Source organism: Eptesicus fuscus, chromosome 21 (assembly GCF_027574615.1).
Source record: "Eptesicus fuscus isolate TK198812 chromosome 21, DD_ASM_mEF_20220401, whole genome shotgun sequence".
Classification (NCBI taxonomy): domain Eukaryota; kingdom Metazoa; phylum Chordata; class Mammalia; order Chiroptera; family Vespertilionidae; genus Eptesicus; species Eptesicus fuscus.
Window position 1 is genome coordinate 46,589,309 of NC_072493.1, and position 122,169 is coordinate 46,711,477.

The 122,169-nt window shown below is 43.0% G+C and overlaps 5 protein-coding genes, 1 non-coding gene and 2 pseudogenes across 6 annotated transcripts; 7 read left to right on the forward strand and 1 right to left on the reverse strand.

The window, feature by feature from the left end:
• The first annotated feature begins 5,124 nt into the window (after nucleotides 1-5,124).
• LOC129147642 (zinc finger protein ZFP2-like) lies at nucleotides 5,125-65,246 on the forward strand. Its single transcript, XM_054710554.1, is given in 6 exon segments — nucleotides 5,125-5,187; nucleotides 9,652-9,795; nucleotides 34,487-34,613; nucleotides 60,544-60,617; nucleotides 61,720-63,324; nucleotides 63,326-65,246. Coding segments are annotated over 5 exon segments (1,872 nt in total). The 5' UTR covers nucleotides 5,125-5,187; nucleotides 9,652-9,780; the 3' UTR covers nucleotides 63,377-65,246.
• Nucleotides 5,151-95,671, forward strand: LOC129147640 (zinc finger protein 420-like). The gene is made up of 4 exons (XM_054710550.1): nucleotides 5,151-5,187; nucleotides 78,596-78,728; nucleotides 80,653-80,779; nucleotides 92,360-95,671. Exons 2-4 carry the CDS (start codon nucleotides 78,714-78,716, stop codon nucleotides 94,366-94,368), a joined length of 2,151 nt encoding a protein of 716 aa, XP_054566525.1. The 5' UTR covers nucleotides 5,151-5,187; nucleotides 78,596-78,713; the 3' UTR covers nucleotides 94,369-95,671.
• Nucleotides 11,330-25,963, forward strand: LOC129147748 (zinc finger protein 420-like). Its single transcript, XM_054711046.1, has 4 exons — nucleotides 11,330-11,347; nucleotides 13,745-13,871; nucleotides 23,318-25,213; nucleotides 25,377-25,963. The coding sequence occupies exons 1-4, from the start codon at nucleotides 11,330-11,332 to the stop codon at nucleotides 25,553-25,555; spliced, it is 2,220 nt and encodes a 739-aa protein (XP_054567021.1). The 3' UTR covers nucleotides 25,556-25,963.
• Nucleotides 30,071-30,513, reverse strand: LOC129147649 (SS18-like protein 2; annotated as a pseudogene).
• LOC129147643 (zinc finger protein 91-like) lies at nucleotides 37,753-41,216 on the forward strand (annotated as a pseudogene).
• On the forward strand, nucleotides 42,266-42,372 carry LOC114229952 (U6 spliceosomal RNA). The gene has a single exon (XR_003615816.2). It is a non-coding gene; the product is annotated as a U6 spliceosomal RNA (small nuclear RNA).
• LOC103304737 (zinc finger protein 525-like) lies at nucleotides 47,383-57,420 on the forward strand. Its single transcript, XM_054711047.1, has 4 exons — nucleotides 47,383-47,543; nucleotides 49,631-49,776; nucleotides 52,968-53,094; nucleotides 57,362-57,420. Exons 2-4 carry the CDS (start codon nucleotides 49,762-49,764, stop codon nucleotides 57,418-57,420), a joined length of 201 nt encoding a protein of 66 aa, XP_054567022.1. The 5' UTR covers nucleotides 47,383-47,543; nucleotides 49,631-49,761.
• Nucleotides 78,689-118,029, forward strand: LOC129147530 (zinc finger protein 345-like). Its single transcript, XM_054710049.1, has 5 exons — nucleotides 78,689-78,728; nucleotides 104,759-104,903; nucleotides 108,409-108,535; nucleotides 115,179-115,423; nucleotides 116,088-118,029. Exons 2-5 carry the CDS (start codon nucleotides 104,790-104,792, stop codon nucleotides 117,858-117,860), a joined length of 2,259 nt encoding a protein of 752 aa, XP_054566024.1. The 5' UTR covers nucleotides 78,689-78,728; nucleotides 104,759-104,789; the 3' UTR covers nucleotides 117,861-118,029.
• The last annotated feature ends 4,140 nt before the right edge of the window (nucleotides 118,030-122,169 follow it).

Below are 122,169 nucleotides of genomic sequence, written 5' to 3' on the forward strand. Positions count from 1 at the left end.
TTGCATACACAGGCGCTGAGTGGTCGGGAGTGAGGCGGGATGCTTGTGTCGTTGCCATGGCTACAATGCAGGCCTTCCACACCGCCCCAGCAGATCCAGGACTCTGGGCAGCTTGGGAAGGCGGAAAGGTGGCTCCAGCAGCCGGGGGAAGGAAGGCCCATTCTGCACGAATCTTTGTGCATCGGGACTCTAGTAACAGATAATGAAATTGAGATGCTGAATGTTAAGGACTGAATTGTGTCCCCTCGAAATTGATATTTTGAAGATTTAATCCCCAATATGTCGGTATTTGGAGATAGGGAGTTTGGGGAGATCATTAAGGTTATATGAGGTCACAAGAGTGGGGTCCTAATCTGATAGAAGTGGGGTCCTTATAAAAAAAAAAAGAAGTGGGGTCCTCATAAAAGGAGAAAGAATAACCTGTACATATTCTTCAATTTTTATACAGATAATATTCTCAAGAAAGGATAGTTCAATATTTATTAAAATACTAGGGGCCCGGTGCATGAAATTCGTGCACTGGGGAGGGGTCCCTAAGCCCAGCCTGCCCCCTGTCACATACTGGGAGCCATCAGGGGATGTCCTATGGATGTCTTAAGCCCACTCCACATTGGTAGCGGACCTAAGCCGCAGTCTGACTTCCCTTTGCTTGAGGCAACCAGGCTGATCAGGGGAAGGCGCCCACCCCATCACCCCTCTGCTGCAGTCACTGCCAGTCACTGCAGCCGCCCAGGTATTTTCATCAACACAGACCCCAGTCCCTTCACCATGAAAAAATGACAACTTTCTTTAAGCATTTTCAAGATGTGTCTTTCATAGAATATGACATTTCTTTATTTTTCTTTTTATCCTCACCTGAGGATATGTTTCCATTGATATTTTTTCCCTTCCCTCTGATCCCAAGCTCAGCCCCTTCCCAAGCCAAAAGTCTCCGCCCCAGGTTTAGGCTTGGGAAGGAGTTCACCCTCACCTCCGATTACAGGCTCAGCCCCTTCCCAAGCCTAAAGCCTCCGCCCCAGGTTTAGGCTTGGGAAGGGGTCTCCCCCCCCCCCCCCCCGCAGAACCTCCGATCACAGGCTCGGCCCCTTCCCAAGCCTAAAGCCTCTGCCCCAGGCTTTATGCTTGGGAAGGGGTCCCTCCCCACCCCGCCGCACCTCCAATAATAAGCTTGGCCCCTTACTAAGCCTAAAGCCTCCACCCCAGGCTTTAGGCCTGGGAAGGGGTTCCACCCCCACCTCCGATCGAAGGCTTGGCCCCCCAGGTTTAGGCTTGGGAAGGGGTCCCCCAACCCCACCTCTGATCGCAGGCTCGGCCCCTTCGCACGCTCAAAGCCTCCGCCCCAGGCTTTAGACTTGGAAAGGGGACCCCCGCCCCTCCGATGGCAGGCTCGGCCCCTTCCCAAGCCTAAAGCCTGTGCCTGATGGCTGGCTGGAAGTGACCTGAGTGCCCAGGAGGTTCCCCGGACCCAGGTATATATGCAAATTAACCACCATCTTGGTTGGGTTAATTTGCATAATCACCCTGATTGGCTGGTGGGCGTGGCTTGGGGTTAGCAAAGGTGTGGTCAATTTGCATATTACTCTTTTATTAGGTAGGCTATTTTATTGATTTTTTTTTACAGAGAGAAAGGGATAGGGGGAGAGAGTTAGAAACATCGATGAGAGAGAAACATCAATCAGCTGCCTCCTGCACACCCCCTACTGGGGATGTGCCCGCAACCAAGGTACATGCTCTTGACTGGAATCGAACCTGGGACCCTTGAATCCCCAGGCTGACGCTCTATCGACTGAGCCAAACTGGTTAGGGCTCAATATCTTTTTTTGAGATAAGTTGGCAATGTTTATTTCTGATGTGTTTATTTAATTTTGGAATAGGTGTCACATTCAAATGCTTCCTGAAATAATAAAAGGTGTATAGTGAAAGAACAGTACTTGAGGAATTTTAATTCAAGTGTCAGTCACATCATTGGTTTTAGTAACGCTGTTATCACAATTTTCTTTAAAAGTTTTATATTTAAGCAATGCTCTTGTCCTAAATCAGGCATCCTCAAACTACGGCCTGCAGGCCACATATGGGTGTTTTTGCCGTTTTGTTTTTTTACTTCAAAATAAGATATGTGCAGTGTGCATAGGAATTTGTTCATAGTTTTTTTTTAAACTATAGTCCGGCCCTCCAATGGTCTGAGGGACAGTGAACTGGCTCCCTGTTTAAAAAGTTTGAGGACCCCTGTCCTAAATGATCACATCTTAGTCCTCCAAGTCTCATATCCCAGGTTGTGTCCCTCTGAAAGGCTCTGGAACTCAGCCATGTTGAGTCTTGCTCTCCCTGGGGATTGAGGAAGGGAGCAGGAAAGGCTGCTGGTGTGAGTATGAAATCGCCCATCTACCCAGGGAGAGTTGTGGTTTCACCTTGTAGTTCTTCATCCTCACACAGAACATTGCAACTCTTTGGTTAATGAAAGTGCTTACATGAATTCCAATTGCAGTCATGTTCCTGGGTTCAAGCCCCTCCCCATCTCCAGCCCCTCCCTGAGATCCCAGTTCCTATAGAGTTGCTTCATGCTCAATACCAACATCTGCCTGCATGGCTGGGGGGGGGGGGGAGAAATTAGCTCCTGACATAACCCTTTGCAACTTTTATTTGTCAACACATCTGGAAATTTTTCCGAGTGCTTTTATAATATACTAGAGGCTCTGTGCACAAGTTCTTACACAGGTGGGGTCTCTTGGTCTGGCCAGTGATCAGGGCTGATCAGGGCCATCTTGCCCAGTTTTGGGGAGGACTGTGGGAGGTTGGCTGTGGGAGCACACTGACCACCAGGGGGCAGCTTCTGCATTGAGTGTCTGCCCCCTGGTGTTCAGTGCTCCACATGGTGACTGGTCGTTCCATCCACAGGTCATAACGGTCACTTAGGCTTTTGTATATATAGATGTGTGTCACTGACTTCCAAACTTCACCATTGAGAATGGAGAGGGATGTTGACATGCAGACATCACTGCTGGAGGATGTTTCATTTATTATCAATTTTAAGGAGGAAATCCACAGGGATGTCTGAAATTTGTTGATCACTTTTAACACATCATTTCTGGAGGTTGCATTTGCCCCTGTGGATTGTATCCTCTGCCACAGAGAAAGCTCCTGTTTGATGCAGGTGAGGCTTCATCGGGTTTCTGTGGGGCATTCTCCTCCGTTCCATTGGTGTGTGGATCTGTGTTAACCCAGGGTCACACCCGCTTGCTTATTCTTGCTTTGTAACATGTTTCTCAGTGTAAAAAAAATTAATCTTTCAACTCTTCTATATTTGAAGTGTTCTGGCTGTCCCACATCTCTTTGTCCATAGCAAAATTGCCTTGGAATTTTGATAGGTAATCTATTTATTCTGTAGAACAGGGAATATTAAGGAATGTCTCAATTTGTTTCTATCTGCTTTCTTCAGCATTGTTGTGTCATTTTCAGTGTAGAAGTCTTTCACCGTCTTTGTAGAATGGATTGGTCTTTATATATTTGTCTGTTAGTTATATGTGTTATGTTTATCCAGTTTTGGGTGGCAATACTGAGGGTTGATATTTTATTGGCCTAAAGTGATTAAATACTTATATAGGTTAAACATAATCCTCTGGTCTGACTTACTCTAAATTACAGGTTTCTAAACAGGTCATATCTTTTTTAAAAATATATATATTTTATTGATTTTTTACAGAGAGGAATAGAGAGTTAGAAACATCATTGAGAGAGAAACACCGATCAGTTGCCTCTTGCACACCTCCCACTGGGGATGTGCCCGCAACCAAGGTACATGTCCTTGACTGGAATCGAACCTGGGACCTTTCAGTCTGCAGGCCGACGCTCTATCCACTGAGACAAACCGGTCAGGGCCAGGTCATATCTTTAAAGTAAATAAAATTTGATGAAACTCTAGGGAATATCTATATTCATGGAAAATAATCAAAATTAAAAAATCATCAGACTAATTCAACTGATAATAGTTATTATTCTTATAACTGTTTTAAATATTGTTGATTTTAAAATTATTTTGTTTCCCAAATATAAGGAATACTAACAGGAGACATTCTACATTATTGTCCATGGTCCATTATCTAGATTATAGGGACTATTAAATTAATGACATTCATTTAAAAATGCATTCGCAGAATAAAAAAACTTGAAAGACCACAACTTACAGACAAAATTTTTATCCCTTGAAAAATACCTGAATTAAAATATCTCCCCAACACTGTTGGAGGAGACCTTATCTCATCAGGTGCCTAACCATGAATGGCGATCTGGGTCTGTCTCTGACACCCCCATCCACCTGCTTCCCTAACTCAAGCTGCCTCTCCATTCAGATGGGGGACAGGGAGGGGCTGAGAGAGCAGGCTGCCCTTCCCCTCCCCCTCCTCACTGAGGGTTTAAGGATCCAAGCAAATCACAGGCAGAAAGTTTCTGGTTTCAAACCCAGTCTGCCCGCCTTTTGAATTCTCTGTAACTTCCCTGTGAGAATGTGTTACCGGCTGTGAAGATCCTGGAAAGACACCTCCTGGGACATGTGCAGCTGAAGGGCAGGCCCGCCAGTAGCTCTCAGCACAGCCTCTGGCTTCTGGAAACTTCTGTGTGAATTCCAGATGCCTCCTCCCCTCTTTATGCTTTGCGACAGCTGCCATTTACTCGCTAGCACCCCAATAAAAGAACAGCCCCTCTATCTGGGGAGCCTTGTGTCATCAGAAGGCACCTGGCCCTTTCCTCCCTTTAAAGAAGCAAAATACCCGCCCTCTCTCTGCTCCTGTCTCTTCTCTCCCTGGTGATCCTGTCACAGCCGCGTCACCAGCCAAACCCCAACAATGACGGGGGAACTCCACCAGGAGGGGCTGTCCCTGTGGGAGGAGGTGAGGGACCCAGGGCTGCCCCCTCGCTCCCGCCCCGCCCTCCCTCCCTCTGTCCCCGCACAGGCCCCGCCCCCACCGCGGAGTCCCTCAGCTCAGGCGCTGGCCCCGCCCATCCCGCAGGGAGGCGCATGCGCAGTTCCTGGCAGACGCGGAAGCGGCTGTGGCGGGGAAGGTGGCGGTTCCCTGAGGAGGTGTCTGTGCTTTAAAGCCGCTGCTCTCCGTCCCCCTCCCCGCAGGGAAGGCTGAGGGCGCTGCGGGCGCTGAAGTCCGTGGTGAGGTCCCCGCCCCGGAGCCCCTCACGGCGGTGAGTCCGGTCCCGGGCGGCTGCGCAGTGGAGGCGCCGCGTTCCTTTGGGGGAACTGAGGCCCGGCCCGCGGTCTCTCCGCCTGTGGCTGTGGGCCCCGCCTGCCGCGTGGTTTTCCTGCTGAAAACCATCCCCGGGGCCGCCGGTCCCCCCGCGGGGCTGGGAGTCTGGGTCTGGGGGTTCCCGCCCTTTGCCCCTCCCCCGCCCGGCGCTTTCCGCCCACAGAGCCCGGATGGCTCCCGGCTTGGGGGTCTGCACCCCGCCTTCCTAGGCCCCCCATTAATAAGGGGTCTGAGTGCCCGGGGAGCACAGTGTCCATGGGGAGGGGCTCAGGGGGAAGAACGCGGTGTCCCCAGAAGAGGTGACCTGCCCGCAGGGAGGGCTTTGTGGGGGCGGTGACTGCGGGGGGCGGGGACCCGGGCTGGGGGGTCAGGAGGGGAGGGAGAGAGACAGACACGTGGGAGGAGGAAGGGCGGTGAGGGGTCCACAGAGGGGCCATCGGGGTGTGGGGGGACTGGACGGCGATGGTGGGAGTGAGGGGGGAACTCGGGAAAGCAGCCTGAGGAGGAGGGATGTGGGGAACTAGGGGGAGGGGAGCCCCGAGAGAGGAGGGAGCTGAGGGGAGAGGGTCCTGGTGAGCAGAAGTGGGGGCCGCACAGGAGGAGGCACCTCAGACGGAGACACTGGTTCAGAGGAGAAGAGTTGGGGAGCGAGTGCAGGGACGGAAAGGGGGGCTTAGGGAGGAGGGAGCAGAGGGGAGCAGCGCGGAGTCCCCAGCTGTGGGAGCAGGACAGACTGTCACGGGCAGCAGCGGGGACACGGGCGTGGGGAGGGACAGACGGACGTGTGTGGAGCTGGGAGCCGTCAGAGACCAGGAGAAAGAGCACCGGAAGGGAAATGGGTGTCAGGAGGTTCATGGTCCGGGTGTAGGACAGACAGAGAAAACGGGGGAAAGAGCAGGGAGGGGGGGACACAGGAAAGGACCACAGAGGAGAGAAAGGGAACAGGGAGACAGACAGACCCATGGACAGAAATACATGGTAGTGGGAGGAGGGGACCCTGATCTGGGTGAGGGGTGAGCTGATGGGGTGTGGGTAGTTAAATTGTGATATATTGGCTTGTGGCTCTATATGAGTCTCTCTCTTTCTCTCTCTCTCTCTCTCTCTCTCTCTCTCTCTCTCTCTCTCTTTATATATATATATATATGTGTATGTGTGTGTGTGTGTGTATTTAAAATATATTTCTATTGATTTCTGAGAGGGGAACGATAGGAGGAGAGAGATATAAACATCGAGGCAATCATTGATCAGCTGCCCCCCCCACGTCCCTCACTGGGGATCAAACCTGCAACCTGGCCATATGTCCTGACAAGGAATCTAACCATGACCTCCTGGTTCATAGGTCCAATCTAAACCACTGAGTCATGCCGCCTTGGTGTGCCTTTTTATATTTCATTTAACAGCTGAATTGTTTTAGTAATACAGATTTGAGTGAAAATTATAAATCTCCAGTTTATAAGGCTTGGAGACTTTATAATTACTTGCTTCCAATTGCAACCCTTATTCGCTCAGATGCGTAAGACTTGTCTGTTGATCATAGGTCCCGTGTTATTTTCCGGGATGGCAACAAGGAGGTGACCTGAATCTGTCAACCTGATCCTTTTTCATTTTCTTATTTTATTTTTATTTTTAATCTTTATTGTTCAGGTTATTACAATTGTTCCTCTTGCCCCTCCTCCACATAGCTCCCCTCCACCGGGTTCCCACCCCACCCTCTGCCCTTACCTCCACCCCCCTGTCCTCATCCATAAGTGTACGATTTTTGTCCAGTCTCTTCCTATACCCCCCACTCCGCTTTCCCCCTGAGAATTTCCAGTCCACTCCCCTTCTATGCCCCTGATTCTATTATATTCACCAGTTTATTCTGTTCATCAGATTTTTAATTCACTTGATCTTTAGATTCACTTATTGATAGGTATGTATTTGTTGTTCATAATTTTTGTCTTTACCTTTTTCTTCTTCCTCTTCTTAAAGAATACCTTTCAGCTTTTCATATAATACTGGTTTGGTGTTGGTGAACTCCTTTAGCTTATCTGTGAAGCTCTTTATCTGACCTTCAATTCTGAATGATAACTTTGCTGGGTAGAGTAATCTTGGTTGTAGGTTCTTGTTATTCATCACTTTGAATATTTCTTGCCACTTCTGTCTGGCCTGCATAGTTTCTGTTGAGAAATCAGCTAACAATCGTATGGGTGTTCTCTTGTAGGTAATTAACTGTTTTTCTCTTGCTGCCTTTAATATTCTCTCTTTGTCTTTTGCTCTTGGCATTTTAATTATGATGTGTCTTGGTGTGGTCCTCTTTGGTATCCTTTTGTTTGGTTCTGTGCGCTTCCTGGACTTGTAAGTCTATTTCTGTCACCAGGTGGGGGAAGTTTTCTGTCTATTTCTTCAAATATGTTTTCAGTATCTTGCGCTCTCTTCTTCTGGCACCCCCATAATTCGGATGTTGGTACTCTTGAAGTTGTCCCAGAGGCTTCTTACACTATCTTCAACTTTTTGGATTCTTTTTTCTTTTTGCTTTTCCAGTTGAGTGTTTTTTGCTTCTTTGTATTTCAAATCTTTGACTTGATTCTTGCAGTCCTCTAGTCTGCTTTTAGGTCTCTGTATAATACCTTTTATTTCAGTCAGTGTATGTTTAATTCCTAGTTGGTCCTTTTTCATATCCTCGAGGGTCTCACTAAATTTATCGACCTTTTCTAGGAAATTCTTGAAAAACCTTATAACCGTGGTTTTGAAATCTATATCCTGTCGTTTGCTTTCCTCCATTTCTTTCATTTGTGACCTGTTTCTTTGTCTCTGGATTTTGGCTGTTTCCCTGTGTTGATAGCATGGTGTGTTATGTGTCCTATAGATCCCAGTGGCTCAGCCTCCATAATTACCTGAGGTGGATACTTTTTTTTTTAATATACATTATTGATTTTTACACAGAGGAAGGGAGAGGGATAGAGAGTTGGAAACATCGATGAGAGAGAAACATCAATCAGCTGCCTCCTGCTCACCTCCTACTTGGGATGTGCCCACAACCAAGGTACATGCCCTTGACCAGAATTAAACCTGGGATCTTTCAGTCCGCAGGCCGATGCCCTATACATTGAGCCGAAGCCTGTATCCCCAGTGAGGTGGACACTCTTGGTGCACCCCTTTATGGGCTGTAGGCATAGTCTTGTTTAGTTAAGCCTTTATTGTTGTTGGTATCAGTGGGCGGAATTGACTTCCAGGCCAGTTAACTGTGAGGATCAGTTGTGTACATGATGGGAAAACTACTGTGTTGGAGACACCCTTATGGTGCAAGACTTGCTTCAGTGGGGCTTTGGCGCTCACTGAGTCTGCCCCCTGAGTGTGTCTCTTATGGATCTGAAGAGTTGTAGTCTGGATGGTCTCTCTCTGGCCACTGGGTACACTGGGTCTTGGTTCTCCAAGGAGAGAGGCCACCCAGCAGGAGCTACAGAGAGATCTGCAGATTCCTTCTCTTTGTTTGGGGTTTGGAGGTGCCCAGATGAGGCGCAGCTGTGAAGTAATGCAGGCTGCTGTCCAGCCTTGGGTTTTGTTTTGGAGGCTAGGGGGCTTTTTGACCCAGCTGCAGTAAGTTAGGTTTCAGATTGCAAAGGGCCAGGACTTTCATATGCAAAAGCCTCTGCAGACAGCTTGGATGGGGTTGTAAATTGGGTGGGGTGGGGTATCGGAATCACCAGGGTGGAGGAAACAGTAATGGCTGACTGTCAGCCCTGACTGGAAGAGGTTCCATGTCTCTGTCCCACGGCATTGTGCAGGAACAATGATCGCTGCAAGCACCTCTGAGAGAAAGCCACCCTCCAGTTCCGCCCAATGCCACACAGTCCAGGTTCTCCCCGAATGAGGCTGGGTCCCCAGAGTCTCACCCGTGACTGGAGTTCAGAGCAGTTGGGAGCTTGTACTCCCTCCTGATTGAAAAAGACCACAGGGTACTCAGTTGCCAGCCCTTTCTGTGTGCCCGCACGCCTCGATACCTCTGCACTCCACTTCTTCACCTCAGCTCCTCCGAGTCTCAGAGTGCTTTTCTCTTTCCTTCTAATTGTGTAATTTCTACTCAGCCAGCCTTCCTGTGGTTCTGGATGATACCCGTTTTGTTTTTTAGTTGTAGTTTTGAAGTGGTTGTGTGAGGCAGCAAGTTCAGGTGTTTACCTATGCCGCCATCTTGGTTTCTCTCCAGGGAAGGCTTTTTAAAGGGGAAGTAAGAGGTGCTCTGTTTGGTAGGAGGTTCATCAGAGCAGCACATATTCTCATTGCTGTAGGAGTTTGTGGAAGTGTTTGACACATGAAGACAGAAAAAAACACCTCACAGTGTGGTCTCCATGTAGGAGCTCATGGTTCCTGACTCTTTCCTGTGACAAAGGACAGAAAGACCTGGCTTTTCCCTCATTTCCAGGTCCTTCTGACTGAGTGTGAGGTGAGCTGATTCACAGGCTGTGGGGACGCCTTTGAAGGCACATTCTGTGACTCGTCAACATACTGTCACCTGAGGAAACATCCCAGACCCCATCAGGATCAGGACCACATGGCTGCTTCTCAGGTAAAAGATGTGTCCTATGTCAGAGGCTATGTTTGCTTCTCCTTGAACATCTGTTGATATATTTCTCGTTCTCTTCCCAAGCCTGTATCCCCAGTCCTCTCTGCTGCTCCTGTTACAGTCTGCCCTGCTCCCCACAGCTGGCTGACTCAGTGCTGCTTCTCCCTCTGCTCCATCACCCCTAAACCCCAGATTCTGTCCCTGCGCTCGCTCCCCCAATTCTTCTCTCTAAACCATTCTCTCTGTCTGAAGTGCCTCCCCCTTCGTTGTCCCACTTCTGTTCATGAGGACCCCTCTCCCTCTCAGCTCCCCTTCCTCTCTCTGGGGCTCCTTCCTCTCCTCCATATTTCTCTACTTCTGTTGTTCTTGCCTTTGCAGTTTGTTTTCCTTCCTTCCTTCCTTCCTTCCTTCCTTCCTTCCTTCCTTCCTTCCTTCCTTCCTTCTTTCTTTCTTAGTTTCTTTCTTTCTTTCTTTCTTGATTGTCAACATCAACAGTTTCTATATTTCCCTTTCTCTTTTTTTAACATATAATCTTTTTTATTTCCAAATGGAAAGGAGAGGGAGAGAGATATAGAAACATCAATGAGCAGAGAGAATCATTGATCAGCTGCCTCCTCCACACCCCTCACTGAGGATCAAGTCTGAAACCTGGAGTGTGCCCTGACCAGGAATGGAACCCTGCCCTCCTGGTTCAGAGGTCAATGCTTTATCTCTGAGCCTCACGGGCTGGGCTTTATTTCTCTACTTTGTCCCAGAGCCTTCTCTGCCTTCATTTTATGCAGTCTCCACAAGGTCAAGAAACATTCCCACCTTAAATTAATGACTTGCAAATATTCAAAACATCCTTTTTATGACAGATCCACCTGGGAAGGCAGCCATGTCTAACATCCCTATAATGATGGGTTCAGAGGCTCTTGTGTCTTGAAAAAGGGAAATGTAGGTTTTAGGTTTCAAGTGGCTGCAGCATCAGCTCTTGATCAGGGGTTAGAAAATGCACATCTTACTGCTCAGAATAGCTCAGCAAGTTATGAAAGAAAAGTAAATAGAAGACACTTGCTCACTAGATTAGTACAAAGACGTGGTAGTTAAATGTACTGTTAGCTTACGGAACACGAGAGGTACCAGTGGGTTGACACTTACAAAAATTAGTGTTTATTTGTGATCATTTCCACATAATGATTTCTTTATTGAGGTATGTTTGGCAGTAATGTCACAGCAATGCTGACCTGACCTTCCGTGTCTATCAGTCACCTGGTGCCCGTCGTTCAGTCCACCTGCTGTTCACATGGCGTAGGTGCTGCACTGAGTGTGGAGTTAATAGCCCCCATTTCTCAGTAAGAAGGTGTAGTAGCCATTTAATGAAAGTTGTCCAAAGACCATCACTTCACATCTGGAAATGTCCTTCTTCTTAGTTTGTGTTTGCTTTGGTAAATGAAGGACTTACTTTTATTTCCTACAGATAATTGGCTTCTTCAAGGGACCTTTAAACAATCAGGCCTTGATTCTTTACTTTTTCATTATATTCTATATTCCCATCATGGACATACCCTACATGGTAACTTTTAGTATTTTCTTGAACGTTTCCAAGAATGATAATATTATTTTTAAGTTTCTGTATTGATTAAGGTATTACATATGTGTTCTTATTCCCCTAATATCCCCAACACCCCATTCATGGCCCCACCCCCCTGTTGTCTGTGTCCATTGATTAGGCTTATATGCATGAGAAATGATATTACTATTATTATTTTTTAAAATATATTTTATTGATTTTTTACAGAGAGGAAGGGAGAGGGATAGAGAGCTAGAAACATCGATGAGAGCGAAACATCGACCAACTGCCTCCTGCACACCCCTCACCGGGGATGTGCCCGCAATCAACGTACATGCCCTTGACCGGAATCGAACCTGGGACCCCTCAGTCCGTAGACCGACGCTCTATCCACTGAGCCAAACCTGTTTCAGCAGAAATGATATTAATATATGTTCAGTTTTATTGAATTTCTACAATATAGCTCTCCACTAATGATACATTCAAATTTTGAAAGAAATGTACTAGTAAGAAAAATTAGTTCCCCCAGGCTGGTGTGGATCACTAGTGGAGGGTTTGATTCCTGGTCCAGTGCAAGTAGGTCCTGGGTACGTGTGTTAGGCAGGCAACCCATGTGTCTCTGTCTCTCTTTCACATTGATATCTCCCCCCACACCTCTCTTTCTCTCTCTCTCTCTCCCTCCACCTCTCTTTTGTGCCTCTACCTCCCTGCCTCCCACTCTGCAAAACTCAATGGAAAAAATCTCCCCAGGTGACAATTTACAACCACACCAAGAAAACAATAGGTCTAACTTATTTTGTATCCTTATGTTCCTCTCCTTATTGTGTTTATAAAACACAAAGGGGATCATACACGAATAGATTCATAAGATATTTGGAATCACTAAACCATCTTGATTTTATACTTGTGAAATGTGTGTCTCAGTGTCTAAACTGTTAACATTATTTTTATGTTTTCAAGTATATTTGTATGGATTTCAGAAAGTTAAGGAGCGGTAGAGAGAGATACAAACATCAATGATGAGGGAGAATCATGGACTGGCTGTATCCTGCACACCCCACACTTGGGCTCCAGCTCGTGATTTGATTGTGTGTCCAGGCCAGATATCAAACCAGTTGTATCTTGGTACATGGGTCAGCTCTCAACCACTGGACCCCACCATGTCAACTAGGCAGAATAATCTTGTTCTAAGATTGCTCTTAGTAAATTTCCAACTAGGATTGTGATTCTTATCTATCCTATTCCATGAGAACTGAATTCCATTAACAAAGCCTTGTGGTTCAGTGTTCTATATGATTTATTATGTTTTCGTTTTCTGTATACCGTATTTTCCGGCGTACAAGACAACTGGGTGTATAGAAGATTTTCCTGGGTTAAAAAGTCGTCTTATATGCTGGAAAATACGGTATTCACAAGTATGGCACATGATTTGGAAACATTGGCATCACAAGTAAAAAGTCAGCTTGTGACACGTGTGGAAACACAGGCCCCATCTCAGAACCGGGATCAGAATCTGTGTCTTTTTTTTTTTTTTTTTAATACATATTTTATTGATTTTTTACAGAGAGGAAGGGAGAAGGATAGAGAGCTAGAAACATCGATGAGAGCGAAACATCGATCAGCTGCCTCCTGCACACTCCCCACTGGGGACGTGCCCGCAACCAAGGTACATGCCCTTGACCGGAATCGAACCCGGGACCCCCCAGTCCGCAGGCCGACGCTCTATCCACTGAGCCAAACCAGCTAGGGCAGAATCTGTGTCTTTACAGAAGTTCATTTTGTTGTGGTCTGCTTCACACTTGAGAAGAAGTCCCTAAACTCCAAACCACCATTGCATTTCCATCGGACAAATATACCCCACTTGCCCTGAATGATGCAAATGCAGCACTCAGAAATCGATATGCTTGTATCCATGCCTTAATTTAATTTAGTTTATTTTTAAAATATATTTTTATTGATTTCAGAGAGGAAGGGAGGTAGAGAGAGAGCGACAGAGAGAACAATGATGGGAGAGAATCTGTGATTGGCTGCCTCCTCTACACCCCCTACTGGGCATTAAGCCTGCAACCCAGCCTTGTGCCCTTAACAGGAATGGAAACCACGACTCTTCAGTCCGCAGGCTGACCCTCTTATCAACTGAGCCCACAGAGCCAAACTGGCTTGGGCCATGACTTAATTTTAAAGTTTATTTTCTAGTATAGGAACCCTAGATTGATGGACATGTGTCATCCTCATTTGTCAATGTTAGAAAACACATCAGAGAATGTGACTGGGACAAAGTGATCTTATTGGGTGATTCAGGATACTCCCCTAAGTCCAAACCTCTTCTCCTGACACTGTTTTCATGTTGGGTGACATTGTGAACTCCTCTGGTGACCTCTTGATAAATGTTTCTTTCAGGGACCGCTGACCTTCAGGGATGTGGCCATAGATTTCTCTCAGGAGGAGTGGGAATGCCTGGACCCAGCTCAGCGGAAATTGTACCTGGATGTGATGGTGGAGAACTACAGCAACCTGGCCTCCCTGGGTGAGGATGACTTCCTTCTGGAGTTCCTACTCCATCCGCAGGGTTTCGTTTCCTTTATTTTAACATCTCCCAGGGCCTTCTGCTTTCTGTGGTAGATTCTTGCTCTCAAGGAACAAGTTGGGCTCTAGCTTTTGGCCCAGTGGGTAGAACACCGGCCTGTAGACTGAAAGGTTCCAGTTTTGATTCTGTTCAAGGGCAAATTCCAGGGCTGTGGGCTCACTCCTCAGTATGGGGTGTGTAGGAAGCAACTGATCAATGATTCTCTAATATCATTAATATTTCTGTCTCTCCTCTCTTCTTCTCTAAAAGGAATATATATGTGTGTGTGTGTATGTGTGTGGGTGTGTATATATATTTGTAAAAAGGAACAAATGGGGAATCCTTTGGTGTAGAAAAGAAATACTTCATGGTGTATGTGAATTAGGAACTCAGTGTTTGCACACATTACATTTTGTCTATACTAATGAAGGTACTATCAGAAAATAATAGTTTCAAAAATCATTTTCTAGAATGTTCCAGGAGTTTACCACTAGAAGCCTGGTGCACAAAATACGTGCATGGGTAGGGTTCCTAGGCCTGGCCTCATGTCTCCCTGCCTCCTTCCCTCACTCCCTTAGCGCCCTGCCTCTTCTCTCCGGCCTTGTTCTGGGCCGCCCCATGGTGGTCAGCACATATCCTAAGGAGCGATGGAATTCCCGCTATCCCGGTCATACTCCCAAGTGGACAATTAGCATATTACATATATACTAGAGGTCCGGTGCATGAAATTAGTGCACGGGGGTGGGTGGTGTCCCTCAGGCCAGCCTGTACCCTCTCCAATCTGGGATCCCTCTCACAATCCAGGACTGCTGGCTCCCAACTCCTCGCCTGCCTGCCTTCCTGCTTGCCCCTAACTGCTTCTGCCTGCCAGCCTGATTACCCCCTAACCTAACCACTCCCCTGCCAGCCTGATTGATGCCTAACTGCTCCCCTGCCAGCGTGTTTGCCCCTAAGTGCCCTCCCATGCAGGCCTGGTCCCCCCCAACTGCTCTCTCTGCTGGCCTGGGTCCCACCCAACTGCCCTTCCCTGCTGGCCCGGTCACCCCCAACTTGCCTCCTCTGCTGGCCTGGTCACCCCTAACTGCCCTCCCATGCAGGCTTGATTGCTCTCAACTGCCCTCCCTTGCAGGCCTGGTCCCTCCCAACTGTCCTTCCCTGCTGGCCATCTTGTGCCGGCCATCTTGTGTCCACATGGGGGCAGGATCTTTGACCACATGGGGGCAGCCATCTTGTGTGTTGGAGTGATGGTCAATCTGCATATTACTCTTTTATTAGATAGGATAGAGGCCTGGTGCATGGGTGGGGGCCAGCTGGTTTGCCCTGAAGGGTATCCCGGATCAGGGTGGGGGTTCTCTTGGTGTGTGGGGCGGCCTGGGTGAAGGGCCTGTGGTGGTTTGCAGGCCGGCCACATCCCCTGGAGACCCAAGCAGAGGCCCTGGTATCTGGGATTTATTTACCTTCTACAATTGAAACTTTGTAGCTTGGAGCGAAGCCAAGCCTCCTGCTCGCTCCATGGCCGGCAGCCATTTCTCTTGGGATTGATGTATCTTCTATAATTGAAACATTGTAGCCTGGAGCGGAGGCCTAGGCCAGCCAGGGCAGCAGAAGCTTTGTTTCCTCCATTGCCGGGGGCAACCCTTGCCTCCTGCTCTTTCCAGCTCAGTGGCTGCCACCATTTCTGTTTGGATTTGTTTACCTGCTATAATTGAAACTTTATAGCCTTGAGTGGAGGCTTAGGCCGGCAACGGCAGGCGGAAAGCTTGGCTTCCTTTGTTACTGGGGAAACCCAAGCCTACCTCCTGCTCCCTTTTGCTGTAGCCATCTTGGTTGAGTTTATTTGCATATTTGCTCCTGATTGGCTGGTGGGTGTGGCTTGTGGGTGTAGTGGAGTTAGGGTGAATTTGCATATTACTCTTTTATTAGGTAGGATATATGGCTATATTAGATAGGATAGAGGCCTGGTGCATGGGTGGGGGCCAGCTGGTTTGCCCTCAAGGATGTCCTGGATCAAGGTGGGGGTTCACTTGGGGCGTGGGGCAGCCTGGGCGAGGGGCCTTTAGTGGTTTGCAGGCCGACCACGCCCACCGGTGACCCAAGCGGAGGATGTGGTATCTGGGATTTTTTTTATCTTCTATAATTGAAACTTTGTAGCCTTGAGCATAGGCAAGGGTCGGCCAGGGCAGGCGGGAACTTTGGCTTCCTCCATCGCCGGGGACAACACAAGCCTCTGACTGACTCCAGCTCCATTGCCACCGCCTTCTTTGTTGGGATTTATTTATCTTCTGTAATTGAAACTTTGTAGCCTTGAGCAGAGGCCTGGGCCGGCCAGGGTGTGCGGGAAGCTTGGCTTCCTCCATCGCTGGGAAACCCAAGCATCTTGTTCATTCTGTGGCCACAGCCATCTTGGTTTGGTTAATTTGCATACTCGCTCCTGAGTGGCAGGTGGCCCTGGCTTGTGGGCATAATGATGTACAGTCAATTTGCATATTACTCTTTTTTTATTTTAATAAATCTTTATTGTTCAGATTATTACAATAGTTTCTCGTTTTCCCCCCATAGCTCCCCTCCACCAGTTTCCTACCCTACCCTCTGACCTTACCCCCCCAACTGTCCTCATCCATAAGTGTACGCTTTTTGTGCAGTCTCTCCCCACTCTCCTTTTCCCCCTGGAATTATCAGTCCACTCCCTTTCTATGCCCCTGATTCTATTATAGTCACCAGTTAATACTGTTCATCACATTTTTAATCCCTTGGTTTTTAGATTCACTTGTTGATAGATACGTGTTTGTTGTAATTTTTATCTTTACCTTTTTCTTCATCTTCCTCTTCTTAAAGAATACCTTTCAGCATTTCATATAATTCTGGTTTGGTGGTGATGAACTCCTTTAGCTTTTTCTTATCTGTGAAGCTCTTTATCTGACCTTCAATTCTGAATGATAGCTTTGCTGGGTAGAGTAATCTTGGTTGTAGGTTCTTGCTATTCATCACTTTGACCCATTTTTGCCTCAAATAGTATTTTTCTTAGAAACCCTATAATGATTTTAGAGGAGCTGTCCTTTCCATGAAAAGTTATTTTTTTATGTGCTTTTAGAATAATAATCTGGAATTTCTGATGTTTTCATTGCTTTTTATCTGTTCTCACATTTATATTCATTCTACTTAGAATTCACTGAGCTTCTTGCATTTGTATGTCTCGAATTGTCAGGATCTTAAACGATTAATTTTTTATATAAGCTACCTTCTCCTTTTCACTATCCTGTCCTCATGGGGTCCTCTTGGAGACTGATTTGTTAGTGTCATAGGAGTTTCTTATATTCTCTTCATGTTTCCACACGTTTATTGGCTTCTTAGAATCAAAATTTTAATGATTTATGTAAAATTCTTTGATAATTTATTTATTTTTTAAATGTATCTTTATTGCTTACCAAGAGGAAGGGAGAATGAGAGAGAGATAGAAACATCAATGAAGAAAGTGAATCATCGATTGGCTGCCTCCTGCATGATCGGATATCGAGCCTTCCACTCAGGCTTTTGCCCTGACATGGAACCAAACCATGACCACCTGGTTCATAGCTCTACCACAGCCACTGCTTCCAGGTATATATATTTTTTTCTCATCTTTTTTTTTAAGTTATTATTTTAATCTTCATTATTGAGATTATTACAGGTGTCCCTCTTCTCTCCCCCCCCCCCCCCCCCCAGCTCCTCTCCACCCGGTTCCCAAGCCACACCCGGCCCTTGCCATAGTATTGTCCGTGTCCATAGGTACTGCATACATGCATATAAGATCTTTGTCTAAACTCTTCCCCTCACACCCCTTTCCCTCTGATAATCATCAGTCTGTTCCATTTCTATGCACCTGATTCTATTATAGTCACCAGTTTATTCTGTTCATCAGATTATTCATTTGATTTTTAGATTCCCTTGCTGGATAGATAGGTATTTGTTGTCACCTTGTTGTTCATAATTTTTTATCTTTCCTTTTTCTTCTTATTCCTCTCTTTTTAAAGAATACCCTTCAGCATTTCATATCATACTGGTTTGGTGGTGATGCACTCCTTTAGCTTTTTCTTGTCTGTGCAGCTCTTTATCTGACCTTCAATTCTAAATGATAGCTTTGCTGCGTAGAGTAATCTTGGTTGTAGGTTCTTGCTATTCATCACTTTGAATATTTCTTGCTACTGCCTTCTAGTCTGCATAGTTTCTGTTAAGATATCAGCTGACAGTCATATGGGTACTCCCTTGTAGGTAACTGTTTTTCTCTTGCTGCTTTTAAGATTCTCTCTTTGTCTTTTGCACTTTGCATTTTAATTATGCGATGTCTTCTTGTGGACCTCTTTGGATTCCTCTTGTTTTGGGTTCTCTGCGCTTCCTGGACTTATAAGTCTTATTTCTTTCACCATGTAAGGGAAGTTTTCGGTCATTATTTCTTCAAATAGGTTTTCAATATCTGGCTCTCTTTTCTTCTTCTGGCATCCCCATAATTCGGATGTTGGTATGATTGAAGTTGTTTCCTAGGGTCCTTACACTATCTTCATATTTTTGGATACTTTTTTCTTTTTGCTCTTATGGTTGGGTGTTTTTTGCTTCTTTGTATTTCAAATCATTGACTTGATTCTTGGGATCTTCTAGTCTACTGTTGTACCCCTGATATTATTCTTTATTTCAGTCAGTGTATGCTTAATTTTTTATTGGTCCTTTTCCTTTATTTTGGCATTCTCACTAAGATCCTTGAAGATCTAACTAAGTTCCTCAGAGGTTTCTAGCAAATTCTTGAGTAACCTTTTAACTGGTTATGAACTCTGTATCTAGTATTTTACTTTCTTCAATTTCTTTCATCTGTGAAAAGTTTCTTTGTCTCCCCATTTTGGCTGCTTCCCTGTGTTTGTTTCTATGTACTAGCTACCTACTAAGTCTCTTGGAGTTGATAGTGTGGCCTTGAGTAGTAGGTGTCCTATAGTGCTCAGTGGCTCAGCCTCCCCAATCACCTTATGTGGACACTCTTGGTGCACCCCTCTGTGCCTGTGTGCACAGTCTTGTTGTATTAGAGCCTTGATTGCTTTTGATATCACTGAGGGAAATGGACCTCCAGTCCAGTTTGCTGTGGGGACCAGCTGTGACTATAGTGGGAGAGCTACTGTGCAGGAGACACCTTTATAGGGCAGGACTTACTTTAGTGGGGCTTTGGTGCTCACTGAGTCTGCCCCTTGATTGTGTCACTTATGAATGTGAAGAGTTGTAATCTGGTATGATCTATCTCTGACCACTGGTTATACTGGCTCTTGGATCTCCCAGGATGTGCAAAATCAGCCACTGCCTGGGGCCAACCAACAGGAGCTACAGAGATATCTGCAGATGTCTTCTCTTTGTATGCTGCTTGGAAGTGCCCAGAAGAGGCCCAGCTGTGAAGCAAGGCAGGCTGCTGCTTGTCCTGGTTTTTGGGCACTTTTTTTGTTAGTTTTGAGGCTCCCTGACCCAGTTTCACCTTGTATAACAGGTTTTAGGCTGAGAAAGGACAGGCCATTCATATGCAAAAGCTGTTGCGCACAGCTTGGATGTGGTAGTAAATTGGGTAGGTTGGGGTCTCAGGGAATCTCCAGGGCAGAGCAAACAGCAAAGGCTGTCAGTTAGCCCTGCATTTGGGAGGTCCCAGCATAGGAACAATGACCGCTTTGAGCACCTCTGTCTGGAAGAAAGCCGCCCCCGCATTCCTGGCCTGATCCGAGACAGTCCATTATCTCCCCTTATGTGTCTTGGACCCCTAGAGCCTCACTCGGCACTGGAGCTCGTATCTCCCTCACAATTAAAAAAGTGACACACGCCGTAACTGGTTTGGCTCAGTGGATAGAGTGTTGGCCTGCAGACTGAAGGGTCCCAGGTCGATTCTGGTCAAGGGCATGTACCTTGGTTGCGGGCACATCCCCAGTTGGGGGTATGCAAGAGGCAGCTGATCGATGTTTCGCTCTCATCAATGTTTCTAACTCTCTATCCCTCTTTTTTCCTCTCTGTAAAAAATCAATAAAATATATTTTTAAAAAAGTGACACACCTAGGTGCCAGATTGTTCCACGCCTCCGCACCTTCTATCAGTCTCAATGCGCTTTCTTCTTTACCTCTCTAGCTGTACTTCCACTCAGCCAGCATTCCTGCCATTCCGGATGATAGTTGTTCTGTGTTTTAGTTGTAATTTTGATGTGGTTTTGGGAGGCAGCAAGTACAGGAGTTTACCTATGCTGCCATTTTGGTTTCTCTCTCCCAGGCAAATTCTTTGATGTTTTAAGTTGAGCATGTCTTTCATTAATGATTCTACTGGTGTGTTTTTTAATCCAGTTATTATGTTTTTCAATTTCCCCTTTCAGGGTGGTGTTTATAAAATAATTTCTCATTGTATTTTCATTTTGGTTCTATAATATTTTGGTCATATTATACTGTATAGTTTTTTTTCCCCCCTCCTTTTCCGCTTTAAGATATTTGTTCCATTCCTTTTAAAGATATATATATTTTTATTGATTTCAAAAACAAAGCACGGGGGACAGAGATAGAAACATCAATGATGAGAGAGAATCATTAATCTGCTGCCTCCTACATGTCCCCCAGTGGGGATCAAGCCTGCAACCCAGAAATGTACCCTTGACTGGATTTGAACCAGGGACCCTTCAGACCACTGGCCAACACTCTATCCATTGAGCCAAACTTTTTCAAGTAATTAATATCTTTCTATTGATGTAGTCACAGTTTGATTTGTTTTTCTGATGGGATACTTTTTCTGATTCTATGCATGACTTGATACCTTTTGTTGAGATTCCGGAATTATAAACAAGCAGACTTTTGAATATGCTTTCAATAGGAAGAAACAAATAATAACCACCTGGGACACTAATTCTACTTTCCGTGAACACCGGTTTGAGTGCTGGTATCTTGGATCCCTTGTCTGTTTAATTTCACAGTTGAAATGTTCTTTGCGTGTTTCTCAGACCCACGGTATCTTCTCAGGTGTGATATACATCTTATCTTCAGTACTGCAGCCTTTATGGTGCTCGAATTTCTCATCGTTTCTCTGTAGCAGCCACTACAGGGCCCTCATTGTGTACTGCCATTCTGTTCGTACTGTGTCATGCACAACAGACACATGTTCTTCAAATTGCCTCAAAACAGCGAGATCATTGAACACGCACTTCTCTCATATGTCTCCAGTGAAGAAACTGGGAATTGGGAATGTTTTTATAATATTGCCATTGTGTGCCAGGGGGTTTGAGCAGATACGATTGGCAAATGTAAGCAACTCTTTCTCGCGCTTTGATATTACTTTTCCTCATTATACACATCTTGAGCTTTTTTTGAATCCTTCACTGGCTCTTGGGAGAACTCAAAACTATCATTTGTCCTACACCTGCCGGTAACTTCAAAGTGCACTCACCTCACTGTCAAAACTGAAAATTTGTTCTTTCAGCTATTTCATCTGAAGATAACCAGGCCTTTATGCCAAAGCCCAGAACACAAGATTTGTTCTCTGAAATAATACTGGTAAGATATAAAAGGTTTTGTTTTGATAATGTACACTTAATGAAAGCCTTGGAATTTGAGGAAGAGTGTGATGAGAAGAGAGGATATTAATATAAACGGAACTAATCTGGAACAGTTATAATAAATTTCTTGTTTCCTAATGATGTCAGGTGTACTATGGATTTGGGAAACATCCCAATTTAAAGTCAGTTACATTGTCAGATCAGTATGTTTTCTGAACATGAAGGTTGAAAACAACTTTTTACTGTTACCCAATCTTGGAAAGGAAATCTGGAAAAACTAGTAACCCATGTAGTCTCTAGATTAAATAATCATTTGAATTGTTTAAAATGTTGGGTGGGATTAAACTTTAATTCAATCACTTCCAAAATGTATAAATTTGTAATGTATCCATATAATAAAATGTGCTCAATTTGTCAATGTTCTATATTTTTTATTAAAAAAATTTTTTTTTATTAATTTCTTAGTGTAAGGGACAGGAAGAGGGAGAGGAAAATATTGATGAGAGAGAATCATTCATTGGCTGCCTCCTGTATGCCTTCCCCTGGGGACCGATCCCCCACCTGGGTCATGTTCCCATACTGAGATTGGAACTGTGATCTTCTTGTTTATACTTCAATGCACAACCACTGAGCAATGCTGTCTGGGCAATTTGGCAATTTTAAACAGGATTCATTCTTCCTCTAACAATTAAGGTGTTATATTTATGTTTTGTCTATAATCCTATATAATAAAAGCCTAATATGCTAAGTGTTCAGTTATCTAGTCATCATTCAGCCAACCAAAGTATAATATGCTAATGATATGCTAAGTCCACTCAAATGCTCCCTATGATGTGCACTGATGACGATCAGGGGATAAATGCTCCAACCGGAAGGTTAGCAAGCTGCTGAGGTCCAACCGAACAGGACTGAGCGAGATGAGCCGGACAGTCCCTGGAGCCCTCCCGCAGACCCTCCCTGGCTGGCCCACCTCTCGTGTCCGTCCCTCACCCACATCATGCACTGGTGGGGTCCCTCAGCCTGGCCTGCACCATCTCACAATCCAAGACCCTCGGGGGATGTCGGAGAGTTGGTTTCAGTCCAGTCATGCTCAACATGGGAGCTGACTCTTGGTGGTCAGTGCACTCACACAGTGGGGGCGCCACTCAGGCAAAAGCCAGGCTCACAGCTGGCAGGTGCAGCAGTGGTGTTGGAAACCTCTTCCAGCTTCGTGGCAGTGGTAAGGATGTCCGACTGTCAGCTTAGGCCTAAGTCGAGAGTTGGACATCTCCCGAGGGTTCCAGCACTGCAAGAGGGTGCATTCTGGGTGAGGGCCCCCTCCTGAGTCCACACATTTCATGCACAAGGCCTCTAGTTTTAATGTATTCGGAAAGTTTTTTTATACAATTATCTTGGTTTAATGAGTATCAAAAAATGGTTCTTATGGATAACATATACACGTTTAATGAAATTACAACTCTGACTAAAGGTCTTTCTGTCACCCATTATCACCAGAGTACACATAATGGAGATAGCAGTTGTCAATGGATTGAACATTGGAAAAACTTTAAGCGAGAGACATATCTTAATCATCGCACAAGTGAGCTTGCAGAGGACCATTATAAAAGTGAAAAAGTCATTGACCAAATGTCCAATCACAATACACATCAGTTTATTCTTATTGTGGAGAAGACAGACAAAGGAAGTAAACGTGTCCGGTCTTTTCAGCAATCTTCAAATTACAGTCAACAAAATATTCATCCTGGGGAGGAGGCTGACAGATGGAATCCTTGTGTTGGAATGTCCAGGCAAATATACAATCTAAATGGATGGGAAAAAATCCATAGTGGAGAAAAATCTTATAAATGTATAGATTCTGGTAAAACATCAAATTGGCCTTCAGGTTGTACTGTAAATCAAAGAATTCGTACTGGAGACAAGCCTTACAAATGTAAACCATGTGGAAAAGCCTTTAAATGTCGTTCATCTCTTACTGTACATCAGGGAAGAATTCATGCTATTGCAAAGTATTACAAACTCAGGGAAACTGGAAAAAGCTTTAGTCAGCCCTCAAGACATACTCAACATCATAGAAATCATATGGAAAAAAAGACTTATAAATGTTCAGAATGTGGCAAAGTCTTTGGCCAACCCTCAATGCTTATTCTTCATCAGAGAATTCACACTGGAGAGAAACCTTATAAGTGTAGAGAATGTGGTAAAGCATTCCTCCACGCCTCACAAATGATCAGACATCGGAAAGTTCATACTGGAGAGAAACCTTACAAATGTATCGAATGTGGCAAAGCCTTTAACTTTTCCTCCTCCCTTAATCGTCATCAGCGTATTCATACTGGAGAGAAGCCTTATAAATGTTCAGAATGTGGCAAAGCATTCATTGAGTCTGCAGCCCTTAATCGACATCAGAGAGTTCATACAGGTGAGAAACCTTATAAATGTACAGAATGTGAGAAAGCCTTTAGGCGGTCCTCAAGACTTAGAATTCATCAGAGAATTCACACTGGAGAGAAACCTTATGAATGCAGAGAATGTGGCAAATCCTTTATCAGCCATGCAGGTCTTACTAATCATCAAGGTGTTCATACTGAAGATAAGCTTTATAAATGTACAGAATGTGGTAGAGCATTCCTCATTGCCGCAAATATGATTCGACATCAGAAAGTTCATACTGGAGAGAAACCTTACAAATGTAGAGAATGTGGCAAAGCGTTCAGTGATTCTTCCTCCCTTAATAGACATCAGACAGTTCATACTGGTGAGAAGCATTATAAATGTAGAGAATGTGGCAAAGCCTTTAGGCACTCCTCATCCCTTAGTTATCATCAGAGAGTTCATACTGGAGAGAGGCCTTACAAATGTGGAGAATGTGGAAAAGCCTTCAGGAAATCCCAAACACTTACTGACCATCAGAAAACTCATACTGGAGAGAAGGGTTATGAATGTAGAGAATGTGGCAAAGCCTTTAGACAATCCTCACAACTTACTTTGCATAAGAGAGATCATACTGGAGAGAAACGATATAAATGTACAGAATGCGACAAAGCCTTTAGACAGTCCTCACAACTTACTTTGCATCAGAGAGTTCATACTGGAGAGAAGCCGTATAAATGTAGAGAATGTGGCAAAGGATTCCGTGGGGCAGCATCCCTTAATTATCATCAGAGAGTTCATACTGGAGAGAAGCCTTATAAATGTAGAGAATGTGGCAAAGGATTTAGTGTGGCAGCATCCCTTAATTATCATCATCAGAGAGTTCATACTGGAGAGACGACGTATAAATGTAGAGAATGTGGCAAAGGATTCAGTGCGGCACAATCTCTTAATTATCATCAGAGAGTTCATACTGAGGAGAAATCTTACAATTGTAATGAATGTGGCAAAGTGTTTAGGCATTCCTCATACTTGTATAGTCATCAGAGATCTCATACTGGAGAGAAACCTTATAAATGTAATGAATGTGGCAAAACGTTTAGTCATTCCTCACACTTCTCTAGGCATAAGAGAGTTCATACTGGAGAGAAGCCTTATAAATGTAATGAATGTGGCAAAACCTATACCTATTACACATCCCTTTATCGTCATCATCGTGTTCATACTGGAGAGAAACCTTATATGTGTAATGAATGCGGCAAAGCCTTCAGTGATTCCTCAAAGCTTACACGCCATCAAAGAATTCATACTGGTGAGAAGCCTTACAAATGCAAACAATGTGGCAAAGCCTTTAGCCGGTCCTCACACCTTACTAATCATCAGAGAGTTCATGCTACAGAGAAACCTTAACAAATGTAGATAATGGCAAGTCTTCATTGCGTTATCAACCCCAAGTTATCATCAGAGGTCATACTGGAGAAGAGTCCTACCAATGAAGACAATGTGGCAAAGCCTGCAGGCACCCTCAGGCCTACCTGTCCATCAGATAATGGATACTGGAGAGAATCTTCATGAACGTAGAGACTGTTGCCACGCCATTCACCAGTCCTCACACTTGACTAAGCATCAGAAAATTCACAATGGAGAGAAGCCTTATACACATAGAGAATGTGGCAAAGCCTACAGGCATTCCTCAGCTCTTATTTACCATTACAGAGTTCATACTGGAGAGAAGCCTTCTATGTTTTGAAAAGGTAGCAAATCCTTTGGCAACTACTCCAACCTTTTGGCACATGAGAGTTTATACTGCAGAGAAGTATCAAAGATTTGAGGAGTGTCATAAATCCTTTACCATCAGTTAGTACTTACTGAACTCACTGAATTCTAAATAGGAAGAAGCTTTCTGAATGTGAAAATGTAGAAAACCCATAATAAGGCATTATTTTATTATTGTACATGAGTAACTTCATACTAAAGAAAGAACTGACAATTGTAGAGCATGTGCAAGAGCCTATACCACAGGTCAAAATTTACTGAATAACATACAAGGTTATAGTGGAGGAAAGCCTTACACTCTAGAAAATGTGAGAACGCACTGGCTTGCATTCCTTGGTGGTTTAGCTTCAACCTATGAACCACAAGGTGAGTGTGCTATTTCCTCTCTAGGCATAACCCGTGGTTCGAGACTCAGTCTCCGTTGTGAAGCATGCAGGAGCTAACTGATCCATGATTCCCTCTGATCATTGATACTTCTATAGCTCCCTCTCTTTTCCTCTCTGAAATCAATAAAAATATGTTTTGAAAAAAGAAAAGAAAATGTGAGGAAAGCTTTAGTCAGTGTTAATTCCTTTCAGTACATCAAAAAGTTTATACTGGAGAGAAATCTTGCAAATGTAATCTGTGAGATTAATCCTTGTCAATGAAGTCTCATTTAACATCCGAGAATTCATTGTGAAGGAAAGCCTTATAAATGTGTAATTATCCTTGTCTTGCACAACACAAGAGAATTCATACTGGAGAGAGCACCTGTAAATGTACTGTGTGTGACTTTGATAAGCACTGGGGATACCCGCACTGTGTTGCTTAATGGTAAAGTGTAGAACCATGAACTGGGTATTCAGCATTCATTTCCCTATCAAGGCTCATGCCCTATTTTGGGGCTAGATACCCAGTAGGGTTCACGCAAATGCAGCTGATCAGTGATTCTGCATTAGTTGAAGATTATTCTCTAGACGTTGCAGTGCGCTTAGGACACATGTCATACATGGTAGAAAATGAATGTGAAGATCCCAGTCATGAGAATATTACCTTCCTTTATAAATTCATTAAGGGAGCTTGTCCTAAAAGCTATGGCTTCAATGCAGCATGGCTTGCTAATCTTCCAGAGGAGGTTATTCAAAAGGGACATGGAAAAGCAAGAGAATTTGAGAAGACTACTCATTCACTAAGATTATTTTGGGAAGTTTGCCTGGCTAGTGAAAGGTCAACTATAGATGCTGAAGCTGTCCATATGTTGCTGACTTTGAGGAATTATAGACTACATCAGAAGCTTTGAGTTGGCTTTTTTGACAAAGATAGTAAATTCAGACAACATTATGATCTAATAAACTTTTTTTTTTTAATGAAAAAAGCATCAGAGAATTCATTCTGGAGAGAAACCTCATCTAATAAAGACAGAATATGCAAATTGACCATCATTCCACGACAAACATGGCATCGCCTACAGCCAATAATGAGGGAATATGCAAATTGACGCAACAAAGTTGGCGACGGCTGCTCTGAGCAGTGAGCATATGCAGGCTCAGAGCTGCGGGGGTGGAGTGGGATGCCTGCTATGGTCGGGGGTGGAGGTGGAGGGAGCTACAGGAGGGCGATAGGACCAGAGCAAAGGTGGAGGCAGCTCTGGCCAAAGCAAAGGCCGAAGTCAGCAACCAGAGCGAAGGCCCACATCCCAGGTGCCAGAAGGAAGCCTGTGCCGGCAGCCAGGCTAAGGAAGGCCTATTCTTGCATGAATCTTCATGCATCAGGCCTCTAGTAGATTTATAAGATATAACACAGCCTTTCATCAGTGTTCCTGCTTTACTGCACAGCAGAGTTCATACTTGACAGAAGACTTTCAGATGTGAGCAGGGTTATGAGTCTTTTCCTGAACATCACAGAAGTGATACTGGCAAGGCTTATGAATTTGAGAAATGTAGAAAAGCCTTTAAGTGTATCTGAGAGACTTTATGCTAAAGATAGTCCTTACAAATGTAGAGCATGTGCAAGAGTCTGTACCCACAGCTCAAAATTTACTGAGTAATGGACGTTTATAGTGGAAAAAATGCAAGAAAGCCTTTAACCTTAGGTATAATCTACTCAACACTTTAGGAATCATTCTAAAGAGGAAGAGCAATAATATAAATTTTTTATCCAAAGATTTAACCATGGTTTATCATTGAGAATGATCAAATAAGGTCTTACAGATTATGAGGCATATGTCAAAGTGTACATCTTCATTTATACGTCATACAACATCTGCTAATTATTACTGAATAGAAGCCCAGCAGATACAAAGAATGTGACAAAGCTTACTCAGTATGCAAACGTTACCCAACATCAGAATTCATATTGGAGAGAATCAATACAAATGTAAACAATTTCCTAAACTCTTTAATCAGCATCCGTAGCTTATTCCTTACATTGGCATTCATTGTAGCAGGAAACCTTAAAACTGAAGAATGGGAAATTGTAATGTTGAACCTACAGCCTCAGACAATATTGAGGATTGTAATTGGGTGGAAATTCTACATTCATGATATAGGAGGAAGGCGTTTTGTTCAAAATATACACTTTACAAAACTCCACGTCATTTATACCTTAAAGTGACTTTAACCTTTTGCACTCGGATGTCGAGTGTGACTCAACACGGCTAGCATTAGAATAAAGGAATCGAGAAAAAAGCAAGTGAGTGCAAAGGGTTACAATGTAAAAACTTGATCTGAGTATGTAATTGATAATGAATTTTAAAGTATCACTGAATTTACACCAGATAGGTAGCCAAAATGCCATTCAGGTATTGCTCTAAATCACAAAGTTTATTACACAGTGTATTCCAAACTTTAAATGTTGTTAGGTAATATTTTTATATTTGAATATATAAAAAGAATTGTTTCCATATGTACAATTAGAGTGTTATCTCATTTTAAAATATATATTTTTTAATGATTTTTTTTTACAGAGAAGATGGGAGAGGGATAGAGAGCTAGAAACATCAATGAGAGAAACATTGATCAGCTGCCTCCTGCACACCTCCTACTGGGGATGTGCCCGCAACCAAGGTACATGCCCTTGACTGGAATCGAACCCAGGACCTTTCAGTCCGATAGGCCTATGCTCTATCCACTGAGCCAAACCATTAGGGCGAGTGTTATCTCATTTATATTTAAAACATTTGAGGTATTTTAAAAAGGAAATATTAATGTGATTCTACTCCCATATCACTTGCTGCTATGTTTTATTCCTGGTTCATGTGTGAAATCATGCAGTTGATTGTCTCTGCCTTAGAGATTTTTTTTTAAAATATATTTTATTGATTTTATTACAGAGAGGAAGAGAGAGGGATAGAGAGTTAGAAACATCGATGATAGAGAAACATCGATCAGCTGCCTCTTGCACACCCCCCACTGGGGATGTGCCCGCAACCAAGGTACATGCCCTTGACCGGAATCGAACCTGGGACCCTTCAGTCCACAGGCCGACGCTCTATCCACTGAGCCAAACCAGTTTCGGCTCTGCCTTAGAGATTTTTGAGGTGTTGTATATTATATGGACTTTACTTATGCACATTTTTCCATGGAATATTGGCTGCATTGTAAGGTGCACATTTTTTCTATTAGGCAATAACACTATTGAATAAATCTTTAAATATATTTTTTTGATTTTTTACAGAGAGGAAGAGAGAGGGATAGAGAGTTAGAAACATCGATGAGAGAGAAACATCGATCAGCTGCTTCCTGCACACCCCCTACTGGGGATGTGCCCGCAACCAAGGTACATGCCCTTGACTGGAATTGAACCTGGGACCCTTGAGTCCGCAGGCCGACGCTCTATCCAATGAGCCAAACCGGTTTCGGCTATTGAATAAATCTTTAAAAATAGTTCTTGAGTTTTATAAATGATGTCATCAAAGTTACTCCCTTTACTGTTCCAATGTGTTCAGATGAAAACTTTCTGAGGGCATTCCATTTGTGGTTTTGATGTTTAGGTGAATGAAGTACACTCAGAACACTGATGTCGGTGTAACAGGTTTTCCATAATTAAGAGGAATATTGCAATACCAGTGACACTGTTGTACCCAGGATGCAGAATAGCATGAACTCTGCAGTTGGAGAGAGGACACCTTTCCCAGACATATTAAGGAATGTCTTAGTTTATTTGTATCTGTTTTCCTTAGCATTGTTGTGTCATTTTCAGTGTGTAAATACGGTCATTTTCACCGTATTTGTAGAATTGATTGTCTTTATGTGTTTATCTGTATATTATATGTGGTGTCTTTTCTGGCCTCCGATGTCAATACTAAGGGGTGATATTTAATTGGCCAAAAGCAATTAAATACTTATATAGGTTAAACATAATACTCTGGTCCTTCTTACTCTAAGTTAGAGGTTTTATAAACAGATCATATCTTTTTTTTTTTTTTAGGGAATCTGCTTAATTATTAAAATAAATACACTGAAATAGTTATTTTAATTCTTCACATTTTCACACTCAAAAGAGACACAGATTTCCTTCATGTTTTCAGCAGCTGAGTTGGTAGAGATCCTGTCTCTGTTTCACAGGAAATGTATTACTTTCAGTTACTCCTCACAACAGCCAACTGGAAGATTATTCCATTACTTTTGAAGGACTGGTTGGGTTGGCATCTGCAATGGGAGCCAAATAAATGAGATTTCCATGTAGCACATGCTGGTACTGGACGCACTCGTTCGCCCAGCCTGTGTTCTGAAACTCCACGATACAGGTCATTCTCCTCCAGGAGCCACTGGATTGTCTCCTTGCCTCTCAGCCAGTCTGGTACGAAGGCCACTGACATCCCGGGAAGCCAGGTCGCAACCCGGTCTCAGGCCCCGGCAACCCCCACGCCGCTAGAGCAGAGCCAACCAGCAGCTTCACACCCACCCGCAACAGGTCATATCTTTAACGTAAATAAAGATTTATAAAACTGTAATGAATTCCTATATTCATAAAAAAAAGGAAAATAATCAAAATAAAGAGAATATAGTGATGGAATTAAGTAAACTGATAATAGTTATTATAACTGTTTTAAATATTGTTGATTTTAAAATTGTTTTTATGCCAAATATGAGGAAAACTTAACAGGAGATATTCTACATTAATATCAATATCCCATTAACTGGATTATAGAGACTACTAAAGTAAAAAAAAAAAAAATTCATTTAAAAATGCATTCCCCAACACAAAAACTTCAAAGAACATAGCTTACAACTAGAAAGTTTCATCCATTGAAAAATACATAAATTAAAATATCTTTCCCACTTTGTTGGATGGAACCTTATCTCATCAGGTGCCTAACCGTGAATGGATATCTGGGTATGTCCCTGACACCCCATCCACCTGCTTCCCTAACTCAAGCTGCCTCTCCATTCAGATGGGGGGACAGGGAGGGGCTGAGAGAGCAGGCTGCCCTTCCCCTCCCCCTCCTCACTGAGGGTTTAAGGATCCAGGCAAATCACAGGCAGAAAGTTTCTGGTTTCAAACCCAGTCTGCCCGCCTTTTGAATTCTCTGTAACTTCCCTGTGAGAATGTGTTACCGGCTGTGAAGATCCTGGAAAGACACCTCCTGGGACATGTGCAGCTGAAGGGCAGGCCAGCCAGTAGCTCTCAGCACCGCCTCTGGGATCTGGAAACTTCTGTGTGAATTCCAGATGCCTCCTCCCCTCTTTATGCTTTGCCACCCCCGCCATTTACTCGCTAGCACCCCAATAAAAGAACAGCCCCTCTATCTGGGGAGCCTTGTGCCATCAGAGGGCACCTGGCCCTTTCCTCCCTTTAAAGAAGCAAAATACCCGCCCTCTCTCTGCTCCTGTCTCTTCTCTCCCTGGTGATCCTGTCACAGCCGCGTCACCAGCCAAACCCCAACAATGACGGGGGAACTCCACCAGGAGGGGCTGTCCCTGTGGGAGGAGGTGAGGGACCCAGGGCTGCCCCCTCGCTCCTGCCCCGCCCGCCCTCCCTCTGTCCCCGCACAGGCCCCGCCCCCACCGCGGAGCCGCTCAGCTCAGGCGCTGGCTCCGCCCATCCCGCAGGGAGGCGCATGCGCAGTTCCTGGCAGACGCGGAAGCGGCTGTGGAGGGGAAGGTGGCGGTTCCCTGAGGAGGTGTCTGTGCTTTAAAGCCGCTGCTCTCCGCCCCCCTTCCCGCAGGGCATGTCCCTGACACCCCATCCACCTGCTTCCCTAACTCAAGCTGCCTCTCTCTCTATAAGGCTGAGGGCGCTGCGGTCGCTGAAGTCCGTGGTGAGGTCCCCGCCCCGGAGCCCCTCACAGCGGTGAGTCCGGTCCTGGGCGGTTGCGCAGTGGAGGCGCCGCGTTCCTTTGGGGGAAACTGAGGCCCGGCCCGCGGTCTCTCCGCCTGTGGCTGTGGGACCCGCCTGCCGCGTGGTTTTCCTGCTGAAAACCATCCCCGGGGCCGCCGGTCCCCTCGCGGGGCTGGGAGTCTGGGTCAGGGGGTTCTCGCCCTTTTCCCCTCCCCGCCCGGCGCTCTCCGTCCACAGAGCCCGGATGGCTCCCGGCCTGGGGTCTGCACCCCGCCTTCCTAGGCCCCCCATTAATAAGGGGTCTGAGTGCCCGGGGAGCACAGTGTCCATGGGGAGGGGCTCAGAGGGAAGAACGCGGTGTCCCCAGAAGAGGTGACCTGCCCGCAGGGAGGGCTTTGTGGGGGCGGTGACTGCGGGGGGCGGGGACCGGGTTGGGGGGTCAGGAGGGGAGGGAGAGAGACAGACACGTGGGAGGAGGAAGGGCGGTGAGGGGTCCACAGAGGGCCCATAGGGGTGTGGGGGGGCTGGACGGCGATGGTGGGAATGAGGGGGTAAGTCCCTCTTGTCCATTCTCTGGAACTATTGAAGGATGGACTGGATTGAACTGGATCTTGGTTCCCAGAGCCCATCTATTCATGGTGAAGTCGTTTGATGAGCATATTTCAGTAGCTAACTTTCCCCAAGGGCTTTCGCAAATTCTCTGTAATTTCCTGGGAAAGGAGGAAGGAAATCTGCCTGGAAACCTGCACGTGTACAAGTTCCTCCTTCCCCCCCTCCCACTCCCCACAGGTCTCAGGTGAGCTGGGTCTGGTGTCTGTGCCCAGCGCTACTGAGAGCAGCTCTGGGGAGCCTCCCAGGCCCCGGGAGGGAACTGGTTAAAGATGCCAGGACCCGGGCCCCAGGGCAGGCTTTTTCAGGGGAGGGAAGGGGTGTTGTGTTGGGTTTGGGGTTCAGCAGAGCAGCACATGCTCTCAGTGCTGTAGGAGTCTGTGGAAGTCTTTGGAAGGACAGACACATGAAGACAATAAAACCCCTCACAGTGTGGTCTCCATGTAGGAGCTCATTGTTCCTGACTCTCCTGTGACCGAGGACAGGAGGGGGGTGCCTTTTCCTCATTTCCAGAACCTTCTACTGTGAATATGAGGTGAGCTAACAGGCTGTGCAGACGCTTTTGAAGACAAATTCTGTGACTCAACATACTGTCACCTGAGGAAACAACCCAGACCCCATCAGGACCAGGACCACATGGCAGCTTCTCAGGTAAAAGATGTGTCCCATGGCAGGGGCTATATTTGCTTTTCCTTGAACACCTGGTCATATATTTCTCTTTCCCTTCCCACGCCTGTGTCCCCTCTGCTGCCCCTGTTACCCTCTGTCCTGTTACCCACAGCTGGCTGACTCACTGCTGCTTCTCCCTCTGCTCCCTAAATCCCCCTTTGTGTCCCTGCACTCCCTCCCCCAATTCTTTTTTTTCTTTTCTGGGAAGTATATTTTATTTACATTTTATTTATTTATTTTTAAAATCTATTTTATTGATTTTTCACAGAGAGGAAGAGAGAGGGATAGATAGTTAGAAACGTCGATGATAGAGAAACATCGATCAGCTGCCTCTTGCACACCCTCCTACTGGGGATGTGCCCGCAACCAAGGTACATGCCCTTGACCAGAATCGAACCTGGGACCTTTCAGTCCGCAGGCCAATGCTCCTATCTACTGAACCACACCGGTTTCAGCTATATTTTATTTTTTTATTTTTTTGTTGTAATGAACTCTAAGGTTTTATTTATTTATTTATTTATTTATTTATTTTTTTTTCTATTTTTATTTTTTAAAATTTCTTTATTGATTAATGTATCACATATTTGTCCTCATCCTTTATTTACACTTTAAAAATCTGTAACTAATCTATCTCTTCCTCCTTTCCACCCCAGAGACTTGGGAATGGAAAGAACAGGCACCTCAAACACCTACTCCCCACATACCAATAGGCACCCCATGACTCACACCCACAAATGAAAGAGAAAGAGGTCCGAACCTCCCTCTGAGAGATCCCCCAGGTCTGGGGGAGCAGGAGGGACCTGAGGGGTGAAGGGTGGGTCTCTTTAGAGAAGGAAGGGACAGAGCGGGCAAGTCAGTGTGCAGGGGTTGGAACGTAGTCCCAGGCCCATCGCGTCCTCTTCCTTCGTACCCTCCTGCCTCTGCTGGTGAGCGGTCTACCTTCTGCTCCTCAACACCAGACACAAAGCACAGGCTCAGCCACTAGCGGTCAGCTCTCTGGACACAAAATACTTTTGCTTTGTGATCTCCTGATGTGGTCACCACCAGGGAGGTATGTTTGCTGAGGGCAAAGTCCAGGACCTCAGCCCTGTGGCCCCACTCTGTTCGCTGAGCCAAACCCGCTAGGGCCTGCCTTAATTTTAAAGTTTATTTTGCTGTAAAGTAAAATCTGTTCTGTGGGTTTGTGGACATGTGTCATCCTCATGCGTCAGAAAACATCAGAGAATGTTACTGGGGCAAAGTGTGCTTACTGGGTAATTCAGGATACTCCGCTAGGTCCAAACCTCTTCTCCTAACACTGTTTCCATGTTGGGTGACAGTATGAACTCCTCTGGTGACCTCTTGGTAACTGTGTCTTTTCTTTCAGGGACCGTTGACCTTCAGGGATGTGGCCATCGATTTCTCTCAGGAGGAGTGGGAGTGCCTGGACCCAGCTCAGCGGAAGTTGTACCTGGATGTGATGGTGGAGAACTACAGAAACCTGGCCTCCCTGGGTGAGGATGACTTCCTTCCCGAGTTCCTCCTCCACCTGCAGGGTTTTGTTTCCTTTATTATTTTAACATCTCTAGGGCCTTCTGCTTTCTGTGTTAGATTCTTGCTCTCAAGGAACAAATTGGGCCCTAGCTGGTTGGGCTCAGTGGAGAGAGCACCGGTCTGCAGACTGAAAGGTCCCAGGTTTGATTCTGGTCAAAGGCAAATGTCAGGGTTGCTGACTCCCTCCCCAGTATGGTGTGTGCAGGAGGCAACCAACTAATCAATGATTCTCATCATTGATGTTTCTATCTCTCTCTCCCTTTCCGTTCGTGTCTGATAGCAATGAAAATATACATTTTTAAAAAGAGGAACAAATTGGGGGTAGAAAAGAAAGGCTTTGTGAAGTATGTGAATTAGGAACTCAGTGTTTTCACACTTTACATATTGTCTACATTAATTAAGGTACTATCAGAAAATAATATTTTAGAAAGTCATTTCTAGAATATTCTAATATTCTACCATGTCTTCTGGGCAGAGGACAACCTGGATTGGAATTGGGAAATCCTCTTATCAAAATTCACACTCCATTTACTTTTATTTTTAAATATATTTTTATTGATTTTTTTACAGAGAGGAAGGAAGAGGTATAGAGAGTTAGAAACATTAATGAGAGAAACATGGATCAGCTGCCTCCTGCACACCCCCCACTGGGGATGTGCCCGCATCCAAGGTACATGCCCTTTACTGGAATCAAACCTGGGACCCTTCAGTTCGCAGGCTGTCTTTCTATCCACTAAGTCAAACCAATCAGGGCTATTTTTATATATTTTAAGATTTTATTGAATTCAGAGAGGAAGGGAGTATTAGAGAGAGATAGAAACTTCACATGGGCATTAGTTGATTTTTTTGTATGTGCCCTGACCGGAGATCAAACCTACAACTTGGTTATATCTGTACAATCCTCTAAGCACCTGGGCTACCTGGCCAGGCAGTTTGGATTCTTTCACTGACTTCTGTGTATCTAGGCTTCTGTCATGTCTTTTCAATCCTTGCTGTATTATTTCTGTATAGTAGTGAGTAATACTTTATTGTTTGTACTTCAGTGTATCCATTCACTTGTTGACAGACCTCTTCATTGCCTCCAATTTTTGTAAATTATGAATAAACAGCCCCCTTGTAGGCTTTTGTGTAGATAAAAGGCTTAACTTTCTGCTTTAAGAGTCAGGAGCCCTATTACTGAGTGTATATTTAGTTTTATAAAAACCACCAGAGCATCTCCCCAAGGGGCTGTGGCATTTGGCTTTTCAGCAGCAGTGATTGGAGTTCCAGTTGCTCCACGTCACAAAGGCATTTCGTGGGGTCAGTGTTCTGGATTCTGACCTGTTCAATGGCCATTTAGTGTTTCTTGCCTGTGCTGTTTGTTACTTCTCATTGTTATAATGTGCATTTCCTTAATGACATAAGACGTGCCAGATCTTGTCACACTGATTTTCTATGAGTATGTGTTTTGTAGTGCTGTGCGTTAAGGTGTTTGGCCCTTTTCTGGTTGTTTTGTCAATGTTGAGTTTGAAGACTTCTTTGTCTGTTTTGCATAATTGTCCTGTGCCTGTTGACTTTTTTATTAATATATCTATCCTGGAGGCCTGGTGCACGAAATGCATACTGGAGAGGGTCCCTAGGCCTGGCCTCCTGGCCTCCACCTTCCCTTGCTAGCCGAGAGTCCTGGGATTGCTTTGAATGTTTAGGTCACTTTGGTTCTAATGACAGCTGATACTGTTAGCATTTCAGAGTAGGATCATGGAATGTGTTTTCCAACTTACTGATTTCTTCTTTAATTACAGCCAGCAGTGTGTGTGTGTGTGTGTGTGTGTGTGTGTGTGTGTGTGTGTGTTTTTTGTTACTCCTCACCCGATGATATTTTTCCCATTGAGTTTTAGAGAGAGTAAAATGGAGGGAGGGCGGAATTGAATGAAAGAAAGAAATATCATATTGACGTGAGATAGACACATTGTTTGGCTTCCTCACTCGTCCCAAATGGGGTTCGGATCCAAGCTGCAACCATTTCCTGGGTGGCCCCATGCTCTGACCATTGAGACACGCTGCAGAGGGCAGCCAGCAATATATTATGCTTCACAGCATACAAGTCATGCACCTTCTTAGGAAGTAAACTGTTAATATTTTTTCAATTATGCCGTTATTCATGTAAATACATTCTTTAATTTGTTATTTTATATTAATATTTGTTACCTTGCAGGAACACAGGTAACTTTGTTGGGTGCTTTTACATAGCATGTTTTGAGAAATTAATTATATCTCTATATCTATATTTTTAGAAATGTGCACTCTGTGATTTGCAATATAGAATTCTGTCACCTGTTAGCAGAGATCATTTTATTTATTTTCAATTTTTTTTGTGACCATGAGAAATATTTAAAATATCTTAAGTATCTTAAACTCCTAGTGTCAACTGCATTAAAAACAGCGCAATTTCATTTTTACCCGTGTACCCACATAAGTTGATATCACATTATCTTTAATGTGTGACAGCAGAGATTTAACATTTTATTTCTTTTATATATTTTCAAATTACATTTTTATTTCAGAGAAGGAGATGGGGGGAGAGAGAGAGAAACATCCATGATGAGAGGGAATCATTGATTGCCCCCCCCGCCCCCCACTGGAGAATGAGACCACAACCCAGGCATGTGCCCAGACCAGTAATCAAACTATGACCTCCTGGGTCATAGTTAGAGCCTTAACCACTGAGCCATGCCATGCAGACTATTCCTTTTTATTTTCTAAAGTTCCACAGGAGAAATCAAAGTGATACATGTTTCTCTAATGGAACACCACAAATAGAACATGCACAAATGCACTTCCCTCATCTTTTTCTCTCTCCAGAGAAGAAACGGGGTTTGGGAGTGTTTTTATAATATTGCTATTGTGTGCCAGGGGGTTTGAGCAGATATCATTGGCAAATGTAAGCAACTCTTTGTCCCCCTTGGATGTGAGTTTTCCTCATTGTGCTATCTTGAGCTTTCTTTGAATTCTTCACTTCCTCGGGAAGTATTCCAAAATGTCATTTGGTCAATACCTGCTGATAAATTCAAAGTGGACGCACCTGATTGTCAAAACAGATTTTATTTTCTTTCAGCTATGCCATCTGTAGATACCCAGGCCTTTATGCCAAATCCCGGAATAGAAGTTTTATTCTCTGAAATAATACTGGTAAGATATAAAAGGTGTCGTTTTGATAATGTACACTTTTTTTTAATTTTTTAAAAAAAATATATTTTTTATTGATTTTTCACAGAGAGGAAGGGAGTGGGATAGAGAGTTAGAAACATCGATGAGAGAGAAACATCGATCAGCTGCCTCCTGCACACCCCCCACTGGGGATGTGCCCGCAACCAAGGTACATGCCCTTGACCGGAATCGAACCTGGGACCCTTGAGTCCGCAGGCCGACGCTCTATCCACTGAGCCAAACCGGTTTCGGCTGTTACGCAATCTTGGAAAGGAAATCTGGAAAAACTAGGAATTCGAAAAGTCTGTGGTATAAATAATTATTTGAATTGTTTAAAATGTAGGGTGGGATTAAACTGGTCAATCATTTCTAAAATATATAGATTTATAATGTACCTATGAAATTAAAATGTGTTAAATTTGGCAATTTTTATGATTTTTTAAATTAAAAATATATTTTTGTTGATTTCAGAGAGTAAGCGAGAGAAAGAGGGAGAGGAAAACATCAATGATGAGAGAGAATCATTCATTGGCTGCCTCTTGAATGCCTCCCATTGGGGATTTGTCCTGCAGCCGGGCCATGTGCTCTTATTGGGAATCAAACCGTGTGATCTTCCTGTTCATATGTTGAATCTCAACAACTCAGCCATGCAGGCAGGTCAATTGGGTGATCTTTTATTTATTCATTTTTATTATTGTTATTATTAAATATGTTTTTATTGATTTCAGAGAGGAAAGGAGTGGGAGAGCAAGAAACATCAATGATGAGAGAGAATCATTATAGGCTGCCTCCTGCATGCCCCCTACTGGGGATCGAGCTTGTGCCCTTGACTGGAATCGAACCCAGGGACCCTTCAGTCCACAACCTGACGCTCTATACACGGAGCCAAACCATCTAGGACAATTTGGTAGTCTTTTAAACAAGAAATAATTCATTCTTCCTCTGACAATGAATGTTTTGTATTTATTTCTTATCTATGATTATAATAAATTAGGAAAGCTTTTTCTATAAAACCCTCTGGCTTTAATGAGTATCACAAAATGGTTCTTATGGAACAAATGTACATGTTTAATGAAATTATAACAGTCACTAAAGGTCTTTCTATCTCCTATTATCACCAGAGTATACATAATGGAGGTAGCAGTTATCAATGGATTGAACATTTGAAAAACTTTAAGCAAGAGTCATATCTTAATCATCACACAAGTGAGCGTGCAGAGGACCATTATAAAAGTGGAAAAGTGTTTGACCAAATGTCCATTCCCAACATACATCAGGATATTCCTATTGTGGAGAAGACACACAAAGGAAGTCAACGTTTCAAGTCTTTTCAACAGTCTACAAATTGCAATGAACAAGAGAATATTCATACTGGGGAGGAGACTTACAAATGGAGGAGACTTACAGACTCCCATACGTGTGGGAGAGTCTGCAGTCAAATAATCAATCAAAATAGACACACAAAAATCCATAGTGGAGAAAAACCTTATCTATATAAAGATTCTGGTAAGACATCTATTTGGCCTTTAGGTTGCACTCTAAATCAGAGAATTCATCCTGGAGAGAAGCCTTACAAATGTAAAGCATGTGGCAAAGCCTTTAAATGTCATTCATCTCTTGTTGTACATAAGGGAATAATTCATACTATTGCAGAACTTAACAAACTTAGGGAAAATGAACAAGGCTTTAGTCAGTCCTCAGGACATATTCAACATCATAGAAATCCTAGGGAAGTAAAGTGTTATAAGTGTTCAGAATGTGGCAAAGTCTTTAACAGACCCTCAACCCTTAGTATTCATCAGAGAATTCATACCGGAGAGATCCCTCATGAATGTAGAGAATGTGGCCAAGCCTTTAGAAGTTCCTCAGGTCTTAGTAAGCATCAGAGAGTTCATACTGGAGAAAAGCCTTATAAATGTAGAGAATGTGGCAAAGCCTGTAGAAGTTCCTCTGCTCTTAGTAAGCATCAGATAGTTCATATTGGAGAAAAGCCTTATAAATGTAGAGAATGTGGCAAAGGGTTCTATAAGTACAAAAGGCTTAATCTACATCACAGAGTTCATACTGAAGAGAATCCTTATAAATGTAGAGAATGTAGCAAAGTCTTTACATGTTCCTCATCCCTTAATCGACATAAAAGAGTTCATACTGGAGAGAAGCCTAATGAATGTATAGAATGTGGCAAAGCCTTTACCTGTTCCTCATCCCTTAATTTACATAAGAGGGTCCATACTGGAGAGAAGCCTCATGAATGTAGAGAATGTGGCAAAGCCTTCATCCACTCCTCATATCTCAAAAAACATCAGAGAATTCACAGTGGAGAGAAGCCTTATAAATGTAGAGAATGTGGCAAAGCCTTCTTTCACTCCTCATCCCTCAATAAACATAAGTGTTCATCCTGGAGAGAAGCCCTATAAATGTGGAGAATGTGGCAAAGCCTTTGGCATGTCCTCAAACCTTAGTAGCCATCGGAGAGTTCATAAAGTAGAGAAACCTTATAAGTGTGGAGAATGTGGCAAAGCCTTTAGCCAGTTCTCACACCTTATTTATCATCATCGAGTTCATACTGGAGAGAAGCCTTATAAAAGTAGAGAATGTGGCAAAGCTTTCATCTACTCCTCATCCCTCAATAAACAAGAGAGTTCATAATAGAGAAAAGCCTTATAAATGTAGAGAATGTGGCAAAGCCCTTAGATGGTCCTCACCACTTACTAAGCATAAGAAAGTTCATCCTGGAGAGAAGCCACATAAATGAAGAGAATGTGGCACATCCATTGGCAGCTACTCAAACCTTACAGCACAGCAGAGAGGTCATACTACAGAGGAGCCTTATAAATATAAAAATGCAACAAAGCCTTTAATCAGTGTTCCTGCCTTCTTGTACAGCAGAGTTCATACTTGAGAGACGTATTTCAGATATGAGTAGCCTCATAAGTCCTTGACCTGCAGTGAGAACTTATTTAACATCATAGCATTCTGACTGGGAACAAGCCTAATGAATGTGAAAAATGAAGTGAAGCCTTTAAAAGCCATTCATGTATTACTGTACATGAGAGACTTCATATGAAGGAAAACCCTTGAAATGTAGAGCATGTGCAAGATCCTGTACCTATAGCTCAAAATTTACTGGATATCAGAGACTTTTGTAGTAGAGGAAAGCCTTACACTGTAGAAAATGTGAGAAAACACTGGCTGGCTTGCCTTAGTGGTTTAGCTTGGATGTGTGAACCAGGAGGCCAGGGTGCAATTCCTGGTCAGGGCACAGGCCTTAGTTGGGGCCTCACTTCCAGTTGTGGGTCTTGCAGGAGCCAGCGGATTAGTGACTCCCTCTCATCATTGATGTTTCTATAGCCCTGTCTCTTTTTCTCTCTGTGCTATAGCAGTGGCATCTAAACCTCTTCCTCACCCACATCAGCCTTTCAGGTTCATATAACTTCTCTTCAGTAGTTTGGAATTTTACTAATGCTGTAACTGACATCAGAATTCGGCAAATATACGGGCACATCCCCAATAGGAGGTATGCAGGAGGCAGCTCATCGATGTTCCTAACTCTCTATCCCTCTCCCTTCCTCTCTGTAAAAAATCAATAAAATATATATATATATATATATATATATATATATATATATATATATTTAAAAATTTGGCAAATACATTGCTTTATGTTCATGAAGTAGGTAGCCCACCATTTAATTTTATGCTGGATTCTAAGGTTTTGAATATTATTTTTGAAATATAAATTGGCTTCTGTGTACTTTATAACTGGAATGATTTTTCTTTTCCTGATTTTCATTGGAATCCTGAAGAATTACTCAGTGTTACCTCATTAACTTTTTTCTTGGGGTACAATCAATCGGTGTAAAACAGATTTTATTTTCAGTTACTTGAATCTGGACCATGGTCTTTATGGTTTTGTTCTGTTCTGGACAAACTATTGGATCCAGTTCATAGGAATTCTATGTCAGCTAGACATTAGTTCCATTTTTGGTACTATATTGAGGAATATGGAGGAGGTGTAAAATATACATAAGATATTTTTTCACACGGTCATTAGGAAAATAGTTGAAGCAGACATTGTCCCTTAGGATAGAGGGTATTCTTGTCTTCATTTTGTCCAGAATGCATATTCTGCCATGAGGTTAAAAGCTCTAAGTCAGAGATTTCAGCATCATTTATCTCATGGCACATATGAACTAACTACTGAAATTCAGTGGTCCACCAAGATACATTTTGACAGTATGCCAAAACAAAGGTATGATTTTGATTCATGCACACCACACAGCTATTACTGTGTTGCTTGTTGTCATTTGTATTAGATATTCTATGGATAATGTAGTCTGTGCTACTTACTAAATAGTCAGATGTTTCTTCTAAAAATTCTTGCAGCACACCAGTTTGCCCGTGTGACACTACTTGAAAATCTCTGGTGCTCGCTTTGGCAGCACATATATTAAAGTTGAAACGATACAGAGAACATTAGCATGGCCCCTGTGCAAGGATGGCATGCAAATTCGTGAAGCGTTCCATATGAAAAAGAAAATCTCTGGTGTAAACATGTCCAATCCGTCTTGTCTAATGTGTCAGTTAAGACCACTTTTTTCCTTACTGATTTCTGTCTGAAAGAACTATCCATTGATGTCTATGGGAAGTTAAAGTCTCTTACTATGAATGTATTAATTTTAAGATGTCAAAAGCTATATTCTTCTCAATCACTTAAAATATAAATGGAATAAATGCTTCAACCAGAAAATACAGGGTAGCTGAATGGATAGGGAAATCAAACCCATACATATAGTTGTCTAAATGAGACCCTCTTCAGATCAAGAGACAGCATGAAATTAAAGGGTTGGGAAAGAGTTATTTCATCTGTACCATTCGGTCCTAAAGATCCTTTTCTGCAGAGAATTTTGCTGTACTGAGAAATGTAATCATGGACTGTACATGTAATAGATACGAGAATAACCATGCTCAAAGTTAGCTGACCCATGTGGAAGCGCTGACTCTTAAGTCAGCAAATAAACAGTTTTTCAATACCAAGAAACCTATGGTGCAAGGAGTGGAGCAGGTCAGAGCAGGCCTGCCGGGAATCTCAGGTAAAGATGCCTCTCTCTTCTGGAATAATTCATCAATTATTAAATAATTGATGGCTTTGCATTTCATTTCTTTTTTTTTTCTTTTTTTTAAATTTCTTTATTGATTAAGGTGTCACATATTTGTCCTCATCCCCCCATTCCCATCCCCCACCCATCCCCACGGATGCCCCCACACCCCTGTTGTCCTTAACCATTGGTTAGGCTCGTATGCATGCACACAAGTCCCTTGGTTGATCTCTCCCCCCGACCCCCACCCTCTCCTACCCTCCCTCTGAGGCCCGACATGAGCGAGATCATGTGTCGCTAGAAATACACTTATAAGAACCGAATGTGAGACGAGCAATAATAGTTATACTGACAGGCAAATGAATCAGTCTGTAGTAAGTTTCTTTCTGGACCAACAGTTCTTTTGAGACCCAATTTCAATGTCCAACAGTTCCTTATGTGTACATGTCGGCACTGACTTTTCAGCTCTGGATGGTGGACAAATAGTGGTAATGCAGGTCCGACTCCCTGTGGTTTGGTCTCGCCCGGACGCAGGGGCGCGGCTTCACCCAGAACTGGGACCCAGCATCACCCAGGCCCCGGGGCGCGTGGCCTCACCCGGACCCAGGTGTGTGCGGCCTCACCCGGTCCCGGGATCCAGTCTCACCCGGACCCAGGGGCGCGTGGCCTCACCCAGACCCGGGATCCAGCTTCACCCGGACCCAGGTGTGTGCAGCCTCACCCAGTCCCGGGATCCAGCCTCACCCAGACCCAGGGGCGCGTGGCCTCTCCCGGACCCAAGGGTGCGGCCTCGCCCGGACCCGGGACCCAGCCTCACCCGGATCCAGGGGCTCATGGCCTCACCCGGACCCAGGACCCAGCTTCACCCAGACCCGGGACCAGACTCACCCGGATCCAGGGGCACACGGCCTCACCCGGACCTACATTCCATTTCTAAAATTTGGAAATCCAATAAAGGGAAAAACTGCCGTTGGAGTGGAAAAGTGATTTCATGGAAATGAAAAACTTTAAATGCCAGGATTGCAATACTAATGTCAGATAAAACCTAGACTTTAAAAGAGAGGCCATAATAGAGGTATACTTCATAATCATAAAGGATCGATTTCTTCATGCAAAGTACCTGAGTATATAAAGCAAATATTGTTGGACATGGGGGCAGTGACTGATCTGTTTCACTTTCTGTTTGTTTGGGATGTTGATTTGTAGGATTTATGATGTATACTAGATGCTTTAAGATGTGTGACTTAAAACCACCTTTTCCCCTCTTATAGACTACTAGAGGCCCAGTGCATGACATTTGTGCAAGCGGGGGTGTAGGGGGTAGGGAGAGGCCCCTCAGTCGGGGCTCCCAGCCTTTCCAAGGCTAGGAGCCCTCAGGGGATGTCCGACTGCCATGGAGGCCAGAGAGGCTCCCTCTAGCCGCCAGTCCAGTTTCTGGCTGAGCAGTGCTCCCCCGGTGGGAGCACACTGACCACCAGGGGCAGCTCCGCCATTGAGCATCTGCCCCCTGGTGGTCAGTGCACTTCATAGTGTCAACCCATCATTTTGCCATTTGGTCAATTTGCATATTACCTTGTTATTATATGGGGTTTTCACTGAAAAGATAGGTTCCTTATATGCACGGAGCATTAATTTTAATGGCGAGTATTTTATTTCAACTTTGTTTTTTGTGTTGGTGTCAAATCGCAAACTCTACTGTAAAATTTGAGGTGATATGATTTAACACTATGGACCACAGGGCTTTGTGGGAGCGGTGACTGCGGGGGGCGGGGACCCGGGCTGTGGGGTCAGGAGGGGGAGTGAGAGAGACAGACACGTGGGAGGAGGAAGGGCGGTGAGGGGTCCACAGAGAGGGGCCCATAGGGGTGTGGGAGGGACTGGACGGCGATGGTAGGAGTGAGGGGGTAACTCGGGAAAGTCAGAGTTCATGGACTTAGCTCACATATGGTTTCTATGTCTTGACTAAATTATAACCATTTTAATTTCAGTAACCTGTTCAATGAGAGTGTACACCAAGCATGTCAAACTCAAAAGTGATCATAGGCCAAATAAACAAGGTTTAAGTTTATGTGCTCTGCAAAAAAAACAATTTTCAATTTTCATAGAAATGTAGGTTTATTTCGATAGAGACATGCTGAATACAAAGGGCTGAGATAAATGAATAATCATTAACAAAATAATATATATATATTTTTTTTATTGATTTTTTACAGAGAGGAAGAGAGGGATAGAGAGCTAGAAACATCGATGAGAGAGAATCATCGATCAGCTGCCTCTTGCACACCCCCCACTGGGGAATGTGCCCGCAACCAAGGTACATGCCCTGACCGGAATCGAACCTGGGACCCTTCAGTCCGCAGGCCGACGCTCTATCCACTGAGCCAAACCAGTTTTGGCCAAAATAATATTTTAATAAAATTAATATTTGTCTTGAAAATTAACTTACCAGACACTGAATAACTGCACAAATTAATAAGTGTAACGCAAATACACCTATTTTTCTTGTTCTCCAAAAGAAAATATTTCTTGTTGCGCACACCAAACAAGTCAGTCCAAGACTAATGACCTGGCAATTGACGGCTAAAATATTCGCTGCTAGTATTACTGGAGAAAAATGGTGTGCCTGCACCTGAGGCACCTAAAAGAAATGAAGGCAACACGATTATAGTAATCAGTCCTTAGCGAATGTTGTAGTTTGTTATTAATAACTAGAGGCGTGGTACACAAATTTGTGCATCGGTGGGGTCCCTCTACCTCGAGATTGAGGCCTATGCAGGGGGCCAGGGGTAGCAGCTGGCTGGGCAGAGAAGCCTCTGGAATTTGAGTGGCTGGGGGGACAGACCAGGGGAGATTGGGTAGCCAGGGGGAGGGGCCATGTGAGCTTGGCTGGCCAGCACCAGGGTGGGGGTTGCGGGAGGTGGGCCCTGCGGCAGGGGGGAGGTGAGAGGAGGAAGGGACCGCAGGAGGTTGATTATATAGGCTAACCATAATACTCCGCTCTGACTTACTGTAAATTAGAGGTTTCTAAAGAGGTCATATATTAAAGTAAATAAAAATTTATTGGATAAACTCCAACAAATACCTATATTCATGAAAATACTGGAAAATAATCAAAAGGAACAAAATGTGATGGGACTAAGTAAACTGACAATCATTCTTATAACTTTTAAATATTGTTTATTTTAAAATTGTCTTGTTTCCCAAATATAGGGAAAATTAACAGCAGACATTCTACATTAATATCAATGTCCCATTAACTGGGTTATAGGGACTACTAAAGTCAAAATATTTATTTAAAAATGCCTTCCCAGGAAAAAAACCGGTTTGGCTCAGTAGATAGAGCGTCAGTCTGCGGACTGAAAGGTCCCAGGTTCGATCCCAGTCAAGGGCATGTACATTGGTTGCAGGCACATCCCCCGGTGGAGGGTGTGCAGGAGGCAGCTGGTCGATGTCTCTCTCTCATCGATGTTTCTAGCTCTCTATCCCTCTCCCTTCCTCTCTGTGAAAAATCAATAAAATATATTCAAAAACAAACAAACAAAATAAATAAATAAAAATGCCTACCCAGAACACAAAGACTTCAAAGACTACAACTATCAACTAGAAAAATTTTATCCCTTGAAAAATACATAAATTAAAATCTGTTTCCCACTGTGTTGGACAGACTTTATCTCATCAGGTGCCTAACCATGAATGGACATCTGGGTCTGTCTCTGACACCCCCATCCACCTGCTTTTCTACTCAAGCTGCCTCTCCATTCAGATGGGGGGACAGGGAGGGGCTGAGAGAGCAGGCTGCCCTTCCCCTCCCCCTCCTCACTGAGGGTTTAAGGATCCAGGCAAATCAGAGGCAGAAAGTTACTGGTTTCAAACCCAGTCTGCCCGCCTTTTGAATTCTCTGTAACTTCCCTGTGAGAATGTGTTACCGGCTGTGAAGATCCTGGAAAGACACCTCCTGGGACATGTGCAGCTGAAGGGCAGGCCAGCCAGTAGCTCTCAGCACCGCCTCTGGGATCTGGAAACTTCTGTGTGGATTCCAGATGCCTCCTCTCCTCTTTATGCTTTGCCACAGCTGCCATTTACTCGCTAGCACCCCAATAAAAGAACAGCCCCTCTTTCTGGGGAGCCTTGTGCCATCAGAGGGCACCTGGCCCTTTCCTCCCTTTAAAGAAGCAAAATACCCGCCCTCTCTCTGCTCCTGTCTCTTCTCTCCCTGGTGATCCTGTCACAGCCGCGTCACCAGCCAAACCCCAACAATGACGGGGGAACTCCACCAGGAAGGGCTGTCCCTGTGGGAGGAGGTGAGGGACCCAGGGCTGCCCCCTCGCTCCTGCCCCGCCCTCCCTCCCTCTGTCCCCGCACAGGCCCCGCCCCCACCGCGGAGCCGCTCAGCCCAGGCGCTGGCCCCGCCCATCCCGCAGGGAGGCGCATGCGCAGTTGCTGGCAGACGCGGAAGCGGCTGTGGAGGGGAAGGTGGCGGTTCCCTGAGGAGGTGTCTGTGCTTTAAAGCCGCTGCTCTCCGTCCCCCTCCCCGCAGGGAAGGCTGAGGGCGCTGCGGGCGCTGAAGTCCGTGGTGAGGTCCCCGCCCCAGAGCCCCTCACAGCGGTGAGTCCGGTCCCGGGCGGCTGCGCACTGGAGGCGCCGCGTTCCTTTGGGGGAAACTGAGGCCCGGCCGCGGTCTCTCCGCCTGTGGCTGTGGGCCCCGCCTGCCGCGTGGTTTTCCTGCTGAAAACCATTCCCGGGGCCGCCGGTCCCCCCGCGGGGCTGGGAGTCTGGGTCCGGGGGTTCCCGCCCTTTGCGCCTCCCCGCCCGGCGCTTTCCGCCCACAGAGCCCGGCTGGCTCCCGGCCTGGGGGTCTGCACCCCGCCTTCCTAGGCCCCCCATTAATAAGGGGTCTGAGTGCCCGGGGAGCACAGTGTCCATGGGGAGGGGCTCAGGGGGAAGAACGCGGTGTCCCCAGAAGAGTGACCTGCCCGCAGGGAGGGCTTTGTGGGGGCGGTGACTGCGGGGGGCGGGGACCCGGGCTGGGGGGTCAGGAGGGGAGGGAGAGAGACAGACACGTGGGAGGAGGAAGGGCGGTGAGGGGTCCACAGAGGGGCCATAGGGGTGTGGGGGGACTGGACGGCGATGGTGGGAGTGAGGGGGGAACTCGGGAAAGCAGCCTGAGGAGGAGGGAAGTGGGGAACTAGGGGGAGGGGAGCCCAGAGAGAGGAGGGAGCTGAGGGGAGAGGGTCCTGGTGAGCAGAAGTGGGGGCCGCACAGGAGGAGGCACCTCAGACGGAGACTCTGGTTCAGAGGAGAAGAGTTGGGGAGCGAGTGCAGGGACGGAAAGGGGGGCTTAGGGAGGAGGGAGCAGAGGGGAGCAGCGCGGAGTCCCCAGCTGTGGGGAGCAGGACAGACTGTCACGGGCAGCAGCGGGGACACGGGCGTGGGGAGGGACAGAAGGACGTGTGTGGAGATGGGAGCCGTCAGAGACCAGGAGAAAGAGCACCGGAAGGGAAATGGGTTTCAGGAGGTTCATGGTCCGGGTGTAGGGACAGACAGAGAAAAGGGGGGAAGAGCAGAGGAGGGGGACACAGGAAAGGACCACAGAGGAGAGAAAGGGAACAGGGAGACACAGACAGACCCATGGACAGAAATACATGGTGGTGGGAGGAGGGGACCCTGATCTGGGTCAGGGGTGAGCTGATGGGGTGTGGATGATTTAGTTGTGATATATTGTGTGTTTATGTCTCTCTGTGTGTGTATTTGTATAAAGATAACCACTATTTATCTCCGGGAGGCATGGAGGGGGAGAGAGATGGAAACATCGATGAGTAGAGTCAATCATTGATCAGCTGCCTCTTGCACTCTGGTCACTGGGGATCAAACCTGCAACCTGGCCACATGCCCTGACTTGGAATCCATGACGTCGTGCTTCATAGGTCCAAGCTCCACCACTGAGTCATGCCTCCTAGTTGTGTCTTTATATATTTAATTTAACAGCTGAATTGTCTTAGCTATACAGATTGAATGAGAACTATAAACCTCCAGTTTATAAGATTTGGGAATTTTGTAATTATTTGCTTCCAATTGCAACCCTTATTCACTCAGAGGGGAGAGACTTGTCTGTTGGTCATGGGTCCCTTGTCATTTCCTGGGATGGCAACGAGGAGGTGACCTGTGTCTGTCACCACCTGATGCTTTTTCAAGGGATATTAGAAGCCTTAGCTTTGTTGCTGTGGTGTGTGTGGTGTTTTGTGGGTTGTGTGTGTTACTTCCATGGATTTACTTTTTCTATTCCTGACAATTTATTATTTAAAAACATCCTGAGGTAAATTGAGAAATGCCCTCAGGGGCACTTTCCCCCGTGGAGGCGGACAGCTGCTCTGGGTGGGGCATCATTGGTTACTGAGGGGCCCCAGGTGATTGGAAGGTGAGGACAGGGATTAGCAGGAGGGTTGCAGGACGCCTTTGTGAGAGTGGGGAGCAGGTTTGTTCAGGGGAGGTAAGGGGGGGCTCTGTTTGGTTTGGGGCATCAGGACACCAACTCACCTTCTCTTTTCTGTAGGAGTTTGTGGATGTCTTTGGGAGGAGAGGCATTTAAAGACAAAATAAAACACCTCACAGTGTGGTCCCCATGTGGGAGCTCATTGTTCCTGACTCTCTCCTGTGACTGAGGACAGGAGGGGTGGCCTTTTCCTCGTTTCCAGGTCCTTCTGACGGTGAGTGTGAGGTGAGCTGATGAACAGGCTGTGTGGTCACCTTTGAAGGCACATTCTGTGACTCCTCAACATACTGTCACCTGAGCAAACATCCCAGACCCCATCAGGACCAGGACCACATGGCTGCTTCTCAGGTAAAAGATGTGTCCTGGGTCAGAGGTTATGTTTGCTTTTCCTCTGAATTCTGGTGATTTATTTCTCTAGTTCCGATGTTCTTTCCTTTGCAGGTTTTTTTTTTCTTCCGTATTTCATTACTTTATTCATCATTGTCAATATCAGCTGTTTCTATATTTCTCTCTAGTTTTCTGTGTGTGTTTTTTTTCTTTTTTCCCCCTCTTTTTTAAAATTTATTTTTATTGATTTCAGCATGGAAAGGACAGGGAGAGAGATAGAGACATCAATTAGGTTAGAGAATCATGGGTCAGCTGTCTCCTGTACCCCACCCTGCACTGGGTATGGAGTCTGATACCTGGCGTGTGCCCTGACCAGGAATCTAAGCCTTCCCTCCTGGTTCATAGGTCAGCCCTCTACCTCTCAGCTACTCTGGCCAAGGTATAATTCTCTCCTTTGTGCCAGAGCCTTGTCTGCATTCATTTTGCCACCCTCCCCAGGTCAGGAAGCATTCCTACCTTTAATTAGTGACTTTCAACTACTCAAAACATCCCTTTTGTGACAGATCAAACTTGGAAGGCAGCCATGTCCAACATCACTACTGGGATGGGGTCAGAGGCTCAGGTATCACTGAAGAAACCAAATGAAGGTTTTAGTTTTAAGTGGCTACAGCATCCATCAGCTCTAGATCACATCTTACTGCTCAGAATAGCTCAGAAAGCTCTGAAAAAAAGGGCAAATAGAAGAAACTTGCTCATTAGATTAGTACAAAAGACTTGGTAGGTAACTACTATTAGCTTACGGAACATGAGAGGTACAGGTGGATTAACACTTGCAAAAATTAATGTTTATTCGTGATCATTTCCCCATAATTATTTATTGATGTATTTTTGGCAGTAATGTCACAGCGGTGATGACCTGACCCTCCGTGTGCCTCAGTCACCTGATGCCCATTGTTCAGCCCACCTGGTGTTCACGTGGCAGAGGTGCTCCCCTCACTGTGGAGTTCATGGTCTCCCTTTCTCAGGAACAAGGGTGTAGTAGCGATTTAATGAAAATTTTGCAAAGACCATCACTTCACATCTGGAAATATCCTTCTTCTTATTTTGCGTTTCCTCTGGAAAATGAAGGACTTACTTTTACTTCCTACACAGATCATTGGCTTTTGCATGGGAGCTTTAACTATTTAGGCTTTGATTCTTTACATTTTACTTAAATTCCATACTCCCATTATGGACATAGCCTGCATGATCACTTCTTGTATTCTCTAGGAAGTGTCCAAGAATGACATTATTAATGTATCTTCAGTTTCATTAAATTTCTACAACATAGTTCTCCAATAATGATACATAAAAATTTTGAAAGAAATGTACTAGTAAGAAAAATTAGTTCCCCCAGGCTGGTGTGGATCAGTGGTGGAGGGTTTGATTCCTGGTCCAGGGCAAGTACCTCCTGGGAACCTGTGGTAGGCAACCAATCCATGTGTCTCTTTCACCTATCTCTGTCTTTGTTCTTTCTCTCTCTCTCCCTCTCTCCCTCGCTCTCTCTCTCTCTCTCTCTCCCTCTCCCTCCCTTCCTGCCTCCCTCCCCTATTCTCGCTTTGTGCCTCTACCTCCCTGCCTTCCGCTCTTGAAAAGTCTATGCAAAAAATCTCTCCAGGCGAGGATTTACAGCCACAAAAAGGAAACAGTAGGTTTAACTGGTTTTCTAACCTTATGTTTCTCTGCTTATTGTGTTTATAAAACACAAAGGGGAACATACACAAATAGACTCATGAGATTTAGAAAATCACTAAACCATCTTCATTTCATAGTTGTAAAATGTGTGTCTCTGTGCTTAAACTGTTAACATTATTTCAGCTATTTTTTTCCAAGTATATTTTTATGGATTTCAGAGAGGAAGGGAGAGGTAGAGAGAGAGAGAAACGTCATTAATGAGAGCGAATCATTGATCGGCTGCCTCTTGCACACCCCGCACTGGGGATTGAGCCCACAACCTGGTCGTGTGCCCAAACCAAGAATTGAATCAGCCGAAACCGGTTTGGCTCAGTGGATAGAGCGTCGGCCTGCGGACTCAGGGGTCCCAGGTTCGATTCCGGTCAAGGGCATGTACCTTGGTTGCGGGCACATCCCCAGTAGGAGGTGTGCAGGAGGCAGCTGATTGATGTTTCTCTCTCATCGATGTTTCTAACTCTCTATCCCTCTCTCTTTCTCTCTCTGAAAAATCAATAAAATATATAATTTAAAAAAAAAGAATTGAATCAGTGACCGCTTGGTGCATGGGCCAGTGCTCAAGCACTGAGCCACACCAGCTGGACCAGGCAGAAGAATCTTGTTCTCAGATTACTCATAGTAAATTTCCAACTAGAATTGTGGTTCCTGTGTGTCCTGTTCCATGAGAACTGGATTCCATTAGCAAACCCTTTTAGTTCAAAGTTCTGTATGAATTTTCCCTTGTGTGTCCTTTTTCTCTGTGTTCAGAAGTGTGGCGCCTGATGCGGAAACATTGGCATCACAAGTAAAACGTGAGCTTGTGACACGTGGAAACACAGGCCCCATCTCAGAACCTGGATCAGAATCTGTGTGTTCACAGAAAGTCATTTTGTTGTGGTCTGCTTCACACGTGAGACGAAGTCCATATACTTCCAATGCAGCATGACATTGCCAGCTGAGAAATATGTACCACTGACTCTGAACAAGGCAAATGCAGCACTCAGAAATCCATATGCCTGTTTCCATGCCTTAATTTTATTTAATGTATTTATTTTTTTAACATTTTTATTGATTTCAGAGAGGAAGGGAGGGAGAGAAAGAAAAAAAAAAATGATGAGAGAGAATCCTTGATCGGCTGCCTCCTTCACAACCCCTACTGGGCATCCAGCCCGCAACCCTTGGCATGTGCCCTTGATCAGAATCGAACCCGTGACTCTTCAGTCTGTAGTCCGCCACTCTGCTGAGCCGGATCAACAAGGGCCATGCCTTAATTTTAAAGTTTATTTTCCTGTAAAGTAAAATCTGTTCTGTGGGTTTGTGGACATGTGTCATCCTCATGTGTCAGAAAACACATCAGAGAATGTGACTGGGACAAAGGGTTCTTACTGGATAATTCAGGAAACTCCGCTAGGTCCAAACCTCTTCTCCTCGCACTGTTTTCACGTTGGGTGACATTATGAACTCTGCTGGTGACCTCTTGGTAACTGTGGCTTTTCTTTCAGGGACTGTTGACCTTCAGGGATGTGGCCATAGATTTCTCTCAGGAGGAGTGGGAATGCCTGGACCCGGCTCAACGGAAGTTGTACCTGGATGTGATGTTGGAGAACTACAGCAACCTGGTCTCCGTGGGTGAGGATGACTTCTTGGGCCCTAGCTGGTTGGGCTCAGTGGATCTAGCGCCAGCCTGCAGACTGAAAGATCCCAGGTCAATGCCGATCAAGGGCCAATGCCCGGGTTGCTGACTCCCTCTCCAATAGGGTGTGTGCAGGAGGCAACCAACTAATCAATGATTCTCATCATTGATGTTTCTATCTCTCTCCCTTCTTGTCTGAAAGCAATGAAAATATACATTTTGAAAAGAGGAACAAATTGGGGGTAAAAAAGAAAGGCTTTGTGATGTATGTGAATTAGGAACTCAGTGTTTGCACACTTTCCATGTTGTCTACACTAAGGTACTATCTGAAAATAATATTTTAGAAAGTCATTTTCTAGAATATTCTAACATTCTACCATGTCTTCTGGACAACCTGGATTGGAAACCCTCCTATCAAAATTCACACTCCATTTACTTTTATTTTTATATTTTTTAAGATTTTATTGAATTCAGGGAGGAAGGGAGAATTAGAGAGAGATAGAAACTTCACCTGGGCATTAGTTGAATTTTTGTATGTGCCCTGAACAGAGATCAAACCTACAACTTTGTTATATCTGTACAAACCTCTAAGCAAGTGGGCTACCTGGGCAGGCAGATTGGATTCTTTCACTGACTTCTTTTTTTTTTTTTTTTAAATATATTTTATTGATTTTTTAAAGACAGGAAGGGGAGAGGGATAGAGAGTTAGAAACATCAATGAGAGAGAAACATCGCCGAAACCGGTTTGGCTCAGTGGATAGAGTGTCAGCCTGCGGACTGAAGGGTCCCAGGTTCGATTCCGGTCAAGGTCATGTACCTTGGTTGCGGGCACATCCCCAGTACGAGGTGTGCAGCTGATCGATGTTTCTCTCTCATCGACGTTTCTAACTCTATCCCTCTCCCTTCCTCTCTGTAAAAAAATCAATAAAAATATATTTTAAAAAAAAACAAAGAAGAGAGAGAGAGAGAAACATCAATCAGCTGCCTCCTGCACACTCCCTACTGGGTATGTTCCTGCAACCAAGGTACATGCCCTCGGCCGGAATCGAACGTGGGACCCTTGAGTCCACAGGCCAATGCTCTATCCACTGAGCCAAACTGGTTAGGGCTCTTTCACTTTCTTCTATGTATCTAAACTATAATGAATTTTCATCGCTTGCTGTATTATTTCTATATAGTAGTGAGTAATACTTTATTTTTTGTACTTCAGTTTATTTATTCATTCACTTGTTGACAGACCTCTTCATTGCTTCCAATTTTTGTAAATTATGAATAAACAGCCCCCTTATAGGCTTTTGTGTAGATAAAAGCTTAACTTTCTACTTTAAGAGTCAGGAGCCCTATTACTGAGTGTGTATTTAATTTTATAAAAACCACCAGAGCATCTCCCCAAGAGGCGTAGCATTTGGCATTTTCAGCCGCAGTGATTGGAGTTCCAGTGGCTCCACATCACAAAGGCATTTCGTGGGGTCCGTGTTCTGGATTCTGACCTGTTCAATGGCGATTTAGTATTTCTTGCTTTGCTGTTTGTTACTTCTCATTGTTATGATGTGCATTTCCTTAATGACATAAGACGTGTATGATCTTACACTGATTTTCTATGAGTATGTGTTTTGTAGTGCTGTGCTTTAAGGTGTTTGTCAGGTTCTTTTGTCAGTGTGGAGTTTGAAGACTTCTTTGTCTGTTTTGCATGATTGTCCTGTGCATGTTGCCTTTTTTATGAATATAGATGTCCTGGAGGCCTGGTGCACGAAATGCGTACTGGGTGGGGTCCCTAGGCCTGGCCTCCTGGCCTCCTCTTCCCTTGCTCCTTCAGAGCCCCGCCACATTTACTGGTCGCCCCCTGGTGGTCAATGCATGTCATAATGAGCGATTGATCCGATCTCCAGGTTGAACTCCTGAACGGACCATAGATAGATTTTTATTGATTTCAAAGAAAATATGAGAGGGAGAGAGATATAGACACATCAATGATTGGAGAGAATCATTGATCAACTGCCATGTGCCCCGACTAGGAAGCGAACAGCGACATCTTGGTTCATAGGTCGACGGCTCAGCTACTGAGCCCTGGAAGCTGGGCCGTGTTGAATTTTACAAATATGTTTTCTCAGCCAGTGGCTTCTTTTTTTTTTTTTTTTTTTTTCTGTTGCAGATGGTGTTTTTGTTTTTTTCTTTAATGTTTGAGTTGATACTTTGGGAGTTTTCATTTTAATACAATGGATTGAAATACAAACCTGGTTATGTATTTGACTTTCAAAAATGTGAAATGTATAAAATTAATGTAGTTTTATATTCAACAACGTGGAAGTTATATTTGCAGTTTTTGTGTCATTTCTGAAATAAACAGATACTGAGTCACATCTAGATGTGAGTTGAGATATAAATTTTGTCATCTTGTATGTCAAATCAAATGAAATCTTTTATTTCAAATGGTAGAGCATCATTATAAAAATAGTTGGTTTTTTTTTTTCAGTCCAATATCTTCACTATTGCAAATAGTTCTGCAATGGATATATGGCTGGGTGTATCTTTTTTAATTCACGTTCTCTGTATAAATCGCCAGAAATGGAATCGCTTTGTTATCTGGTACTTGTTTGTACATATTGGAAAATCCGTCGTGTTTTAGAAGTGGCTGCATGAATCTATATATATAAAAGCCTAAGTGACAGCTTGACCAGTTGCTATGATGATGCACTGACCACCAGGGGGCAGGTACTTAACACAGGATCTGCCCCCTGGTGGTTGATGTGCTTCCACAGCCAACTGCCCTTGGCCATCCATCCTCATTCCGTCCATCCCCCTGGCCAGCCAGCCCCAATCAGTTCCTATTGCCAGCCAGGTCGAGGGACCCGACCCGTGCACTAATTCATGCACTGGGCCTCTAGTGTGTTTATAATCTTGCTGACAGTGTATGAATGTTCTCATTTCTCCATTTCATTGGTGATACTTGTTGTTTTTTGATTTATGGATGATTGGCATCCTGTCAGTTGTTTGGTGGTATTTCATGCTGGTGTCCATTTGAATTTCTCTGATGATGAATGAGTTGAACATCTTTTAATATGTCTACTGCACATCTTTATGTCTTGTTTGGGAAATGTGTATTCAGGTCCTCTGCTCATTTTTCAATCATATTGTTTGTCTTTTTGGTGTTAAGTTGTGTGAGTTCCTCACATATTTTGGATCTTTATTTTTCGAGGATGTAACAATGCTGGGCTTTTTTGGTGTTTATTATTTTGTGGTTTCTTTGGTATACCAAACTTACTCTTGTGTAGTCTCATTTCTTTATTTTTTAGCTTCTTTGTTATGCCTAGGAAGATATATGCAAACCAGAATATTTTAACGGTGATGGTAAAGTTCATTTACTACGCTTTCTTTCAGTGTTTTCATGGTTTCAGGTCTTATATTTTAGTTGTTAGTTCATGCTGAGTACATTTTGGTTCATTGCCTATGAACAAGGTCTAGTTTTAGTATCTTTGCGTGTATTGGTTCCATTTTTTCACACTACTTGGTGAAGAATCTGTCTTTACCTATCATGTATTCTTGCCTTCTATCTTATAGATTAGTTAACGATATAGCTTTGGACATTTTTTACAGTTGTGTTACTTCTTTTTTCATGTTGATTTTAAAAGGTCATTATATATTCTGGATATTAACTACTTATCAGATAATATGTTTTATAGAAATATTTTCCCATGCTACAGCTTGTATTTTGAACACACTGACAATTTGCTTTAATGGAAGTTATATTTATATGGGGTATAATGCCTTTTGACTTTTATTTTGTTGTCTTCCATTTAGTGCTATAATAAAAAAATCAAATGTCATAGAAATTGTTCTATATGACCTAGCCGGATTGGCTCAGGGGATATGGTATCAACCTGTGGACTGAAGGATCCTGGGTTCAATTCCAGTCAAGGGCACATGACCAAGGTGCAGGCTCGATCCCTAGTACGGGCCATATAGGAGGCAGTCAATCAATGAATCTCTCCTTATGTTTCTATCTCTCTCTCTCCCTCTCCCTTCCTCTCTGAGAGCAATAAAATGTACTGATATTTAAAAGAAAAAGAAAAAGTTTTCAATAACTTCTTTTAATAGATTCAGTTATTATTAGCTTTATGTTTCAGTCTTTATCCATTTTGGTTTAATATTTGTGTATGGTGTTTAATTACAGTCCAACTTCACTCATTCTTTTCCATGTAGACATCTAAGTATCTCAACACTGTCCGTATATGTGATAGTATCCTTTACTTCTTTGTGGTATAGGCGCCCTTGTAGAAGATTATTTTACCTCGTGCGGGAGAAGTTGTAAGCAGCCTCTTTAGTCTACAGTGCTTCTTTTTTGTAGTTGTTGTTGATCCTCACATGAGGACATTTTTTCCATTGTTTTTCAGAGAGAGTGGAAGGGTGGGAGCAAGGAGAGGGGAGAGAGATGGAAACATCGATGTGAGAGAGACACATCAACTGGCCCCATTCTGCTGGTGCCTCAACCCAGGTGGGGTGGGAATTTGCAACTGAGGTCTGTGCCCTTTAAGGGGAATTGAACCCGCCACCCTGAAGTGCACAGGATGATGCTCTGACCCTGAGCCACACTGGCCAGGGCCTACCATGCTCCTTTATTAACCTGTGTCTTAATGTGTAGATGATACTTTTGGATAATTTCAGTTTTGAAATATTTTTTTCAATCACAAAGCATGATGCCTTTAAGGTTATACTGTCTCTCCCATGTTTGTTTTGGTTCCGTGGTGTCCTGTGTCATTTCATATCAGTTTTAAGATGAGGATTGCTAATTTTGTGAAAAGTGTCATTGGGACAAGGATAGTGACTGCTTTGAATGTTTGTGCCAACCCTGGGTACTCGTGACAGCTTATATTGTTAGCATTCCAATTTAAGGCCATTGCATTTAGAGTTCATTTATTGAGTTCTTATTTAATGACAGCCAACACTACTTTATACTTTCTTTGTATTGATTTTATAGAAGAGAGCAACTGAGGGGGAGACAGAGAGAGGGGGAGTCAGTCATTTATTTCCCCACTTAGTTATGCTTTCATTGGGGACTTTTTAATGTGCCCTGAGCAAAGGTCAGCGCTGTAATGTTTTGGTATCAGGACCGCACTCTAAACGACTGAGCTGCTGGGGCAAGGCGACAACATCCTTTTCTTATCTGTGCTTTAGGCACCCTTGTTGACGATCTTCAGACCCTATCCTGGAGAATTCCTATGTAGATTTGTTATTCACCTTGCTTTACTATTTCCCTCTGCCTTAATGTCTGCATTACAGGTTTTAGTTAGTTTATTTATTCTTTTCTTTTTTTTTAATTTTTATTTCAGAGGGAAAGATAGTTAGAAACATCAATGATGAGAGAGAATCATTGCTAGGCTGCCTCCTACACGTCCCCTACTGGGGAACAAGTTGGCAACCCTGACATGAGCCCTCGAAAGTAATCGATCCCGGGACCCTCAGTTCACAAGCTGGTGCTCTATCCACCGAGCCAAAACGGCTGGAGATGTATTATAGTTTTTTGGTAACATGAGCTTTGAAGTATGTTTTAATATCAGGAAGCCTGAAGCCTTTAATTTCATACATTGTTTTTACGATTGACTTGGTTACATGGAGTCCTGTGACTTTCACATTAATTTTAGAAAGAGCTTTCGTGTTTCCAGCAAAAGTATCACTGGGACTTGGATAGGGATTGCTTTGAAGGTTTAGGTCCCTTTGGGTTCTAATGACAGCTGATACTGTTAGCATTTCACAGTAGGATCATGGAATGTGTTTTCCAACTTACTGATTTCTTCTTTAATTACAGCCAGCAGTGTGTGTGTGTGTGTGTGTGTGTGTGTGTGTGTGTGTGTGTGTGTGTGTGTGTTGTCACTGCTCATCGGATGATATTTTTCCCATTGAGTTTTAGAGAGTAGAAGGAAGGGAGGGAGGGAGGGATTGAAAGAGAGAGAGAGAAATATGGATGTGAGAGGGAGATGTTGTATGCTTGGCTTCTCACACATCCCAAATGGGGTTCAGATCCAACCTGCAACTATTTCTTGGGTGGCCCCAGGCTCTAACCACTGAGACACACTGCAGAGGGCAGCCAGCAATATTTTATGCTTTACAGCATGCAAGTCATGCACCTTCTTGGCATGTAAACTGTTAATATTTCATTTTCAATTATGCTGATTTTCATGTAAATACACACTTGATTTGTTATTTTGTATTAATATTTGTTACCTTATAGGAAAATAGCTAACTTCATTGGGTGGTTTTACATAGCATATTTTGAGAAATTAATTATATACCTATATGTATATTTTTAGAAATGTAGAGGTTGTGATTTGCAATACAGAATTTTGTCACCTCTTAGTAGATATCATTTTATTTATTTTCTATTTTTCTTGTGACCATGGGAACTACCTAAAATATCTTAAGGTTATAACAGTGTACCTTAAACTCATAGTGTCAGTTGCATACAAAAAAATCTATGGATTGCCATTTTTACCCATGTGCCCACATAAGTGGATATCACATTATCTTTAATGTTGTGTGCCAGCAGAGATTTAAGATTTTATTTCTTTTATATATATATCTTTATTTTTTTCGAAATACATTTTTATTTCAGAGAAGGTGATGGGGAGAGAGATAGAAACATACATGATGAGAGAGAATCATTGATCCCCCCCCCCCCCCCACACACACACACACACACACACTGGGGAAAGGACCCACAACACAGGATTGAGCCCTGACCAGTAATCAAACTGTGACCTCCTGGTTCATAGGTAAATCCTTATCCACTGAGCCATGCCGCTCGGACTATTCTTTTATTTTATTTTATATTTTTTATTGATTTTTTACAGAGAGGAAGAGAGAGGGATAGAGAGTTAGAAACATCGATGAGAGAGAAACATCGATCAGCCGCCTCTTGCACACCCCCCCACTGGGGATGCGCCCGCAACCAAGGTACATGCCCTTGACCGGAATCGAACTTAGGACCCTTGAGTCCGCAGGCCGATGCTCTATTCACTGAGCCAAACCGGTTTCGGCTATTCTTTTATTTTCTAAAGTTCCACAAGAGAAATCAAAGTGATACGTGTTTCTTTAATAGAACACAACAAATAGAAGATGCACAAATGCCCTTTCCTCACCTCTCTCTCCCTCTCTCCCTCTCCCTCTCCTTTTCCCTCTCTCTCTCTCTCTCTCCTAAGAAGAAACTGGAAATATGGAGTGTTTTTATAATATTGCCATTGTGTGCCAGGGCATTTGAGCAGTTATTGGCAAATGTAAGCAACTCTTTCTCCTTCTTTGATGTCAGTTTTTCTCATTGTATCTATCTTGAGCTTTCTCTGAATTCTTTACTTGCTCATGGAGTACTCTAAAATGTCATTTGGTTAATAGTTGCTGGTAAGTTCAGAATATACTCACCTGATTGTCAAAACTGAAAATTTGTTTTTTTCCAGCTAAACCATCTAAAGATAGCCAGGCCTTTATGCCAACGCCCGGAATACAAGATTTATTCCCTGAAATAATACTGGTAAGATATAAAAGGTGTCACTTTGATAATGTACACTTAATGAAAGCCTTGGAATTTGAGGAAGAGTGTGATGAGAAAGGAGGATATGAATATAAACAGACCTATTCTGGGACAGTTATCATAATTAATTTCTTTTTACCTAAAGATGTCAGGTGTATTATGCATTTGGGAAACCTCCCAATTTAAAGTCAGTTCCATTGGCAGATCAGCGTGTTTGTGCACATAAAGGTTGAAAACAAATTTTTCTGTCATGTATTCTTGGACAGGAAATCTGGAAAAACTAGGAATTTGCATAGTCTGTAGTGTAAATAATCATTTGAATTGTTTAAAACATAGGGTGGGATTTAAGTTTGGTCAATTATTCTAAAATATATAGATTTATAATGTACCTATACAATTAAAATGTTAATTTGTCAATCTGTTAAGATTTTTTTAACTAAAAATATATTTTTATAGATTTCAGAGAGTAAGGGAGTTGAAAAGAGAGAGGAGAACATCATTCATTGGTGGCCTCCTGCATGCCTCCCATTGGGAACTGATCCAGCAGCCGGGCTATATACCCTTTACTGGGAATGGAATCGTGATCTCCTTGTTCATATGTTGAAGCTCAACCACTGAACCATGCATGCAGGGCAATTTGTTAATCTTTTATTTATTCTTTTTTATTAATATTATTTTAGAATATATTTTATTAATTTCAGAGAGGAAGAGAGAGGAAAAGGGATAGAGAGAACCATCAGTCATGAGAGAGAATCATTGATAGGCTGCTTCCTGCATGCCCCCTACTGGGAATCGAGCCCACAACCCATGCTTGTGCCCTTGACTGGAATCGAACGCAGGACCCTTCATTCCAGAGTCTAATGCTCTATACACTGAGCCACAACCAGCTAGGGCAATTTGGTAATCTTTTAAACCAGGATTACTTTATTCTCCCTCTGACAATTGATGTTTTCTATTTATTTATTGTCTACAATTTTAATAAATTAGGAAAGCTTTTTCTATACAACCCTCTTGGTTTAATGAGTATCACAAAATGGTTCTAATGGAACAAGTTAATGAAATAACTGTCACTAAAGGTCTTTCTATCTCCTATTATCACCAGAGTACACATAATGGAGATAACAGTTATCAATGGATTGAACATTGGAAAAACTTTAATCAAGAGACATATCTTAATCATTGGACAAGTGAGCATGCAGAGGACCATTATAAAAATGGAAAAGTCTTTAATCAAATGTCTAATCACAGCATACATCAGGTTATTCCTATTGTGGAGAAGACACACAAAGGAAATCAATGTGTCCAGTCTTTTCAGCAATCATCAAATTACAATGAAAAAGAGAATATTCATACTGGGGAGGAGGCTGACAAATTGAATCCTTGTGGGAGAGTCTTCAGTAAAATATTCAATCTAAATAGATGCAAAAGAATCGATAGGGGAAAAAAACCTTATCAATGTAAAGATTCTATTTGGCCTTCAGGTTGCACTGTAAACCAGAGAATTCATCCTGGAGAGAAGCCTTACAAATGTAAAGCATGTGGCAAAGCCTTTAAATGTCATTCATCTCTTATTGTACATAAGGGAAGAATTCATACTATTGGAAAATTTTTCAAACTCAGAGAAAATGAAATATGCTTTAGTCAATCCCCAAGACATACCCAAAAACATAGAAATCATATGGGAGAAAAGTCTTATAAATGTTCAGAATGTGACAAAGCCTTTACCTGGCCCTCAACCCTTAGTATTCATCAGAGAATTCATACTGGAGAGAAGCCTTATAGATGTAGAGAATGTGGCAAAACGTTCAGTGATTCCTCAACGCTTAATCAACATCAGAGAGTTCATACTGGAGAGAAGCCTTTTAAATGTAGAGAATGTGGCAAAGTATTTAGCCAGCTCTCTAACCTTATTACACATCAGAGAGTTCATTCTGGAGAGAAGCCTTATACATGTAGAGAATGTGGCAAAGCCTTCAGGCATTCCTCATCACTTTCTTATCATCAGAGAGTTCACACAGGAGAGAAGCCTTATAAATGTAGAGAATGTGGGAAAGCCTTTAGCAGGTCCTCAAACTTTATTACACATCAGAGAATTCATACAGGAGAGAAGCCTTATAAATGTAGAGAATGTGGGAAAGCCCTTGCTACCTCTTCATCCCTTACTTATCATCAGAGAATTCACACAGGAGAGAAGCCTTATAAATGTAGAGAATGTGGCAAATCTTTTGCTACCTCCTCATCCCTTACTAGTCATCTCAGAGTTCACACAGGAGAGAAGCCTTATAAATGTAGAGAATGTGGCAAAGCTTTCAGTGAGTCCACAAAGCTTAGGCGACATCAGAGAGTTCATACTGGAGAGAAGCCTTATACGTGTAGAGAATGTGGCAAAACCTTTAGCCACTTCTCATCTCTTACTGATCATCAGAAAATTCACACTGGAGAGAAACCATATAAATGTAGAGAATGTGGGAAAGCCTTTAGCAGGTCCTCACACTTCATTGCACATCAGATATTTCATACAGGAGAGAAGCCTTATATATGTAGAGAATGTGGCAAAGCCCTTGCTACCTCCTCATCCCTTACTTATCATCAGAGAGTTCACACCAGAGAAAAGCCTTATCAATGTAGAGAATGTGGCAAATCCTTTGTTAGATCCTCAGACCTTATTTCGCATCAGAGAGTTCATACTGGAGAGAAGCCTTATAACATGTGCAAAGTGTAACAAAGGTTTTATTCAGTGTGCCTGCTGCACTATATAGCAGAGAGTTCATATTTGAAAGAAGTCTTACAGATTTGCGTAGTGTCATAAGTTCTTGACCAGCCGTGAGAACTTACTGAACATCACAGAATTCATACTTGAAAGAAGCTTCATAAATGTAAAACAGCCTTTAAAAGCCATTCACATAGGACTGTACTTGAGAGACTTCATAACAGAAGAGACGGTAGAAATGTAGAGAATGTGTTGGAGCTGTTACCCACAACTCAGAATTTACTGCACATCAGAGATTTTAAAAGTGCAGGGAAACCTTACACTGTAGAAAATGTGAGAAAGCCGTTTACCTGCAGTCAAACTTAACATTTCAGGAATCATTCTAAAGAAACCGCAATAATATAAAGTTTTCATCCACAGATTTGTCCATGGTTGAAACTTCATTGAAAATGATAAAATGAGGTCTTACAATTATGAGGCATATGTCAAAGTGTATATCCTCATTTATATCTCATACCACAAGTGATAATTATTACTGGATCGAAGTCCCGCAGATATAAAGAGTGTGACAAAGCTTACTCAGTATGCAAACCTTACTTGACATCAGAATTCATACTGGGGAGAAACAATTTACACTAATAAAAGAATAAGATGCTAATTGACCATACCTTCGTGACCCCCACCAGCCAATGAGGGGTGAGTATGCAAATTAACACAGCAAAGATGGCTGGTTAATTTGCATACACAGTAGCTCTGGGCAGCGTGGAAAGGCGGTACCAGCAGCCAAAGGAAGGAGGGCCCATTTTTGCAGGAATCTTCATGCATGAGGCCTCTAGTAGAAATATAAACGTTGTCCTAAAGTCTCTAATCAGCATCTGTATCTTATTCCTCACATTGGAATTTATTCTAGAGGGAAACCTTAAATCTGAAGAATGTGGGAAATCGTATAATTGGACCTACAGCCCCAATCTGATGAGGGATTATAAATTGGGTTGAAATTCTACATTCATGATATAGGAAGAGGGACATTTGTTCAAAATATACAGTTTACAAAACTCCAAGGAATTTATGCCTTAAAATGACTTTAAAGATGTAAAAATTTGATCCAAGTATGTAATTGATTATGAATTTCAAAGTATCACTGAATTCATACTAGATAGGTAGCCAAAATTCCTTTCAGGTATTGCTCTCTACGTCAAAAAGTTTATTACACAGTGTACTCCAAACTTTAAATGTTGTTAGGTAATATTTGTATACTTGAATATATCAAAAGAATTGATGTTTCCATATGTACAATTACTTAGAGTATTCTCTCATTTATATTGAAATCACTTGAAGTCTTTTGAAAAGTAAATATTAATGTGATTGTAATCTCATATCACTTTATGCTGCTATGTTTTATTCCTGGTGTATGTGTGAGTGAACTCATGGGGATGATTGTGTCTGCCTTAGAGATTTGTGAGCTGTTGTATATAATATGGACTTGTGTACAGTTTCCCAGGGAATATGGTTTATATTGTAAGGCACATTATTTTCTGCTATTAGGGAATAATCCTATTGAATTAACCTTTTAAAATAGTTCTCAACTTTTGTAAATGATGTCATCAAAGTTACTTCCTTTTCTGTGCCAATGTGTTGAGCTGAAAACTTTTTGAGGATATGTCACTTTGTGGTTGTCACATTTAGGTGACCAGAACTACACTCAGAACAGTGCTGTCTGTGTAATAGATTTTTCCATAGTTAAGAGGAATATTGCAATACCAGTGACATTGTAATACCCAGGATGCAGAATTGGCATGAACTCTGCATGTGGAGAGAGGACACCGTTCCTAGGTTATATTGCTGACTGAACTCAGAAAAATTAATTCTATTTCATTTCCCATTTCCTGTTCCTCTTTGGGTTTTCACTTTATCTTCTAAACTGCCATTCTTTTATATATATATGTATATATATATATATATATATATATATATATATATAAATATATTTTTTTTTTTTATTGATTTCAGAGAGGAGGAGAAATAGAAACATCCATGATGACAGGGCATCACTGATTGGCTGCTTCCTGCACGCCCCCTACTGGGGACGGTGCCTGCAACCAAGGCATGTGTCCTTGACCAGAATTGAACCTGAGACCCTTCAGTCCGCAGGCCTACGCTCCATGCACTGAGCCAAACTGACCAGAAACTGATGTTTCTCTGCCATTCTTTGTGCAGTGCTATGACTACAGCATGTAAAGATCTTCCTGTCCCACATCATTCTTTCAAGCCCTTGTAACTTTCACTCAGTAGTTTGGAATTCACAATGCAATGACTGACATCAGAATTTGGCGAATATTTTTGTTTATTTTCATGAAGTAGGTAGACCACCATGTGGGTTCATGCTGACCTATAGTTTTTAATATGAATATGAAGTTTTGGAATAACACAAATTGGCATCTGTGTATTTTGTAATCGGAGTGATTTTTCTTGTGCTGATTTTCATTAGAAACCTTAATAATTTCTCATTGTTATCTCAATAACTTCTTTATTGGGATGGAATTATCCCATGTTAAATAGGTTTTATTCTCACTTTTTTAATATATGTTTTATTGATTTTGTAGAGGAAAGGAGAAGGAGAGAGAAACATCAGTTAGTCCTGCCCCAGAGAGGGAGAGAGATCGAAACATCAATGATGAGAGTGAATCTATTCTCATTTTCTTAAATGTAGCCTCATGTTGGTCATTCTTTCTAGAGGAACCCCGGAACCATGGCAGCTTTGCAGCTGAAACCTTTAATTATTTTGAATGCAAAGTTCTTTTGTATATTCATGGCCTGAGCATAGGTATGTCCAGTGGCATTAGTTGTCCCCGCACTGTTTTCCAAGCCATCACTGCAAATTCCAGGGACAGCAGGAACACAGATTAAAATGAGGAAGCCGCACATTTATTCGGTAGTGTCCAGTGCTGAATTTGTACGAGGTGGTAAACATCAGTTCCTATGCACGTGCCACCCAAAGAAATGACAAAATCATTACAGAATCAAGATGTTCAATATTATTCTACTTTCTGACATACCCATGGGGCATTCATATGTATATGTATGTGCTGATATTTTGTAACTGGGACTGATCTGGAACATGGGCTTTATGAACTTGTTCTGTTACAGGACATCCTATGGGATCCGGATCATTCATAGAATTCAGTCGCATCTAGACAATAGTTCCATTTTCTGGTAATGTAGTGAGGAATGTTGAGGAGGTGTATTGGACAAAATACACATAAGATTTTTTTCTTTTTTTCTTTCCCGTGGCCATTTGGAAAAGACAAGAAGCAGACACTGCCCTTTGGGTTAGAGGGCATTCTCTCTTCAGTTTCTCCAGAATTCATATTCTGCTTTGGGGTGAAAAGCTCTAAATCAGAGATTTCTTTTTTTTTTTTTTTTAGTTTCATGGCACACATGAACTAAGTACTCAAATTCAGTGGTTCACCAAAATATATATTTTGCCAATCTTACAAAAAAGTATTTTTGATCCATACACACCCAGACATCTATTACTGTGTTGGCTATTGTCACTTATTTTCTTTGACAATCTACGGGCTATGTAGTCTTTGCTGTTGACTAAATAGTCAAGTGTTGCTTTTTCAAAAAAATCTTGCACGACACCAGTTTTCCCGTGTGACACTCTGGTTCATAATCACAGCTTTAAACATATAAAATTCATCTTTCCTACTTTGTCATTTAAGACCACTTTTGTCTGGGAGATCTATCCATTGATGTGATTTGGAAGTTAAAGTTCCCTACAATGTCTGTACTAATTAATTTTTAAAATGCCAATAACTATATACCTATCAGTATTCACTCACAATATAAATGGGTTAACTGCTTCAACCAGAAGACACAGGGTAGCTGAATGGATAGGAGAACAAGACCCTTAACATATGCTGTCTACATAAGACACACTTCAGATTAAAAGACACAGCATGAAAGTACAGGGTTGGGAAAAAGTTACTTCATCTCTACCTTTGGGCCCCAAAGGAACTCCTCTGCAGAGAATGTTGCTCTAGTGAGAGCTCCCATCCTGGACGGTGGACATTTAATGGGCATGAGGATAACCGTGCTCAGAGTTAGCTGACCCCTGTGGGAGCGCTGACTTTGAGTGAAGGCAGCACATACAGGGTGTTTCAATGCCCAGAAAGTTGTGGAAGGAGCTGGAGCAGGTCAGAGCAGGCCTGCTGGGAACCTCAGGTAAAGATGCCTCTCTTTTATGTGAACCACTTAATTGATCACTTTATAGTCTCTTTCTAAAATTTGGAAATCCAATAAAGGAAAAAAGTCTACCCTTGGGAGATAAAAAGTGATTTCATGGAAATGAAAATTATAAAATGCTGGATGCAATACTAATGTCAGGCAAAACAGACTTTGAAAGAGAGGCCATAATAATAGATACTTCCTAATGATAAAGGGGTCAACTTATCAAAAGGATAAAACCCTTGTAAACATTTATGGATGCAAAGTAGGAGGACCTGAGTACTGTGTATAAAGCAAATATTGGTGGACATGAAGGCAGAGATTGATGTTTTCTCCCTGGGATCTTTGTATTTTGGTTGGTGGTTTGTAGCACTTGGGGAAATAGGGAAACTAGATGCTTCAAGATGTGTGACTTGAAATCACTTTTTCTCATCTGATAAGACTGTATTTTCCCTGTGGTGCTAGAATCTTTGAATGCACAGAGCATACTACACACACACACACACACACACACACACACACACACACACACACAAATAGATTTCAGAGAGGGAGAGAGAGAGAGAAACATCAATGATGAGAGAATCATTGATCAGCTGCCTCCTGCATGTCCCCCTCCTGGGGATCAAGCCCACAACCTGGGCATGTGCCCTTAACCAGAATCGAACCTGGGACCCTTCAGTCCACAGACTAACGCTCTATCCACCGAGCCAAACCGGCTAGGGTGAGAGCATACATTTTGATGATGAGTAATTTCTTTAACTGTTCTCTGTTTTTGTGTTGGTGTCATATCAAACTATTGTAAAATCCCAGGTCATGAAGATTTAACCCTATGTTTTTATCTGAGACTCCTTACACTTAACTCACATATGGCTTCTATGTCTTGGATAAATTATAACCATTTTTATTACAGTAACCTGCTCAGTGAGAGGCCCGAGCTGAACACCAAGGTTTTTTGTAAGAAGGATGTGCAGAGAATAACAAATGGTTACTGTTCAAAAATCACATTCATGATATATTTCAACACTAATTATGTCATTTAAAACCCTCATTTAACCTCAGTTCTATCTCTGAACTTCCCATTTTGTTACCAGTTAGTAATACTTTTGAGTCAGAAACACCCTAATTCTATTGTGTAACCTCAGATGCATTAACAAAATCAGGCAAAGGTGTTTCTTCTATCAGTGTTGTGTGTGTGTGTGTGTGTTTTTCCTTAGATTCCTACGCATTTGTGCACATTAATACATCACTGCACATGTAGTCTCTTATTTCCTGGTTTGTGTAGAGCTGCCAGGGCATCCAGATGGGGCCCCTGAGCAATCCTTACTGACCAACCTGGCTGATAGTCCAGAGCCTACCTGCAGGCTCTAGTCCATGTGTGAATAGACACCCCTTCTCAGAGTGACCACCTCACCAAAGCCTGTGGCCGAGTTCCATGTTACTGCCTCCTGTAGAGACGTGTGGTAAGGATGTTAATTTCCTTATGTGAACATAAAAGGAAACAGGAAATCTAGCTTTCAAATTTTTAATGGCATCATTTAAACCCCAAATAATTTTAAAACTTGAAATAAGCAACCTAATATTCATTATTCTGTTTTCTGTGGAAATTCTGAAGATTGTAGTGGTGGAGTTTGCATCAAGCTGATCACATCTGTGCATATTATCCATAGACATTTCTAAAAGCTTATTTCCAAGGAGGGACTCCTGGTTTTCTGAGAAATAATATGACTTTTTAAAAACTTAAAGTATTTTATCCTAATATTTTAATAAGATTTTATTATTTTATCTTTTTTTTAATTTAAAGAAAATTTTATTGAATGCAGAGAAGAAGGGAGAGGGTGAGAGAGATCTACACATCAGTGGTGAGAGAGAATCATGGATCCCCTGCCTCCTGCATATCCCATACTTGGATGGAGCCCTCAGCCGGGGCATGTACCCTGACTAGGAACGGAACCCCGACTTCTGGTTCATGGTCCTATGCTCAACCACTGAGCCATGCCATCTGGGCAGGTTTTATTATTTTTAATAATTAAATGCTTATGCTGAGATAGATTGAAAGTCTGGAAGATACATTGCTTTTGGAAAAAAAGTAAAATAAAAATGTAACAAGCTCCCAGCTCTCAGCTTACTCCCACTCATATCTCCTCACTGCGCAGAGAATGTCCTGCTGTTTGTCTATAGATCAGTGGTTCCCAGCCTTCCTAAAGCCACGACCCTTTAATACCGTTCCTCAGGTTGTGGTGACCCCCAACCATAAAATTATTTTCGTTGCTACTTCATAACTGTAATTTTGCTACTGTTATGAATCGTATGTAAATATCTGTGTTTTCTGATGGTCTTAGGCGACCCCTGTGAAAGGGTCGTTCGACCCCCAAAGGGGTCGCGACCCACTGGTTGAGAACCGCTGCTATAGATCGAATCTTTTTCAATGAAACATACTTCACATTAGATGCTCACTAACACATATTGTGGTAAAAATTCTTGTGGGTATCAAGGGAGATGTAATCATTGGATATTGCTCAGTGGTTTTACTTCTTTTTAGGCTTACATTACAGAGAATGTGCCACCGTACAAACTGTTGCAGAATTAATGACATTCCTTTCTTGTTTCTTTTTGACCCCTGGATGTGCCCAAATCTGGGCTTGAACCTGCAATTCTGGCTCATTGGGATGAATTTCCACCAGCAAAGTTACTTCTTTGTCAGGAAAGTATTAATGAATCTTTTTTGTTGTTGTGAATCCTTTTTTCCATTGATTTTTAAAAAAATATATTTTTATTGATTTTTTACAGAGAGGAAGGGAGAGAGATAGTCAGAAACATCGATGAGAGAGAAACATCGATAAGCTGCCTCCTGCACACCCCCCTACTGGGGATGTGCCCGCAACCAAGGTACATGCCCTTGACCTGAATCAAACCTGGGACCTTTCAGTCCGCAGGGCCACGCTCTATCCACTGAGCCGAACCGGTTTTGGCTGTACATATTCTTGAAATTTGATTTGGATAATATTATCAAAGAAGGATAGTTCAATGTCTTTTTCTGAGGTAAATCAGCAATGTTTATTTCAGATATGTTTATTTTGGAATAAGCGTTATATTTAAATGCTTGATGAAATAATAAAAAGTGTATAGTGAGCCGAAACCGGTTTTCTGGTGGATAGAGCGTCGGCCTGCGGACTGAAAGGTCCCGGGTTCGATTCCAGTCAAGGGCATGTACCTTGGTTGCGGGCACATCCCCGGTGGGGGGTGTGCAGGAGGCGGCTGGTCGATGTTTCTCATCGATGTTTCTAGCTCTCTGTCCCTCTCCCTTCCTCTCTGTAAAAAAATCAATAAAATATGTTTAAAAAAAGTGTATAGTGAAAAAACAGTATTCAAGGTAATTTAATTCAAGTGTTGGAGACAACTTTTTTTTTAGTCATGCAGTTTATAACTTTAAAAGGTTTATTTTTAAGCAGTGCTGTTGTCCTAAATGATCACATGTCTTAGTCCTCCAAGTCTCATTTCCCAGGTCGTGTCCCTCTGAAAGGCTCTGGAACTCAGCCATGTTGAGTCTTGGTCTCCCTGTAGATTGAGAAAGGGAGCAGGAAAGGGTGCTGGTGTGAGTATGAAATTGCCCATCTACCCAGGGAGAGTTGTGTTTTCACGTTCTAGTTCTTCATCCTCACACAGACCAGTGCATCTTTTTGTTTAATGAAAGTGCTTACATGAATTCCAATTCAGTCATGTACCAGGGTTCAAGCCCCTCCCCACCTCCTGCCCCTCACTGAGATCCCAGTTCTTACAGAGTTGCTTACAGCCTCACTACCAACATCTGCCTGCATGGCTTGGTGCAGGAGGCGGGGGCAAATTAGCTCCTGACATAACCTGTTTCAACTGTTATTTCCCAACACATGTGGAAATCTTTCTGAATGCTTTCATAATATATTTTATTCTAAATGTGTGAGTCACTGACTTCCAAACTTCACCATTGGGAATGGAGAGGAATATTCACAAGCAGACATCACTCCTGGAGGGTGTTTCATTCCATTATCAATTTTAAGGAGGAAATCCACAGGAATGTCTGAAAGTTGGAGATCACTTTTTTTTTTTTAAATTGATTTCAGAGAGAAAGGAAGAGGGAGAAAGAGATAGAAACATCCATGATGAAAGAGAATCATGGATCATCTGCCTCTTGCAAGTCCCCCACTGGGGATCAAGCCCACAACCTGGGCATGTGCCCTTGACCGGAATCGAATCTGGGAATTTTCAGTTCGTTGGCTGACACTCTATCCACTGAGACAAATCGGCTAGGCCGGAGATCACTTTTACCACATCATTTCTGGAGGTTGCATTTGCCCCTGTGGATTGTATCCTCTGGCACATAAAAGGCTCCTGTTTGATGCAGGTGAGGCTTCATCAGGTTTTATGTTGGGGCATTCTCCTCCATTCCATTGGTGTATGTGTCTGTATTAATCCAGGATCACACCCACTTGCTTACTTGTGTGAGCCATGTCCCGTGTGATTCAGGGTTTGTGATCTGGAGAAGGGCCATGCACAAATGACAGAGACAAGAAATAATAATTTGGAAATAATGGGGGCCAGGGGAGAAAGTCCAACTCAAGGGGAAGGACTTCCACTGGTGCCCAGGCCTTGCCAACATTTTATTCAATTTTGGATACACATATAGCCCTTAGGCAGGCAGGAATTCCGGTAACAGGCAGATTATCTTAAAGGTCAGTAAATATTAGTTAAAATTTACTCTGAGACTATTTGGTGACGAAATTGCTTGAGCTACCATTGTCTCCACTAAACAATCGGTGCATAGCTCTGGCCCTTGCCAGGGCTCAAGGTTCACCAGCGTTCCACAATTCTTGTTTACATTTCTCTGATAGTGAAGAGAATGGGTAGCTTCCAACACTTGGTCTTGCTTTGTAAAATGTTTTCAGCCGAACCGGGTTGGCTCAGTGGATAGAGCGTCGGCCTGCGGACTGAAAGGTCCCAGGATCGATTCCGGGCACATCCCCAGTAGGGGATGTGCAGGAGGCAGCTGGTCGATGTTTCTAGCTCTCTATCCCACTCCCTTCCTCTCTGTAAAAAGTCAATAAAATATATTTAAAAAGAAAAAAAGAATCTTACTTAAATAAAATGTTTTTCAGCGTCAAAAAATGAATCTTCCAAATTTTCTATATTTGAAGTATTTTGCCTCTCCTGAATATCTTTTGTTTAAATTACAGTCAGAATTGCATTGACTAGGTAATCAATTTATTGTGTAGAACTCTTGGATATAATAAGGAATGTCTTTCAGTTTATTTGTATCTGCTTTCTTTAAACATCGATGAGAGAGAAAACATCGAACAGCTGCCTCCTGCACACCTCCTACTGGGGATGTGCCCGCAACCAATGTACTTGCCCTTGACCGGAATCGAACCTGGGACCCTTCAGTCCACAGACCGACGCTCTATCCACTGAACCAAACCGGTTTCGGCTGTATCTGCTTTCTTTAGCATTGTTGTGTCACTTTCACTCTACAACTCTTTCACCGTCTTTATAGAATAGATTGTCTTTATGTGTTCATCTGTTTATTATATGTAGTGTGTTTTATGGCTTCATGTGGCAATACTAAGGGGTGATATTTTATTGGCCTAAAGCAATTAAATACTTACATAGCTTAAACTTAATCCTTTTGTCTGGCTTACTCTACATTATAGGTTTCTAAACAGGTCATATCTTTAAAGTAAAGATTTATAACACTGAAATAAATACCTATATTCCTGAAAACACTGGAAAATAATAAAAATAAACAAAAATGGTGCTGGGTTTAAGTAAACTGATAATATTATTCTTATAACTCTGTGTTTTTTTTAAATACACTTTATTGATTTTTTACAGAGAGGAAGAGAGAGGGATAGAGAGTTAGAAACATCGATGAGAGAGAAACATTGACCAGCTGCCTCCTGCACACCCCCTACTGGGGATGTGCTCGCAACCAAGGTACATGCCCTTGACCGGAATCGAACCCGGGAGCTTTGAGTCCGCAGGCCGACGCTCTATCCACTGAGCCAAACCGGTTTCAGCTATTCTTATAACTCTGTTTTAAATATTGTTGGTTTAAAATTATTTTGTTTCCTAAATTTAAGGAAAACTTACAGGAGACATTCTACATTAATATCAATGTCCCATTAACTAGGTTATAGGAACTACTAAAGTCAAAATATTCATTTAAAAATGCCTTCCCAGAACACAGACTTCACAGACCACAACTTACAACTAGAAAATTTTAGCCCTTGAAAAATAGGTAAATTAAAATTTATTTCCCACTTGATGGACGGGACCTTATCTCATCAGGTGCCTAACCATGAATGGACATCTGGGTCTGTCTGACACCCCATCCACCTGCTTCCCTAACTCAAGCTGCCTCTGCATTCAGATGGGGGACAGGGAGGGGCTGAGAGAGCAGGCTGCCCTTCCCCTCCCCCCTCCTCACTGAGGGTTTAAGGATCCAGGCAAATCAGGGGCAGAAAGTTTCTGGTTTCAAACCCAGTCTGCCCGCCTTTGGAATTCTCTGTAACTTCCCTGTGAGAATGTGTTACCGGCTGTGAGGATCCTGGAAAGACACCTCCTGGGACATGTGCAGCTGAAGGGCAGGCCAGCCAGTAGCTCTCAGCACAGCCTCTGGGATCTGGAAACTTCTGTGTGAATTCCAGGTTCCTCCTCCCCTCTTTATGCTTTTCCACAGCTGCCATTTACTCGCTAGCACCCCAATAAAAGAACAGCCCCTCTATCTGGGGAGCCTTGTGCCATCAGAGGGCACCTGGCCCTTTCCTCCCTTTAAAGAAGCAAAATACCCGCCCTCTCTCTGCTCCTGTCTCTTCTCTCCCTGGTGATCCTGTCACAGCCGCGTCACCAGCCAAACCCCAACAATGACGGGGGAACTCCACCAGGAAGGGCTGTCCCTGTGGGAGGAGGTGAGGGACCCAGGGCTGCCCCCTCGCTCCCGCCCCGCCCTCCCTCCCTCTGTCCCCGCACAGGCCCCGCCCCCACCGCGGAGCCGCTCAGCTCAGGCGCTGGCCCCGCCCATCCCGCAGGGAGGCGCATGCGCAGTTGCTGGCAGACGCGGAAGCGGCTGTTGTGGGGAAGGTGGCGGTTCCCTGAGGAGGTGTCTGTGCTTTAAAGCCGCTGCTCTCCGCCCCCCTCCCCGCAGGGAAGGCTGAGGGCGCTGCGGGCGCTGAAGTCCGTGGTGAGGTCCCCGCCCCGGAGCCCCTCACAGCGGTGAGTCCGGTCCCGGGCGGCTGCGCAGTGGAGGCGCCGCGTTCCTTTGGGGGAAACTGAGGCCCGGCCCGCGGTCTCTCCGCCTGTGGCTGTGGGCCCCGCCTGCCGCGTGGTTTTCCTGCTGAAAACCATCCCCGGGGCCGCCGGTCCCCCGCGGGGCTGGAAGTCTGGGTTAGGGGGTTCCCGCCCTTTGCCCCTCCCCCGCCCGGCGCTTTCCGCCCACAGAGCCCGGATGGCTCCCGGCCTGGGGGTCTGCACCCGCCTTCCTAGGTCCCCCATTAATAAGGGGTCTGAGTGCCCGGGGAGCACAGTGTCCATGGGGAGGGGCTCAGGGGAAGGAACGCGGTGTCCCCAGAAGAGGTGACCTGCCCGGGGACACGGGCGTGGGGAGGGACAGACGGACGTGTGTGGAGATGGGAGCCGTCAGAGACCAGGAGAAAGAGCACCGGAAGGGAAATGGGTTTCAGGAGGTTCATGGTCCGGGTGTAGGGACAGACAGAGAAAAGGGGGGAAAGAGCAGGGAGGGGGACACAGGAAAGGACCACAGAGGAGAGAAAGGGAACAGGGAGACAGAGACAGATCCAGGGACAGAAATACATGGTAGTGGGAGGAGGGGACCCTGAAATGGGTGAGGGGTGAGCTGATGGGGTGTGGTTGGTTAAGTTATGATTTATGGGCTTGGGACGTGTGTGTGTGTGTGTGTGTGTGTGTGTGTGTGTGTGTGAGAGAGAGAGAGAGTATACACATATATATATACACACTGAGTGTCCATATTATTATGCTCTCTGAACGCATAATAATCTGGCCACTCGTTGTGTGTGTATTCTGTCTAATAAAAGAGTAATATGCAAATTACTCATCACTCTGTGACAAAATGTCAGCCGCCATAGCCACAAGATGACGAAGCCCAGTCCCCTCAGCCCTGCCACTGTAGTGTTTGGGGTCACGGAGACCTAGCAGAGAGGTGCAATCGCTGCTGTACCGCCTCTGGAGTGTCTGGGGCTGAGCAGCGAGGCTGGAGTGTTTGGGCCTGTTGGCCCGGCCAGAGGTCATGGGACCAAGGGGAGAGGCGGGATCCGCCCACTCCTGCGGTGGATCCAGCCTCACTGCTCCCCAGCCTCTGGAAGTGTCTGGGCCTGTCAGCCCCTCCATGAGGGTGAATGCTGCGTCCAGGGGGCACACGCAAGTGGGCGGGGAGTTGAGTCTGGGTCTTTTGATGCTGTGTCCCAGTGTGTGCTGGCCCAGACTCTGACAGCAGGGAGGAGGAAGTCCCACTCCCACAGAATCAGCCAGAATCAGCCATTGGTCAGACAGCTCTCAGTGGCCTGACAGCCATCTGACAGCAGGGAGGAGGAAGTCCCACCCCCACTGAATCAGCCAGAATCAGCCATTGGTCAGACAGCTCTCAGTGGCCTGACAGCCATCTGACAGCAGGGAGGAGGAAGTCCCACCCCTAGAGAATCAGCGGTTGGTCAGACAGCTCTCTGCCACCTGACAGCCAGGACTTTCATTCACCTGAAGGCAGGGAGGTGGGACTATGTCTAAACATCTACTATTGATACAAGGTAGCTCTGTAGCTGAAAGAAGCTGTGGTTATGGACAGAAAATGTCTGAAGACCAATGTGCGTCTGATCTTGAAGGCAGGCAGGCGAGCAGTTGGGAGCCAGCAATCCTGGATTGTGAGAGGGATGTCCGACTGCCCGTTTAGGTCCAATCCTGTGTCCGGCCCTAAATGGGCAGTTGGACATCCCTCTAGGGGTCCCAGTTTGGAGAGGGTGCAGGCTGAGCTGAGGGACACACACACCCCCCCCCATGCACGAATTTTATAATATACACTAGAGGCCCGTTGCACAAAGAGATTCATGCAATAGGCCTTCCTTCCCTTGGCTTCCAGCACCGGTTTTCCTCCGGGACCCAGGCCTACGCTCTGGCCAGAGTCTGCCTTTTTCATCTTTGCTGAAGACTCCAGCCAGAGTCTGCCGTCTTCGTCTTTGCTGCAGACTCAGGAGTCTGCAGTCTTCCTCTTTGCTGCGGCTGGAGTGCCACTCTGTAGATCCCTTCGCCCCTCACCCTCCCTCTCATAGCAGAGTTCCTGCCCCGTCTGGCCACTCTGCACGCACCTGGAGCATCTGGATGGCAGGCATCTTTGTCCTTCTAGTTTGCATATTCCCTCCTGATTGGCTGGTGGGCGTACTGGAGTGATGGTCAATTTGCATGTTTCTCTTTTATTAGTGTAGAATATATGTATATATACACAAACATACACACACACACACATATATATATATATACATATATATATATATATACACACACACGTATATGTGTATATGTGTGTATGTGTGTGTGTGTGTGTGTGTGTGTGTGTGTGTGTATAATATATATATTAGAGGCCCAGTGCATGAATTTGTGCATGAGTGGAGTTTGTCCAGCCTGGCCAGGTGAAGGGGACATGGGCAGTTGGCTGATCTGCCTGCTGGTCAAACTCCTGGTCGAGGGGACAATTTTCATATACAACTTTTATTATATAGGATATACATTTAGTGCCAGATTATTATGCCTTCAGAGATCATAATAATCTGGTCACTCAGTGTATTTTTTAAGGATGTTACTATTGATCTCCCGGAGGCAAGGAGAGAGAGAGAGTGAGTTAGAAATATCATTGAGGAGAGACAGTCATTGATCAGCTTCTTTCTGCCCGTCCCCCACTGGGGATGAAACCTGCTACCTGGCCATATGCCCTGACCAGGAATCTAAACCCATGACCTCCTGATTCTTAGGTCCAGTCTAAACCACTGAGTCCTGCCGCCTAGGTGTGCCTTTATATATTTAATTTAACAGCTGAATTGTCTTAGTTATACAGATTGAGTGACAATTATAAATCTAGAGTTTAGAAGGCTTGGGAATTTTACAATAATTTGCTTCCAATTGCAACCCTTATTCACTCAGAGGGGAGAGACTGTTGGTCATGGGTCCCGTGTCCTTTCCTGGGATGGCAACGAGGAGGTGACCTGTGTCTGTCACCACCTGATGCTTTTTTTTTTTTTAAATATATTTTATTGATTTTTTACAGAGAGGAAGAGAGAGGGATAGAGAGTCAGAAACATCGATGAGAGAGAAACATCAATCAGCTGCCTCATGCACACCCCCTACTGGGGATGTGCCCGCAACCAAGGTACATGCCCTTGACCGGAATCGAACCCGGGACCCTTGAGTCCGCAGGCCGACGCTCTATCCACTGAGCCAAACCGGTTTCAGCCACCTGATGCTTTTTCAAGGAATATTAGAAGCCTTAGCTTTGTTACTGCGTGTGTGTGTGTGTGTGTGTGTGTTACTTCCATAGATTTACTTTTTCTATGTGTGACAATTTATTATTTAAAAACATCCTGAGATAAATCCTCTGGGGCTTCCCAGATCCCTGAGGAGCTTTAAGAAATGCCCTCAGGGGCACTTTCCCCCATGGAGGCGGACAGCTGCTCTGGGTGGGGCATCATTGGTTACTGAGGGGCCCCAGGTGATTGGAAGGTGAGGACAGGGATTAGCAGGATGCCTTTGTGAGAGTGGGGAGCAGGTTTGTTCAGGGGAGGTAAAGGGGGGCTCTGTTTGGTTTGGGGGGTCAGGACAGCAGCTCACGTTCTCATTTCTGTAGGAGTTTGTGGAAGTCTTTGGGAGGAGAGACACATAAAAACTAAATAAAACCTCTCCCAGTGTGGTCGCCATGTAGGAGCTCGTTGTTCCTGACTGTCTCCTACGACAAAGGACGGGGCGGGGGTGGCCTTTTCTCCATTTCCAGGTCCTTCTGACGGTGAGTGTGAGGTGAGCTGATTAAGAGTCTTTGAAGGCAGTTGTGAAGCTCCTCAACATAGTGTCACCTGAGCAAACATCCCAGACCCCATCAGGACCAGGACCACATGGCTGCTCCTCAGGTAAAAGATGTGTCCTGGGTCAGAGGTTATGTTTGCTTTTCCTCTGAATTCTGGTGATTTATTTCTCTATTTCTGATGTTCTTGCCTTTGCAGGTTGTTTTTCTTTCCTTATTTCATTACTTTATCATAGTCAATGTCAGCAGTTTCTGTATTTCTCTCTTTTTCTGTGTGTTTTTCTTCTTTTTTAAAATATATTTTTATTGATTTCAGAATGGAAAGGAGAGGAATAGAGAGGTAGAAACATCAATTAGGTTGGAGAATCATGGATCAGCTGCCTCCTGCACCGCACCCTGCACTGGGTATGGAGTCTGATACCTGGCGTGTGCCCTGACCAGGAATCTAAGCCTGCCCTTCTGGTTCATAGGTCAACCCTCTACCTCTCAGCCCCACTGGCTGGGTTATAATTCCCTCCTTTGCGCCAGAGCCTTGTCTGCATTCATTTTGTCACCCTCCCCAGGTCAGAAAGCATTCCCGTATTTAATTAGTGACTTTCAACTACTCAAAATGTCCCTTTTGTGACAGATCAAACTTGGAAGGCAGCCATCACTAACATCCCTACAACATAGCTCTCCACTAATGATACATAAAATTTTTGAAAGAAATGTACCAGTAAGAAAAATTAGTTCCCCCAAGCTGGTGTGGTTCAGTGGTGGAGGGTTTGATTCCTGGTCCAGGGCAAGTAGCTCCTGGGTATCTGGCAGCCAATCCATGTGTGTCTGTCTCTATTTTACATTGATGTCTCTTTCTCTCTCACTCATTCTCTCTCTCTCCTTTTTGTCCCTCTATCTCCCTGCCTTCCACTCTTGAAAAGTGAATGGAATATATCTCTCCAGGGGAGGATTTACAACCACAAAAAGGAAACAGTAGGTCTAACTTGTTTTATGTCAGTAAGTTTCTCTCTGTATTGTGTTTGTAAAACACAAAGGGGATCACACACAAATAGTTTCATGAGATTTACACAATCACTAAACCATCTTGATTTCATAGTTGTAAAATGTGTTTCTGTGCCTAAACTGTTAACATTATTTCAGCTATTTTTTCTTTGTGTTTTTTTTTTTCAAGTATATTTCTATAGACTTCAGAGAGGAAGAGAGAGGTAGAGAGAGATAAAAACATAAATGACGAGAGAGAATCATTGACCAACTGCCTCCTGCACACCTCATACTGGCTATTGAGCCTGCAACCTGGTTGTGTGTCCAGACTGGGAATCGAATCCGTGACCTCTTGGTTCATGGGTTAGCACAGAACACTGAGCCACACCAGCTGGACCAGGCAGAATAATCTTGTTCTAAGATTACTCACAGTGAATTTCCAACTAGGATTATGGTTCCTATGTGTCCTATTCCAGGAGCACGGATTCCATTAACAAACCCTTTAGTTCAGAGTTCTGTATGAATATTTTATGTGTTTTCACTTTCTCTGTATTCAGAAGTGTGGCACATGGACCGGAAACATGGACATTACAGGTAAAAGTGAGCTTGTTACACTTGTGGAAATACAGGCCACATCTCCAAACCTAGGTCAGAATCTGTATTTTTACAGAAGTTCATTTCCTTGTGTTCTGCTTTATACTTGAGAAGAAGTACATATATTTTCAACTCAGCATGGCATTTGCTGCTGAGCAATATACAGCACTAACCCTGAACGATGCAAACACAGCACTCAGAAATCCATATGCCTGTGTCCACGCTTTAATTTCAAAGTTTAGTTTCCTGTAAAGTAAAATCTGTACTGTGGATTTGTGGACAAGTGTCATTCTCATGTGTCAGAAAACACATCAGAGGATGTTACTGGGACAAAGTGTTCTTTCTGGATAATTCAAGATACCCCCCTCCGTCAAAACCTCTTCTGCTAACACTTTTCATCTTTGGTGACGTTAAGAACTCCCCTGGTGACCTCTTGGTGAATGTGTCTTTTTTTTCAGGGACCGTTAACCTTCAGGGATGTGGCCATCGATTTCTCTCAGGAGGAGTGGGAATGCCTGGACCCAGCTCAGCGGAAGTTGTACCTGGATGTGATGGTGGAGAACTACAGCAACCTGGCCTCCCTGGGTGAGGGTGACCTCCTTCCCGAGTTCCTCCTCCTCCCGCAGGGCTTTGTTTCCTTTATTATTTTAACATCTCTGAGGGCCTTCTGCTTTCTATGGTAGATTATTGTTCTCGAGGAACAAATTGGGCCCTAGCTGGTTTGGATCAGTGGAGAGAGCACCGGTTTGCAGACTGAAAGGTCCCAGGTTTGATTCTGGTCAAGGGCCAATGCCCGGGTTGCTGGCTCCCTCCCCAGGAGGGGGCGTGCAGGAGATATCAGTGATTCTCATCATTGATGTTTCTCTCTTTCTCTCCCTCTTACTTCCTTTCTGAAAGCAATAAAAATATATATATTTTTAAAATAGGAACAAATTGAGGTCCTTGGAATAGAAAAGAAAGGCTTATGATGTATGTGAATTAGGAAGTCAGTGTTTGCACAAATTACATGTTGTCTACACTGATTAAGGTACTATCAGAAACTAATATTTTAGAAAGTCATTTTCTAGAATATTCTAATATTCTACCATGTCTATGACCATAGGACAACCTAAATTGGAAGTGGCAAAGCCTCTATCAAAATTCACACTCCATTTTTTTTTTAATTTTTTATTGATTAAGGTATTACTGTGTGTCCTTATCCAATAATTACCCACCACCCTGCACTGATGCCCTCACCCCCCTGTTGTCTGTGACAATTGGTTAGGCTTATATGCATGCATAAAAGTTCTTTGTTTGATATCTCCTCCTTACCCCACCCTCCCCTACCTTCCTTCTGAGGTTTGATGGTCTGATTGGTGCTTTTCTGTCTCTGGATCTGTTTTTGTTCATCATTTTATGTTGTTCTTTTTATTCTATTAATGACTGAGATCATGTGATATTTATCTTTCTCTGACTGGCTTATTTCACTTAGCATAATGCTCTCCAGTTCCATCCATGCTGTTGCCAATAGTAAGAATTCCTTCCTTTTTACTGCAGCGTAGTATTCCATTGTGTAGGTGTACCACAGTTTTTTAATCCACTGACCTGCTGATGGGCACTTAGGCTGTTTCCAAATCTTTGCTATGGTGAGTTGTGCTGCTATGAGCATAGGGGTGCATATACCTTTTCGGATTGGTAGTTTTAGTTTCTTGGGATATATTCCTAGAATGTGGATCACTGGGTCAAATGGGAATTCTATTTTTAGTGTTTTGAGGAAACTCCATACTGTTATCCACAGTGGCTGCACCAGTCTGCATTCCCACCAGCCTTGCACGAGGGTTCCTTTTTCTCTGCATCCTCGCTAACACTTGTGGTTTGTTGATTTGTTGATGATAGCCATTCTGACAGGTGTGAGCTGGTATCCCATTGTCCTTTTGTGTTTTTTTAAAAATATATTTTATTGATTTTTTACAGAGAGGGAGAGGGATAGAGAGTTAGAAACATCAATGAGAGAGAAACATCGATCAGCTGCCTCTTGCGCACCCCCTACTGGGGATGTGTCCGCAACCAACGTACATGCCCTTGACCGGAATCGAACCTGGGACCTTTCAGTCCGCTGACCAACACTCTATCCACTGAGCCAAACCGGTTTTGACCGCATTGTCGTTTTGCTTTGCATCTCTCGGATAGTTAGTGACTTTGAGCATGTTTTCATATGTCTTTTGGCCTTCCTCTGTCTTTTTTTTTTTTCTTCCTCTGTCTTCTTTCGAAAAGGATCTATTTAGGTCCATTGCCCATTTTTTGATTGAGTTGTTTATTTTCCTTTTTTTAAGTTGTATGACTTCCCTGTAAATGTTGTTGATTAAGCCCTTATCTGTGCTAACATTGGCAAATTGTTCTCCCATGCAGTGGGCTTTCTTGTTGTTTTCTTGATGGTTTCTTTTGCTGTGCAGAAGCTTTTTATTTTGATGTAGTCCCAGTTGTTTATTTTCTCCTTAGTTTCCGTTGCCCTAGGAGCAGTATCCGTGAAGAAATTGCTTCAGCATATGTCTGAGATTTTGCTGCTTGTGGATTCCTCTAGTATTTTTATGGTTTCCTTTCTTATGTGTAAGTCCTTTATCCATTTTGAGTTTATTTTTGTGTATGGTGTAAGTTGGTGGTCTAGTTTCATTTTTTTGCACATATCTGTACAATTTTCCCAACACCATTTATTGAAGAGACTGTCTTGACTCCATTGTATGTTCCTGCCTCCTTTGTCGAATATTAATTGAGCATAGTGGTTTGGGTTGATTTCTGGGTTTTCTATTCTATTCCATTGATCTACATGTCTGTTCTTATGCCAGTACCAGGCAGTTTTGAGAACAGTGGCTTTGTAATACAGCTTGAAATCTGGTATTGAGATCCCACCTATTTTGTTCTTCTTTCTCAGGGTTGCTGCAGCTATTCGGGGTCTTTTTTTATTCTAGATGAATTTTTGGAGAGTTCTTTCAAGGTCTGTGAAATATGCCATTGGCATTTTAATGGAGAGTGCATTGAATCTATTGATTGCTTTGGGTAGTATGGACATTTTAATGATGTTGATTCTACCAATCCATGAACACGGTATGTTCTTCCATCTGTTTATGTCTTCCTCTATCTCTCTTTTCAGTGTCTTGTAGTTTTTCTCATATATGTCTTATATCTCCTTAGTTCAGTTTATTCCTGGGTATCTTTTTTTTTTTTAGAAAGGGGATTTTTTAAAATATATATATTTCATTGATTTTTTACAGAGAGGAAGGGAGAGGGATAGAGTTAGAAACATCGATGAGACAAAAACATTGACTAGCTGCCTCCTGCCCACCCCTACTGGGGATGTGCTCTCAACCAAGTTACATGTCCTTGACCAGAATCAAACCTGGAACCCTTCAGTCCGCAGGTGGACACTCTATTCCCTGAGCCAAACCGGTTAGGGCTATTCCTGGGTATCTTAATTATTTTGGTGCAATGGTAAATGAGATTGCTTTTTTAGTCTCTCTTTCTGTAAGTTCAATATTGGTGTATAGAAATGCCATAGATTTTATGGTGTTAATTTTGTATCCTGTACGTACCGAAATGCCATAGATTTTATGGCGTTAATTTTGTATCCTGTACGTACCGAATTCCTTTATTAACCCTTTGCACTCGCTTGCTTTTTTTCTCGATTCCTTTATTCTACTCGGGATTTAATTTTTTAAATACCCCAGATTTTACAAAGTGCGGTAGTAGAATAAAAAACTGGAGTTTCTTTTCATACAAACTTATTTGGATTTTTTTATATTTCAAATTATTGATACATTCAATACAATTCGACATACGAGCTGCTACCGATGCTAACCGTGTAGAGTCACACTCGACATCTGAGTGCAAAAGGTTAGGTCTAATAATTTTTTATGGAGTCTTCAGGGTTTTCTATGTACAGTATCATGTCATCTGTGAATAAGGACACTTTTACTTCTTCTTTTCCAATTTGGATGCCTTTTATTTCTTCTTGTCTGATCACAGTGGCTAATACTTCCAGTACTATGTCGTATAGGAGTGGCGAGAGTGGGCATTCCTGTCTTGTTCCTGTTCTTAGGGGGAATGGTTTTAGTTTTTGCCCATTGAGTATGATGTTGGCTGTGGGTTTGTCATACATGGCTTTTATTATGATGAGGCATGATCCTTCTATTCCCACCTTGCTGAGAGTTTTTATCAAGAAAGGTTGTTGCATTTTGTCAAACGCTTTTTCTGCATCAATTCATATGACTATGTGATTTTTGTCTCTCAATTTGTTTATGTGATGTGTCACCTTTATTGATTTGTGAATATTGTACCAGATATTGTACCATACTTGCATCCCCAGGATAAATCCTACTTGGTCATTGTGTATGATCTTTCTGATGTACTGCTGGATCCGTTTTGCTAGAATTGTGTTGAGGATTTTGGCATCTGTGTTCATGAGGGATATTGGCCTGTAATTCTTTCATTGTGTTGTCTTTATCTGGTTTTGCTATTACGGTGATGCTGGCTTCATAGAATGAGTTTGGAAGTGTTCCTTCCTCTTGAAACATTTGGAGTAGTCTGAGGAGGATAGGTTTCAGTTCTTCTTTGAATGTTTGTTAAAACTCCCCTGGGAAGCCGTCTGGCCCCGGGCTTTTGTTTGATAGAAGCTTTTTGATGACTGCTTCAGTTTCTTCCATATTTATTGGGCTATTGAGATTTTTAGAATCTCCCTGACTTTTTTAAGATTTTGATGACTTCAGGGAGGAAGGGAGAGTTAGAAATAGAAACTTCAGCTGGAAATTAATTGATTTTTTAATATGTGCCCTGACCATATGTGTTCTCTCTAAATCGCCGGATATGGATTCACTGTGTTACCTGGTACCTTTTGTAAATATTGGAAAATCCTCCATCGTGTTTTGTTAGTGGCTGCACCAGTGTGTTTATAATCCTGCTGACAGTGCATCAACGTTCTCATTTCTCCACTTCATTTGTGATACTTGTCGTTTTTGACTTATGGGTGATTGGCATCCTGTTAGGTATTTGGTGGTATTTCATGCTGGTGTCCATTTGCATTTCTCTGATGATGAATGAGCTGAACATCATTTAATATGTCTATTGGACACCTATATGTCCTGTTTGGGAGATGTATATTCAGGTCCTCTGCCCATTTTTCAGTCATATTGTCTTTTTGGTGTTGAATTGTGTAAGTTCCTTATATATTTTGGATCGAACCAGGGACCCCTCAGTCTGCAGACAGATGCTCTCTCCCTTGAGCCAAAACAGCTAGGGCTGCATTACAGTTTTTAGGTAACAAGCTTTGGAGTATGTTTTAAAATCAGGAAGCCTGAAGCCTTTAATTTCATATATTCTTTTCATGATTGGCTTGGTTACATGGAGTCCTGGGATATTCACATTAATTTGAGAAAGAGCTTTTCTATTTTCACCAAAAATGTCACTGGGACTTTGATAGAAATGGCTTTGAAGGTTTAGCTTACTTTGGGTTCTAATGACAGCTGATACTGTTCGCATTTCACAGTAGGATCATGGAATGTGTTTTCCAACTTAGTTTTGTTCTTTAGTTACAGCCAGCAGTGTGTGTGCATATGTTTTCTTTTGTTAATCCTCACCCAATGGTTGTTGTTTTTTTCCATTGTGTTTTGGGCAGAGTGAGAGGGAGAAAGGGGTAGAAACAATAAAATAGAGTGGGGTGGGGGGTGGCAATGGTAAGATGTGTACACATATAATACCTTAATAAAAAAAATTGGGGGGAAAAAAAAAAGAAACAATAAAATATGGATGTGAGAGAGACACATTGTTTGTTTGGCTTCCTCACACGTCCCAAATGGGGTTGAGGTCAAACCTGCAGCCATTTGCTGGGCGGCCCCATGCTCTAACCACTGAGCACACTGCAGAGGGCAGCCTGCAGGATTTTATACTTGACAGTATACAAGTCATGCACCTTCTTAGGAAGTAAACTGTTAATATTTCATTTTGCCATTATGCTGGTAATCATGTAAATACATACTTAATTTATTATCCTGTATTAATTTCTGTTCCTGTACAGGGACACAGCTAACTTCATTGGTTGGTCTTAATATACCATGTTTTGAGAAATTAATTATATATCTCTCTATAAACATATGTATGTATATATAGTTTTAGAAATGTGGAGCCTGTGATTTGCAATACAGAATTCTGTCACCTCTTAGCAGAGATTATTTTATTTTCTATTTTTTGTTGTGACCATGGCAACTACTTAAAATATCTTAAGGTTATAACAGTGTTCGTTAAACTCATAGTGTCAATTGCATACAAATTTCTGCTGATTGCCATTTCTACCCATGTACCCACATGAGTTGATATCACATTATCTTTTATTTATTTATTTATTTATTTTTAATTGATTTTTTACAGAGAGGAATAGAGAGCTAGAAAAATCGATGAGAGAGAAACATCGACCAGCTGCCTCCTGCACACCCCCTACCGGGGATGTGCCTGCAACCACAGGTACATGCCCTTGACCGGAATCGAACCTGGGAGCTTTCAGTCCGCAGGCCGACGCTCTATCCACTGAGCCAAACCGGTTTCGGTGATATCACATTATCTTTAATGTTGTTTGTCTTATAGCAAAGATTTAGGATTTTATTTATTTTATAATATACATTTTTTATGTTATTTTAGAGAATAAGGAGATAGGGAGTGATGAGAGAGAATCGTTGTTGGCCGCCTCCTGCACTCCCCACACTGGGGAACGAGCCCAAAACACAGTCATGTGCCCTGACCAGGAATCAACCTGTGACCTCCTGGTTCATAGATAGATGCTTAACTACTGAGCCACTCAGTTTTGATGATTCCTTTTATTTTCTAAAGTTCCACAAGAGAAATCAAAGTGATATGTGTTTCTTTAATAGAACGCCACACATTTTCATATTTCTGTATATTTTCCACATACAAGCCATCTTTATATGTTCCTATGTTAGTGTTGTGTAGAATTTTTAAATTACTTCCAGAAGTGTATTTCTTAAGGATTTTTTATAGGACAGATCTATTAATGAGAAAGTGTTGGAGCTGGAAAAGTTGTTTCCTCTCCATTGTCTATCATCTGTTCTGTCACTATTCTTGTTGGATGGTTTTTTTTAATTTATCAGTTCAGTCTTTTATTTTGTGCCTTTTTACCCCATAATTTTTTTCTACTTAGAAACCCCCTAATGATCTTAGAGGAGTTGTCTTTTCCATGAGGAATTAATTTTTTATATGTTTTTAGATAGTGTTCTGGGACTCATGATGTTTTCATTGTTTTTTATCTGTTCTCATATTTATATTTAGTCTACTTAGAATCAGTGAGCTGCTTGCATGTGTATGTCTCTTTCTCCAATTGTCAGGATCTTAAACTATTAATTTTTTATATAAGCGACCTCCTCCTTTTCACTGTTCTGTCTTGTCCCAATTTCTCCTTCAGGGACGTAAGCACAGGTGACCAAGGGTGCCTCAGCCAGTCTCTAAACTGACACATACGACCCAAGGTACTTACTTAATATTGACCGAGCATAAGTTACACAGGAGACAGACATGCAATGCACGAATCACATACAGTTTATTTACCAGAGTCCTGGTGGTTTCCAGACCTCGGCAGGCCACCCGGGGATCCGCGCCGACAGACACACACACTGGACGTTGGACGTTGCAGCTGCGGCTCGGCGTCTTGTTTGAGGCCTCAGTTTCCGGCTCACTGTCTGGACTCACAGTCCACGGCAGAGCTCGGGCAGATTGCAGGAAGCGGGGTGGAGAGTGACCGTCTGTGGAGGAGCAGAACAAACCTCTCTGATCTTCCTCTGGTGCTTCCTCTTTTTATGTGCCTAGATGGGCGTCTTCAGTGTGTCTTATCAGCGAGTCCCAGGAGCCTTGCATATCTGGTTTTACATATGGGGAGCAGATCACTTTATCTATTTTCTACATACAGGCCACTCAGGGGTGTTTATCAACCTGTTTACATTACATTCAATACTTTTTAACATCACACTTTGATATCACACTGTAATTCCACACTTTGATACTTATTCTATATTATTCTTATCACTATTACTATAACATGTCTCTATGGGGTTGCCTTGTTGGTCAATTTGTTAGTGTCTTAGGAGTTCCTTAAATTCTCTTCACATTTCCACATGTTTATTGGCTTCTCTGAATCAAAATGTTGGTGAATTAAAATTTTAATGATTTATATACAAATTTTTTGATTATATAATTACTATATTTTAAGTGTCCCTTTATTGATTTCCGAGAGGAAAGGAGAAGGAGAGAGAAATAGAAACATCAGTGAAGACAGAGAATCATCGATTGGCTGCCTCCTGTATGTTCGGGGATGGAGCCTTCAACCCAGACCTATGCCCTGACTTGAAACCAAACCGTGACTTCCTAGTTCATAGTTTGAAGCTCTAACTCTGAACCACTGCTACCAGGCAAATTGTTTGATGTTTTGAGTTCATCACGTATTTCACTGATGATTCTACTGCTTTTTTAAATTTGGGTATTATGTATTTCAATTTCTCCTTTCGGTATGATGTTTGTAAAATACTTTCTCATTGTATTTTTTTATTTTGATGATATTATATAGTGACTTTTCCTTCTTTCTGGCATTAACATATTTATTTGCCATTCTTTTTGAGATAATTAATATATTTCCATTAATGTAGTGCCAGTTTGATTATTTTGTTTTCCCGATGGTACACTTTTCTTTCATTTTTTTCATGACTTGATATCTTTTGTTGAGATTCCTGAATTGTAAAGTAGCAGGCTTTTGAACATGATTTCTTTAGGAAGAAACAAATAATAACCATCTGTGGAACAAATTCTATTTTCGGTCAACACTGTTTTCAGTATCTCTAATGTTGGTTCCGTTGTCTGTTTAATTTACCAGTGTGAAATGTTCTCTGTTTTCTCCTCAGGCACACGATATCTTTCAGGGTTGATATATGTCTCAAGTACCTCGGTGCTCGAACAATATCTCATTGTTTCTTTGTAGCAGCCGCTACAGGCACTCACCGTGTAATACCATTCTGTTCGAACTGTGTCATGCACAATAGACGCTTGTTATTCAAGATGCTTCCAGACAGGGATGTGGGAGCCCCTTTCACGTCCCGCGTGGTTCAGGGTTCTGGTTCTGCAGAAGGCCGCACACAAAATGAAAGAGACAAGAAAAGAATTAATTTGGGTAAATGGGGGGCCAGGCGGGAGTCCACCTCTAGGGGGAGGACTACACGCTGCTCTGGCCTTGCTATCCCATTTATTAAGGTTATGAGATACACCCATATTCTTTAGGCAGGAAACTCCAATAATAGCCAATCAGTAAGAATTTACATATGACTAACAGGTGGAGGCTGCTTTAACTACCAATGTCTCAACTAAACAATGAGTGATTAGCTCTGACCATTCAGAGCAATTAAGATTGACCAGCCTTCTGGATTCCCTGTTCACATTTCCCTATTAGTGACAATGATCAGTTTTGGCACAGGGAGATCATTGAACGTGCACTTCTCTCATCTCTCTCTTTCTCTCTCTGTCTCTCTCTCTCTCCAGTGAAGAAACTGGGAATTGGAAGTATTTTTATAATATGGCCATTGTGTGCCAGGGGGTTTGAGCAGGTATCATTGGCAAATGTAAGCTACTCTTTGTCCCTCCTTGATGTGAATTTTCCTCATGGTACCTATATTGAGCTTTCGATGAATCCTTCACTGGTTCTTGGAGTACTCAAAACTGTCATTTGGCCTATAGTTGCTGGTAACTTCGTACACTCACTTGAATGTCAAAACTGAACATTTGTTTTCTTTCAGCTATTTCCAATGAAGGTACCCAGGTCTTTATGCCAAAGTCCGGAATACAAGATTTATTCTCTGAAAAAATACTGGTAAGATATAAAAGTTGTCACGTTGATAATGTACACTTAATGAAAGCCTTGGTATTTCAGAAGAGTGTGATGAGAAGAGGGAATTAATATAAACAAAACTAATCTGGAAAGGTTATCATAATAAAATTGTTGTTACCTATAGAGATCAAGTGTAGTATGCATTTGAGAAACCTCCGTTATTAAAGTCAGTTCCTTTGGCAGATCAGTGTGTTTCTGCATGTGAATGTTGAAAACAACTTTTATTTTTTTATTTTTTAAAATATATTTTTATTGATTTCAGAGAGGAAGGGAGAGAGAAACATCAATGGTGAGAGAGAATCATTGATTGGCTGCCTCCTGCATGTCCACAGCGGGGACCAAGCCCACAACCCGGGCACATGCCCCCAACCGGATTCGAACCTGGGACTCCTCAGTCCGCAGGCCGACGCTATAGCCACTGAGCCAAACCAGCTAGGACGAAAACAACTTTTAATGTTATGCATTCTTGGAAAGGAAATATGGAAAAACTAGGAATTTGCATAGTCTGTAGTGTAAATAATCCTTTGAATTGTTTAAAATGTAGGATGGGATTATACTTTCATGCAATCATTTCTAAAATGTAGAGATTTATAATGTACTTATAAAATTTAAATGTACTCAATTTGGGAATCTTATTAATTGTCCCAATTATGCCCCAATTAATTGATTATCTATCTAGACTTAGTGGGACAAATGCAGGTGACTAGGAGTCAGCAATAACGGCCTGTTGCCTGGTACTTCAATGTCTAGACAGCTGAGCCGAACCAGAACACATGACACACAAGACAGAATGAGTATGCAATCACACAGGGTTTATTTACTATTCCTAGTGGGTCCTAGGCTCCAGCAAAGGCCAGCTGGTGATGCACACTGAAGGACAGACGACAAAAACAGAGACAGGCAGGCGGCCACAGTTGGCTCAGGCTCACACAGCAGAGCAATCAGGGGCTTGTCTCTCAGAGCGACATGAAGTCCTCCTCTGATCGGGCAGGAGACCACAACTGAAGATGGTCCCGGGGTTATATAGACCGTGGTAAACAGCTTGTGTCCTTATCAGTGTGGGCCAGACGGTGTGCCTTATGCTGGGAGCAGGGCATTTACATTTTAAGGGCGCAGAGCTTTTACATCAAGATATTGGGGTGTTCGTTAATTTTGGAAGTTACAGAGTATTGGGGGTTTCCATACAGCAAACATTTCACACAATAATTATTTCATACATTAGAGGGGTTACATTATTATAACATTAATATTATTATTATTACTGCTAAATATATTTTTATTAAATTCAGAGAGGTAGTGAGAGAGATAGAGAAACATCAATGATAAGAGAGAATCATTGATTGGCTGCCTCCTACATACCCCCCATGAGGATTAAACCTGAAACCTAAGCATGTGCCCTGGATTGGAATTGAACCCGGGACCCTTCAGTCCTCATGGAAATGCCCTATCCGCTGAGCCAATCCAGCTAGGGCTCTTTATTTTTTATTCCAAAATATATTTTTACTGATTTTAGATAGGAAGGTAGAGGAAGAGAGAAGAAAACATCAATGATAAGAGATAGTCATTCCTTGGCTGCCTCCTGCTTTCCTCTTACTGGGGAACCCTGGGCTTGTGCCCTGACCTGGAATGGAACCTCAACCAACTTGTCCATACATTGAAGCTCAACCACTGAGCCATGGTGGCTGGGAAATTTGGCAATCTTTTAAATAAAGATTCATTATTCTTCCTCTGACAATGTTTTGTATTTATGTTTTGTGTATCATTTTAAAAAATTAGGAAAGCTTTTTTTATACAACCATCTTCATTTAATGAGTATTACAAAATGATTCTTATGGAACACGTGTACATGTTTAATGAAATTATAACTGTCACTAAAGGACTTTCTATCTCCCATTACTACCAGAGTACACATAATGGAGACAGAAGTTATCAATGCAATGAACATTGGAAAAACTTTAAGCAAGAGTTATATATTAATCATCATTGGAGAAGTGAGCTTACAGACAAACATGAAAATGGAAAAGTCTTTGACCCAAGGTCCAATCACAATATATGTCAGGTTATTCCTATTGTGGAGAAGACACACAAAGGAAGTAAAAGTGTCCAGTCTTTTCAGCAGTCTTCAAATTACACTGAGCAAGAGAATATTCATCCTGGGGAGGAGACTTACAAATGTAATCCTTGTGGTAAAATACCCAGTCAAATATTCAATCTAAACAAAATGAAAAAAACCCATAATGGAGCAAAACCTTACAAATGTAAAGATTCTGGTAAAACATCTAATTGGTCTTCAGGTTGTACTCTAAATCAGAAAATTCATGCTGGAGAGAAGCCTTACAAATGTAAAGCATGTGGCAAAGCCTTTAAATGTCATTCATCTCTTATGGTACATAAGGGAAAAATTCATACTATTGGAAAATTTTACAAACTCAGGGAAAATGGAAAAGGCTTTAGTGAGTCCTCAAGACATACTCAGCATCATAGAAATGATACGGGAGAAAAGTCTTATAAATGTTCAGAATGTGACAAAGCCTTTACCTGGCCCTCAACCCTTAGTATTCATCTGAGAATACACACTGGAGAGAAACCTTATGAATGTAATGAATGTGGCAAAGCCTTTAACCAGTCCTCATTTACTTATCATCAGAGAGTTCATACTGGAGAGAAGCCTTATAAATGTAGAGAATGTGGCAAAGCCTTTAGATGTTCCTCACATTTTATTACCCATCAGTTATTTCATACTGGAGAGAAGCCTTATAAATGTAGAGAATGTGGCAAAGCCTTTAACCAGTCATCAAACCTTATTTATCATCAGAGAGTTCATACTGGAGAGAAGCCTTATAAATGTAGAGAATGTGGCAAAGCCTTTAGATTTTCCTCACATTTAATTACCCATCAGTTATTTCATACTGGAGAAAAGCCCTATAAATGTAGAGAATGTGGCAAAGCCTTCACTGCGTTATCAACCCTTACTATCCACCAGAGAATTCACACTGGCAAGAAGCCTTATAAATGTGGAGAATGCGGCAAATCCTTTGGTAGAACCTCACACCTTGCTTATCATCAAAGAGTTCACACTGGAGAGAAGCCTTATCAATGTAGAGAATGTGGCAAAGCCTTTAGATGTTCCTCACATCTTATTACCCATCAGAGCATTCATACTGGAGAGAAGCCTTATCAATGTAGAGAATGTGGTAAAGCCTTTAAAAGTTCCTCATACCTTGCTAATCATCAGAAAGTTCATACTGGAGAGAAGCCTTATAAATGTGGAGAATGTGGTAAAGCCTTTAAAAGTTCCTCATACCTTACTAATCATCAGAGAGTTCATACTGGAGAGAAGCCTTATCAATGTGGAGAATGTGGCAAAGCCTTTACACGTTCCTCATACCTTACTAATCATCAGAGAGTTCATACTGGAGAGAAGCCTTATCAATGTGGAGAATGTGGCAAAACCTTTACACGTTCCTCGTACCTTACTAATCATCAGAGAGTTCATACTGGCGAGAAGCCTTATCAGTGTGGAGAATGTGGCAAATCCTTTAGATGTTCCTCATACCTTACTAAGCATCAGAGAGTTCACACTAGAGGAAAGCCTTATAAATTTAGAGAATGTGGCAAAGCCTTTGATGGAAACTCACAACTTAGTAAGCATCAGACAGTTCACACTGGAGAGAAGCCTCATAAATGCAGAGAATGTGGCAAAGCCTATAGATGGTCCTCAGAACTTACTAATCATCAGAGAGTTCATACTGGAGAGAAGCCTTTTAAATGTAAAGAATGTGACAAATCCTTTGGTGCATCTTCAAGCCTTGTTTATCATCAGAGAGTTCACACTGGAGAGAAGCCTTTTAAATGTATAGAATGTGGTAAAGCCTATAGATGGTCCTCAGACCTTATTAAGCATCAGAGAGTTCACACTGGAGAGAAGCCTTATAAATGCAGAGAATGTGGGAAAGAATTTAGGTGCCCCTCAAACCTTACTAAGCATGAGAGAGTTCACAAGGAGAAGCCTTTTAAATGTATGGAATGTGGTAAAGCCTATAGATGGTCCTCAGACCTTATTAAGCATCAGACAGTTCACACTGTAGAGAAGCCTCATAAATGCAGAGAATGTGGCAAAGCCTTTAGCTACCCCTCAAAACTAATTAAGCATCAGAGAGTTCATACTGGAGAGAAGCCTTATACATGTAGAGAATGTGGCAAATCCTTTGTCAATTCCTCCTACCTTACTAAACATGAGATAGTTCATACTGGAGAGAAGCCTTATACATGAAGGAAGTGTAACAGAGCTTTAATTCAGTGTGCCTGCTGCACTATACAGCAGAGAGTGCATACTTGAGAGAAGTCTTACAGATGTGCTTGGTGTCATCAGTCCTTGATCAGCAGTGAGTACTTACTGAACATCACAGAATTCATACTGGAAAGAAAAATGTAAAAAAGTGACTTTGAAAGTCACTCAGGTATTATTGTACTTGAGATATTCAAAAGAGAGAGAGACCAAACAAATGTAGAGAATGGGATGGAGCCTTTACCCACAGCTCACAATTCACTGCACATCAGGGACTTTAATAGTGGAGGGACGCCTTACACTGTAGAAAATGTGAGAAAGCCTTAACCTTTGGTCAAACTCAACATTTCAGGAATCATTCTAAAGAAACAGCAGTAATATAAAGTTTTCATCCACAGATTTCTCCATGGTTGAAACTTCATTGAGAATGACAAAATGAGGTGTTACAAATTATGAGGCATATTGTCAAAGTGTATGTCCTCATTTATATGTCATACTATATCTGATAATTATTACTGGATTGATGTCCCATCAACATAAAGAATGTGACAAAGCTTACTCAGTGTGCAACCCTGACCCAACATGAGCATTCACGCTGGGGAGAAACCTCAAATGTAAACAATGTCCTAAAGTCTTTAGTAAGCATCCATAGCTTATTCCTCACATTGGAATTCATTCTAGAGGGAAACCTTAACTCTAAAGAATGTCGGAAATCATATACTTGGATCTACAGCCTCAGTCATTATCAGCTATTGTAATTTTGCAGAAATTCCACATTTATGATATAGCAGGAAGGATTTTTCTTCAAAATGTACATACAAAACTCCAAGGAATTTATGCCTTAAACAGATTTTAAAGATGTAAAAACTTTATCCAAGTATGCAATTGATTATGGATTTCAAAGTATCACTGAATTCACACTAATAGGTTGCCAAAATGCCTTTCAGGTATTGTTCTAAGTCAGAATGTTTATTAAACAGTGTCCTCCAAACTTAAAATGTAGTTAGGGAATATTTATATACTTGAATATATCAAAAGAATTAATGTTTCCATATGTCCAGTTACATAGAGTGTTATCTAATTTACATTGAAATCATTTGAAGTCTTGAAAAGGAAATATTAATGTAATTGTAATCCCATATCACTTGATGCTGCTATGTTTTATTTCTGGTATATGTGCGAGTGAAATGGGGTTGATTGTTTCTGCCTTAAAGATCTGTGAGCTGTTGTATATTATATGGACTTCACTTGTGTATACTTTCCCATGGAATATTGGATACATTCTAAGGCGCAGTATTTTCTTCTGTTAGAGAATAATACTATTGAATAAATCTTTTAAAATAGTTCTCTACTTTTGTAAATGATGTGATCAAAGTTACTTCCTTTTCTGTGCCACTATGTTCAGCTGAAAACTTTTTGAGGGCATGTCACTATGTGGTTGTCATATATAGGTGACTGAAACTACACTCAGGACGGTGCTGTCTGTGTAATAGATTTTCCATAATTACGAGGAATATTGCAATACCAGTGTTATTGTTGTACCCATGATGCAGAACTGGCATGAACTCTGTGTGTGGGAGAGGACACTTTTCCCAGGCTACATTGCTGGCTGAACTCGGAAAAATTAATTCTATTTCTTTCATATCCTACTTCCTGTTCCTCTGGTTTTTCACTTTGTCTTCTAGGCTGCCATTCTTTTTGCAGTGCAATGACCACACCCTTGTAGCTTCCACTGAATATATTGGAATTGACTAATGCAATGACTGACATCAGAATTTAGCGAATATTGTTCTTTATTTTCATGAAGATGGTGGGCTACTCATGCTGCCATCTATAGTTTTTAATATGAATATGAAGTTTTGGAATACCACAAATTGGCATTTGTGTACTTGTAATTGGAATGATTCTTTTTCTAAAAAATATATTTTATTGATTTTTTTTTTTTAGAGAGGAAGGAAGAGAGATATAGAGTTAGAAACATCGATGAGAGAGAAACATCGATCAGCTGCCTCCTGCACACCGCCCACTGGGGATGTGCCCGCAACCAAGGTACATGCCCTTGACTGGAATCGAACCTGGGACCTTTCAGTTTGCAGGCTGATGCTCTATCCAATGAGCCAAACCAGTCAGGGCTGGAATGATTATTCTTGTCCTGATTTTCATTGCAATTCTTAATAATTTCTCATTGTCATGCTGTTTACTTCTTTATTGGGATGGAATTAACCCATGTTATATCACTTTTATTCTCACTTTTTAATATATATTTTTATTGATTTGATACAGAAAGGGAGTGGGGGACAGAGATAGAAATATCAATGGTGAGAGAGAATCATGGATCTCCTTCTGCATACCTCACGCTGGGGATGGAGCCCTCAACCAGGGCATGTGCCCTGACCAGGAATGGAACTCTGACCTCCTGGTTCATAGTATGGTGCTCAACCACTGAGCCATGCCATCTAGGCAGGTTTTATTATTTTATTTATTTTTAAAAATAATTCTTTATTGTTCAGATTATTACAGATGTTCCTCTCTTTTTCCCCCATAGCTCACCTCCACCTGATTTCCCCCCACCATGCCCTTATCCCCCAACACTGTCTTCATCCATAGGTGTAAGATTTTTACCCAATCGCTTCCTGCACCTCTCACACCCCCTGCCCCCGAGAACTGTCAGTCCACTCCCTTTCTATACCCCGGATTCTATTATATTCACCAGTTTATTCTGTTCATCAGATTTTTTATTCACTTGATTTTTAGATTCAATAGTTGATAGGTATGTGTTTGTTGTCATTTTGTTGTTCATAATTTTTATCTTTACCTTTTTGTTCTTCCTCTTCTTAAAGAATACCCTTCAGATTTCATATAATCCTGGTTTTGTGGTGATTAACTCCTTTAGCTTTTTCTTGTCTGTGAAGCTCTTTATCTGACCTTCAATTCTAAATTATAGCTTTGCTGGGTAGAATAATCTTGGTTGTAGGTTCTTGCTGTTCATCACTTTGAATATTTCTTGCCATTCCCTCTGACCTGCATAGTTTCTGTATGATAAATCAGCTGATAGTCGTATAGGTACTCCCTTGTAGGTAACTAACTGGTTTTCTCTTGCTGCTTTCAAGATTCTATCTTTGTCTTTTGCCCTTGGCTTTTTAATTATGATTTGTCTTGGTGTGGTCCTCTTTGGATTCCTCTTGTTTGGGGTTCTCTGCGCTTCCTAGACTTGTCAGTCTATTTCTTTCACCAGGTAGGGTAAGTTTTCTGTCCTTATTTCTTCTAATAGGTTTTCAATATTTTGCTCTCTCTCTTCTGTCACCCCCATAATTCAGATGTTGGTACACTTAAAGTTGTCCCAGAGGCTGCTTACACTATCTTCATATTTTTTAATTCTTTTTTCCTTTTGTTTTTCTAGTTGGGTGTTTTTTGTTTCCTCATATTTCAGATATTTGGTTTGATTCTTGGGGTCCTTTGGTCTGTTGAATTTCTGTATATTCTTTATTTTAGACAGTGTATGCTTAATTTCTGACTGGTCCTTTTCCTTTTTTTTTTTTTTTTTTTGGCATTCTCATTAAGATTCTTAAAGGTCTCACTAAGTTCCTCAGAGGTTTTTAGAAGATTCTTGAGTAACCTTTTAACTGTGGTTTTGAACTCTATATCTAGTAGTTTGCTTTCCTCCATTTCTTTAATTTATGACCTGTTTCTTAGTCTCTATATTTTGGCTGCTTCCCTGTGTCGATGGAGTGGTTTTCTGTGATAGGTGACGTATAGGGCCCAGTGGTTCAGCCTCCCCAATCACTTGAGGTGGACACTCTTGGTGCACCACTTTGTGGTTTGTGTGCACAGTCTTGTAGTTAAGCCTTGATTGCTGTTGGTACACTGGGAGGAATTGACCTCCAGGCCAATTGGCTGTGAGGATCTGCTGTGTCTATAATGGAAGAACTGCTGTGCTAAAGACACCCTTATGGGGCAGAACTTGTTTCAGTGGGGCTTTGTCACGCTTAAAGTCTGCCTCTTGAGTGTGTCACTTATGGATGTGAGGAGTTGAAATCTGGTGTCGTCTCACACTGACCTAGGTACACTGGCTTCTGGATCTCCAATGGGGTGCAGGTCAGCTACTGTCTGAGGCCACCCTGCAGGAGCTACAACGAGATCTGCAGATTTCTCCTCTTTGCTTGGGGTTTGGAAGTTTTGGTGCTGTCTGACCAGGGCTGCAGTTTGTTAGGTTAAGCTGCGATAGGGCAGGCCATTTACATGCAAAAGCCGCTGTGCACAGTTTGGATGGCTTTGTAAATTGGGCAGGGCGGGGGTCTCAGGGAATCACTAGGACGTGACAAACAGCGATGGATTCCAGTCAGCAGTCTCTGCTTCTCCGCGTTTCCAAGTCCCCGCGTTTCCACGTCCCTGTGTCCCACGCCCCAGTGAAGTAAATAATTATTCTTGCGCGTATCTTTGTAAGAAAGCCATCCTCACTTTCCAACCCGATGGCAGGTAGTCCTGTTTCTCCTAGTAGGAGTCTGGGTCCCCAGAGGTTTGCCGGAAACTGGAGTTCAGAGTAATCGGGAGTATGTGTCTCCCTTCGGGTTGAAAAAAACAACACACCCAGTCGCCAGATGCCAGCCTGATTCGCGCACCTCCATACCTCAGCTTTTTCGTGCTTGGGTACGTCCTACCCAGTCTCAGTGCTCTTTTCTCTTTCCTTCTAGTTGTAGAACTTGTACTCAGCCATCTTTCCTGTGGTTCTGGGTGATAGACGTTTTGTCTTTTAGTTGTAGTTTTTGTGTGGTTGTGAGAGGCTGCACGTACAGGGATAATTCCTAATCATAAACAGGGATAATTCCTAATCATAAAGGGATCAACTTACCAACAAGATAAAACCCTTGTAAACATATATGGATGCAGAGTAGGTGGACCTGATGATATAAAGCAAATAGTGGTGGACGTGAAGGCGGAGATTGACCTTTCCCCCTGGGATCTTTGTATTTTGGTTGGTGATTTGTAGGACTTGGGGAAATAGGGATACGAGATGCTTCAAGATGTGTGACTTGAAATCTTTTTCCCATCTTATAGGCTGTATTTTCCCTAATGTGATGGAGTCCTTGAATTCACAGAGCATACATTTTGATGATGAGTAATTTATTTAAACTTTCTCAGTTTTTGTCTTGGTGTCATATCTCAAACTTTACTGTAAAATCCGAGGTCATGAAGGTTTAACCCTATGTTTTTATCTAAGCGTTCTTACATTTAACTCACACGTGGCTTCTTTGTTTTCACTAAATTATAATCATTTTTATTTCGGTCACCCTCCCAGTGGGAGTCCCCAGCTCAACACCAAGGTTTTTGTGAGAAGGGCGTGCAGTGAACAACAAATACTTATTGTTCAAAAATCACATTCATGATACATTTCAACATTAATTATGTCATTTAAAACCCTCATTGAACCTCAGTTCTATCTCTGAACTTGCCAGTTTGTTACCAGTTAGTAATAGTTTTGAGTCAGAAACACCCTAATTCTATTCTGTAATCTCAAATGCACTTATAAAATGAGGCAAAGGGTGTTTCTCCTATCAGTGTATTTTTTTCCACCATAGCTTCCTGTGCATTTTTGCATATTAATACATCACTGCACGTGTAGTCTCATTTCCTGGTTTATGTAGAGATTCTAGGGCATCGATCCAGATGGGGCTCCTAAGCAGTCCTTACTGACCAACCTGGCTGGTAGTCCAGAGCCTACCTGCAGGCTCTAGTCCATGTGTGAATAGACACTTCTCAACGTGATCACCTCACCAAAGCCTGTGGCTGGGTTCCATGTTACTGCCTCATGCAGAGACGTGTGGTAAGGAGGTTCATTTCCTTATGTGAACACAAGCAAACAGTAAACTTGGCTTTTATATGTTTATTAGAACCATTTATACCCAAAATAATTTTAAAATTGAAATACACAAGCTAATATTCATTATTCTGTTTACTGTGGAAATTCTGAAGATGCTGTGTCTGTGTTAATTGAGTATCACACTGACTTGATTACTCTTTCTTTGTAAAATGTTTTTCAGTCTAAAAAAGTGAGTCTTCCAACGTTCCTATATTGAAGTGTTCTGGCTCTCCCGAGTCTTATTTCCTTATTCCATATGAATTGTAGAGGTGTTATTTTATAAATTACAGCCAAAATTGCCTTGAAATTTTTGATAGGGAATCTATTGTGTAGACACTTGGACCTATTAAGGAATGTCTTTCAGTTTATTTGTATGTGCTTTCTTTAGCTTTGTGGTGTCATTTTCAGTGTGTAAGTCTTTCAGCGTCTTTGTAGAATGGATTGTTTTATGTGTTTGCTTATTATATGTGGTGTTTTGGGGATGGCAATACTGAGGGGAGATATTTTATTGGTCTAAAGCAATTACTTATTTATATAGGTTAAACATAATCCTCTAGTCTGACTTACTCTAAATTACACGTTTCTAAACAGGTCATATCTTTCTCTTTTTTATGTTTAGTTAATCCTCACCTGAGGAAATTTTCCATTGATTTTATGGAGAGAATGGAAGGGAGGCAGAGATGGAGAAAAAACATGATGTGGGAGAGACACATGGATTGCTTGCCCCCTGCAGGAACTCTGACCAGGATAGGGAACCTGCAACCAAGGTATATGCCCTTGACCGGAATCGAACCCGGGACCATCCAGTTGGCAGGCAGACACTCTATCCACTGATCCAAACCAGCGAGGGCCATATTTTAACCTAAATAAAGATTTATAAAACTGTAGAGAATAACTATGCTCATGAAAACACTGCAAAATAGTAAAAATAAAAAATTTGCGGTACTGAGTAAACTGATAATTATTATAACTTTTAAGCACTGTTGATTTTTACATTGTATTGGTTCCCAAATAGAAAGAAAACTATAAAAAGACATTCTCCATTTTCATCAATGGCCCATTAACTTTCCTTCTAGTTGTAGAACTTCTCCATTTCATACAAAGATCCCAGGGGAAAGGTCAATCTCCGCCTTCATGGCCACCACTATTTGCTTTATATCCTCAGATCCACCTACTTTGCATCCATTATGTCATTTAAAACCCTCATTGAACCTCAGTTCTATCTCCGAACTTGCAAGTTTGTTAACATTATTTAGTTACAGGGACTCCTAAATAAATAACATTAATTTCAAAATACACTCCTAGAACACAAAGGCTTCAAAGACCACAACTTACAACCAGAACATATTTATCCCTTGAAAAATAAATAAATTAAAATCTGTTTCCCACTGTGATGGATGGGACCTTATCTCATCAGGTGCCTAACCATGAATGGATATCTGGGTCTGTCTCTGACACCCCCATCCACCTGCTTCCCTAACTCAGGCTGCCTCTCCATTCAGATGGGGGACAGGGAGGGGCTGAGAGAGCAGGCTGCCCTTCCCCTCCCCGCTCCTCACTGAGGGTTTAAGGATCCAGGCAAATCAGAGGCAGAAAGTTTCTGGTTTCAAACCCAGTCTGCCCGCCTTTTGAATTCTCTGTAACTTCCCTGTGAGAATGTGTTACCGGCTGTGAAGATCCTGGAAAGACACCTCCTGGGACATGTGCAGCTGAAGGGCAGGCCAGCCAGTAGCTCTCAGCACAGCCTCTGGCTTCTGGAAACTTCTGTGTGAATTCCAGATGCCTCCTCCCCTCTTTATGCTTTTGCCACAGCTGCCATTTACTCGCTAGCACCCCAATAAAAGAACAGCCCCTCTATCTGGGGAGCCTTGTGCCATCAGAGAACACCGGCCCTTTCCTCCCTTTAAAGAAGCAAAATACCCGCCCTCTCTCTGCTCCTGTCTCTTCTCTCCCTGGTGATCCTGTCACAGCCGCGTCACCAGCCAAACCCCAACAATGACGGGGGAACTCCACCAGGAAGGGCTGTCCCTGTGGGAGGAGGTGAGGGACCCAGGGCTGCCCCCTCGCTCCTGCCCCGCCCTCCCTCCCTCTGACCCCGCACAGGCCCCGCCCCCACCGCGGAGCCGCTCAGCTCAGGCGCTGGCCCCGCCCATCCCGCGGGGAGGCGCATGCGCAGTTGCTGGCAGACGCGGAAGCGGCTGTGGAGGGGAAGGTGGCGGTTCCCTGAGGAGGTGTCTGTGCTTTAAAGCCGCTGCTCTCCGCCCCCCTCCCCACAGGGAAGGCTGAGGGCGCTGCGGGCGCTGAAGTCCGTGTTGAGGTCCCCGCCCCGGAGCCCCTCAGGGCGGTGAGTCCGGTCCCGGTCGGCTGCGCAGTGGAGGCGCCGCGTTCCTTTGGGGGAAACTGAGGCCCGGCCCGCGGTCTCTCCGCCTGTGGCTGTGGGCCCCGCCTGCCGCGTGGTTTTCCTGCTGAAAACCATCCCCGGGGCCGCCGGTCCCCCCGCGGGGCTGGGAGTCTGGGTCAGGGGGTTCCCGCCCTTTGCCCCTCCCCCGCCCGGCGCTTTCCGCCCACAGAGCCCGGATGGCTCCCGGCCTGGGGGTCTGCACCCCGCCTTCCTAGGCCCCCCATTAATAAGGGGTCTGAGTGCCCGGGGAGCACAGTGTCCATGGGGAGGGGCTCAGGGGGAAGAACGCGGTGTCCCCAGAAGAGGTGACCTGCCCGCAGGGAGGGCTTTGTGGGGGCGGTGACTGCGGGGGGCGGGGACCCGGGCTGGGGGGTCAGGAGGGGAGGGAGAGAGACAGACACGTGGGAGGAGGAAGGGCGGTGAGGGGTCCACAGAGGGGCCATAGGGGTGTGGGGGGACTGGACGGCGATGGTGGGAGTGAGGGGGGAACTCGGGAAAGCAGCCTGAGGAGGAGGGAAGTGGGGAACTAGGGGGAGGGGAGCCCAGAGAGAGGAGGGAGCTGAGGGGAGAGGGTCCTGGTGAGCAGAAGTGGGGGCCGCACAGGAGGAGGCACCTCAGACGGAGACTCTGGTTCAGAGGAGAAGAGTTGGGGAGCGAGTGCAGGGACGGAAAGGGGGGCTTAGGGAGGAGGGAGCAGAGGGGAGCAGCGCGGAGTCCCCAGCTGTGGGGAGCGGGACAGACTGTCACGGGCAGCAGCGGGGACACGGGCGTGGGGAGGGACAGACGGACGTGTGTGGAGATGGGAGCCGTCAGAGACCAGGAGAAAGAGCACCGGAAGGGAAATGGGTTTCAGGAGGTTCATGGTCCGGGTGTAGGACAGACAGAGAAAAGGGGGAAAGAGCAGGGGAGGGGGACACAGGAAAGGACCACAGAGGAGAGAAAGGGAACAGGGAGACAGAGACAGACCCATGGACAGAAATACATGGTAGTGGGAGGAGGGGACCCTGAAATGGGTGAGGGGTGAGCTGATGGGGTGTGGATGGTTAAGTGGTGATTTATCCGCTCCTGACTTTATATGTGTGTGTGTAAAGATATTAGTATTGATCTCCAGGAGGAAAGGAGATGGAGAGAGAGTTAGAAACATCAATGAGGAGAGACAGTCATTGAAAAGCTGCTTCCTGCACGTCCCTCACTGGAGATCAAACCTGCTACCTGGCCATATGCCCCAACTAGGAATCTCCTCATGACCTGGTTCTTAGGTCCAATCTCAACCACTGAGTCATGCCGCCTAGGTGTGCCTATTTTTGTTGTTTAGGTGTGCCTTTATATATTTAATTTAACCGCTGAATTTTCTTAGTTATACGGATTGAATGAGACATAAACCTCCTGTATATAAGGCTTGGGAATTATTAATAATTTGCTTCCAATTGTAACCCTTATTCACTCAGAGGGGAGAGACTTGTCTGTTGGTCATGGGTCCCTTGTCCTTTCCTGGGATGGCAACGAGGAGGTGACCTGTGTCTGTCACCACCTGATGCTTTTTCAAGGAATATTAGAAGCCTTAGGTTTTTTGCTGTGATAGTTTTGTGTGTGTGTGTGTGTGTGTGTGTGTCTGTGTGTCTTTGTGTTTGTGTGTGTGGGCACTCTTCTTCGATGGATTTACTTTTTCTACATCTGACACTTAATTTATTATGTAAGAACATCCTGAGGTAAATCCTCTGGGTCTTCCCAGATCCCCTGAGGAGCTTTAAGAAATGCCCTCAGGTGCGCTTTTCCCCGTGGAGGCGGACAGCTGCTCTGGGTGGGGCATCATTGGTTACTGAGGGGCCCCAGGTGATTGGACGGTGAGAACAGGGATTAGCAGGAGGGTTACAGGATGTCTTTGTGGGATTGGGGAGCAGGGTTCAGGGGAGGTAAGGGGGGGCTCTGTTTGGTTTGGGGGGTCAGGACAGCAGCTCACGTTCTCAATTCTGTAGGAGTTTGTGGATGTCTTTGGGAGGAGAGACACATGAAGACACACTCAACACCTCACAGTGTGGTCTCCATGTGGGAGCTCATTGTTCCTGACTCTCTCCTGTGACCAAGGACAGGAGGGGTGGCCTTTTCTGTATTTCCAGGTCCTTCTGACGGTGAGTGTGAGGTGAGCTGATGAGACGCTGTGCTGACGTCTTTGAAGGCACATTCTGTGACTCCTCAACATACTGTCACCTGAGGAAACAACCCAGACCCCATCAGGACCAGGACCACATGGCTGCTTCTCAGGTAACAGATGTGTCCTGGGTCACAGGCTGTGTTTGCTTTTCCTCTGGCATCTGTGGATTTAGAACCTGCCACTTCTGATGTTGGTCCTATTCATGTTCTTTCCTTTACTTATTTAATTACTGTTTTTCTTGTGAAAGTCAAGGTCAGCAGTTTATATAGTTTTGTCCTTTGGCTCAGAGCCTTCTCTGCATTCATGTTATACAGGCTTCACCAGGTCAAGAAGATTTCCCACCTTTAATTAATGACTTTCAACTACTGAAAACATCCCTCTCTGACAGATCAACCTTGGAAGGCAGCCATGTCTAACATCCCTACTGGGATGGGGCCAGGGGCCTGGGTATCGGTGAAGAAGGGAAATGCCCCTTTTAGGTTCAGGTGGCTGCAGCATCAGCTCTAGAATAGGGGTAAGAAAATGCACCTCTTACTGCTCAGAATAGCTCAGTGAGTTCTGAAAAGAAGAGTAAATAGAAGAGACTTGCTGACTACATTAGTAAGAACAACTTGCTATTTAAATGTACCTTTAGCTTACAGAAGATGAGAGATACACGTGGATAGACACTTGCAAAAAATTAATGTTTATTTCTGACCATTTTCACATAATGACTTGCTTATTTGTGTACTAGAGGCCTGGTTCACAAAAATTTGTGCATGGGGGTGGTATTCCTCAGCCCAGCCTGTCCTCTCCAGTCTGGGAGCCCTCAGGGGATGTCCTACTGATGGCGTAGGCCAGTGGTTGGCAAACTCATTAGTCAACAGGGCCAAATATCAACAGTACAATGATTGAAATTTCTTTTGAGAGCCAAATTTTTTAAACTTAAACTATATAGGTAAGTACATTGTTATTATAACTTAATTAGGGTACTCATAAGGTGGCCTTTGCTGAAAACTCAGGGGGCCAAAGAGCCGCCGCATGTGGCTTGCGAGCCGCAGTTTGCCGACCACTGGCTTAGGCCCTCTCCCCACTGGGAAGTCGGCCTAAGCTGCAGTCTGGCCTCCCTCTGTAGGAAGGCGCCGCCCCCATCACCCGCCACGGCTGCCGGCCACCGCAGCTGCCTGCCCTCAGCCCTCGTAGCCGCTGTGGCTTTGTCCAGAAGGATGTCCGAAAGGATGTTCAGCTGTCCAGTCTAATTAGGATATTATGCTTTTATTATTATAGATTTTTGCTATGACGTGTCCTTTCTTGTGCCTCAGTCACTTGGTATCCATTGTTTCAGTTCACCTGATAACTCTCTTGGCTGAGATGCTCCCCTAATCGTAGAATTTATTGAGAGATGTGCACATACCAGAATCCCCCTTCTTCGTCTTAGCTTCTATTTGCTTTGAAAAATAAAAGCCTTACTTTTATTTCCTACAGATCACTTTCTTTTGACATGGGAGCTTCAACCATGAGGCCTTCTTGGTGTAAATTTTTATTATATTCTACACTCATTCATGGACATACTCAACATAATCACTTTTTATGTTTTCTAGAAAGTTTACAAGTATCTCCAATTCAGGTAAATTTCTATGATAGTAGCTCTCCACTAATGACACTCCAAAATTTCCAAATAGATTAGCGACTAAGAAACAATAGGTCCAACATATTTTCTATCATTCTGTGAGTTCATCTCCTTATCCTATATAATAAAAGACTAATATGCAAATTGAACAAACAGCAGAATGACTGGTCGCTATGACATGCACTGACCACTAGGCGGCAGACAATCAATACAGGAACTGCTCCCCTGGTGGTCAGAGAGCCTGGCTCGTGGCCAGCAAGTGCCATGACTGTAGCGGGAGCCTTTCCTCCCTCTGCAGCAGCACTAAGGATGTCCGATTGATGGCTTAGGCCCACTCCCCAGGCCTAAGCCGTCAATCAGACATCCCCCGGAGGGCTCCTGGACTGCCAGAGGTCTGAGGCCAGGCTGAGGGACAGCCCCCCTCCCAGTGCAGGAATTGGTCCACCGGCCTTTAGTAGTTGTGTTTATAATAATCAAAGGGTATCATTTAAAGGAGGTTCATGAAATTTATGGAATCTCATAATAACCTTGATTTCATTGACAGGACAATTCTTTTTTTTATTCATTTTATATTGTAGGTAAGTTCTCATCATTGTGTCTGTCTCTACATTATTAACATTGTTTGAGCTATATTTTCTTGCATGCTTAACCTGTCTTTATTCTTCTCAGTTACAGAAACTGTTGTGAATATTTAGGACTTTTCTTTAGGGTATTGACCTGTGTTGTTTTTTATTTTATTTTATTTTTAAAATATATTTTATTGATTTTTCACAGAGAGGAAGGGAGAGGGATAGAGAGTAAGAAACATCGATGGGAGAGAAACATTGATCAGCTGCCTCCTGCACACCTACTGGGGATGTGCCCGCAACCAAGGTACATGTCCCTTGACCAGAATCGAACCTGGGACCCTTCAGTCTGCAGGCTGATGCTCCATCCACTGAGCCAAACCAGCCAGGGCGACCTGTGTTGTTTTTAAATTGTAGATCGAGTTTGGAATGAAATGGAAGGTTTATTAGTAGTTTAATTATATGTTTCACAAAATATTCTTCTATCAAAGGCAGGATACCGTATTTTCTGACGTATAAGACTACTGGGTGTATAGAAGATTTTCCTGGGTTAAAAAGTCGTCTTATACGCCGGAAAATACGGTAATCTTGTTCTAAGAATACTCATAGTAAAATTTCAAATAGTATTGTGGTTCCTATGTGATCTGTTCCATGAGAACTGTAAATTTCATTGAAAAATACTTTCACTTAAAAGTTATGTATGAAAGAAATTTAAACAAAAATAAATAAATAAATAAATAAATAAAATACTCAGACTGTCAGGGGGATCACCTTGTAAGTTATAGAACTAGTCTAACCACTATGCTATACATCTGAAATTACTATAATATTGATTGTCAACAGTTATTTAAAATTTTTTCCCCGTAAAAATAAAATACTCAGAATAAAAAAAAAAAGTTATGTATGAATTTTTTCTTGTGTTTTCTTTGCTGTGTATTCAGAAGCATGACAAATGGACCAGAAACGTTGGCATCACAAGTGAAAAGTGAGCTTGTTACACATGTGGAAACACAGGCCCCACCTCAGAGCCTGGACCAGAGTCTGTATTTTTAGGAACGTGCAGTCGTGGTTGACTGTGTTAGCTTCAGGCAGTAACTGTGCTTCCAACTCAGCAGGACGTCTCCAGCTGAGACATACACACCACGGACCCTGAACGATGCAAACACAGCCCGCGGAAACCCATATGCCCGTGTCGATGCCCTAATGTTAAAGCTTATTTTCCTGAAAAGTAAAGTCTGTACTGTGGATTTTGGGACATGTGTCATCCTCATTTGTCAGTGTTAGAAAGCATATCAGAGAGTGTTACTGGGCAAAGTGATCTTATTGGGGGTTTCGGGATATTCCCCTTGGTCAAAACCTCTTCTCCTAACACGGTTTTCATGTTGGGTGACATTATGAATTCTTCTGGTGGCCTCTTGTTAAACTTGTCTTTTCTTTCAGGGACCCTTGACCTTCAGGGATGTGGCCATAGATTTCTCTCAGGAGGAGTGGGAATGCCTGGACCCAGCTCAGCGGAAGTTGTACCTGGATGTGATGGTGGAGAACTACAGCAACCTGGCCTCCCTGGGTGAGGATGACTTCCTTCCTGAATTCCTCCTCCTCCTGCAGGGTTTTGTTTCCTTTATTATGTTAAGATCTCTATGGGCTTCTGCTTTCTAGGATAGACTTTCTGATTCTTGCTCTTCGGGAACAAATAGGGGTTTTCTGGTTTAGAAAAGAAAGGCTTTGTTATATATGTGAATCAGGAACTCAGTGTTTAAAAATTTTACTTGTTGTCTAAACTAATTAAGTTTCTGTCAGTAAACAGTATTTTGGAAAATAGTTTTCTAGAATTATCAAATATTCTGCCATGTCTTCTTGCCAGTGGACAAACTGGATTGGAAATAGGAGAATCTCTATCAAAACTTACGTTACATCTATACATATAAAAGCCTAAGCGACCTTTGAACCAGAACAACCAGTCTCTATGACACGCACTGACCACCAGGGGGCAGGCACTCAACACAGGAGCTGCCCCAGCCTGCAAGTCCTGATCGCCGATTGGGCCTGCTGGCCAACCTCGCGGTCCCTCCCCGCCGGCCAGCAGGCCCCTGGGCTGGAACAGGGAACCGGGGTGAGGGGGAATATGTGGCAGTGGACGCAGACCCTTGCCTCATTTTTTAAATTATTCTTTTATCTTTTTGATGTTCTGGTTTGATGTTTACATGCTTCCTTATATTCCAAATCTCTGATTTGATTCTCTGTGTCATCTATTCTACTTGGTTTGTTTAATTTTATTTTTTGTTAATCCTTACCCAAGGATATTGTTCCATTGATATTTAGAGGGAGTGCAAGGGTAGCAGGGAGACAGAAAGAGAAACACTGATGTGAGAGAGACACATCAATTGGTTGCCTCCCATATGAGCTGACCAGAGCCGTGGTTCAAGCCTGCAACTGAGGTACATGCCCTTGATCAGAATTGAACCCAAGATCGTTCATTCCTCAGTTAGATGCTCTGTCCCCTGAGTCAAACAGATTTGGGCATTCATCTACTCTCCTTTAGATTCCCTGCAATATTTAAATGTATTTAAATTGCCGAAACCAGCTTGGCTCAGTGGATAGAGTGTCGGTCTGCGGACTGGGAGGTCCCGAGTTCGATTCTGGGAAAGGGCATGTGCATTGATTGTGGGCACATCCCCGGTGGGGGGTGTGCAGGAGGCAGCTGGTAGATGGTTCTCTCTCATCGATGTTACTGGCTCTCTATCCTTCTCCCTTCCTCTCTGTAAAAAATCAATAAAAAATATATTTTTAAAAAATAAAATAAATGTATTTAAGTTAGTGGATCCTTCATTTCTGACACATATGTTTAATGGTTTCCGTGTTCTCTTTTATGCTATTACAGTTTTCATGATGTTTCTTGAGCATCATTATAACCATTGCTTTGAACTCTGTGTCTGGTAGTTTGCTTGCCTCCATTTCTTCTTCTGGAGATTTCTCCTTTTCTTGCGTTTCGGACCCGTTTTTTGTCTTCCCGCTTGGCTGCATCTTTGTGTTTGTCTGTGTATTAGGTAGAGCTGCGCCACCTGCTGGACGTGGGAGCGTGGCTCAAGTGGGCGTTCTGTAGGGCCCAGTGGCCGCCCTCCGAGTCACGCCAGCTCGGTGCTCCAGGCCGGTGCTGTGTTTTCTGTCCTGCTGTCCTTGAGCCTTGATTGCTGTTGGCACCTTACTGAAGGGATCGGCCCCCAGGCAGATTGACTGTGAGGACCTCCTGCAACCTGAGAAGACAAGCAGCAGCGCTGGGGCCGAGCCTCTGTAACTGAACTTGCTGATGTGGTGCTTGAGTGTCCACCAAGTCGCCCCGTGAGTGTGTCTCCCCTGGAGGCTGGGTTGTAATCCAGGGGGGGGGGTATGAAGCTGTCTAACGAATGGACTGGCTCTGGGGCCGCCAGGAGGGTGGGCCAAGGTCAGACACCACCTGTGTCGACCTGGGGCCACTTGATTTCTCAGCTATAGAGCGACCTGAAAATTGATAATTCTTTTTTTCTTTTTAACTATGTTTTTATTGATTTTAGACAGAGAGGAAGGGAGAAAGAGAGATAGAAAAATCATTGATCAGTTGCGTCCTGCACGCCCCCTACTGTGAATGGAACCTGCAGTCCAGCCATGTGTCCTGACAGGGAATTGACCAGCGACCTCTTGGTTCATGGGTCAGTGCTCCACCACTGAGCCACACCAGCTGGGCGATGGCTGCTGCTTGTACTTAGCTTGGAGTTGCCCAGGAGAGGTCCAGCCGTCATCCAAAACTAGTTGCCACCAAAGCCAGGCCTCAGCCACTTAAGAGTGACATACGGGGCACATGAAAGCCAAGTGCTGCTTGGAGGGATTTGGGGAAAGTCTGAAGCAGGAGGAAAAGAGGCCATTTTTATGGAAAAGCCACTAAACAGCAAAACCGCTGGGGCGGGCCCCCAAGTCGGGTGGGACAAGTTCTCCAGGAGTCAGTAGCTCAAAGCTATAGTGTTCACCAGGCTGATGGACACTCACATGGTGGGCGCTTGCTGGCTTTGTGGGGAGGTCTCAGAAATGAACAATGTGCTCTCAGCACTTTTCTCTGACAGAAAGCTGCCCTTCCAGCTCTGGCTCTGATGGCAGACAGACAGCTCAGTTTCTCCCTGTCTGTGCAGCTGAGGCCCTGGTGCTAGAGCTCAGTGTCACTGAGTCCATGTGTAAGTCCATGTGCAGGCTCTTTAAGAGGAAATCCTGCCCTAGCCAATTTGGTTCAATTGATAGAGTGTCAGCCAGTGGACTGAAAGGTCCCCATATTGATTCCGGTCAAGGGCACATGCCCGGGTTGCAGGCTGGATTCCACAGTGAGGGGCGTGCAGAAAGTAGCCTATCAATGATTCTCTCTCATCATTGATGTTTCTATCTCTCTCTCCCCCTCTCCCTTCTTCTCTGAAATCAATTAAAATATATTAAAAATAATAAAATAAACATTTTTAAAGAAGGAGGACTGTGACTCCAGCATCCCGCAGTCTCACGCAGCCCCAGTGCACACAGGTTTTTGAGTGTTTCCTTTGTTGTGATAGTTCCCCACATTTAGTTCATGGCCGTTGTAGTGTTTGTTTCTATCTGAGGGAAGTGCATGATAGTTCTCCACTCAGTGCCCGGAGGACATTCAAGTATGAGTCAGCCACATGTCTGTCTCCATTAAAGCCATGTGCATGTTTGTCTGTATCCCTTACCCCGGCCTTGTTCATGACTCACCTTGTTCCTTCCTCTGCTCAGGCTTTGGAGAATGGTTGTTTGTCCTGTGTAGTTACGGACATATATTTAATATTTGTTCTTATGGATAAATTTATTTTCTTTTTATGTGAGATAAAACTTGTTACCACTGAAGGTAGGTTTTGAAAAGTTGTATAATTCTGTTTCTTTAGATGTTATGTTTTATTTTCAATTTTGGTAAAAAACGTGACTAGAGCTGGCCTGTGTGGTTCATTTGGTTATATCGTCCTCTTGTACACTGAAAGGTCACCAGTTCATTTCCTGTTTGGGGCACGTACCTAGATGCGGGCTCAGTTGTGGTTACTGTGGATGTAGGAGGCAGAGGATCAATGCTTCTCTTCCACATTGATGTTTCTTGCTCTCTCTCCCTTTATTTCTATAAAAATTAATAAAGGTTTTTAAAAACAACAACGTGATTAAAAATCTACCATCTTTACCATCTGTAACTGTACAGTCCAGTGGTATTCAGTATACTCACCTTGTTGTGTATTTGATCTCTCAAAACGTCCTTCTTGGAGAAATGTCTCAATATGCATTAAAAAACTACTTCCTCATTTGTTTTAAAAGCAAGGCCCATAACTTTTTTTTGTTTGTTTTTGAGGTGAAGACATTAGATTACTCACCTGAGGGAAACCCTACAGTTTCAGTCTCTCTGTCACTTGTGTGCTTCACTTAAAAAAATGTCCTCAAGGTTTCTCTCTGTTTATCAGTTGATGATCTCTTCTTCTGTTTCATGCAGAATAGTCTCCCATTGTACGTGTATAGTACACTCTCTTCATTCAACTATGCATGGACCTTTGGGTTGTTTCCACCTACCTCAGGCTTTCGTGAATAACATCGTAATGGACACAGATGTGCAAATGTCTTTTGTAGTTTCTCCTGCAAATGTTTTTTATTTATTTTTATTTTTTTTATTTTTTTGTTTTTTATTGATTTTTTTTACAGAGAGGAAGAGAGAGGGATAGAGAGTTAGAAACATCGATGAGAGAGAAACATCCATCAGCTGCCTCCTGCACACTCCCCACTGGGGATGTGCCGCAACCAAGGTACATGCCCTTGACCGGAATCGAACCTGGGACCCTTGAGTCCGCAGGCCGATGCTCTATCCACTGAGCCAAACCGGTTTCGGCTGTTTTTTTGATAAATACCTAGAAACGGGATGGCTGCATCATGGGATTATTCTGTTTGTAATATTTTGACAAATACTCCTGTGTTTTTCATACTGTTGGCATCAAATAATACTTCATTCAGCCAAGTATAGGGTCCATTTTCTCAACATTTATAAAACACCTGTTATACTTTGTTTCTTTTTAAAATTTTTTTATTGTTTAAAGTATTACATATAGTATTCTATATGTCTCTATTTTTCCCCCCATTGACCTCTCCCCGGCCACGCCCACCCCACTATACTTTGTTTCTTTGATCCTGGTCATCCTTATTCTTCTGAAGTGACATCTTGTGTTGTTGTGTGTGTTTTTTTATGTAGGTTACAAATGTGTTTTGTTTTTTTTAATATATTTTATTGATTTTTTACAGAGAGGAAGGGAGAGGGATAGAGAGTTAGAAACATCGATGAGAGAGAAACATCGATCAGCTGCCTCCTGCACACTCCCTACTGGGAATGTGCCCGCAACCAAGGTACATGCCCTTGACTGGAATCGAACCTGGGACCCTTCAGTCTGCAGGCTGATGCTCTATCCACTGAGTGAAACCGGTCAGGGTGGTTACAAATGACCACTTTTAGATGCACAGCAAAATGGTGTTGAGTTAATGACAGTTTTCACATGCTCCCTGCATAACCTGTCCCTTCTCTATGTTTTCTATCAGTGGTACATGGATTATATATAGGAAGCTACATTGGCACATTATTATCACTAGTGTAGATAACTTGTTCAAGTTGTAGGGTGAGAGTCCTGGGTGATCTCTCTAACCTACATTTTTCTGACATTGCTCCCCATGTCAACTCTTAATTTTTTATATGTTGTCACCCCTTTTCACTATTCTGTATTTATGTCACTCCACTTGGTGTGCAAAGTGGTCGATTTGTTAGTGACCCATGTCGGTTTCCCTTGATATCAAAATCTTCAATGTACTATGCAAGTTTTTTTATTTTTCAGCTTGATCATATCCTTGATAATTCTGTTATATTTTTATTTTTTTTTATTTTTTAAAAAATATATATTTCTTTATTGATTTCGGAGAGGAAGGGAGAGGGAGAGAGAGATAGAAACATCAATGATGAGAGAGAATCATTGACCGGCTGCCTCCTGCACATCACCTACTGGGGATTGAGCCTGCAACCCAGGCATGTGCCCTTGGCTGGAATCGAACCTGGGACCCTTCAGTCCGCAGGCTGATGCTCTATCCACTGAGCCAGACCAGCTAGGGTTATATTTTTATATTGGTGCATTTTCTTTTTTTAGCTTCTCTTTTATGTTTGGTTTCTTTCATAGATATTTTTATATTTGGACCATGTTTTTTAATTTTTCTCAATGTCTTAATATCTCTTGTTGAGGTTCAGGAATTTAAACAACCAGGCCTTATAAACTTGCTTTTTGTATGAGAAAATAAGTAACAGTCACCTGTAGCAGAAATTCTAATTTCTGTCAAAATTGTTTGGGGGCAGAGTGTGTGTAAGTTCCAAGTTTAAGTAATTTTCTATTTCTTCCCCAGAACCTCAAGTATCTTTTTGTTCTTGATAAGTGTCTTCAGTATTGCAGTCTCTGTAGTGTTTGAACAATTACCCACCTTTTCTTTTTTACTTTCTTAAATATTTTTAATTGATTTCAGAGAGGAAGGGAGAGAAAGATAGAAACATCTATGATGAGAGAGAATTATTATTTATTTTTAATAATTTTTTATTGTTGAAATCATTACAATATCACTCAGAGAGAGAATTATTGATTGTCTGCCTCCTGCACGCCCCACACTGGGGATCAAGCTCACAACCTGGGCATGTGCCCTAACCGGGAATCGAACTGTGACGTCCTGGTTCATAGGTTGATGCACAGCCATGTGGGCAGGCATCCACTTTTTTCTTTTAGCAGCCATTACAATGCATTCACCATGTAACAGTAATGCCATTAGTTTAGCAATCTGTGTCATACAAAACAGAAACATGTTCTTCAAGATGCTTCAAAACCACAAGATCCTTGAATACACACAGTACCCTCATGTCTATCTCCTCAGAGAAGAAACTGGGAAGTGGGAGTTTTCTTATCATACTACCACTATTTGCTAGAGTGTTTTGAAGTATTGGTGGCAAATGTAAGCAACTTTTTAACCCTCTTTTATCTGACTTTTCTTTATTGTACCTTTCTTGGTCTTGCTGTGAACATTTAACTTAATTTTGGAATCTCAATAATATCATTTGGTCAGTAATTGCTGGTAAAGTCAGTGTACATTCCCCTGAGCGCCATAACTGTGAAACTTTATTTCATATCTTTCAGCTATCTTATCGGAAGATGACCAGGCCATTCTGCAAAAGCTAAAAAAAATAGATTTATTCCCTAAAATTATACTGGTAAGATATGGAAGGTATGGCTTTGATAATGTACATTTAGTGAAAGCCTTGGAATTTGAGAAAGAGTGTAAGATGAGAAAAAAGTATTTTAACATGGATAGAATTATTCTGGTACAGTTATTCATAATAAAATCATTGTCACTTAATGAGGTCAAAGATATAACACATTTAGTAATACTCCCAACTTAAATTAGTCTATTTGTAAATTAATGTGTTTCTAGATGTGAAGACCAAATATAATTTTTTAAATATTATACATTCTTGCAATGAATATAATGAAAATCTATGAATTGACATAATCTATGCTGTAAATATAAGAATTATTACACTGTAGTGTGTGATTAAATTTTCAGTCATTTCTAGAATATAGTGATTTATAATGCACATACAAAATTTAAATGCAATTATTTTGTTGACTTCTGTATTAAGGTATCATTATACTATTTTTGAGAAATAATGTTTTTGATATAAATGTTTATAATTTTTATAAACTTAGGAATCTTTTTTTAAAATATGTCCTTATCGATTTAAGAGAGAAGACTGGAGAAGAGAAAGAGAGAGAAATATCAATGATGAGAGTGAATCATTGATTGGCTGGTTGCTTGTTGCACAACCCCCACTGGGGATCAAGGCCACAGCTCAGGCACATGTAACCTCCTGGTTCATGTTTTGTTGCTCAATCCCCAAGTCACACCAGCCTGGAGTAGTGTTGTTGTTGTTTTTATTCATATCATGGTTTAATAGTTATGACAGAATAGTTATTTGAAAAAAAGAGTACATGTTTAATGAAATTATAGCTGTCACTAAAGGCCTTTCCATCTTCAATGATTACCAGAATACATGCAATGAAGACAGAAGTTATCAATTCAAGGAACATTGGAAAAATTTTAAGCAAGGGACAAATTCTAATATACATCGGAAAATTCAGCTTCCAGAGAACCATTATAAGGTTGGAAAAGTCTTTGACCAAATTTCAAATCAAAGTATACTTCAGTTTATTCATTCTGTGTCGAAAACAAACAAACGAAGAAAATGTGACAAACCTTTGAAACTATCTTCAAATCATACTGAACAAGATAATAGTTGTACCAGAGAGAAAGCTTACAAATTTAATTCCTGTGCGAGACTCTTCAGTCAAATACACAATCTAAATAAACTTAAGAAAATCCGTACTAGAGAAAAACATTACAAGTGTAAAGAATGTGGCAAAACATTTAATTCCCTTTCAAATATCCGTGAACATGAGCGAACTCATACTGGAGAGAAGTCCTATAAATGTGGAGAATGTGGCAAAGCCTTCAGTTTTGCATCAACCTTTGCTTATCATCAGAGAGTGCATTCGGGAGAGAAGCCCTATAAATGTACAGAATGTGGCAAAGCCTTCAGTGCGGCATCAAGCTTTGCTTATCATCAGAGAGTGCATACTGGAGAGAAGCCCTATAAATGTGGTGAATGTGGCAAAGCCTTTAGTGTCTCCTCAAACCTTTATCAACATCAGAAACTTCATACTGGAGAGAAGCCTTATAAATGTAGAGAATGTGGCAAAGCCTTCAGTGGGGCATCAAGCTTTGCTCATCATCAGAGAGTGCATACTGGAGAGAAGCCCTATAAATGTGGTGAATGTGGCAAAGCCTTCAGTGTCTCCTCAAACCTTAATCAACATCAGAAACTTCATACTGGAGAGAAGCCTTATAAATGTAGAGAATGTGGCAAAGCCTTTACCCGGACCTCAACCCTTACAAATCATCAGAGAATTCACACTGGGGAGAAACCCTATAAATGTGGAGAATGTGGCAAAGCCTTCAGGCTGGCATCAAGCTTTGCTCATCATAAGAGAGTACATATTGGAGAGAAGCCCTATAAATGTGGAGAATGTGGCAAAGCCTTCAGGGTGGCATCAAGCTTTGCTTATCATCAGAGAGTGCATACTGGAGAGCAGTCTTATAAATGTGGAGAATGTGGCAAAGTCTTTACCAGATCCTCAGGCCTTACTTATCATCAGAGAATTCATACTGGAGAGAAGCCTTATAAATGTGGAGAATGTGGCAAAGCCTTCAGGATGTCCTCAAGGTGTAGAGTTCATCAGAGTATTCACACTGGAAAGAATCCTTATAGATGTAGTGAATGTGGCAAAGCCTTCTATAACTCCTCAAATCTTAAGCGACATCAGAAAGTTCATACTGGAGAGAAGCCTTATAAATGTAGAGAATGTGGCAAAGCCTTCATTGTGGCAATAGACCTTACTTATCATCAGCAAGTTCATACCGGAGTGAAGCCCTATAATTGTAGAGAATGTGGCAAAGGCTTTACCAGTTCCTCAGGCCTAACTTATCATCAGAGAGTTCATACTGGAGAGAAGCCTTATAAATGTAGAGAATGCGGCAAAGCCTTCATATTGGCAAAAGCCCTTACTTGTCATCAGAGAGTTCATACTGGAGAGAAGCCTTATGAATGTAGAGAGTGTGGCAAAGCCTTTAGTCGGTCCTCAAGCCTTAGTCAGCATCAGAGAGTTCATACTGGAGAGAAGCCTTTTGAATGTAGAGAGTGTGGCAAAGCCTTTAGTCGGTCCTCAATCCTTAGTAAGCATCAGAGAGTTCATACTAGATAGAAGCCTTATAAATGTAGAGAATGTGACAAAGCCTTCAGTGGGGTAACAAATCTTATCAGAGAATTCGTCCTGGAGAGAAACCCTTTAAATGTAGAGAATGAGGCAAAGCTTTTGGTAGGTCTCCAACTCATATCATCATAGAGTTGATAATATAGAGAAGCCTTATAAATGTAGAGAATGTGGCAAAGCCTTTAACCAGTGTACTTGTCCTATTGTACAGCAAAGTGTACATACATGAGACAAGCCTTACAGTTAGAAGGAATGCCATTAGTTCTTCACCAGCAGTGAGGACTTACTCAGCGCCATAGGATTCATACTGGGATGAAGCCTTATGAAGTTGAAAAATGTGGAAAAGCCTTTAAAGATATTCGTGATTTACTGTACATGAGAGACTTCATAGTGGAGAGAAATCTTACAGATGTAAGGAGTGTGGCAAATCCTTTCCTTGTCTTTGTGATCGCATTGAACATCAGATAATTTATTGTAAAGAGAAACCTTACAAATTTGAAGAATTAGGCACATTTTAAAATGATCATTGGTGTCTTTCTCAACAATACAATTCGTACTGGAGAGAAGATCTATAAATATAGTGAGTTTATCAAAGCCTTTAGTTAGGAGTGTTGTCTCACTCAACAAAAAAATATGATGGAGTGAAACATTACCAAAGGAGACTGTGGCAAAGCTTTTAACCTGTATTCAAACTTACTAATAATTGGAGGGACTCATTCTAAAGAGAAATGGTAAAAATATAAATAATTTGCCCAAAGATTTAACCAATGTTCTTATTTCATTGAGCATGATCAAATTAAGCTTTATAAATTGTATAACACATGTGCCAAAGTGTATATTCTCATTTATGTGTTATTCAATATCTAATAATTATTGCTGAAGTGGAGCCTAGCAAATATAAAGAATGTGGCAAAGTTTCACTTGATATGTGAACCATATTTGAGGTCAGAATTCATACTCGGGAGAAACAATGAAAATGTAAACAATGTCCAAAAGTCTTTATTCCACATTCATAATTTATTCCTCACATTGACATTCATAGCAGAGGGAAACCCTAAAACCAAATAATGTGGGAAATCCTGTAGCTGGACCTGCAATCTCAGTCAGTATCAGGGATTGCAATTTGGACTTAATTCTATGTTCATGATATAGGAGGAAAGACTTTTGTTAAAAAAAAAATATACACTTCTCAAAAGCCTAAAAACATTTCCAAGGTATGTATTTGAAATTAAATTTTAAAGTTTCACAGAATTCACACTAGATGAATAGTCAATACTTTACAGGTATTACTCTAAATCAGATTATTTATAGAGAATAATCCAATGTTTAAATGAACATAAGTAATTTTTAATATGCTTGAATATATTAAAAGAAGCAATGTTTCCATAAGTATGATTACTTACAGTGTTGTCTATTTCTTATTGACATTATTTGTGACATACTGAAAAGGAAATATTAATGTGAATCTGCTCCCATATCACTGATGCTACCATGCTTTATTCCTGGTGTTTGTGTGAAATCATGGGGTTGTTACTGCCTTAAAGACCTGTGAGCTCTTGTATATTACGTGGGTTTCACTGACATATACTTTTCCATGGAATATTGCATATATGGTAAGGCACACTGCTTGGAAACCATCTAAATGGAGATTGTGGTTGACTTAGAATGTTTTTTTTTTAAAATACGTTTCTTTATTGATTTCAGAGAGGAAGGGAGAGGGATAGAGAGAAAAATTAATGAGAGAGAATCATTGATCGGCTGCCTCCTGCATGCTCCCTACCGGGTATTGAGCCCACAACCGGGCATGTGCCCTTGGCCAGAATCAAACCTGTGACCCTTCAGTTCGCAGGCCGACGCTCTATCCACTGAGCCAGACAAACTAGGGCTAGAATGTTGTTTTATGTCATCACAAAGGGCATTATAAATTTTGACTAAATTTGCCAATTACTCTTTCAGGAAAATATGGTAGCAGTTCAATAAAATTGTGATGTATCTTCATAGTAGCCATAGGTAGAAGTGATGAACATTGGTTGATTTGGTGAAATAAAATATGAGGCATATCTGAGAACGTATATAGACAATTCATCCCCAAGTGCATAAAATTATTGTAAGTCCATGTTTTCTAAATGATTAGCCTACATTCAAAAGGTCAAAGGAAGCACAGTTATTACATTATTATATCTGAATGCCACGACCTTCCTGGCTAGCTCAAGATGATTTGAAGGAGGGCCGACGACACAATAAATACACTATACAAATATGTGAATTTATCCACAACCATCAGCCAGTGTGACTGTGGTACAACAGGGTAACATACCCATTCTTTTATATATATACATATAATTGATTTTTTACAGATAGGAAGGGAGAGGGATAGAGATTTAGAAACATCAATGAGAGAGAAACATTGATCAGCTGCCTCCCGCACACCTCCCACTGGGGATGTGCCTGCAACCAAGGTACATGCCCTTGACCGGAATTGAACCTGGGACCTTTCAGTCCACAGGCCAGCGCTCTATCCACTGAGCCAAACCGGTAAGGGCCACCCATACTTTCTATAGGCATGACCCAGAAGAGGCACATAACATTTTCACTGACATCCCATTTGCCAGAACTTTGGCCTACCTGTCTGCAAGGGAGGCCAGGAAATGTATTGCGTGTCCAGCCAAAAATCAGGTGTTCCGTTATTAAAGGAAGGAGGGGAAAATGAAAATCTGTCTCTGAATCAGATTCCTTCGTAAAAATACTGATTTCTTTTTTTATTTTAAAAAATTGGTACTTTAGCCTTAGAGCCCATTTCAGGGGATTAGCTTTGGTCAAGCTTTTGCTGCCCACTGCTTACCTGGTTGCAAAACTTGTGTCCCTTACCCTGACTGGTTTAGCTCAGTGGATAGAGCTTCAGCCTGCGGACTGAAGGGTCCCAGGTTCGATTCTGTTCAAGGGCTTGTACCTTAGTTGCAGGCCCATCCCCAGAAGGGGGTGTGTGCAGGAGGCAGCTGATAGATGTTTCGCTCTCTCTATCCCTCTCCCTTCCTCTCTGTAAAAAATCAATAAAATATGTATATATATATACAAAAACTCGTGTCCCTTAGCATTTAGGAGAAAAATAGCAAAGACACAAGGCAGCACAGATTCTTAGAGACCAGGAAGCAGCTAGTGAGGAGGAGCGGTCACATGGGTGTCCTGATTCTGGTGTAAGGCAGCTATTTTGCACGCGGGAAGCATGAGGGTCACTGCTGGCTTTGAAATACTCGCTGCTGTGCCAGCGACAGCGGTGAGTCCACATCCATGGGGGACGCCCCACACCCAGCCTGCTTCCCCGCCCAGACCAGAGGAAACTGAGCCATCCTCCGTGTGGTGTCTCTGCTTCCCGACCTTCACACACCACCTGCTGTGGAGGGCTTTTTGCTGCAAGCCCTTCTGGGCAGCCCTCCCACCCCACGAGGTTTAAAGTCTCGGGAGACGACTAGAGTGGACTCCAACCCTTTGCGTGCCTTTCCCCACGTCTCTGCTCCAGGCCCTTAGAGTCCCGATGGCTCCCCAACATGGGGATCTGCAGACCTCCTGCCACTCACCCATTTAATAAGGGCCCAGAAGGGCGCATTTCAGATCTAGCCTTTGGCGTGTCATCAGTTGGTTTCAAATAAGTTGTTTGAATTCCCGCCATCCCTATTCCTCTCCCCCAAAAAATAATGAGCCTAGATTCCCTGGAAGAGCAGTCTTCATGGGGTGGGACTTACAGGGAAAGAACAAGGTGTCCCCAGAACAGGTCACCTGCCCGCAGGGAGGGGCTTTATGGGAGCGGTGACTGGGAGGGGGCAGGAGAGGGAATGAGAGAGACACGTGGGAGGGAGAAAGGGTCAGTGAGGGGGCCCCATAGGGGATGCGGCAGGGACTGGACAGCGATAGTGACAGTACGAGTGAGGGTAACTCGGGAAACTATAAGGAGGAGGAAGCAAGTGGGAAAAAAAGGAAGAAGAGGGAGAGACCCAGACAGATGAAGGGGAGCTACTAGGGAGAGGGCCCCAAGTGAGCAGAAGTGGGGGCAACAAAGGAAAGAGGGGGGTTCTGAGAAAAGTTGGCGGGAGGTGGAATGCAGGGACTCAGGGATGAAAAGGGCGGGGGTGGGGGGGGGGAGATGAGGGATGACGGAGCAGAGGGAGAAAGAGCATTGAGAGGCAGCCAGCTTGGGTAACAGGAAAGACAGCGGAAGCAGAGGGGACACAGGCGTGGGGAGAAAAAGACGTGTGTGGAGATGGGAACCATCAGAAAGACCAGGGAGAAGAGGTAACTGAAGGTG

Coding starts and splice junctions, on each gene's coding strand:
- LOC129147530 (XM_054710049.1), top strand. CDS start 104,790: ATGAGACGCTGTGCTGACGTCTTTGAAGGCACATTCTGTGACTCCTCA. Junction 104,904..108,408: donor ACCACATGGCTGCTTCTCAG/GTAACAGATGTG, acceptor CTTTTCTTTCAG/GGACCCTTGACCTTCAGGGA. Junction 108,536..115,178: donor CAGCAACCTGGCCTCCCTGG/GTGAGGATGACT, acceptor CATATCTTTCAG/CTATCTTATCGGAAGATGAC.
- LOC129147640 (XM_054710550.1), top strand. Junction 80,780..92,359: donor CAGCAACCTGGCCTCCCTGG/GTGAGGGTGACC, acceptor ACAAATGTAAAG/ATTCTGGTAAAACATCTAAT.
- LOC129147748 (XM_054711046.1), top strand. Junction 13,872..23,317: donor CAGCAACCTGGCCTCCCTGG/GTGAGGATGACT, acceptor ATTGGCCTTCAG/GTTGTACTGTAAATCAAAGA. Junction 25,214..25,376: donor TCATGCTACAGAGAAACCTT/AACAAATGTAGA, acceptor GAGAGAATCTTC/ATGAACGTAGAGACTGTTGC.
- LOC103304737 (XM_054711047.1), top strand. Junction 53,095..57,361: donor CAGCAACCTGGTCTCCGTGG/GTGAGGATGACT, acceptor TTTGTGGTATAG/GCGCCCTTGTAGAAGATTAT.